Source organism: Pygocentrus nattereri, chromosome 1 (assembly GCF_015220715.1).
Source record: "Pygocentrus nattereri isolate fPygNat1 chromosome 1, fPygNat1.pri, whole genome shotgun sequence".
Taxonomy (NCBI): Eukaryota; Metazoa; Chordata; class Actinopteri; order Characiformes; family Serrasalmidae; genus Pygocentrus; species Pygocentrus nattereri.
This window is the reverse complement of record NC_051211.1, coordinates 14,570,964-14,710,567: the sequence shown is the minus strand read 5'-3', so window position 1 is coordinate 14,710,567 and position 139,604 is coordinate 14,570,964. Positions and strand designations below refer to the sequence as shown.

The following is a 139,604-nucleotide window of genomic DNA, read 5'->3' as shown; positions in this document are numbered from 1 at the left end:
GATTCTTCTTTTTTTACATTTTTTGGATTTTTATTAGAATTTTGATTATTCTGATTTGGATATGAGGTCTGATTTAGATTTTAGTTCTGATTTGGATTTTAGATATGTTTGGTTCTAATTTTGTTTTAATCTTGATTTTATTCTAATTCTGATTTAGATTGTAATTTTGATTTGAATTGTAATTCTAATTTAGATTTTTTTGCTCTGATTTGATTTAATTCTCTGTCAGGGTCACAGGGGGTGCTGGAGCCTATCCCAGCAGTCATCGGGCGGAAGGCAGGATACACCCTGGACAGGTCGCCAGTCCATCGCAGGGCAGACAGACAGACACAGACAGTCACTCACACACTCACACCTAGGGGCAATTTAGCATGTCCAATCGACCTGACTGCATGTCTTTGGACTGTGGGAGGAAACCGGAGAACCCACACAGACACGGGAAGAACATGCAAACTCCATACAGAGAGGACCCTGGTCACCCGGCTGGGGAATCGAACCCAGGCCCTCCTCGCTGTGAAGCGGCTTAGAAAATGGATGGATGGATGGATGATTTAATTCTGCTTGGATTTTATTTCTGATTCAGATTTCAGTTCTTCTTTTGCTTCTGATTTGGATTGAAATTGTCATTTGGATTTTCATTCTAACTGAATAAAGAACATATATATACACCAGGAACACAAAATGTCCCTTTTGTGTGGATCACCTCCGTGTTTAAATAAATAACTTATAGGGAGCTGAATGTTTGTAAAAGTGTGAATTGACTCTGTTGCCATTGTACAGAAAACTCCCTGAGTTTTATCCCTGAGTCCTAGGGGATAAATAACTTCTGAATCCTTTCATTAGCTTTCCTGCTGTGACATCTTGGTGTGGTTCTCTTGACGATTTCCTGATGCCTGCAAACACAGGCCACACAATGCTTTACATACTCACAGTTTAGAGCAGTAGGGGAGGATTATAACACAACTGTGTTATGCAACTTATGCTGACTAAGAATGAATTTGCAGTCGCCTGATAAAAAAGGGCAGAGTTTAAAGGAGGGGTGGGGTGGAAGAGAGGTTAGAAAAGCTGTGTGTGAGTGAAATAGGATAGCTTGGGGGGGTGGGGGGGGGGAGGGTGGCAGAGAGAGAAAGGCAGAAGGTTGGCTGAATGGTATAGAATTTAGAGACGGAGGTGGGCAAATGGTATAGGGGAGGAAATGAATGAGTGAGTGAGTGAGTGAGCTAGAGTGAGAGAGAATATAAAAGATGGAAGTGGGAGGGTATTATTCATTCAGCATATGCCATTTACTTTGACTTGGACACTCACCAAAAAGTAAACGAGAGAGAGAGAGAGAGAGAGAGAGAGAGAGAATTTTGAGGGGTTCAAAAGAGTTTTAAAACTGTGTATGTGTGTGTCTGGTGTCTGTGTGTGTGTGAGCATATACCGGCAAGGCTGTGAGATGGAGAGAAACGGGGAAGTGCAGGAACAGATGGAAAGACCAGAGGCACTCACAGATGGTGAAAGAGCTACCATTCAAAACACCTGGGCAAAAGTGTATGAGAACAAAGAAGCTGCAGGAGTCGCAGTGCTTATGAGGTATTACTATTTGTTTCTCAGTCTCTCTCTCTCTCTCTCTCTCTCTCTCTTTCTCTCATTCTTCCTCTCCTCAGATTAATTGGATTTATTTTTAGATCAGTGTTTCCTTGTCTCACCTCTGCACCTCTGCACTGTACATTTTGGTTCTGTGCACATTTGCGTTTCTGATTTGGATTCTAACTCTGAATTAGATTCTAATTCTGCTTTGTGTTTTAATTCAGATTTAGATTGTAGTTCTTTATTCTGACTTTCTGAACTGGACTATACTACTCATTAAGATGTTAATTTTGGTTTTGATTCCAATTTTAATTTAGGTTCCAATTCTAATTTTTCATCTTAATTCTAATTCTCAATTTTGATTGCCATTGTAACCCTGCATTCTAATTCTGGCTTAGATTCTAATTCTGTTTTGGATCCCAATTCCAATTGAGATTTCGATTCTAATTTGAAATCCAGTTCTGATGCAGATTCTAATTGCAATCTACATTCAAATTCTAATTGATGCTCACAGCTGTCTAACAATAGTAGGGGTAGGGCAGAGTGTGGTACAACTTAACACATACTGGACTTTTCTAAAAGATTTTGAGCTTTTTATATACAAGCAACCTATATGTATCTGCTACAAGCAACCAGGAAACTTAATTTTGTGAACAGCCGAAAGTGTTGTGAGTACGAATGTTACACCTCACCTCATAAGCGGAGTTAACTGTAACAGCCTGAGGAGCTAGTCGTACCATTTACTAGGAATGTATTGTAAACAGGTACAAGCACAATTAATTCAAGAGAACTCTGTGTTACTTGAACCAGATGAGCTATCAAACCTAAATGCATGAAAGTATTTGGAAGACATATGAAGTGACAGAGACTGTAAAACAACAATAATTATAATTATTAATATTATACCTCAAAGTAGAACAGTAAATATCACCACAATAAAATCAAACACAGGCCCCTGTGTTTCTATTGATAGAAAAAATCTGGGTGGGTCTGTAGGAGTGTGTGGTGCCCTTATAGTACGTACAATTAGTACACACAATGTGGTTTTCTTATCCATCCCATCCATCCATCCATTTTCTAAGCCGCTTCTCCGTCAGGGTCGCAGGGGGGTGCTGGAGCCTATCCCAGCAGTCTTCGGGCGGACTTTCTTATGTAAAGTACAAATCCTGGAAGAGACATCTTCTAGGAAAGTAAGTGTTGATGTGAAAGTAAAAAGCATTGGAATAAAGTGTAAAATTAAATGAAAACGAATGAGAATGTATTTAATTTCAATATTATCTGAATGTTTTTTTCAACTTATTTCATTTTTGTTTGGATAAACTACATTTAAAGCAGTATACGTTGCTGGGCGAAAAACAGAGCTATTTAACAGAAACATGTACAGAAGCCTCAAGAACTAAATGTATTATTTTTATGTGGCTTGTGTTCAGTTTCTCAAAAAAAATTTTATAAATGTCAGAGATATTTTTCACACCTCCAAAGTTCAGTCTTAGAAGTTGGTTTCATCTTCTGCTTTTCACAATTTGTACTTGAAATGTAGACTCATCAGTCTATAAAACCTTAGTCTACATCTTTCAGCACCACACACACAAACCCCCCCCCCCCCCCCCCCCCCCCACACTGCAGGAATGTGCCAGTCTAATTTTCAAACAGGGGGATTAATGATTGAGTAAGAGATGCAAATTTGAATCCCTGACTGACTGACTCACTGACAGACTTACAGACTGGATGAATGAATCAACACATGAATCTGTGAATGGACAAATAGAGAGACAGATGGAGGAAGAGATGGATGGATGAATAGATGGACAGATGCAAAAATGAAGGCTGACTGACTGAAGAATTTGGGGGATTAATGTACAGATATAGGTATGTACAGTCATATGCAATAGTTTGAACACCCCTGATTAAATTACACATTTTGGTGACAAAAAATATGCATAAGTACTTGCCCAAACTTTTGCATGTGACTGTATGTATGCATGGATGGATGAAAGGATGGATGCATGAAGGAATGAAAAAAATGACTGACTGAGTTAAAGTGACATTCCTGATTCATACTGTTTGATGTTATTTGTCACATGTCTTATGTTGCGTGGTGTAGCACTTTATCACATCACTCAGAATTCATGATTTCATGGGGTTTTTTTCCATCACTACAATATCCGGCATGCATTACACAAACACATCATACAACCACTGGGAACTGGCAAATCCTAACTGGTAGCATAGTCATTGATGTAGAAGCTGATAAATACAGATGTGATATTTGCCTTATAGTAATTTTAGCAATCTGGTTTCTTTCTGCTTTAGCCAGCTAGTGAGAAAACATACACAGCCGCCCTCAAGTATCCCACAATGCTTGCAGTTTTTCAAATGCTCTTCCCACCTTCAAGATACATTTTTGACCAGAAAATCTTGCTGTAGAGACTATTACTGCACCACTGTAGGAGTAAGCATGTTTACAACAGATGTACCAATCGTTGCTTTTTCCATTTTAGCCAGAATGTCCATTTGAAGGATGAATAGATGGATGGATCTAAATGTTCAGAGGAGAAGAAAAGCAGTGTCAGCCTGTTCTTCAGTTCATTCAGAGCTGACAGATTTAGCAGCAGTTGAACAGAATTTGTTCGGTACTGTGCAAAAGTCAGACCACCCTTCATTTATTTACTTTCCACTCAAAAATTGCAATTAAGTACAAGTTAATCTTTCAGGAGATGTTTCTGAGGAGATAAGATATTAGATAATCCACTTGCATGAGGAAGGAAAACAACTGGAAAAAAACAGTTTTCAGAACTGGAGTTAAAACTGATTAAAATATATAAAGAATATGAGACTGCCAACACCTGTCAAGTTGTTGTTGACCACAGCCATGCCGGCAGAGTGTTCTCTTTACTAACAGCTCATTCTCTGCTCAGCTCATGTCTGACTCTCTCAGCTCTTTTTAACGCTCCTTAGACATAATCCCCCAGGCGTACCTAACCCTGGCCTTTGTAATAAGAGCAGAAAAATTCCACAAATGAATGTTGAAACCTAACTAAAACCAACACCCAAAAGCATTTCTTGAACATGATACAATATGTTTGTTTTTTCCTGACGCTGAAAAAATAAATAACATAATGGCCATTTATAGCTATATTGGATGGAAGTTAAATAAATGGTCTTTGACTTTTGCACAGTGCTGTACCTTTTCAATAGTTTCACTGTTTGCTCAGGAGAAGCACCAAAAAGGGAGAGATTAATCTCTCCATCACATTTCTGTACGTTTACTAAGAAAATCCAAGACTTGTTATGCAGCTGGTATGAACTTTTTGGATCATGTGATCACGGCGACCTGAGTGAGTTTTCATTCTGTGGCTGACAGAATGTGCATGTTTGAGTGTCTGTGTGCACTCGTGTTCCTGTGTGCTTCAGGCAAATATAGATAACATTCACCATTGTGCATCCATTTTTTCACACAGTAGATGAAAACGAGAAGTCCTGTGATTTATTAACTGTGTGGTACAGATGGAGTAAATGTATACGAGTTGAAAACAGGATTCCACACTGCTGCATACAGTTTTAGTTTTGCGTTTATGTGTGAGAGAGAATGTGTGAGCGAGAGTGTGAAAGGGCAGGACTGCTAAGGAGTCCTGAGGGTCAACATCCTTAGTTTGCACAGCAGCAGAGAAAGAACTTTAAGCACTTCATATTCATCTTAAGTAGGTCAGCTACTCTCTCTCTCTCTCTCTCTCTCTCTCTCTCTCTCTCTCTCTCTCTCTCTCTCTCTCTCTCTCAGTGTGTGTACGTTTCTTCCATTCTAGTGTTTCTTAATTGTGTCGTTCTGTTTATTTTGTTTTGGCAGAGCTCATTCAAATCATGCAAATGTTTCAAGTCATTTAAAGGGGCATTTCAACCATTTTTTAAAATTTCAGCATAATTAAATCATAGAGATGTAAACGAACTAATTCAGAGTGGTTTGGTGTGAAATGATTAATGGTAGGGAAACAAATTTACTCAATACAAATATAGCTATTTCATGACCATTAAACCTATGCATGCATAAAGGGCAATAAAAAATGATTTTAAATACCTTAATAAGCTTCAATAAGAACATAGTGACCATGCATACTGCACCAAACGTAGAGCACGTTTTTTCTAACTTTATGACAACATGTTACAAAGACAATGACCTTTAGATTTCATGCCTTTGTACCTCAATATTTTAGGCAGATTCGAAATCCAGTTTCTGCCAAAAAATAAAAGCTTTAAAGTGAAAGAAAGTTTACCGCTTGCTGTTGTGGGATTTTTTTACATTGCCAATGTAATACAGCCATTTCTAAAACATCCACGCAGTCCTTAAATGGCCAGAGCCCACTGGCAGGTCCTAAGTTTTATTACACACTTATATGACCTAACAGTAGCTCAGCCAGTTTACAGTGAAGTCCCTGTATTTACTGAATAATAAGCCTTAGTATGTAATAAGCCTGTGATTTAAAGGGGTTAATGGTCATCAAGTCACATGTCTTCAGAATAACTGAGATAGTTTAATTGCATTTCTGAGGTGACAACCCATTAAAAAATCTGAATGCAGTACATTCTGATACCTCTGCACTGTGGTTTATTAGATAAAATAGCTAAATTAATTTATAAACATCATTAATCCCCAAATCGCAGGGCACACAGAAAAAATCTAGATGTCAGTCATGTTTTAGACAGAGTTCTGCATGCATTTTTCCTGGCTACATGAAAACACTGACAATGTAACTTTCAAAATTCTCCAGTCTGGAGAGCATTTTCAGAAATTTCTGAATACATGTGGACAGGGCTAAATTTTTACATAAATAATGGTAAACAAAAAAAGTTTTCTTTATGGACTATTTTAGATCTAAATGATTGAACTACGCAGAAATTTTAAACAATTAGCGGAATTCTCCATCAATCTGTGGACTAGCATTAATCTGTGGATGAATGAATGTATGAATGAACAAATCAATTAATTAAGTGTACAGTTTCTCAGGTCTGGAGGTATTTTAGAGAGCTTAGTGTATGACAGCTGACTAATTTCTTCATGAGAAATTCTCCCTCTGACATCCATTGTACATAGCCAACCATATTCAGTGCAGTGCAGACATCAGTGTACCATTTACGAGTAAATTCTATCCGCAGTGAAGTGTTGGGGGGTGTAGTAACATTAGGGGAAAGCACACCTCCCTTATGTTTTTTGCCAAGAAAACTCATAGGGCCAGTTTCCTTGTATTAAATCTAGTCAATGACAGAACTGTAACACAAATAGTGATTCATATTTGACAATACTTTTTAGTCTAGGCTTTGGATTAATCTTAGTCTGGGAAACAGGCTTATACAATATACACATTCATCAGCTCGTTCTTTAGTGTCTGATGGGTTCAATCAGGTGTGTTAGAAGAGGAACTCACTAAAGTGTGCCACGTTGATGCACGTCATAACTGAGACTAGAACTTTATCAGATAAAATAGGCCTGTAAATGCAGTCTAAAACACTGAAATGGTACATACTAGAATATAATGGAGAGCTGGGCCTTAGTTGGGGTCATAAATAAAAAACCTGGTCAAAAACTAGGAAAAACACCTCTACCGTGATATTATTTTCTGCTAGCACCCTTATGGGATTCTAGTAGTATGTTAGTGCTAAGCTAACAGCAAATCACACAAACAGTTTTTGGCCCTTCTAGATTGAATGTGGACAGCTCGTAAAGAGCATTCTATTTTTTAATTGAAGCTTGTAACAGACATAAAAACATATGTTTTACCCTGTATGTTGCAGTTTTATAGTGACTCTTACAGTGAGTCTTTTTTGAAATCTGACTGAAACAGATTGGTCAGTCAAACATTCATACTCACAGTCAGTGCTGTATCTCAAACTTCTAGAAAGCCATGAGTTACATTTTTTTTTCAGACAAAATTTACATACTCAATTCAAACTTCCTGCTGCCAGTTGCTAATTGTGTTTTAATGTAATCTCACTCATTAGGCCTTCAGTTCAGCTCCTGAAGTCCTAATCAATGTGAATGCTCACATGGCTGGGAGTGATCCCTTAATCTGTTTGTTTCAAACCAAAACTTGATAAAGTAAAATTACTATTACAATACTTGTAGAGTTTAAATATAACAAGCATGATGATTCTATCAAGTAAAATGTACTGAAAAATGATGTACATATTTTTGCATTAGGCTTCTGAAGACCTGGAAGCCTTTGTTTATGGAAAGTACGAGCTGCTTTTCACATTGTGTGAACACTTCATGGCAAAAATCTCATTATACATTAAAGTTAAGTACATTTTTTCCTTCAGGGCCTTCAATGGTAATTTGTGTTCTTTTAAGCATTCAGGACTATGAAACATCCTCATCTAAAGATAACACCTCAAGGGGTGTAGCAGTAGGTTTTTAATTAGACCTTTTCACCTCTGCTAAATTAGATTTGTTCCTGGAGGGGCATCTCATACCAGCACCTTTAAAAGATATACTCATGTTAACTTTAGTAGAAACCCCTACCTTGTAGCTCCACTTAGCTTGTGTACAGTTAGAGACTGCATATTGTGATGCTCAGTTTGTGTTAGCCATCTAGCTAGCCTTTAAGACTGTCATCAGTGGTCAGTTTCTGACTACAGAGGTGCTCTTGATTTGATATTGGTGGTAGACCACTCTCAACCAAGCAGTGATACTGCCTTGTGTAAACAACTTGGCAACATTGCAGTGGCTGGACCAGCACATCACACTACATACTAATACCAGCAATTGCGCATTGGAAGGTGGCTGTCCCAAACCCTACCCCTTAAATTTCTTTTAGATATTTTTTTTAGATTTTTAATATGAACATGGCAACTTTTAGATTTATCATGACTTTTTAAAAGTCTTAAATAACAAAACTATGTTAAAAAATTGCTGTCTCGCAGTTTTAATCCATAGATGGGGCCTTAGTTTAGCCACACCCCTGCATTTTGGTCCATATTTCCTGAGCCATTAGACATGACATCAAACTTTTGTCCCCTGATTTCTTGATTTAGGACAAAAAAATTCCACAGGATGTGGAGAGCAGCCATTTGTTGAAGGGATATCTCTGAGACATCCTGGCTCCTAGGTGGGGGAGACTGTAAATTCCTGGGTGGGCCTCAACACCTCTTATTTTATTTACCAAGATAGAGGCAGTTGCCCATCCAGTAGGGGCTTTCTGGGTTGTTTAGACAAAGAGACAACTAGAGGGCATGGTTTACATGGTTGACTATAAGTCCATAAGCTTGTGGAAGCTTAGTTAGACTTGCTTGGTTGAGAAGATGTGCGTTTATTAAACTTCTTTTTCCTCGACAAAGTCTCCACTCCTGTTTCTTCAAGAAACCAACACTTGCCAGCAGAAGTCAACACTATTGAGTTGGATTGGGGGAGCGCATGCAGTTTTCTCATATGTATTATTAGACTCAATCAGACACATACACACATCTCCCAGACAGTCTCTCAGAGAGAAATGTTTTTTCCACTTAAACACACACATTCCTTTTTTCTTGCTGTGATTATCTTAGAAGCAGGATGAAACAGCTGGAGCAGATGTTGTCTCATGTGGAGCAGATACGTTCCGTGTGTTGTTGCAGTGGTAGATAAGTGCACTAGAAGTACAGTGAGATGGATAAGCATTTGGAAAAGACAGGGAAGTAGAGTAATTAATTTCATTTAAATTTCATTTGACTATTTCTGTTAATTAAATGTGTTTAAAATCCAGCAATTAGAAATAAACATTTTGTGTAGGCCATACAAGCCAATGTCAAATTCTACAAGTCAAATTCTACAATAATGCTAATTTTTATAAGCACCTCTATGGGATTCTAGAAACATGTCTAACAGTTAAGCTAACAGCGATTCACATAAAAAACAAATGGGTCCCACTCTTTGTAAATCAAAATGGAATTGATTAATTTCACTTTCACATCAGTTACTAATGTTGTTAGTGTTTCATTTGAGATGTTAGAATCCTGATTGGGTTATTTTCTATTGGGAGTATAATCCATTAGTTTTCAACCAGAATATAAGATTTACTACAAATACTTGTAGTACAAGCATAATGAGTATGTTAAATAAACTTTAACTAAAAATAACAGACATGCATGTTTTTTTAGTTCAAAGAAATCTTAAAGAATTCTCTGGAGGCCTAGAAGGCCCTGAGTGCACCTCGCTGGTAAAATCCCTGCAGGGATACTTTTCCACACCTTTAAAGTTCACTGTTGTGTCGTTTTCAGTTACATGGGATCCTTGTTTTATTCTAAAAAATGAATTGAAATTGGGAGTAGAACTCATCCTTCTTCCAGTCTAATGCCCTACGGAGTCCTATCTCAACTTTCCAGTGACTCAGTTCTCAAGCCATTATCCTATCACCTCCTTGTTCCTCAGTCCTATCTGCCAGTCTTATCACTGTCCAAAGCAGGGTGGGGGGTTCCAACCCTCTAGCCAAAAGCAGTAGCAGCACAAGTTCTCTCCCCTCCTTTAATCGCAGCCTCCCCTCATGCTCTCACCATAAGATGAAAACATGGTCTAAACTACCAGATGAGAAAATTAATAACATTTACTCAAAGGCAGCTATGTAATATTGACGTGCCCCATATGAATTATATAACTACATATATCATCACAGTCCAAAGACAAGCAGATCTCCAGAATAACTTAATAACTTTACAGAAGATTCTTAACTTTTAATGCAAAGAGGTTTTATTCTAAGTGATTTGTATTGATCAGTTCTTCATTACATTTTCACAGAATGTAAAGAACAGCTGCTGTGTTTAAATGATGTAGAAAAATAAAAATCAACAAAAATTGAGATACATGTTTTTCTTTGGACAGTACCTATGCATTTTGTTTGTGTTGTAGAAAAGAAATGCTTTGTGTAAGAAGGATGATTTGTGCAAAGCCCCCCCCACCACCACCTGGATGGATGGGTGGATAGATAGATAGATAGATAGATAGATAGATAGATAGATAGATAGATAGATAGATAGATAGATAGATAGATAGATAGATAGATAGATAGATAGATAGATAGATAGATAGGGAAATGGGGCTTGATAGCAGTAGGTAAATGGTTGCTGTTTTTGGCAGTGAATGTTCTTTGTCATAAGGGAAAGGAAAAAAGAGTAGAGCCATGATGATGAAAGAGATACAGAAAAGAGAAGGAGGATGAAAGAGAGAGAAAGAGAGGGAAAAATGATTGCCCTACTTCCTCCATTGAGACTCTAAACACAGAGGGGGTTTGACCCCTCGTTTGATTCATAATACAGGCCACTGAAACCCCCCTTTGAGCCATTCTAGCACTATTCAATGGATGGCTGTGGAGGCCACAGCCAATTTAATTCTACATGTGTCCAATTTAGAAGTGTGTGTCCACAAAGTGCTTGCCATGTGCTTTGATCTCCAGAGAAACCCTCAATGAAAGAACTGCAAGCTGGCCCTTTGTTTTGACCTGCAGTTGCACAGTGTAGGAGCTTGTTTTTGAATGGTCAGAATAGTTTCTGCATGAATGTGTAGTAAGGCCAGACTGTGAGTGCTGTATTGATGGGCCTTTAAATTAAACAAAATATTACAAACGCTGGTATGCCAGGAATATCTGAGATAGCAGGTAGGCCAAAATAAACACACCCGCTCAAAGTAAATCATAATTAATGCACTGTTCCATCTTTCCTCCTCTTCTGCACAACTACATATAAGCCAAGTAATTTTTCTATATGGGCAGGGCTTAATATGTGCCAGATCCAGATCCACTCCTTTTAGATGGGGTCCAGCACCTATTTTCAGCAAGATAGTTCAGTACTGTGGAAAAGTCAGACCATTTTTTCTTTATCTGGTTTCCAGTCAAAAAAGCCCTTAGGGGAATAAATAAATTTTTTGGTTCTGTTAATGAAAAAAAATTAATAATAAAAAAATACTTATATACAGTATATTAGTATTAGTTGTATTGCTTTACCAACCCTCATCATAAATTCAAATAAACAAACATGAATGGAATAAATGCATTTTGTCTTATTTGTATTCAAGTAGACAAAGAAAAAAGAGATATGTGACTGATCTGTGTTTTAGGCTCTTTACAAGCTTCCCCTCAGCAAAGCAGTTCTTCAGCCAGTTCCGGCACATAGATGATCCTGAAGAGATGCAGGCAAGCACCCAGCTCAGGAAACATGCTCTGAGGGTGATGAGTGCCCTCAACACATTGGTGGAGAATGTCCATGATGGAGAAAAAACAGCAGAAGTGCTCAAAGTGGTGGCCAAATCACACGCAGTGAAACACAACGTGGAGCCAGGGTACTTCAAAGTGAGTGAGACTTGGAGAATATTTATCCTGATTTTTCTTTACTAAAAGAAAATGCAAAGAAAACACATTTGTGCTCCCATCAGTTTTAAGGCAACCAGAAATGAAGATCAACAGATATAAGTTCATAATCTGTACTAGTGGGAAAACAGTGATTTATTAATCTACTTTGACCTGTGTTTTAGCTAAAATAGTACAACGATATGTTATCTTTTTGTTTCTTGTAAATATACATCCATTCTAAGATTGATGCTTGCAACACATTCCAAAAATGTTGGGACAGGGATAGTTTAATACCAGAAACACTGAAATGTTCAAAAAATGTCATAAACAGGCAATGCAACTCATGCTTGGATGTAAAAGAAGAATCCAAGGGAGGCCTAGTCCTTTATCAGTAAAGATGGACAAGACTCATCACTCTGCCAAAAATGCATCAGCAAAAAATCCAGTAGTTTAAAAAAATTCAAGCTGAAGTTATAAGGAGTGTTTTATCCCATGCTACTTTTTGGATGGAGGCAGAATGCAGGACAGCCAGTCACAACGGAGCCTATTTACATCTATCAGCCTTAAAGGCACAGCAACAAAAACAGCCTGTTTAATTAAGAGATAAACAGGTGCATAAAACCACACAAATGTCATAAGTGAAAGAAAAACACAAGATACAACCCCTTTACAACTCTCCCTTCTGTGTAAGGCTGTATTTTAGCCAGGCTAGCTTTCACTGTGAATTGTTTACATGTTTCAAAATGGTGCTGTATGAGAGCCAACAAGAGGATTATAAATGAAATATGGGTGTGAAACGAATGACAAAGAGTTGCTTTTATGGTACAATAGACTGTTTCCAAAAGTAATAACTGACATGCCTCTCTGATTTACTTAAATTACTCATGACCATCATGCTACCCAAACCAATTTTGGAGTTTGTATCTCACACTTGCTCACTAAATATCTAGAACCTGTTTGGCATTTCAGTGCAAATAATTTTAGCTCAGAACTTATCATCATGTTACCCAAAACATCTAGTACCCAAAAATAATTATATAGTACTAGGATTGCAAAAGAAAGCATTGCCAATTTCCACAATGCCTGAGTGTTGATATATTTGTGAAAATGTACTATTGTCTGGTAATATAGAGAGAGGGCAAAAACATTTGTTACTTTTAATGTAAGTTAATGTAAAAAGAATCTTATTCCAAGCACTTTAGGAGAATTTATGTTGGTCCAATTAACATGAAATGTTCACTCAGTGTAAAAGACATATGCCATGCTTGAATAATTTGGAAAAGTAACAATTAAAAAAAATGGAAATACATGTTTTCCTTTGGACAGCAATGATATGCCAATATATTGGCCAGGCCTTACTACTAACATCCTCTCCTGTCTATCTATTCTGTCTTTCCTGTAGATCCTGGCTGGAGTTATTCTAGAAGTGCTGGTGGAGGCCTTCCCAGAGACCTTTGGTACAGAGGCCCAGGGGGCGTGGTCTAAACTGATGGCAGTGGTCTATTGGCACGTTACACAGGTCTATGCTGAGATTGGTTGGGGCTCCATCAACAACACTGCAGAATGAGACAGAGAGAGAGAGAGAGAGAGAGAGAGAGAGAGAGAGAGAGAGATCTCCTTCACCTGCTTCGTTTGGCTGGGACTACAAAATATCTGCAAGACTGCATAGAACATGTCTAACATACATTAGAACAGAAAGGCCTCAGGCCAGTTTTTTATCATTCATCTGACTCTCCGTGGGAACTGAGTCTGCAAAGGTGCAATAACACTGTTTTTCTGGGTAATCATTTACATTCACCAAAGAATATACACATGGACTGTGTATGTGTGTGTGTGTGTGTGTGTGTGTGTGTGTGTGTGAGAGAGAGTAAGAGAGAGAGAGGAGAAAGAGAGAGAGAGAGAGAGAGAAAGAGAAAAAGGCAGGGAGAAAGCAAAAATACACCATTGCTCAAAAGTCTGGAATCACTTGTCATTTTACTACTTTTAAACAATAATAACTCAAACAAGGTATATTAAAATAAGCTAGACAATAAACAGCATTTTTAGACATTTTATTGAATATTTCAATTATTCTGGGAAACAGAGTGTTTTACTATACTATTTATTTTTGTATAATTAACCTTTTTTTATCAATTTACCTGCCTGAAGATTTGGAACAGGAGGCATTTTGGATATTCACTTTATTATGCAGTCATATGCAAAAGCTTGTGCACCCCTGGCCAAATGACATTTTATTGATATCTGATTGATCCGGTCGGGGAAGATGGAAGGGGTATCCTACTACCCAGTTAGCAGATTTAAATTTAAAATCAATAGTTAATAGTATATATATATATATATATCAAGTGCAATTTAGTTTCATGTAGGTTTCAAGCAACTAAACTTGCATGCAAGTTTCACAGTGTAAAGCCAGCCTTAAAATTATGTCATACAGTTATCTGCCACCAGATAATAATAATATTAATAATATTCCAAACTTTTAACTGATTCCAAACTTTTAAACATACATGTATATAAGGAATAGCTTAGCTTTATGTAAATGGCATATACAATAACAACCTTTCTGGTACTGACAATGACATACTGAATCTTACAGTATAGTAATCATAGTAAATGCATTTCCACATTTCTGCTTTTGCTAAACATTGCAGAGGATAATGTTGTGTAATAAAAATCCCATAAAAATAACTGTCCAAAATGTTATTTCACCCCACTATGAGAAACTTGCACTTTTACCTTGGTCTTATTCATCATATCCACAGTAAACTAAACTATGTAAACATTTTTGTTGTATCTATGTACTGTATACATGAAAAGATGTCAATGATGAAAATGTTGTTCCCACAATACCAAAGTGCCGAGCTTTTCTTTTTTTGATTTATACAAATGTCTAAGTATTACTTGTTAACTCATAAGATAATTATTATGATTACTTTAATTTAGTCCAATAATGTCCTACAATATCCTACAGTGTCATATAACATTTGATTTAGTCCAATTATTCCTATTATAAGGTTTAAATCTCTGTTTTTAATTAAATAAGATTATTTTACATTGTGGACTAGTGATGACAGTGTGTGGCAGTGGTCACATCATGGAAGTGATATTTAAAGGAATTGCTGTATAAGGTTAAAGCAAACTTATTGCAATTATATATCAGTGCTATAAATTGAGATGCATAATCAGTTATTGTATAAACACTTTGTTGTAAGCTGAATAAATGCCATTCCATTCATATTTGGCTGTCTCAAATAAAGCCTGAACTGTCAACATGGGACTCTTGAGTTATGTTATGTATTTAATGTAATCAGTCATCTGTGACAACACACTTCACTAGCCCAATATACAATAAGTTATATTTCAGAGAAGATTAGATTTAACATTCTGTTAAGCAATGTAGTTCATCGTAGTATGCCATGGTTGTCAAGCAACATTATGGTCAAGACAATTTACACTTGCATCTTCTTACATTCTTACAGTTATCTTACATCTTCTCTGATGTCACTCTCTCTTTTACTGTCTGAGAGTATAAACAATCTCAAGTAGTCATGTGTTTTGCTCATATTTTTATCTGTGTAGTTATCACGGTTGAATTTTAAGCAATGGTACAGCCTGGACACGTTTCTCATTGTTATCAGAGGTGGATCTGAATGGCTAGTTGCAAAGAAAAGCCATAATTTGCTGCTGTCATTCAGGTCTTCTCCAGCGTTTGTGGAGAACGGTGCCACTTACTTCCACGGTGAAACATCCAGATGTTGTTAGCACTTTAGGTAACAGATTCTTGAACAAGAACAAAATAAACACTGAATTAATGGCATAGCTGTTCCTCCTGCACATCTCTTATCACGCAGTGTATTTATAAACAGTCATGAATATGTCTATTCTGCCAGGATGAAGGATATTGCTAGCCCTGTGCTAACTGACTCATTTGGCGTCATGTTGCACTTAGCAGTGGTTTAGTGGCTAGTTAAATAAAAATTTTAAAAATGAGTAGCAGTTTTTTATAGTTAGCCCCAGAAAACTCCCAGAACGAAGAGATAACAATACTTAGTTCAGGGCTAATAGTCTTGTTAACTATACCAGTGTTAGCAGTGGTGCAAACTATCACTAGTTTTTGGGTAACCACAGAAAAATCCCAAAATACAGTGCTAAACTCACAAACTGGGCATTGGGATCAACAGCTAAACAACTAAACAGGGCTATTTTAAAATACATTCCACTACAGACTACTAATCACCTGTTAAAACTGTAATCCATAACCTAATCCGAAGAATTACTAGATTAAAGTAAAATTGTAAACTTGTGAAATTGTAAACTGGGTTGTTTTCTGTTACATTTGGATTACTTCTCTTATTTAAATCATGTAATGAAATTAAAACTGGATCAAAAATCAAAATTTTGAGATGCTCTGTTTTAATTTTGAACTACAAGTAGTTCTCCTATCCACCTTGCCAATTGACAGCAGATTTCCATTCATCACAGATTTCCGTATATATACTCTCTCTACCTGCCCAGTGTGCCAAGAGTGTAATTAGTCATGGCCAAACTCATATCACACTCATAATTCATCATAATGATACACAGTGATGTAGACTTCCAGAAAGTAGTACTGCCCAGACATGACTGAAGTGGAATATTTTTCCATGCACTTCGGAGAAGGAAGAATGCTTTCATGTCTTCTTAGTCTTTTTCTTAGTAAACTTTCCCAGCTTTAGCCTCTGATCAATGAGTTGTTTTGAATTGAATTGTACTAAAAGTCTTATAGTTATTCTCTTTTTCATATGTTTTTTAATGAGTTTACATTAGAGTGATTCATACATGACCATGAAAATACACCCTCACTGCAAACGACCCACTGTATAGGTACACAAATGACATTAACCCCAAGTACCAGGCCTGTTACAGTGCTGTGAAAAAGTATTTGATTTCTTCAATTTTTGCTAATCTGTCACATATAAATGTTTCTGATCATCCAACTAATTTTAGTGAAGACAGCATGAGTTAACACAAAATGCAGCTTTTAAACGATCTATCCATTTATACAAGAGAAAGAGTTAAAAATCCATATCACCGATAAGATAAAGTAATTGCCTCCATAAACCTAACAACTGGTTCTGTGACCTTTGGCAGTAACAACTTCAATCAAATGTTTGTGATAACTTGTGAAGAGTCTTTTAGATTGCTGTGGAGGAATTCTTCTTTGCAGAATAATTTTTTTTCTTTTGCTTCACTGGGGGCTTTTTGGACATGAACTACCCATTTAAGGTCCTGTCACAGCATGTCAATGGGATTCAGGATTTTGACTGGGCCGCTCCAAAAACCTTCATTTTGTTTCTTTTGAGCCATTCAGAGGAGGACTTGCTTGCATGCATCAGATGATTGTCCTGCTGCTTAAGCCAACTGCACTTGAGCTTTAGGTCACAAACTGATGGGCGGAAATTCTCCTTCAGGATTTTCTGATAAAGAGCAGAATTCATGGTTCCATCAATTATGACAAGCCATCCAGGTCCTGCAAAAGCAAAGCAGCCCCAGACCATCACACTGCCACCACCATGTTTGACTGTTGGTGTGATGTTCTTACGGTGGAATACAGCGTTAGCTTTACACCAGATCTAACGGGACAATGCCATTCATAATGTTCAACCTTTGACTCATCAGTCCAGAGAATCAAAGCCTTGGGGGTCATTTAGATGTGATTTGGCAAATGCGAGATAAGCCTTTGTGTTCTTTTTGGTCAGCAGTGATTTGCGCCTTGCAGCTCTCCCATGAATTAATCTTTGCCCAGTGTCTTTCTTACTGTGGAAACATGTACATTGACCTTAACTGAAACAAGTGAGCCCTGCAGTTCTTTAGATGTTTGTCTGGGTGTTTTTGTGACCTGCATGAGTGTTTGATGTGCTGGCCATTCCTGGGAAGGTTTACCACTGTTCACCAAGTTTTCTCCATTTGTGGATAATGCTCACTGTGGTTTTGCTGCTGTAGTCCCAGAGCCCTAGCAATGGCTTTATAACCCTTTCCAGACTGTTAGTTTTCAATTACTTTGTTCTGCATCTGTATTTCAATCTCTTTAGCACATGGCATCATGTGTTGCTTTTAGAGACCTTTTAGCCAGCTTCAGGCTGTTTTAGATTTTATTTAAGTGAGGTTTAGATTCAACAGGTCTGGCAGTGATCATGCCTGGGTGTGGCTAGTGAAACTGAACTCAATAGTCAATTGAATTTGTTTAATTGTTTAAATTGCTTTTTCACATGGTAGGTAGAACTGAACAGCATTTTTCTTTCAATAAATGTAATCATCATTTAAAAACAACATTTTATGTTTATTGAGGTTATCTTGGTCAAATACGAAAAGTAGTTTGAGAATCTGAAACATTTAAGTGCAACAAATATGCAAAAATACAAGAAATTGGGAAAAATGCTAGTACTTTTTTCACAGCACTGTACATACAAAGACTAATTTTCAGTATCAACAGGGACTTCAGTGGAAACTGGCTAATAGGTAGACAGGGTTATCTTGGTCATTGCTCCGTACAAAGCAATGAAATGCAGTTAGATGTGCAAGTAGTAGCATAGTGCAAAAACTAATTAAATATAAGAAGCAGACTGCTTCTTCAAACATTTTTGAAAGAATGGATCGCTTTCAGGAACTCAATGAATTCCAACGTGGTACCATGATAAGATGCCACCTGTGCTCCAAACTTCATGTGGCCTCCAGATTAGCTCAAGAACAGCGTAGAGAGCTTCATGGAATGAGTTTCCAAAGCCAAGCAGCTACATCCAAGTTTTACATCACCAAGCGCAATGCAAAGCGTTGAATGCAGTGGTGTAAAGCGCCGCTACTGGACTCTAGAGCAGCGGAGACGTGTTCTCTGGAGTGACAAATCATGCTTCTCCATCTGTCAATCCAATGGACGAGTCTGGGTTTGGCAGTTGCCAGGACAACGGTACTTGTCTGACTGAATTGTGCCAAGTATAAAGTTTGGTGGAGGGAGGATTATGGTGTGGGGTTGTTTTTCAGGAGTTGGGCTCAGCCCCTTAGTTCCAGTGAAAGGAACTCTTAATGCTTCAGCAGACCAAGAGATTTTGGACAATTTCATGCTCCCAACATTGTGGGAACAGTTTGGGGATGGCCCCTTCCTGTTCCAACATGACTGCGTACCAGTGCACAAAGCAAGGTCCATAAAGACATGGATGAGTCCTGATCAACCTTTGGGTTGAATTAGAGCGGAGACTGCGAGCCAGGCCTTCTCGCCCAACATCAGTGTCTGACCTCACAAATGCGCTTCTGGAAGAATGGTCAAAAATTCCCATAAACACACTCCTAACCCTTGTGGAAAGCCTTCCCAGAAGAGTTGAAGCTGTTATCGCTGCAAAGGGTGGGCTGACATCATATTAAACCCTACAGATTAAGAATGGGATGTCACTCAAATTCATATGCATGTGAAGGCAGACGAGCAAATACTTTTGGCAATATAGTGTAAAACTGTATGGGGAGCAAGAAATTCAGGCACATTTTACTTTTCAGAACCCCTAAAAAGCAATTAACCATTGCTATTCGAGGTATAATTGTCAAAACTCAGTCACAACATGAGGAAGAAACCCACCTCTATAATAATGGTAATTTCTGTCCTTTTGGGATTCTATTAGATTGTTTATGCTAAGCTAATGGCTGTTTGCATTAACATTTTTACATCAATGCTGCCTTCGATGATAAACAAAAATGGCAAACTAGCCAAATAACAAAATTCAATAAAATAATAAAAACAACTGAGACAAATTGAAACCGTGACAGTGATAAAAAACAATCAATCTAATTTGTTATACCCTTGGTGTCTAGATACAATGGTTTTGTCATAGCAGCATATGTTGCACAAAGCTTATGAAGCTAGCAGCCAAAAGAAAAAAATCAGCACAAATTTAAATAAAACATATAATATTAAAATAAATATTACTAAATATTACTTTGGACGGAAATGCATTAAGATGTTCATTGTGAAGGTAAGAGCTGGATGGATTCCAACTAGATGTCGAAAGAATAAGTGCAGTGATTACTTTATTATTGTCTATTCCTTAGGCCATACGTTCACTATTGTGTTTGTTGACTGAATGAACAGTAATACTGAGTGAAAGTGGATTGACATACACTATGCTTGTGCTATAAACAGCTCTTTAAATATCTATTAGGAACAGATTTTGTCCCCCTGTATGCTTAACAATCCTGTATATGATTAGCACACTGTGTTGAGCTGTCCACCACTGCCCCTGTCACTATATGCATACAGTCCACAGTATCCTACAGCTATGGCATCTATAGCATCTCTATAGCATATATAGATTAGATCTCTATGATTCTTAAGATTTGAAGCATCCCCAACCTCACATATTCTAAGGAGGATTCATTTCATTATCAGGAAGAGCATTAGCATCCATGAAGTCACTCACCACACCACTGCTTCCTGTTGCTGACTCAGCAGTGCAGGGGATTGTGAGATTAGTCTCTAGGGCCTACTTATAGCCTATTGCAGGTTGAACATTCTATTCCAGAACCGGAACCCACCTTTATAGTATATTTCAGGGTTCTTCGTTGCTACAAACTGTTCATTTCTGAGCTAAAACATGCCTCAGCACTTTAGGAGATGGACGTTCGGCAATGATGAGTGTTTCTGCTGAGAAGAGTGAATAGAACCTCTTTAATTTGAGCCAGAAAGCATCTGTGAGGAGACTAATTTCATGTTAGTCATTAAAAGATGGGAAAAGTTTGAGCGCCTCTGATCAAATGACAGTTTTTATTGTTTTTCCAAGTAAAAATAGCACATCCTTTCCAAAGAACACACCTCTGCAAATTTTAATGCACAATTACTATTTGCTGGAAAAAAATAAACATAAAATGTTGCCTGTGCAAAAGTTATGGCCCATTTTTTGTGTGATAAATTTTTTCAACAGGTTAAATTCAGCAAACAAACAGAAACTGTGCAGTGCAACTGGCAGATAATGACACATTTAAATTTGTTCCCTGTAGCAGATGTGTTAACCTATTTTCACTTATAAAAACAACATGACATGTAATTTCAAAATTTTGCATACAACTTTTCATCTTCACTCTGATCTCTTCATTTGGCATTTGTCCTGTGAAGCCTCCCTCTGAGCAGAAAACTCAGTGACCTCTGATGACTAAATAAAAAAGGCAAGATTGTATTGTAGAAATATGTGACCCGGTATGTATTGTAGAAATGTGTGACTTGTGAAGAGTGTTAAATTGTGGTTACACCCCAAAATGTGCTTTGTGTTCACAGCCAGGCTTGTGTGTGGTAGGCCTGCTTACGAATGCTAACAGCTGTTTAGGTTGAGGTGGATGTGTTTGCTGCACACACATTTTCTAAGCTGCTTCTCCCTCAGAGTGGTGGTGTATTTACACTCTTATACTAAACCACAAGCACAGTGCACCATGCTGCAACACATAAAGCAATAAATCCACAACAAATTCCTCTGCTCCTGACGTGTGTGGGGAGGCTGCTTGACTGCTGTGAAGATGACCCCTGCTACTAGTTTTTCAAAAGTTTAACATTTCAACATTTCGGAATAACACATATGCGGAGATAAGCGAGATTTATTAAGGGCAAATCCAGGGTCATAGTCCAAATGGTCCTGGGTCATACAGCCAACATGGATTGATCGGGGAGTAGACATGACATAAACCAGAATCAAACATATGAACAAAGACCAATACAAACACCACCAGAACAACCAACAAAGACCAGAAACTCTTAACACTGTTTATCCATTGGTGACAGTTTTCGTGGTACCAGGTCTTGCAGAGTTGTTAGAACTTGTGTTTTCTCTATATTTTTGTTATTTTATTTATTTGTTATGGAAACTCCTATTTTGTCACATATTTTCTTTTGATGTTCTGCTTCGTTATATAAGTTTGTTACCTTATATCCGACGTCCTCAGAAATATCTGCTGATAAACAAATAACTACTTAATGACTGAACATTAAATAAATAAAGAGTGATCTGTAACAAAACTGGGTTAATTTTTATGTAAATAGTGATCCTAAGTGCTTGTAACAAATATGCTTGTAACAAATATTTCATTGCTAGCATTTAAAAGAATTAATACTATAATAATAATAGGATACAAGATGTCTAGTCATGTTTGCGTGCAGACAAAAAAGCGAACTTAGGCCTTTATCCTGATCTATCTTGACGACGACAACAACAACAGGCCTTGATTAGCTGCCCAGCCTGATGCTGCTGCCTGGCTCATTTCTTTCTAATTCTGATCATCACTAATCCACCAAGCTAATCTCAATCACGCGCTAAGAGAGCTTGTGTGTGCATGCGTGAGTGCATATGTGTGCGAGAGAAAGAGAACACTGTATCTGTCTCAGTCTCAGTCTCTGTCTCTCTCTCTCTCTCTCTCTCTCTCTCTCTGTGGGTTGATTTGAGTGAGGCTTCATGGGACGGAGACAGCCATGTGCACCACCATGATGGTCCTCAGCACTCTCGCTCTGCTGCTGCGCCGACACTTCTTCAACAGAGTCCGACCGTGAGTTCTCTTAAATGTTCACAAGTGTGCTCTTCGTAGAGGATGTGTTAACTTATTTTAAATCAACAAAATCTGTCTTTTGAGCAGGGGAACCCAAACTTTTGCATACGATTTGTTTGTCAAACTATTGCGTAAACTGTGAATGACAGTTATACTCTATTGTGCCAAACTTACAAAATGCTATGTAAGCTATTAAGGATTGCATTGTAAGGCTGGCATCACACAGTGAACTTTAGTTGCTTGAAACCTACATAAAACTAAATTTCATTTGAGTTGCATAATGTAATGTGTCCTGTAACTCATTTGGAACGTTTACATTTGAATTTAGTTTAGTTACCGCCACACAACAGCTGGATAATGATTATAGTTGTGTATGAAAGGCAGAGCAGGTTAGGAGTGTTGGACAGAGAGCTGTCAATCAAGCTGCTCATTAGCCACACTCACACAGTTCTTCAATAGACCTGACCAGTGATTTTTAAGTTGTTTTCTTTTATCAAAAGTGAAAATGCTGCAAATATATAAATTACACATTGGGTATAGCTTTATAGCAGTATTAGCATGTGTCAATTTAGTTGTTAGTTCCAATCTGCCTAGTTTTTGTTAGCTGCGGCAACAGCTTAGTAGAGTAACATTTTCATCCCTTTTTTACAGTAGTCATAAAATGCAATTTCTCTCTGTTTAGGAGGTGCCTCGGATTTTGCACTAGGCATTTGTTCCTTGATTAAGATTGATAGAATCCTGTATAATTCAGTAGATGGAAAAAATGGAGGCAAACTGAATTTTATCTTTGTAGCTGAGCAAACACATCAGTATTTATTCATGTTTAAATATTTATAAGCATATCTACTGTCTTTAGATTAACCCCTCATTACTCACTAGTAGTTCAACACAGAGAACATTTTGCACACAGACACCCAACAGTGTCAAAGTTAAAAACCTGAAACCTTTTTAATATCTCAAGTACTATTAGAGGGAATGCTTATATGCCTTAATAAACTAAAACAAACAAACAAAAGAAGCAATAAGACAATTTAACAATATAGTCTTTTTATTGACTCTTTTAACAATTATGAATGGGAAAATCTGATCATGACACGCTTACCATGCCTACCTGGCAGGTTACTGTGGTATGAGTGAGGTAAGCTGGACACACAGCACCAGTGTGTGTAGTTCTAAATAGTCTACACCTCTTTGGGCTGTAATCAAATCAACTGCCCAATCCTCTTAGTGGCCCTGCAGTTACACACCATATAAGGGTTACACACCTTAGTGTCCTGCTGGGTCACAACAACTGGGGCAACAGAAATATATCCCACCACAACAGCACTGACACAAACAGATTATTAGTTATAAAGATGGATATGAATGTGCCCTAACAAAATCTTATGAAAGTGGATTTTGATTTCCCTACAAATTCCAATCAGTAATGAGCTTTCTTTGTAGGCTGGATTTACACAGTGAACTTTTCATGTGGCTAGTTGCATATGCTGAGTTGCCTGCAACATAATTTCTGTGCAACCTTTCTCTTTATTACTGTACCTGATACTGAGTACCAATATTAATATGGATATTAAGCTTGTCTAATCTTACTAGCTTATAAGTCATAATATTTATACAATTGCACTTTACTTGTTATCTGACCTCTAATGTGTAAAATTAGGGAGTATCAAAACAGTAGAAAATGAAAATATATGGATCACAATTACAGCAGACTAAAGAAGAACAAGTGTCTGACTCATACAGCCATCTAAGCAGCTGTTTACAGAAACTTTAGCTTCGAGAATCTCATGTTTGTTGCATGAACATTTTCACTGTGTAAAGCCAGCCTTACTTTATATGAGCATACTGCAATGTATGAACACCTGCGACATAATGAGGTTACAATAGCCTTGTGTCTTCTCTTCCTCAAAACCAAAATTCTAGGCAGCCAGACGTTCAGGGAGAGAGAGAAATGCCATACACCAAGAATGAGGGTGACTCTGCAGGAAAATGACCAGATTGAGTGAGGGGGCACACAGAAGGATGGGACTTGCAGGTACAAGCACAAAACGTTTATTTTTATATCAATATGATTATTATAGTTTTACTATTGTGTCAAGGTTACATGTACAGAGACCGTAGAAAGTGTAAAGTTCTCCAACCCACCTACCCACCCACCCCACCCTCACAGTCCCACCTATTCAGTGCTAATACAATTAGATCAAAATGCAAATAAGACTAGACAAACCTAGTTTGAAGGACACGATTGGCTGCATGGAATTTGTGTCATGTCAGTGACTACAGTACAAAAAACGTGTAGCAAATTTTAGTCAATCTACTAGAACTTTAGTAAAAACTTTGCTGCATAGCATTGCATGTACTGCAAGGTGAGAATTTCCAATTGACATTATACTAGGTTGGGTTAGCTAGGGTTGCAAGGTGTTCAGCTTTGGATTGGACAGTTATAAGCTCTGTTGTCCAATTGGTGATCTCAACTGGACATTAAAAAGTTGAGTCTCTCTCTCTCTCGCTTGATCTCTACCTCTCGCTTGTTCACTCTCTCTTGCTCACTCTCACTTGTTCACAGACTTGTGTGGCAGAGTTTTTTTTTTAACTCATTGTTTCTCTTTTACAGTTAGTTTCCAAAAAGGAACTGAATATATATCTTCAACTAATGCATGAGTTAGTCCACGTAAGATAGAGTGAGCAAACAGCAGGGTGTTTTCTTGAGGTTTTATTTGTATTACATGGTGGCAGAACAAATAGTAGTCTGAAAAATATATTTGTACAGCACTTACTGCTGGAGTGACCAATCTTATCTGCAAAAGACCAGAGTGGCTGCAGGCTTTCATTGCAACAAACCCCACCCCACTGTTTGAAGACTGAGACTAACAGATGAAACAAGTAGAATCAGGTATGCTCTGCTTGATTGGAATGCCCCTGGTAAATTTGCTTAGATTTTGTAACAAATCTTCCACATTCCAAAACAAAAGGAAATTTCTACATGACTAAATAGCCTGAAATGTAAAATCTTTGTTTTGTTGGCTGTTTACCTTCATTCCATTTACCCCTGTTCATGAAGACGTAGTCACAGGAACTCTCCAGTGTTTTGCAGTCATGTTTTTGGTTTAAAGAGAGAAATAGGAAGTGGCCAGAATCCCCATAAACTGGCTCTGGTCCAAGTTTGCAGGTCACAATGTCGCTCTGTTTTATTTGGTGTTTAATGCTACCTGTAATGAAACGTTCTGTGTGATGCACATGTATGTTTCAATGTTGGCTGCTGAAAATGGGATCAGCCAGTCAATCAGTCACTCAGTAAGATGCCATGACTGAACCGATGAGTGAGTAGACAAAGAGAGTAGTTTGGTGCATGTACAGATAGTCCCAATTCAGTCAGCAGTGGTTGCCACCTGAGCCAGAGCTCTCCTGAATTCTTATCTCTGGAATATCCTGGATATTAAGGATCACAGAAAGTCTCCACTGTGTTTCTCTAAAAAGCCATAAGAAATGATTTTACCATGGTTAAGAGGTGTCGTTAGGACATCATTTCACTTTTTCTGATTAATAAATTCAGCTACTTTAAGACACACACATTGTTGACAAAGCGTTAAACACAGCTTATAAATCTCCATAGGAAAGCATTATTAATAGAAAGGAATGCTCTGGAGCAGTGAGGTTTAAGGCCATCAGGCCCAATGCTAAGTGTCGACTAGCCCCCCAACAATGGATTATTGAACAGTGGAACAGCATTCTCTGGACTGACGGAGCTCCGTCTAATACCTGTGGCTTAAATTAGAGTGCCATTTGTGATCCAGAACTACTAACCATCCAACATCAGTACCTGACTTCTCTAATGCTATTGTAGCTGAATACTATCAAATCCTCACAGCAAGGTTCCAACTGCTGTCACTGCAGGATACACACCAGGATACCAGAGAGTAACAAAAAAGAAACATATTCGTGTTACCCCGAATCCAAACCCAACAAGGCTAGTCTAAACCAGCCCCATGCTATTCCAGAAGAATGTAAATATATGGCATGTGACCCAGAGGAGTGAACATGGGGCATCTGAGCTTTTTAAACGAAGTAGAGCAGAGAAAGAGACAGCAGACAGCCAAGACAACAACACAGTCAATGAGGACCTATAAAATGAGACTTTTTCAATTGTGACTGCTCCACTTTTTGAGCTTTTTAGCCTAAGCACAGCTCACTAAATCATGTAAAGCTAACAAGACATCAGCTCTCTGCAAGACTGGACAGAAGGAATTGCTTTTCAGCTCAGACATTATTGGATAATTACTTGAATAAAATCATCAGTTCGCTTCATTCAGTTTAGAGATACAAGTCAATCTATTGAAATTATTTTCAATTATTACAGACTATTGTCATACACTATTGAGTTGATAAAGAATTTGTATTATACTATTTTTATTACAGGCAGATCAAAGACCAATGTTCTTTATTTTCGCTGTAGTCCATGTATGTCTAGTTTAATGGCTGCAATTTTTGACTAGTGTGATGTGCCCTTGACAAAACTAAATGTAGTTATGTTGTAACTGAAGTTTGTGGGGAGTTACATGTCTGAAAAAACATATAAATTAACATCCTAACCTTTCATTCCTATGACGAAGGGTTCGCAATCCCCACCACCACCCCTTTTCCTCAGTCCTGCACCAGTCCCACTATAGCTATGATAGGGTCTGGCCTTCTAGCCACAGGCAGCCCAAGGTGTCAGAGTTAGACATGATGAGAAACACAAACAAATCCTAATCACCAAACAAAGATTCAAACAACAGTTCTGCCAACATACAGCAAACAGTACAAACAGAACAAACAGAACAAACAGAACATCCAACACAGCAGATAACACCAACAAAGACCAGCCAACACAAGGGGCAAACACAGGGTTTAAATACACAAGGAAAACGAGGGACAGGCAAAAAACAAATGAAGACAATCAGGGGTGGAGTCACGAAACAAGGGGGCTAAACCAAAACAAATGCACATGGGCTAAACCAAAACACGAACACAAAGACAGGACTGGGATGGGCCAATCGTCACACAGGCCATCTTTGCAATTTAGTTTCCATACGTGTGTAGGACTGGGGAGTGAATGGTACATTTTGAAACTAACTAACAATTTTACATTTACATTTGTAAACATGAAAGTGTGGTTTCCCATTTTATTACATCGTCATGTTCTTTAGGGTCTAATTTCTACCATTTAGACTTAAGCTGGAATCAAATGAACTCTCTGAGAGGTAATTCAACACTGGTTACTTCACTGTATAGTAAAAAATGAAACAAGGAGATAAGAACACGTAAAGCCCCTCTCTGTGAGAGACATGAGATCTCTTTTACACCTATTGCACAAGAAGAGATAAATCCATCTCAGTCCAATCCCATGGAGTCCATGGATAATTCACGTTCCTGTATGTCTATTCAGAATCCTTGGCTTGCTCTCTGCTGGCTCCACAGCTGGAGAATGTCTAGCCAGAGGACTCTCTCTGTCCACACACATGTAATTAAAAGCACTTAGGCGCACAATCAGGTTTCACTTCAGACATGTCCTGAATTAGAACCATAGTGGGAAGTATACTACCAAAGGTGAACACCCATGGCCTTGTGTAACTTCTAGGTACTAAAACAATGCCATTTTTGTTCATTTTTATTCGGTAGAATATGCTCGAATGTAAACTTGAAAACAAAAGGGTTGAGTTGACCTGAAATTGCCAATGGAAATCAGGATTTGTTTTTTTCCCCATGGTATGCAGGTAGGCCGTCATGAGCTGAATTGAAGGCCAGATGCATTTGAACTAACTACTAGCATAATTATGAAGAAACAGTGGAATCAACCAATCACGTTTTGAATTAAAATGGTTGACCAATTCAGCCTTCTGGAAGTCCGAGAAACATCACTGACTGCAAATTTGATTAATAGCATATTAAATCTGTTTCAATTACATTTTAAAATGATATCCTCAAATTGGGCTAAAATGGGGTGCTAGCATCATGTACGCCAGGGCCCACCTGTTTTATTGCATGGTTTTATTACGCACATGTATGTCCTAAGAATTGTTCATTTAGTTTGCACTGCAGTGCCTGTAGTTACTGAACAATAAGCTTTAGTATAAAAAAAGCCTGGGATTTTAAGGGGTTAACTAGGACTTGATGCCTATGTACCCAACATTAAATTGATTCTTGACTAAGTTTCAGATTCACTAAAACTTGGCAAATGCAACTGAAGTTAACTTACAATGCTCTCTTTTACTCTTTTTGATTTACAACAATGCTCTCTGATAGCCTTGGATTAGATTCAAGTGATGACTATGGTTCTGCGTCTGCACATGAAAGCATTATGTTAATGATGAACTCAGGTGACTCATTAACAATCAGACTACATAAATATGTTGAAAGTACAGCATTTAGAATGTAAAACTGTTGCCATTGCTACGGACTAATAACTGTTTCATATTCTTAATAACTGTGTAATATGACTTGTTTGGTCTTCTCTGCTGAAAACTAATTTTGTTCATGTGACTGACATTACAAACGTCACAAAGATAACAAAGTGAGCCGAAAAGGACAGGACAAGTCCACCTCTGGCAGCAGAAGCCTGTGCTTAATTGGTCAGAAGCTTGGCCCAGATTGATCCAAGTGCTGTTCACGAACTGAAATCCGGAACTTAACATGCCCTGTAGCAGGTTATGAGTGTAACATGAGACAGACCCCTGATGCAACAGGATGTTCTGATTTGTGATGTATTGACTCCACAGGTGCTCTTCCCTTCTTTATACTTGGATGCCTCAGCCAACGTTAACCAACTGATGTGAACTCTTTCTCAATCCCATGGGAAATCAGTTGGAGAAACACAGCTGGAAGAAAGAAGGAAATCTGAATCGACTTTCATCCAAACCATCTGCTTTCTGCAGGCCCACAACATGAAGTATCCGACTTTCAAGGAAGGTCTAGTTCCGAGAACGTGTACACTGCCTGACCACGTTCTTGTGATGCAGATTAACCTGTAAAAGCTCATCAAGTTAAACACAATTGGACCTTCTGGTCAGAAATGTGCTGAAATCTGCAAATAAGGAGGAGAAACACTTTACAGGAGAATGTTTAGTGCCTAAACAAGCAGTTGCTTTTATTTTTATTTTATTTTTTTTTCTTTATGGAAAACAAATAAGCAACCACAATTTGCACTTAGGGCAACTAGAGAATTTGCTACTTTGATGTTCACAGTATTTTTTTTGTACTGCAGTCAATTAAATTTTCAAATTAAATGTGGCCTAAGTGTTTATTATGAAAAAGAGCGAAGGTTTAAAAAGGCACCCCGGCTAAACTGAAATACTGAATCATTGCTTTATCTGTTGTAAACATGCCAACTCGCCTTCTACAGAGGTGCCACAATAGTTTCTAGTGAGAGATTTTCCAGTCTGAAAGCCAGAAAAAACATCTTTCTGATTATGTATTTTGAAGGTAGGAACTACAACTACTTTGGGGTCATTAAATGAGGGCAGGTTGTTAGGAAGCCTGGAGATACCTAAAGAAACAGATATAAAACTGAATGTCACATATTGCTGCTGTCGGAACAAAACCTTATACCTCCAAAGTGATAACTTTACACAAGAAGGAAAGAACTTACAATACTTTTAATGTAAGTCAATGGAACCAGACATTTTTCCAAGCCATTTATTTTGGTCCATCCTTCATGAAATTTACACACAATATAAAGGCCAACATGCATTTTAAAATCAACCGAAATCAACTGAAAAATAGACAAAAATGGAGATATACGGTTTTGTTCCAAAAACAGCAGTATGTTTTTATTAGCCTTTACATCAGTGGATCATTAATGGATGTCTTTAACACTTGGGGAGGGGAGTGGCATAATGCATGCTGGGTATTGTAGTGAGAGAACACATGGACGAAAACATAACCAGTGAGTGAGTAGACAAAGAGAAGAGGTTTAGTGCATGGTTAAATAATGTACAGAAAGTCCCAGTTCAGTCAGCAGTGGTTGCTACCTGAGTCAGATCTCTCCTGAATTCTTATTTCTGAAATATCCTGGATATTAAGGACCACAGAAAATCTCCACTGTGTTTTGCCCAAACTCTTTAAATTAAAGTAATAGGCCATAAAAAGTGATTTTACCATGGTTAATAGGTGTTGTTAGTACATCCTTGCATTAAAATAAATAAATAAATAACTTGTGCATTCTCTCAAACCAATACACCTGAGGCATACAATGCCTCACTCCAGAATACATAAAAACAACATATTAAAGTCTAGTTTTAGGCTGGAATGACCCTTTATGGAGAGAATTCAGTGGAGAGTCATAATTGACTAAAAAATATTTTGCTGTAGCAAAACACTCTTAACGTCCTACTGTTGATCCATATTTTAGCTGAGAGGAAAAACACATTAATCGGACTGGAGTATAAACTTTGGATGTGCTGCGTACTGAATGAATCAGAAGAAGAAGTGGGGGTAGGATTAGAGAGCTAAGCTTGCGAAAGGAGTTGGGATTACCAGCACTTCCTAAAGTGCAGCACAAAACAAGCTAACACGCATCACTGCTCCAAACGACAGGCTAGAAACATCACAGTGGATGTGAGGAACAGCAGTGGGTTACTAAAGCACCGTAGCTCAAAGACTGGTGTATGTCAGCGCAAATATTTCTCTGACCATGTGGTTCTCTACAACGTTTTTAAACTGCACAGAGTTTTGGTCCTTTTCGTAAATATCTCTAAACCTGGCAGAATCAGTAATGGTCTATGTTGAAGGGTGATGGATTAGAGTAGCCTGTAGCTGCAATGTAGCTGCTGTTGCGAATGTTCAAATTGCTTTAGTTTTCCTCAGCTATGAACACTGGTTAGCATTTTAGCCCCTACATGTTGCACATTTGCTGACAGTAACAAAACCACATTGCAATATTGTAAGCACAGAAATTGAAAGGTGGAAGGTGCTAATTTTCAACTTTCAATCCATACCACATTTATGTGTACGAGTAGAAGAGATTTTGAATTCCATGAAAAGTTATTGCAATGCATGCAGCCTTGACTTGCAACCAATTTTTTGTTTTTGTCATTTCTTGATCACAGAATGGAAGAAAAGTAAAAAGTAATGTAATTAATTATGTAACTATGTAATTCACTATATAATATTGTAATATATAATTACATTTACATGTTACATCAATTTAAAGCATTAAAAAAAGTCTGAAACTCTGCTTAATGCCTTTTGCTTAATGCCAGTCGAAACGCTATTGAGATTTAACATGTTAAGCAGGATAGGTGATAGATAAGTCTGTCGACTACATGTTATTGTGATTCATTTGAATGTTGTAATGTGTGTACAATACATATCAACCACCTCTCACTGAAGCTCTGTCCTATGTTATGCTCTTTCGGATCAATAAATGATGCTTTTACCTTCATGGTTTTTACATCTGATTTCTTTCTGTTGCTTCTTATTTCTGTGGCATTATGTGTGTGTGTGTGTGTGTGTGCATGCATATTATGTGTGTACAATGAGGTATAAAAGTCTAGAGACGACTAGTGAAATAGCTCTTATGAAAGTGATTTAAAAAGGGTCCTCTTTGAAATATTTCCATATATTTCAGATTTGCATAGTCTTTTGTCTGTTCTTGTTTTGGTTTACATCCTGCACTTAAATCTTTTTCTCACCCAATCCAATTATGTTTCTGCAAACTTTCTGCGAAAGTGCACAGAAAAAACTGGAGAGAAAAGCCAGCAATTTGAGAAAATACCTAAAGATTGAAAAAAGTATGTATGCCTGAATGAGGTGGAAGACATCTTTAAAGCAGAGTGTCTGGTAATATATGGTGAGTAATTCACAAGGTTCATTAGTCAGGCATGAGGTTTTGGTGAGTCACAGGCCCAGAAAATGTGTGGGTCAGCCCTTCTCTAACAGCAGCATCTATTTCCAAATGCAAATGCCGCAATCACATTTTTGCCTGTTGCAATAATCAATCAAACTACCCTCCTGTTTGAAATATGCTCTTTTTACAAACACTGTCTAACCAGTGGCTAAGAGAAAAGTATGTAAGGGGTTTGTGGCCTTTTAAACCCATGTTTACTAATCCTGTTTGTCCACCTATAATTGGATGCCTGTGCTACAGGTTTGTTGACAGTCTTCTACAATTTCAGGTTAAGTCTGTTAAACTACTAATTTACATTTTGGACGGTGCTTTGGAGAGAAAGAGGAGAAAAAACGCTCAGTGATCGCCCCCTGGTGGTCGTCACAAACCAGCATCAAACTAACTGAATTTTTAAAACCGTGTTTGATTCGTTCATTTTCGACAGTAAATAGCACCTATGTAACAGATATGTAATAAAGGTAATTAGCAGTAAATGTCATTTGTCCCAAACCACGAGTCAGCAAATGAAGATGATAAATTTAGACAGAAAGCCAATAAGAGAAAACTATACGACGACAAGAACTACATTACCCACAATTCTAACACAGGAACTACGTAAAAAGCAGACACGTGATTTCAAAAAAGCAGGACGACAGCTTTTTTGTTGCGGGATAAATATTACTGAATATAAATCTGTCATATGATGATAATTATCTATAAGTGTGTTTCGGTAATGTTTTCGGATGGTCATTTTTTTCTGCATAACTAGTAATGGCTGAGCTAAGGCTAGCTAACTATTCTAGCGTTATCGAACCTAGGTTAGCTAGTTAGCTATCTAACAGTTACATCTCTCTTCTGAATGAATTAATCTCAAATGGATAAAATAGGGCTCTGCTGATTTTGAAGTTGTTGATTTTGAGCACAGTCGAGATGGTAAATAACCGAATATGCTTGACGAATAAATGACAGTTAATCAGGATTAATAGAAATTTGGGTTTAGCCCATGCTGTGGTTGCCAATGGCGACGTGGACGCTCATCCTGCTCTGATTTATCTGAAGAAGCTGGACCTTACTGGCCATGGTAAGAGTTACTTAGGTTAAGTTCTTTATTGTCTCTCTTTTCTTGATAGATTCTTAAAAGACAGATTCAGTTTTTTAACTGTCGGCCAATGTTATAGACTGGCACGCTGGCTAAGCCCTGAGTGGTTTGGTTTCCATTAGCCGCGACTTTACGTCGCTGCTGTGTAGTAAAAGTCCTCAAAGGGGAACTCCACCAATTTCTCAAAATCCGTAAGCTTCAGTCATTGAATAAACATAGGCATTAGTCCATAGTGGTTTGTTTCTTAAATAGTTAGTTGTAGAGGGAGTTCTTTACGGTGCTGGTCATGATATGAACCAGTGTTAGCGGTGATACTGTTTGTATTCAGCTTGTCCTGATTGGATTTTTCATCACTGCATTTATTGTAATAAATTACTCGTATTTAATTGTGAATAAAAGTGTGAAATTACATATTTAGCCATTTTTACTGCTTTTCTTAACCATACAGGTTATAAATAATGTTGTGAATTATACTTTTAAAACAAATATTCATGTTAAATTCAAATATATTAAAGGTTGTCTGCCAAAAATAAAGTGATGGGCCATGATATTTGCCATTTATACAGAAAAACAGTGAAAATATTTTACTTGCTTACTGCAAGTTTTATAAAGACAAATTCAATTAATATTAAATTGGCTGTAAAGAAAAATCAGTTAAAGCAGCACTTTGGAGACCTCTCTGGTAGAAATGTGTAGTTGAATTTGTATCATCAGTTGTGCTTTGGACCACAAGCAGACGAGTCTAAATGAGTTGAAAGAGTATTCAAAGAGAACCTCTTTGATTTTTCTTTCTTCTGAGGATGCAAGTGAATTATCTCATATTGACACATAGCTTCATCAGTTTAATGTTGATTTTGCATTTGAGACCCAAGTGTCTAGCCCAAACTTCTTTTTAAGTCTGTGTATGTGACCTTAATTTGTGAAGACTTTTAAGAAATCTGTCCCAACACTGAAATTACTAGTGCATGCTTAGTGCAGGAGGCACACTATATGTAAATGTTTACTATATAAAGTGAAAATTAAAAAAGTGCAGTGATGTGTGAATCATTTGAACACTGCACTTAATTAGAAATAGTACAAAGACAACATCAAATGTTGAAACTTAAAAATGTTTGACTGCTAAAGTTGTGTAATGCTAAAAAAATACCTGGTGGAACAGCTCACAAATAATTAACTTAATTGCCATGCCCTGCGATGGACTGGCGACCTGTCCAGGGTGTATCCTGCCTTCCGCCCGAAGACTGCTGGGATAGGCTCCAGCATCCCCCCGCGACCCTGACGGAGAAGCGGCTTAGAAAATGGATGGATGGATGGATGGCCATTAGGTCGATAATGTGAATGGATATAAAAACAGCATCCCGGAGAGACCGAGTACCTCTGAAGTAGTGCAGCCATTTTAGAATAAAGTTTCTCAATGTAAAACAACAAAGAACTCATCATCTAAGGTACATAACATCATTAAAAGATTCAGAGAATCCAGAAAAATCTCTGTATGCAAGGGACAAGGCTGAAAAGCAGTATTGACTGGCTGTGATCTTTGGGCCCTCAGATGGCACTGCATTAAAAATAGACATGATTTTGTAGTGGAAATCAATATTTGTTACATAAAATTAAAAAATACAACAAGGAGACCCCAAACTGTTGAGCAGCTGGAATTCTGTATCAAGCAGGGATAGATGGGGAAAACATTTCTACATCATTGCTTTCTATTACATTTTGCACAGCATCCCAACTTTTTGGCAAACAGGGTTGTAGATCAATCTTAAAGGTACAGTAACAAAAACAGCCTGTGTAATTTTAAGGGATAAAGGGCGAAGTTATAAGTGGACCTCAGGGAAAATAATAAAATGCATAGGATATGGGCCCTATAAGTGCTGGAGATTTGGAATACCACCATGGCTGTTTAACTTATTTTTATTGGATTACTTAACCACATCAATGCAATGGCATATCTTCAACCATTGATCTGGTTATAGCTAGCTTATGTTGAGAGTAGGTCTTTTGTAACATCAAGAGATCTAATGGCAACAGGATTTATTTGTCTAAACTTTTCTTTTTTTCAATCCCTTTAGACTTCAAAACAGAAGAAGGGCCTGGGAGGTACGTGCTTTAAACTGTTGTTTTGAAAAGCATATTAATGCCATTCAGATGTGCTAACTCAAACATTTGCCTTGATTTTAGGGTCAATTGATGACGTGTTGGGGGATCTCTTAGGAGACGGTGATGGTATGAGTCCTAAGTGTTATTACTATATAGATTTTACATGAAATGGTTGTACTGTTTGATATAATTTTCCTCTAAAATAGATTTTCATTTAACCTGACTGTGTAATTTTTTCTGCTTACTACAACTGGAACCTAGTGAATAATATAACCAACCAAGTGCTTTTTGCTATTTTGTCCTCTAGACCCCCCCATGAAAGCCAGATCTCCCGCTGCTGGACTCGGCCGGCCTACAGGGGTCCTACCATCTCGCAGCGGCAAGAGGTGAAAATATATTTATGATGTTTTAAATAGATAATAATCCTAGTTCTAAAATCTGATTGAAGCTGTCACAAAATACACATTATATCCACACAAGAATTCAGTTTTGTATGTTGAAAGCTACTGAGTTTGTTGTGATTACAGCTATAATGTGAAATTAAAATGTTTATTGAAGATTAGTGTATTTTAATAAATGTATTTATTTAGTTTGTGACCATTTTATAAAACCAATATAGCAATGATGTTAACACTGTTAAGGAGATTTAATAATGCATGTCATGGCTTGTTGCTTAAGTTTACCAGTGCTGTCCTATACTGACAATATCTAGGTCTTTGCTGGACAGTTACTTCAAATTGGCAGAGGAGGCTGAGAAGGAAGATGAGGTAAGACATATTATTCATTGCTCCACTTATCCAGTGATGCTTTTTCTCCTACTCCAACTCCAAGGCTGTATCTTCAGCATGTGAAGCATATTGTCTGTGTACACCTACTTGGAGTTTCCAGAGTTAACAAGTTAATAGAGACAAATACTGTAACCCAAAGAGATTAAAGCATTTGGGTTTGTATAGAGTAGTGAGCCACACTGCTGACCACCACAAGGAAAACTGAGCTTTAATTCTTTGTTCAGGGACTCAGACCACAGTATACTAACAAGAGTCCTTGGGAAAGACTCCTAATACAACATTCACCTACAGTTCTGTGCAATAGTCAGGGACCTTGATTTATTTAATTTCCAGTCAAAACTGCCAATAAGTACAAGTTATTCCTTTTGGCAGAAGATATTACTGATGAGATTAAATACAAGATAATTCACTTGCAAGGAAGAGTATAGTCTTAGGAAAATAAGTGAATGACAGGAATTTCAAAAACTGTGGATTAAAGATATAAAGAAAATGAAACTCCTAACAACCATGCAAAGCTGGTAGAGCACCAAAGCTGTCACCATCAGATAAACAGTACTTAAGACTTTCACCTTTGAGAGAGAGGAGAAAATCAAGCTCCACTCTTACTTCAGATCTGAATAATCCACACGTGTTTCTGTCCATCCTTCCACTGAGAGAAGACAACTCAACACTGAATCTGGAAGGATGTGCAGCTATCAACCTAAAACATACTTCTTGTTGTGACAAGCAATTGAAACTAAGCACTTTGATTGAAACAGTGGTTCATTCAAAGTATTTTTCAGTTGAAAAACTAGTTAATTTACTTCTTACCACTTGAATTTTTTTAAGTGAAACTGCAGAAACAGTTTTACACTATAATGCCAAAACAGGACATCTGGAATGATTATGGACAAAATTTATATTATGGATTACTTGAATCTTACGAAGCAGAAAATGCAATCGAGTTCTAAGACTGAACTTGAGGTGTGCAAAAATATCCTTGCAGATTTCTTTGAAAATAAAAACAAGTCTCCTGAATAAAATGAAGACATAATAAAAGCAAATGCACACTAAATACTGAAAAACACGATAGTATATTGCGTTGTTGGGATGTCTGTCATTTTCTATTAACTATTTATATATGTTTTTTTCTGATGTGGAAAAAAATGATTATTTTGTTTCTTAATGGCGATTTTGACTAGAAATGAAATAAATCAAGGGTGCTCTCTGACTTTAGCACAATACTGTATCTCTGCAACATGTTTAAATTGTAAGACTGTTTGCCAAATGGTCTAAATGCAAATGTTGCTTTTGTGTCTGCAGGCTTCTGATGTGTCTGAGGCAGATCCCAAGGCTTTGTTGGAGAGCATGAAGGTGACCAACTCTTTGCTTTTCAGTGATTAAATTGCCAAAATCACTGAGGAGAGGTTTCTATAAAAATCTAGACATCTCTATTCTTTATCTCAGAATAGGTCTAGTTATTTTCTCCCTTGGAAGTCGCAAGTGCTGCAGGCAATATTGAAATCACGATGTAATGGCATACTAGTCATTTCTCCCTTGTAGCTCATTGAAACAGAGAATTTCAATTCATATAAAAAATGCTGATTCTACACAATGTTATTGTTTGACATTGAAACAAACAGAATAAAGTTGAATGTTCAAACTTCAAGATGTTGATACAGGTTGGAAATAAAAAAAAATAAATTATGTAACTAATTACTGTAATTATGTATGTAAATATATGATTATATTGAAACCATATTGCAGAGAGTTAGTAAAAACTCTAGACTTCTAGGGATTCATTCTCACATCAGAAGTGTCTGGCATTTTTGTTGGTGTAACTGATATTTATAAATTAGTGGTTATGTTATGGTGGGTTTGTGCTGCCCTGCAGGACATGGATGACATGGATGCTGATCTGTTTGGCCCAAAGAGAAAGCCCAGCTCAGCTCCAGTCCAGAGTAAAACCTCTGGAGCTGTAGGATCTAAACATGGAGCAGCCAAATCAGAAGCTGAGGCCACAAGCAACCGTGAGTTAGCACTGACCAAGCCTGTTGCGCACATCATGTTTTATATCTCCAGACTTCTGGTTCTTTGTCATGTTTCTCCTATAGTATCTCAGTGTTTGTTGCCATACAGAGCCAGTAGAGCCAGATGAGAGGAAGCCCAGCTCAGCTCCAGCAGCTACAGTTAGAGGCTACAAGAAATTTAGCTTCATGGGTGAGTGCATTCATCTCAAACACTGTTTACACCTGATCTCAGACCAGCATCCATTTAGCCTTCAGCATCATGCAAAACAAGGAGCAAACATGTCTTGGTTGACCGTAGGGCTGAACAATTAATCATTATTAATCAAATCACAACAGTCACAATTTTCATCATATCTTGCATTATTCAATCTATTATTATTCTTACTGTTCATTTTTTAAGTGGGAAAATTTTACGTAAAAACGCAAAGCTTGTGAGCTGGCAGTCGGGTGTGCTACATTCAGTGTTTTAGTTTCGAATCCAGAAAAATTGATGTTATCTTCTTGGTGAAAAAATGCATGGAGCTTAATTAATTTTAAAAATCTTAATTAAAAATTGAATTAATTAAAAATCACAATTTGATATTTTCAACAAATCGTTGAGCCTGGCTGACTGACAGCATTTAGGATCATTTTGTAAATTACATTTTTTTTTTCACTTTAATTAAGCTCCAACAGGAATATCACATGGCCTGGTGATTATACACCATGGGCCTTACAGGTGTAGTTCATGAAAATGGTTTCTCTCTGTTCATTTAATGCTGCAAAACTTCAGATGATGATAAAGCTGTTGAATCTCCACCTGCCAAACAAGGTATCAACACATCAATTGATTTCAAATTTCAAACAGTCACATGCATATTACATTTAAGCAAAATAATGTAATTAAGAAGAGAATTAAAAAAACAGTGCAATTTTAACATTCAAGTGTACTGTCTAAATGAAATTGTGGAAACTGTCTTTATAGAACAAAAGAGTGAATTTTTGGCTTCACACAGATGACATTGATGATCCGTTGGGTGACCTGCTGGATGATCTTGATCAGGAGCCCAAGAGGACTCTCTCAGGGAAAACAGAAAAGTCACCCTCACCTTCCCCACTAAGACAAAAGAAAGAAGACATAGGTCAGTACTCTATTTTAGACATTTTCCATATAGGACTCGTTAGCTCATGCTTGACCTGCACAGTCAAATCTGGAGAGAAATTGCATATAGTGTAGAAGAAAAGGCAAGAGGGTGTTCAGTCATCTGTTAATCAACCAGTCGCAATGGAGTGGGAAATGTGTTGCCTGCACACTGCTGAAAATCAGTATAATCAGCTATCATCAGTACTTATAGACTTCTCTACCTTCTCTAATTCAAAATTGCTGGTGTGCTCTGATGAATGTGGCCCAAAGTGTTTCTGACTGGCTGTTATATCTCACTGGTAGCATCGCCTGCACCTGTGTATAAAAAACGAGAAGAGCTAACCTTCGATGATGATGAAGATGATTTGATGGATGCACTAGGATTCAGTGACACCCCAAAAGTGAGAGGCAGTGCGCTTACCCCCAAAAAAGAGAGGTATAGTCTGACTTCCTATGCTATCCTATTGAACAGTGAGATGCAAAAATTATGGGTTAAACAGGTTTGTTTTAGGGGTGTTTTGACTATTTGGGTCTATGTCAGTTGAGCTCCTTGGTTAAGTGTGCAGTATGCTTCAGGTCACTGTCTTGCTGCATTGGGACTGCCTGGATGTGGAAAGACAAAATATTCATTTACACTTCAGAATTCATTCTGCTGCTGCCATCGCCAGTTACATCATGAAAGACGAGTCAGCCGTTCTCAGAAACGCATGCCCTATCCAGTCCTCTGTTTCTCTGCACTAAAATTGGTGGAGTTCACACAGCAAGCAACCAAAAACAGCAATTTATGTTGAATGGAACACATTGACCAGAAATAAAAGTCAAAATATTTTCATGCTCATTTATTGATCTGGAACACATTTTCATGAATATATGTCTAAAAACCCATCTCACCCATTTCAGTATTATTGCTAATTAAGTTAAAATTGAACCAAAAGCACTGTAAAAAAAAAAAAAAAGATCATTCCAAATTTGAAAGATGTCTGAAATTGATAAGGGAACCATGCTCATAATTAACCTCCAAATCTAAATTTGTTGGTACTTATGAGTATCACTAAAGCATCATAGCATCATTTTCAGATGATAGCAAGAGAACCACTTAAATACTTAAACACTTAAAATGTACATAGCTTTCTGGAAGATTCTGACATTCACCAATGTTTTCTTTTTTGGGATTTGTTCTGAGGTAAGAACAGAATCTACACACACTCAAGAGCGCAAAGGTGTGAAACGCTCTGTGGTTTAAGAACACGTCATGAATCTGACAGACTTTTTCTTAGGACCTTTCTCAAGAACAAATTTAAGAAAAAAAAAGGAAGATATTGGTGTATGAGGCCCATTGTTTGGTGAAAAATCACATTTTCCCGTTACCCTTTATGACTATCTATATCTATAAAAATGGATAAGTGTATGTTGGATAGCTGAATACAGTAGTAACAGACATATATAAGTCTGAAATTTGTCTGTGCTTTGGTTTGTTAACATTTTATATTTGAAACATGAGCAATACCATTTCAGATTACTTAACAACTTGACATGGTTTAAGGCAAGTTTGTGATGAGTTATTGGTGAGGAATGAAACTCCATTACTTGTTAGCTTTTCTAGCCATGTAGGTCCCTCACTGAACATGTTTGATGGGTTGCATTTTGAGTAATGGGATTAATTGTGTACATTTGATTATTGTCATACTATTGATGCAATCCCACAAGGCTGTTTAGGAAAATGACCTTAGACTTGTAATGAGAATTGCTTTTCCTGTGCAGTGAGGTTCCTCAGAGGGCACGCACCAGACTGGATGAGATTCTGGGAATCGGGACGTCTCCACGCCTGCTAGAAAGACCCGCCACCGGCGAGAAAAAAGATAGAACACAGTCAGAAAGACCAGCAGAGAAAACATCAGAAAGATCAGCAGAAAGACAGCCCCAGAAAAGCTCAGCCGGCAAAGGTAATATACAATCATTCATTTTACACTGGCCTGTTCTTTCTTTGTAGATCTTAAGCTTATCACCATGTCCCATTTTTTGACTTTTTAATTATCATGAGATATTTTCTCACCACACTTAAATAACTGCGATTACAAATTTTTAATTTAAAATTTCTTTCATTTTTGGTCATCCATGCCTGAATATAGACTCTGTGATTGGTGAGGAAGATTTCACCTTTGGGTCATACCAGCCGACTGTTGTGTCCACCCCAGAGGGACGGCAGTCCCGCAGACAGTCTGTCCGGTGAGCAAACACACTCCTATCACATTTATTTTACGGCTAATGTAAGTTCCCTTTACTTTCTGTTTACAGTTTTCTCTTTGTCACCTCATTACAAAAATTACAATAAAATGGACTTTTTAGAATTATGTTTTACCATTTGAATTTCTGAGTGGCTGGAACTAACTGCTGTCTACTTTTTGGTTCTATAATAATTATGACTTTCCCATTACAAATAAAGTGTTTGAACACTGTACTGCTGCAGTGGGGACCACAGTGTATATAAGTTTTCAATGTTTTTGTGTTGCCTTATATTGTGTAGAAATATTTTGTAGTTTTTTTTTAAATATTCATCAAAATAAATAAACCACTAGGAGCTCAAGGTCTACACATAAATGATATTAAAGGTTCACCTGAAGTCTCTGGCACCCATCAACAGAGAAGGGTTATCACAGAGTAGTTTTAAAGCTTTACTTCATTACTAAGCGCTTGGGTTGATGGACAGAAGACGTGATGCTTGGATAAACTGAAACTTTTCCTTTTTGTAATACGCTAACAGTATTTATTATCAGCTTGTTTTTGTGCAGATTATGACTGACAGAGGAAATAAACAAATGCAACCTCTTCAAGCCATGCAAAATGAATTTCACCCATCACTGCAATATAAAATGATTGAACAGAATATTCAAAATGCAAAACGAATGTAAGCTGCATTCTGAATGTTACAGCCAGAGGAGTTTTAGGGGGCCTTAACCAAGCTTTCTTCTGGTTCAGGTTCTCTACTGAAGATGTCAGCTCACATTCTCCAGAACGCAGGCCCAAACCCTCCACCCCGTCCACCCCGACCACCACACGGCCTGCTCGGCCCGCATCAGACTGGCTCGGCCTCAAACAGGACGAAAATGAAAATGAACAGGATGAGCAGAAGGATGAGATGAAGGAGTCTGTAGGAGCAGAGGAGAGTCTAAAACCCCCTCCTTCTCCCTCACATGAGTCAGGGAAGCCCCCCAGCAGGGCAGGACAAACTTCCAAGTCTGCGGAGGAACTCAGAGCAGTGCCATCCTCTCCAAAGACCTCCAAACCCACAGCGTCCAGCACCCAGCTGCAGGTAGAAGAGGAGAAAACGGAGGAGGACTGGCTGGCTGGGGCACTCAGTAAGAGAAAAATTCAAACGGTTAAACGCTCAGAAGACAGAGAGAAGAGGCAGGAGGAAACTCTGGGGCTTGGAGAGGAGATAGAGCTGGACTCATTCCTCAGGTATGGATGTGTGGAAAGATGGGTGGATGGCTGGATGGAAAGAACACACTAAACCCTTAAACTTGAAGGCTGAATTTACATGGTGAAACTTTCATGCAACTGGACAGTTAGTTGCACACAGTTATACATCTGCTTTAATTAGTTAGTAAAATTAGCAGCTCATTTTTGGATACGCTGTATAATTCTCAAGAGGTGTAATTTACATATTTACAGCTTCTTATAATCTTTATTTCTTTTCTCATTGCCTTTTTTCTATATTTACATACCTGCCATTTATCTATCTATGGGTGTTTACTATATATTTCAGTTTTTATTTGTTGTGTGTGTGTGTGTGTGTGTGTGTGTGTGTGTTAAGCCTATAAAAATGAATGTTTATTCAGCTGTTACGGTTATAGCCTACTAGATGTCTTGTTGTTTTGTTATTTCGTGTTAATTACTGTTCACTTGTAGCTCCTCCTATGTTTCTAGGAAGGAGGCTACAAATGCTTTAGCTGTACTTAAAGCATGACATCCCAAATTCCGACAGTAAAACAAAAAATAACAATTTAATTTGTCAAAACTAAAAAGCTGAGCATGTGGATGACATAACCATTAGAATGCCTAAAAACACTCAAATTTGTCATGTTCACAGTAAACGAAATGCCACCTCTACTCCACGCAGGAGACAGGAGGACACAGCCATGCCTCGCAGACAACCCAGGTATTACACTACATCACCTTCACTGAAATCAGTGTAGCAAGAAATCTGTGTGATTTTTCTCAGCTGTTTTAATGTAATGCTACAGTTTTGCTCTCGTTTTGTCTGTTTGCTCAGAAACCAAAATATTGTGATAAATATGCTAAAACATAAACTATTGTGATGTTACATCTTTGCCATGTCATCTATCCAAGTGCAGATTGATTTTAATCCAGTATGAATCTGCAGTGTGTGTGTGTAGTTTTTAAAATCTGTCTGTTTTCATTGCTCTCATATCCAACTCAACATGGTTACTAATTCCCGAGTTAAACATTTGAGGAGGAAAATCAACAATGTTAGGCTATGATTTTCTGCATCCAATATTTTCTATGAATCTGTTGATGTTGAGATTGGTTTTTGTCTGTCCCATCAGCAGTGACTCTCTGGCCGTCTCTGGCAGACAGCAGAGCCCCACACCTGCTCCAGTCCCCAGCACAGGAGTCCAGCACATGCCTGGTATGCCCACAGAATAGCACTGAATCAATAAGGCCAAGTGCATATAGTCCTTGTAAAACTGGTCCATGACTGAAAATAGTTGTAATGACAATTAACAGCTAATATAAACATAGATAGATTTTATAGATTTAGATTTTAATGCAGCTAACTCCTTAAACTGCTGGAGTCTGTATGTGGGCCTGCACTTAAATTCAATTAAATCAAATTTTCAAACAAAATTGCACAATTTTCCACTTACCTTAGATGAATTGAAGGCAACAGTCACCCACATATTTAGGGTCCCTTGCAGACTCCAGATTTTTATGCCTATTTTTGTGATATAGGCATATGGATGCTGCATATTACATTTGTGATTTCTGTTGTTTTATATATGTTTTATAAGAAACTGCAAGAAGAAACTATATCTATCCATCTATCTATCCATCTATCCATCTATCAATCTATCGATCTATATATATATATATATATATATATATATATATATATATATATATATATATATATATATATATATATATATACATATATATATATATATATATATATATATATATATATTAGTGAAGGGATAAAAGTCTTTTCACATCTCTTATTATTAACTACAACTATGAATTTTAACAGCAAACCTTTTTGTTGTTTTTTTTGTGAGTTCTAATATTTTTTTTATACATCCAAAGCAAACATGAAGCAAACTTCATGTATCCATCTTAAATATGGATCTAATTAAAACATTGACAGGCCTAAAAGACATCTTAATTAATATTGAATGACAACATTAATGAAAATGTGTGTGTGTGTGTGTATATATATATATATATATATATATATATATATATATATATATATATATATATATATATATATATATATATATAGAAACAACAAAAGTCACACATGTAATTAAACAGAAGAGGAGTAATTGATTTCTGAGAAGGATTCACAGTTTGGAACAACCCATTATCTAGAATCTTGCCTATGTTTGGTCAGGTATTTTAGAGCAGTAGTAGAGTGTGACCAGGCCTATTTACAGTAGAAATACTTAAATGGTACAGGATAATTGTAGTTACCCAATAATCCTGTTGTTCCACTTTCTTTTGCCATGGTGCTCTCTCAGCTACTCAGCATTTAAACAACCAGGATCCTAGAGCTCACTTACAACAGGAAACACGGGGCCAAATGCCGCTATCCCATCCAACTGTGAGCTGGTATATGCCAACCACTGTGCCCAGTGCAATGTGGTGTAGGTATTCTACATAGAGTAGGGGTAGGATTTAGAAATTATATCTTTAGTACATCCGATTCATATTATGAAATGCTGAATAGGGTTAGACTACACTTTGTAACACTGTATCCCTCCATGACTATAGATTTGTGTGACATTCGAGTTGTATGGCATTTTGTATAGTATAGTTTTTTATAGTATAATATAGTTATTTATGTCCAAAAAAAGATGACCTGTATCTTCTTTTAATTACATTTTTCAAAATTTCAGCATGTCATGTTGAACTAAGTCATAAACAGTCATTCAGACTTTAAAAGCTCCCTCCCACAAAGTTATGCCATGAGATGGTTATGATAAAATTGTTATGAATATGCTATCTGATGTCCACTTTAAAATAAAACCCTGTATTAAAATTTTGGAAGCAATGTTGATCAGTCAAGAGTCTGAATATTTTTGGACATATAGTAGAGCATTTTTTTCAGCAGTTGAGTGTATATCTCATTTTACTTTCATATTTTTAAATAAGAAGCTAAAGAAGTGATGTTACGACGTTGAACCATGAATGTTTTTTTTTCACTCAGTGCCTCAGCAAAGGACTGGAGGTGAGAATATGGCACCTGTGCAGCAGGTGGGTCTCTCTTCCACACAGCCACAAGTGACTCTCTCTGCAGACGGCATTCAGCAGCTCTTACTGCAACAGCAGGTACAAAAATGTTGTTTGAGCTCAGAAAAAATAGTGGTAATAATTAGGTCGATGTTTTGTCTAAATACCCACCAGTTCTCTCCTAAATATAAAAATTAAGTAGAGTAATGATGTATAATGTTTGCCTGTGTGTAGTTGGCGCAGGCTCAGCTGTGGGGTTTAGGTGGGCCGCTAGAGCTGGGTTCTTTGCAGAGACAGAGGAGAGATGCAGAGCAACAAACTGGAGAAATGACTTCACTCCAGGCTAAAATCATACAGCTGGAGGGACAGGTACCTTTACACACTACACATCACAGATGGAATTCTGTGATTAATTTGTTAGAATCTGACTGTGTGTCTAAAAAGGACTACTATTACTGAGGGCACTCTGAGCAAAAACTGCCTGTACTTCAGATTCATACTGGATAAAACGCTCCTCAATTATTACAGCCAGACTCTAAAAACTACAAAACACTGGATTAAAGTCCATAATTATTATTGTTGGACTGTAAGACCTACTGCAGATTCATACTGGATTAAAATTATTCCACAATTAATACTGTCAGATTTTAAAAACTACACAAACTACATATTCATGCCAGATTAAAGTCCATCCACAATTATTACAGTTAGTCTGTAAAAACTACATACATTGCAGATTCATACTGAATTAAAATCACTTTCGAAATTGCTACTGTCAGACTTTAAAAAGTACACGCTCTGCAGATTCATATTGGATTAAAATCACTCTACATTTAATCCCATCAGACTAAAACATCATGGGTGTTCTCAGTAATCACTTAAATTAGCATGTCTCCCCAGGTAAAATCTGTCCAGCTCACACACCTCTGCTCCCAGTTAACCCACATTACTAACAGATGCCTCCTTCTGCTGGCTGGCAGGTGAGGAGTCTTCAGCTGGAAAAGGATCAGATCCAGATGCTGCTGGACAGCGTCCAACAGAGACACAAACAAGACACAGAGCTTATGGAGAACACACACAGGTAACATACACGAAGGGAATAAATATGAACGGCACAAAAAACAACAAAACACTCAAAACCTCAAAACACTCAAAAACAGACAAAAGCACATCTAAAACAACTTTATAAACTTAATGAATTTTATGCAGCAGACAAACGTGCATTTTCACAGATCTCTACATACAAATAAAGGCATAGTTGGTCTGTGGATCAGACACAAACTCAGGGTCGCTTTTCCTCTCTTGTCAGAGCTCGCATGAAGTTGTTGGAGGAGTCTGCTACCCAGCGGGAAGAACGTGCGCGGCAAGAGAATGAGGACCTGGCAGAACGTCTTGCAACAGTGACTCGTATGGCAGAGCAGGAGAGAGCTGAGCTGCAGGCACAGAACCAGCGCAGGCTGGCACAGTGCCAACAGGACCGCGATCGAGAGGTGGAGAGACTCCGTGACCTTCAGAGGTGCCTTATACATTCTTTTTACATTGTGCAAAAGTTTAATTGCTCCAGGTGACCTTAGTCCCCTTCACACATTAAAGTACTACTGGATCTAGATTCAAAGAGAAAGCTGTGTACCAATTTCACAGATATAAGGTCATAGCCTGGACGTTCATATTAGTGTTATGTCACAAGACTCAGTAATAGTTACAGCATGCTGTATGGCCATGTCTTTTACCTGGTTTTGATATTCCATTAGCATAAGGTGGATTAGAACAGGACTACTATTACTGAGAGCTGATTACAGAAGGCCTCTACAGAAGAACTCTATGCATTCGATTCGTACTGGAGTTAAATAATAAGAGTTATAACTGATAACAGTTTAGACGGGCTACAGTTTATAATTGTATACCTACTTAATGCACGTCTATGATGACCATATCTGACAAAATTCAAGGTAGGTGACTGCTCTACAGATGCCCATGCTGCTGGCTTATTGTGTACACTCGTCCTATAGAAAGTCCATACTGGAGATGAAGAAAGATCATGAGGAGCAGGTGCAGAGACTCAGGAGGCTGAAGGATGAAGAGATTGATGCAGTAACCAGTGCTACCTCACAGACTAGGTACTCGAGTTTAATTGCACAAACTCACACATGTATACACTTTCTACAGCTCATATACAGATATATGTACTCTCTTTCAGACAAGATGCTATGGTATGGACACTAGGGCTTGAGCAAATAATCACAATATATGCTCAAAGTTGATCCTAAAAAAGGCCAATTTGACCCCTTTAACAAGCACCGTGTTCTGTTATAGCTATGTGAGTGGACATTATACATGTAATCAGAATGTACTTACTTTTTTCAGAGTTCATAAACTATTGTTTTTTTCTAATGGTTTTGACCTGGTCAGAGAATATTTGGTCTCACAAAAACACAAACTAGCTTGGTAATGCTTTTCAACTGTTTGACACCATCAGTGCTGAGTGGAAAATATTAACTCTTCTTTCTGTAAAAGGCTGTTTGAAAATTTACCCACAAAACTTCAGCAATTAAAGAAAAGGAAAAGCTATCCCTTTTTTGCATGGGAATGTATATGATACATATACATACATATACAGTCAATGGTTCCATCTCCTCCATGATAGTAGCCTCTCGCTCTAGTTCTTGGAGTCTGTAACATGCAGTGCAGGAGCAGTTGGGCTTCAGTCTGCACTGCGGAGGATGGTTAGAGTGGTCAAACTAGGAACATGTTAACTTTGACAGCCCTCATTAACACACAGGCTGCTGTGTCACTGACCAGGCACCATATCTCCACACACATACACACTCATATTACATGTTATGTCTCTCTCATACATTGTCACAGTTTTCTCCATAGTGTCTTCTTTGGGAATATGTGTGGATATACAGCACTGTGCAAGTCAGAGACCACCCTTTATTTATTTATTTATTTATTTATTTATTATTAGTTAAACAGTGCTTGAAGCTTTCAATTTTGAAAGAAAGGAGAAGATCAAGCCCCACTCCTGCTTCAAAAAAAATTCTCAGGTGTTTCTGTCCATTCTTCCACTGTGAGAAGACATCTCAATGCTAAGGGCCTAAAAGGATGTGTAGTTCTCAAGAAGCCCTCACTGAAAAAAGGGCCATAGAGCACCAAAACTGAACATCTGAGATGTGGTGTAAGGTTTTATTGACTGATGAGTCTGCCTTTGTAATTGTGACTACTTGGATCTTGAGAAACAGAAAATGAAACAAAATTCTAAGACTGAACTTTGGAGGAGTGGAAGAAATATCCCTGCAGAAATCTTTGAAAAACTGAAAGCAAGTCTCCTGAAAAGAATGGAAGCTTTAATAAAGGACAAGGGTGGACACACTGCACACTGAAAAAGTTAACATTATATTTATCTGTTGAGGCTTTTGTGTTAAGTAAGCTTTTTACATTTTTCCCTGATCATAAAAAATGAATAACATGTAATTATTTGTTGGTTTGACTGGAAACTAAATAAATGAAGGCTGGTCTATGACTTTTGTGCAGTGCTGGATGTGTCTCTGAGAGTGTTAATTATGTGTCTCTATGTTTTTTTGTTTTGTTATTGTTGCTTTTTTTAATGTAGGTCTCTGACAGCAGTGATTGAGCAGATGGAGCAGTTTTCTCGCAGGTTGGGTGATCTGTCGTCTCGTGTGGAGATCACTCATGAAAACACGGCACAAGGTCTAGAGTTGGGGGCCAGGCAGAGAGACGAGCAGCTCCGAGGTACAGCACACAACACCCAATTCAGACATTAGAACAGTGTTTCAGTTTTGGGAGCTTAATACACAGCAATTTTGTGTGGACTTTTTATCAGGCAGTTATCATTATGCACTGTTAGATGAGAGTGAAAAGAAGTTGTACAGAAGATCTCAGGTGTGTTTGACCAGGGAACACAAAATTAAACAGCATATGGGGTCCCAAAGACAAGTATTGAAGGAAGAAGGGAGTATCAACAATGTTTCAAAATTTCTGCACAATTTAGTCAAATGTAAACAAGTGAAATGTAAACATTTTTTTTTACAGTGGTGGTCATAGAAACCTGTGGTTGTGATGCCTGCAATGCAAAAATAACTATTTTATTTACTGTCCAAAGCAATCTGTTAATCTTGTCTCTGTAATATGTTTTAAATGTATTGTTGATAATGGTACTATTTTATATACTTTTTTTCCCTACAACATCCTGCATGTATCTCTCTGCCATGAATGGATTACAAAAAAATTAGTTTTAGGCCAGAATCTTGGGCTTCTGGCAAACAAAAATCCATAACCATTACTAACTTAGAAGGTTAAACATTCTCCACAAGTGGGGGGTGTAATCAGCTGTCAAATTCTTATGCAGATACTTAATAAGAGCTGTGCTTTGCATCGGTGACAGTTGTTCTAACGTTCAGCAAGTCAAACTTTGTTCTTTTATGATACAGTGCTGCCACATATGATCTAGAAAAAAGCACCCATACACCTTTATAAAATAAACTTTGCAAATTCTCACTGTAGACGATAAGCATGTTTGTGTCTGTTTAGGTATATGTAATATTTCTGTTTTTGTAATTGTGTGTGTTTTCCTAGTGCTGCAAGAGCGTCTGACCCAGCAGCAGAGGGAGATGACTGAGGAGAGAGCCCGACTGAAAGAGGTCATAGCCAAGATGGACACGCAGCTGGCTGAGCAGCAGAGACAGCTTCAGCAGGTGAGTGTTTATGTGAGTCTATGCCAAGCACCTTACAGCTGCTCTATTAGGGCATATTAACCTTATTAGAAGGGCTACCAGTTGAAATTCTATGTTACATTTAGAGCAGTGCTGCCTCTCAGTTCTTAAGTTCAGTTCAGTGTCTTTATTTGAAACTAGAGATATTAAGCCTGTGCTCAGTGATGGTTTACCAAAATTAACATGGTACAGAGTACAAGAAGGAACTTGATTTGGGGAAACTCCATCCTTGCATATTCTCCATCTTTCATTCCGTTATTTATTCTCTCACCTGATAGTCAGATGCATTTCCACACATAATAGTATACAGTAATTAATTGTATATGCTCGTGTTCAATGCAGTTAAGATCTGTCTTTGACTGTGATCAGAACACAATCCAATCACTATGCATCAAGTGAAATCTGGACACGATCCAATCACTGGAAACGCATGTTAATGCAACATGGTCTTGAACTTTTTTTACTGTCAAAAATGACATCATGGTAAACATAATGTTATGCAGAAGCAGGAAGGCCTTAGTAAAGGTCTGAAAGGTTTAACAATTTCAGATGTACCTGGAACTGATTTCAGTCCTTTTCTATACTAGAGATTGAGAACCTGGTACTTCAGGGCTGCAGCACTGGACAGGCTATCCCTGTTCTACATGTGCTACAGGAAGAAGAGTTAGAAGTGTGTTTGTGTATATGTTTTAGGAGCGTTGGCGGGTGACAGCGGAGCAGGCTAAAGCTGAGTCAGCTTTAAGGGGCCTGGAGGAGGAGAGACGCAGCATGATGCAGCATTTTGCCATGGAACGAGAGGAGCTGGAGAGAGCGAAGGTCTCACACACACAAACACACACTAGGGATATGCATTCTCGCTAATTTTGCCTCCTTTATTGAGTTATTGAACAGATATCTGGTTGACTGCAAGGAAGAAAAGTAACAACAAAAATGGAAAATAATTACTAAAATTAGCATAGGAGATGACTACACTGGAGGCTAAAATTTGATTTATTACTTAATATCGGCTGATGGAAACTGAGCTGAGACTAAAAGGTACAACACTCGACAACACTTTTCTCCTCAGTGTACGTCATCAGCTTACACTTACATCAGCTGCAGCAGTCAGCAGTGCAGCTCAGTATGTGAAATGCTGTTCACAGTTTTGTTAGTATTTTTAAATGTAATTCTACTTTGTTTGTACCAAAAAATAAAGTGTGGCAGGTTTTGCATCGTGAAAAATATTTATGCCATAGTGCCTTATCTCTCATTTATTCACCAAAAATATTGTGATATGTTGTACAGATCTTTTTTCTCTTATCCCATACATACCCAGTAGCATTTGCTTTAACCCTGTGGAACTAAGGCTCTTGCTGGTGGTCCATTAAGAGAATTTGGTGATGGCCCCTTAAACATGTATCTGCCGCAAGAGGAGTCATAGTGCACAAAGTAAAATGGATCAGTGCGTAGATTCATAGCTTTTTGTGTGCTACTGTTTTCTGTTGCTGTGTAATAGATACATAAAGTTTATTGACAGTGGATGCACTGTGAATTTTTTATGAGTGAGCAAATGAGCAAGAGTGCAGTTTGTATCAGTAAGACAGATTTAGTAACAACAAAATTAAGTGATTTTTATATTTTGTGATTTTTCATTGAAAAGTGTCGTTTGTGGCATGAAAATAAAACCCAAACAAATTTTTGGCTTCATTCGATCACAATCTTTACACATCAAATAAATGCAGCAACATCGTTGTGAAATTTTTATCTCAACATTAAAGGATTAGTATAGCAGTAGCACTCTCCTGATCATCATCAGCATCACTCACAGACAAGATCAGGACTCCAGAACCCTTTATTACCTGCCTCAGGTAGAATCTTTTTAGAATCTGTTTAGAATCTTTTTAGTTGATATTGACGTTCTCTCTCTCTCTCTGTTCTGTCTCAGTCTGCTCTATTAGAGGAGCAGCAGACGGTGATGCAGCGCTGTGCTGAGGAACGGAGGAAGCTTGCAGCGGAGTGGACACAGTTCCACACTCAGGAGAAAGTACGTCAGGATCGAGCGGAGCGTGAGGCCAGCCGGGCAATGGAGAGAGAGGCACACCGAGAGGGAACCATTATCAGCATCGCACAGGTGGGGAGACACACACATGCACACACACACACACACATCACAGTGGACCTTCATTAGAACGGTTTACCATTTTTATTTTATTTTATTTTTTTTATCTTTATCATTGTATTCAGTCTTGACCAATGGCAAGCCAGTTTCTTTTCTTGCATCCATGTTCAGTGTTGTATATTAATTGTAGCGTCTTATCCTCTGTTCATATTGCTCTTGTTGTGTTATTGTTTTTCTATTTGGTGTCAAATACAATAATAATACCGTTCTCTAAAGGAACTACGTTTCTTGGCGGAATACTGGTTTATGTTGATTATTAATCATTGAAAATAATAATAATAATTGATTGTTTTCTGACAAATTGTGTATTTTAGCATATTTTATGTTGGCGGCTGTTTTAGGGCAACAAAGCAGTAAGCCATAATAAATATTTGACTTGATTATTTCCCAGGCTTTTAACCCTTAGTTTAGTTTAGCAGTTTGCATGACTGCTTCAAGCCTCTCATCATATCTCATTAACGGGTTAACCTACAGGTTACCTACAGGCTACAGGTTTACCTATATCCTGTTCTTATTTCTCTGTTTTGATTTAATATAAACATTGCAGATTGTAAGTTTTCCTAAAAAAATATATTTCAAGTACTTATCTTACCCAAAACATTAAGCAAAATATTTTAAGACCTGCCTTGATGGTAAACAGAGTTTTAACATTGCATGGATCCAACAGGAGATCAAAAAAAAGTAAAAAATATGGAACCTTATGTCAATCATCTATTTCTTCATAGTAGCAAGACACAGATGAACCACCATCAGTTTTTTTGGATTTTTGGGGAATAGACACTCCATATAATACATACATTTACTCTAGGTTTCAAATAATTGAACTATAGGGTCTGTATGTGGGTCCATACTTCAATTCCACATGTAACAACCAAACATTTATTTCATACTATTTATTTAATTATTATTATTATTATTATTATGTAGTTACTGAACACACACACACACACCTTTTAAGCCACTTCTGCTTCTGGGTCACGGTGGGTGCTGGAGCCTATCCCAGCTGTCACTGGGCGGGAGGCAGGATACACCCTGGACAGGTCTATGTACTGAACACTAAACATTAAAATGAATAATTGAATCATAAGCCTGCAGTGCCAGATCTGACAGGACAGTTTATGTTTCAGGAGCAGGCCGAGCTGAAGCTGCGAGCTGGCGAGCTGAAGCAGAGAGAGGACGTGCTTCAGCGAGAGAGAGAGAACTTGGATAAGCTGAGAGAGGACCTGGAGAGAGAGAAAGAGAAACTAAGTGCAGCAGCTTTACAGCTTAAAAGTCGCGCACAGGAGGTGGAGAGTTTCAGCAAGGTACAGCTAAACAGTCAGAGCACTGTCAAATTTAATCACTAAACACACTGAGAAAGTGCCTAAACAGTGAATGGAACAGAATTCAACCCCACTGAAATGATACAGAAATATTTTGGTGATTAATTTTTTTTTCCTCTAAAGAAATAGTAAACAGTACCCGCTTCCCATCCTCCACCCAGATGGGAGATTTCAACAGAAACTAATCATACATGCAGCATAAGACACATGAAACGTACATCAGTCATAAACACATTAGACAGTTAACAAAACAAAAGGCTATCATGTATGTACACTGTTAGAAATAAAGATACTGTGCAGGTACATTTTTTCATTCAGCAAAAAATCACCCTCAAAGGTACAAAAGTGATTTTAGAGTCCAATTATGTACCTTAAGTAAGTGGAAAAATACATCTATTTGTACCTTTTCATAACCTAATGTTTTAAAACAAAACAATAAAATAAAAGCCCTGGAGACAGGTGTGTGGAGTCAATACAACTTAAATTCAGTTTTCAGTAGATTATGGTACTGTTATGTTTCCTGATTAAAGGTACTGATACACAATATTTCCAAAAGTATTTGGTCATCTGCTTTCACGTGCATATGAACTTGAGTGACATCCCATTCTTAATCCATAGGGTTTAATATGATGTCGGCCCACCCTTTGCAGCTATAACAACTTCAACTCTTCTGGGAAGGCTTTCCACAGGGGTTAGGAATGTGTTTATGGAAATTTTTGACCATTCTTCCAGAAGTGCATTTGTGAGGTCAGACACTGATGTTGGATGAGAAGGCCTGACTCTGTTTCTGCTCTACTTCATTGGTCATCATATCAGGTTGAGGTTAGGACTGTGTCCAGTCAAGTTCTTCCACACCAAACTCACTCATCCATGTCTTTATGCACCTTGCTTTGTGCACTGGTGCGCTGTCATGTTGGAACAGGAAGGGGCCGTCCCCAAACTGTTCCCACAAAGTTTAGAGCATGAAATTTTCCAAAATCTCTTGGTCTGCTGAAGCATTAAGAATTCCTTTCACTGGAACTAAGGGGCCGAGCCCAACTCCTAAAAAACAACCCCACACCATACTGCCCCCTTCACCAAACTTTACACTTGGCACAATTCAGTCAGAAAAGTGCCATTCTCCTGGCCACTGCCAAACCCAGACACGTCTATTGGCTTGCCAGACAGAGAAGTGTAATTCATTACTCCAGAGAACACGTCTCCACTGCTGTAGAGTCCAGTGGCGGCGCTTTACACCACTGCATTCAACACTGCATTTGCGTTTGGTGATGTAAGGCTTGGATCCAGCTGCTCGGACTTAAAAACCCATTCCATGAAGCTCTCTACACTGTTCCTAACCTAATCTGAAGGCCACACGAAGTTTGGAGGTCTGTAGCGATTGATTCTGCAGAAATTTGGTGACCTCTACGCACTATGCGCCTCAGCATCCACTAAATGTTCCCACTGTGCCATATGTACAGGTAGCACAGTAAGTGTAAGGATTTAAACCCTTAAACTGTCTGACCCTGGGTGTCAGAGATGCTCTGTGGCAGATTTTCATATGAATAAATTGATGATTAGGATTATGTGAAGCCTTTGTACCATGCCATTACTTGCATTCCCCACTATTCCATTAACCCTACCCATTCCTTTTGCCCAGTGATATATACAGATACATATGACATAAACTTGGCATAGGTAAAAGAAACTATTCTCTTGGGAGCCTCTGTGATCCAGCTATTTATTCTGTGATATATTAGTTCTGGACCTCATGCCATAAGCCTAAAATAAAAAGTAATGAATTTTAGATATTCCATAATGTGCAACCAGCTCTTCCAAACATAGCAGAAAATTGGACCCATGTACTTTCTTCTGCCCAGCGCTAATTCACTTTGACAAACTTTTTTTCAAATAAAAAAATCAACCACAAGACAACTGACTTATTAAGTTGATGAACCTCATTAATCCCAGACATATTATTGGGTTATTAATACTACAGTGTATTAATCAGGAAGGCCAATGAATTCTCACATTAATCATGTCCTGCGTAGCTGGCGTCTGAGCGCTATGAGGAGGGTGAGCGGGCACTACAGGAGGCCAGGCAGGTGGAGACAGAACATAAGGCTCGTCTTCGCACCATCCACACTGAGATGGAGCAACTCAGGAAGCAGGAGCAGAGCCTACAGCAGGTAACCTTCAGTTTTACAGGGTGGTGATCTAAGCATGCAGTTACTTTGTCAGCTACATCAGCCATGTAGCTCCAGTGTAAAACTGAAGTTGCCAACTTCTGGGTACCAAACGTGACTTTACTGATCGACTGCATTTCCACTCTCCAGTCTAGAAGCCACGTCTGGTTATGGAATACTGCTTCCACAATGAAATAGTGCACTGCAAAGGACAGTGAGAGGGATCACATTCAGGATGTGCACAGGAAGTTTCCTTAGCTCAAGGAAAATCAAGCAATTAGCCAAAATAGGCTCTTGGCGCATGGCTCAAGTGGCTTACTGCTCCTATAAAATGGCTACAAAATATGCTAAAATACAGTGTTGATCACAGTAATAATCCTTAAAAAAAGACTATAATTGTCACTCAGTAAGAGATTCAGTTGATGCCAGTTGTACTATGTGTATATGCTAAGTGTTTTACAGCAGCTTTGAATGTGACTTGACCCGACAGAGCTTCCTATTCTAAAAAGTTTGTTTATTGTCCGTGTGATTGAGAATTTATCCGCTTGCTCTTCTAGGAGCGAATGATGATGACTGATCATTGCAAAGAGGTGGAAAGAATGAGACAAAGTCTTCCCATCAACCCTTTACCTCTCTCTACTGCACCTACATTACCAGGTATATGTATGCACTGTCCCAAGCACGCACACTTAAATTCAGCTTCATTAGACAAGTAAAAGAATGACAACCACTGACTACTGATAACTGAATTCAGATTTTGCAGAGTGAATTGCAAGTGCACAAACCATAAACATTGTTAGTTTACAGATAAAGGAACTTTAGAATACTGTGGTTCCCTTCTGGCCTTGTGTGGCTGGAATAGTACAACACATCAGAAGGGATTCTAGTGACACGCCAGAGTTTGCTTTAAAAATGATCATTTGGGGTTTTTCCTCCAGCTTTTGCCAGCACTCAGGTGGGTGCTCCAGTGGCCATTCCTCCTCCTGTAGTGAATGCAGTCTCCAGCAGCGTTTCTCCAGAGTTACAGGCAACACTGGCATTGCTGAGACACACTGCAGAAAAGGTACAAACCCCACCTAAATTTTAGTGATGTACAATTGCTGGATTTTTAGGCTTCGTCTGCCATTTTACAGCATACATATGGATTAAGTTGTGTTGACAGGACTCCTTCAAACACCCATAAACATGCTAGGAATGGTCCACAAAAGATGAAAACTTCCATTACTTTCTGATGAATTGTGTAGTAATGGCCTACAGTTAGCAATTGTAAACCTACAAAAGTTCTCAAATTGATAGCATCTAGAAGTGCTTTAGAGACTGGGCTATTAAACTGATTTAAAAAAAATAATTAAAAAAATCCTTCACCAATACTAGTTTTTAAAATCAGTTACCAGATGTGTTCCAATCCCTCATTGGGCTTTTAGGTCTCATTTTACTTCACCTGTATGTAGTTACTGCATTTGTATTGAATGCCTTTAATAATACTCAGTTTAAATTTGGATTCCCTTAATCAGCAATTAATCATTTGTAATGCCCTCTGTTCCTAATCACTTATTTAGGACCGGGACTTCCTTCAGGATGAGCAGTTTTTCCTGGACACACTCAAGAAAACACCCTATAACTCAGCCTTTCACACTGCATGACAAACAAAACGGGCAAATTGTGCAATTCCTTTATTTATATGCCAAGATGTTCAAGGTTTGTACAGATGAATAAAGTTTTGCATTTATTCACATCTTGTTCTTTTCAACCATCCATGTGGAATCCAGCTCTGAAGCACACTGGTAATACTCAGCTTCCAACACCTGAAACAAAAACTATGGTTACTGTAAGAATCACAACTTGTGGTTGTGCATTCGTCTTGGATGCACAATCAAGACAAGCCTCAGGTTACCAAGAGTCCACACAATCATTTCAGACAGGGATAACTTTATATCATCACTGGCTTGAGGTAAATTCTCAAGGGTTCATAATTATTAAAAGATATAGCATGAGAGCTCACACCTGATCCATGATGCATGAGAACAGTCTGGATCCAGGATAAGCCAGGCAAGCCTGAGACCACCTGCCAAGACACCATACATCAAGACACGCTGTACAGGAACCAGGGATCATACTGTGCACACCAAGCATTCCTCAGAACAGTTTGGCTTTTACCATCGTCAGTTATCGCATCAGACGGCACTTCCTATGTAGCATTTTCATCTCTGGAATTGTTAACTACTGTAATGGGTTATAATCAATATTTACCATTTCTGCCACACCTGCTGCATCAGTACCGTCAAGTCACATTCCAGATACCTATAGAAGAGGTGGGGGAAAAGAGGACATGAGTGGATGCAGCTTCAGACAAGTTCAGCAGTTTTCTTCACTCAACACCTGTTTAAAGGACAATTTCAAAACTGCTGAGATTATGGGGGAGACTAAAGGTGTGCGATTTGATGGGGGGGGGGGCAAAAAAAAAAAAAAAAAAAAAAAAAGTGTAGAGAAAGATTACAACTTTACAGAGGCGGTGATGAACTATAAGTCAGTCTGCAATGCACAGCCATTTTATTTACCAGCCAAAACCACTAGTGAACCTACACATGTCTGCTTTTATCATTTAAAAGTTCTGTGGTGACCATTTTGCTTTCCTTCATGTCTCCACATTAATGGATTAAATGCATTAATATAATTTGGACCAAAAGCTACCATAAGACAAATGATGCAGCACATTCATACCCATTTCATGTATTAACAGCTTTGAGGTGGACCTCTGGTTCCATCCTAACCGCCATTAACAATTCTGACTAGGCAAGTTTATCTAATGAAGCATGACACCAAACTTCTCAATGACTGTACTGTTAATCTTTTATTGCAGAAATTGAGGTTCAGGATGAGCGTCTGCAGCATAGTGAACTAGTTAACCTACCACGGCCATCACTCATCTCAAGAGCCACGTGGTCCGAATCACCAGTCGGACATCAGGATCACTTCAGCTTGCCAACCTTAAAGAAGGGGAGATAAAAACCTTAACGACTGTGCAGCGTTTTGGAGAGAACACTTAAAACCATCGCGCATTTCTTATCCACGTGCACAGTGCTCGTTAGCTAGAAGATAGGCTAGGACTACTAACACTAGTCTGCTCCTGCAGGCGATTAGCGTTAGCCACGCAGTTATTCTACTGCATTTCAGATAACCACTCATATTTCTCACATTTCAGAGCTCAAGCTCAGTAACGTTAGAGCTCCGAGTAAAAAGTCGGTTTTCTCTGTTCAGTGGTCGGTCAGCCTGCTGTAACGCCAGGCATGCGGAGCAGCTAACCACAGGGCCATGTAATAGAGGAAAAACTAAGAATCCTTAAAAAATAAAAAAATAAATAAACGAACAACCCTACCTTTTCTCACGGTGGTCGAAGATGCTCGCCCATTGTTCCTCGTACTTTACACATGTTAAAGGATTTGAGTAAAAGCGTCTCCCGTCTCAACGACCTCCAACAGCTGCGCATGCGGAAAGACTTCCCAAACCCAGATGGGCGGAATTTATAGGCCAAAGGCATCACAACCCACGTGACTTTTGTCCAATGGGGAACCAGAACGTGTATCCGCGTTACCGCGATTTTTTGTAAGACCAGAGAAGGTTTAGTGGCTGTGTTAGTGCCGGTTTATGAGGAGTCTGGCCTGTTTCTCGTTCCCCCGCTATATCAAAAACATGACTGCGAAACGCCAGAGGGCGCCCGCGAGCGAGTCCTCAATAAACAGGAGTAAGTTGAGCTAAACGGCTAAAATGAGAAGTTAAAATAGTTTCTAATCACTTGCCAAGAACTTTCCTTTAATTGTAAAAAGAAGAAGGGTGTGTTTCACTAAAAAAAGCACAGAAAACGTACCTATATTTTTCCTTTTTTCTACAGCAAACGGTTTTTTGGCAGCAGGAGGCGGGCTTTACTGCGAGAGCGTGATGATTGATTGGCGAGGGGTGCAGCTCATTGGCTGTTCGCGCTCACTGACGTCATGGACATACATGGGGCGCCGTTTAAAACTCTTATAACAGGAGTTTTAATATATAAAATAAATAAAATATAACAGCGTTGTTAAAATGGTTTATGCTGTTCTGGGTTCAGGAAATGATAGTATTCTTTCACGTTAAAATGTTTTTATAAACTGTAATTTTGCTCAAATGCTCCATCGTAACCTTTTGGGCTCGCTCCGGAGCGCCCTCTAACCTTTGAGAAAGCTGAAAGATATTGCAAAGTGGTGATTCTCCTCTTTACAAGTTGTCTGGCCGTGTTTAAAATAGCATACCGTGTAGTGTAAAGTGCATTTGTATATATTAAATATTGTATACAGTACTGTATCCAGTATACGACACAAGCAACATACGAAGTAGGTGGACCTCAGAAACTGCTCAGTGAGTGGAAGTATCAGGCAGTGTTTCTAATAAAGTGCACACATCTCCAAAGTGTAGTCTTAGAAGTTGGTTGCCTCACAATCCAGTAATTGCAAACACATGATGTGACTCTAGGGTGGCCAGTCCATTTCATTTATACTTCTCAATAAATTATTGAGCTACAGTTTTTTCACTCACATTTTGATTTTGACTTTTGCTTTCCTTATAGTGGTTTATAAAAATGAAATACTTGTACTTAATGGCTAATATATATATATATATATATATATATATATATATATATATATATATATATATATATATATATATATATAACTTCAGCTTTATCAAGCTTATCTATTCAAGTGAATATCTACTCAACTTTTTGGTAATACTTTCAAAACTTCTCTTTGCACAAGCATTTTGCTAATATCAGTTGTTTGCACTTTTACTCTCTAACATGTCTCCGTGAACAGACCTGATCTCCATTGGCTGATCTGCACCTCACCTGCATGAACTGACCCTCGTGATGATGCTGCTGTTGCATAAACTCTATCTAATTAACCATTGCTCCACCTGTTTTATCCCCGTTTTGTATTCTAGCATTTTCTGAAACTTCTTATCACTAAATGGGCAAACAGAAAGAGTACACTGTTAGAAATAAAAGTACCATGCAGGTACATTATTCATTCATCAAGGTGCAAACAGTGTAAACATTCCCTCAAAGGTACAACAGTGGTTTTAAGGTCCAATTGTGTACTTTAAATAAGTTTTTCTAGTGGAAAAGTAGATATTTGTAACTTTTTAAAAGTTCATGTTTTAAAACAGGACCATTTAATGAAAACCCTGGAGATGAGATGGGGTGTGTGAAGTCAGTACAACTTAGAAAACATCATTTCAGTGGATTATGGTACAATTATGTTCCCTGACTAAAGGTACAGAAATGTACCCCTGAGGGTATCACCCCAGTCACAAGAAGGGTACTGCCCCAGTGACAGTGTCGTACCTTTTTTTCTGAGAGTGTGGGTGTGTGTGTGTGATTGGTTATTAACTGTAGAGATATTTTAGGTAGGTATCTACAGTAGTTATATATCATTGCTGTCTGAACAAAAACCTTATATCTCCATTTTTGTCTATTTTCAGTTTTTGACAAATTGAAAATGCATGTTGGCCTTTACATTGTGTGTAAATTTAAATGAAGCATGGAACAAAATAAAAGGCCAAAAATGACTTGGAAAACACTCCTTTGACTTATATTGAAGTAATGCATGTTTTTTCCTTTTCCTATAAAGTTACAATTTGGATATATATATATATATATATATATATATATATATATATATATATATATATATATATATATATATATATATATATATTAGTGAAGGGATAAAAGTCTTTTCACATCTCTTATTATTAACTACAACTATGAATTTCAACAGCAAACCTCCAAACCAAAATGTATAATGACTGTCTGTGTTTTTTGTTTTTTTTTGTGAGTTCTGATAGTTTTTTATACATCCAAGCAAACTTAATGCATGCATCTTAAATATGGCTCTAATTAAAACATTGACAGGCCTAAAAGACATCTTAATTAATATTGAATGACAACATTAATCCATACAGGGTGGAAGGGGGGGGTTTGTCTAGCAAGGTTACCTCTGCCTTGGAGCACCTTTAAAGCACCTGCAGCACTGATTGTAGTGGAGTACAGCACTTCAACAGCTTCCATGTTTCAATATGAAACAATATGAGAATGCACTGCCAGTTGACTGGCTAATGCAGATAAAAGCCAGATATACAACATTACTAGTAAGAAGCTGAATATAACATCTGTATGCATTAGAATTTACATCAGTGCTACATCAATAGATTTCTTTATTGTTATACATCAAGGGTGGTATATCTTTATCACTGTAGGGAAGGCATGTTTCCAATAGTTGTATTAAGTTTTTCCATAATGCATTCTTGAAGTTATAATGAGAAAACACGGATGGAAGAAAACACAAAAAGAACAAAAAAAAACATTTTGATGAGAGAGAGTTATGCAATAATGAGCTACCAACTATTTTATAACATGAAAAATAATCATAAATGCTAGTTTTGGACCAGCAAGCTCATTTATTCAATGGTAGAATAAGTACAGAGCTATACTTAAGTGAAAGTATAGGTAACGTATCAAACTCTGAGCTTCTGAAAGTGGAAATATAAAAGCAGAAACTTAATGAAAAAAAAAAAAAAAAAAAAAAAAAAAAAAAAAAATATATATATATATATATATATATATATATATATATATATATATTATATTCTTAAGTATATAAAAGTAAAAAGAAAATATTTTAACAGATCATATTTAGAGTCTTTTTTACTTCTTAACATTAAAGTAACTTGGCACTAACAGATCTGAGTCTGTCATACAGTTAAACACAGCATTGAAAAATCCCAGGGCCTGAGAACCTTGTAACAGGGACATTCAATAGAAAGGAGTAAAAGTAAATAGTTTTGGAAATATAACAGATGTGCAAATATTCAATTTTAACAATACTTGAATAAAGTACACACTTAATGATATAGCAAGCACTTTATAAGGTAATATATTGGTTTGCCACACAAGTCAAATAGGCTGTTTGCAGTAAAGCTTTAGCAGGTAAATGTGGAACTAGGCAAAAAAGAAAAGAAAATAGGCAAACTTTATAAGAAACACTGTATTTTAAGCAATTAATGTCTCATTCTTCAATTTTTGTATCCGTCGTGATGGTTCTGATCATGACTCCACCAAGTCTAAGGCAAGAACACACACAGGTAATAGTGCTAAACACTCAGACAGAAACACTCACTGTCAGCATATTGACATATCCTATTATATCAATGGACACACAGACAGATGACAAATTAAAGAAAAACACAACAGAACATTTCTTAGTCTGGTATTAAGCTACCATAAGCCACCAGAACAGCTTCAGTGTGACTTTGCAAGTCTCTGGCACTGAACTGAAGGGATAAAACTCCATTTTTCCATAATTTATTCCCAGTTGTGTTTTAATTATTGTGGTGGAGAGCACTGACATGTAGTATCTAACACGTTAGTCCAAAATCTCACTTAAATGTTCAGTTGGGCTGAGATCTGGCGATTGCAAAGGCCCGAGCATAAGATTTCCATCATTTTCATACTCAAACTATTCAGGGACCCCTTGTGCTCTGTGAACAAGGGCACTGTCATGGTAGAAGAGACCACTCTCATCAAGATGCCATAGGATAATGGTGGTCAGAATAACTTTTTTATTGATGTAAACTTGTGCTCCCTTCTGCCATGTCGTGTACTCCACACTTGTACTCATCTGAAATTCACCACAAGGCTCTCTAATGTGCATTTGTCTTTGTAATGAGGTGTTTAACACTGCAACCCCACTGTAATATCCCTCTCTGTAATAGCCCTGGATGAGCTGTTCTTGCTGACAGCTTAAGGACATCTTGCATCGACATTCTCAGTCACCTAAGGAACACTTGCTCTTGTGGTGTTTCTTACATATTGCATTAATTTGAGCATCACAGTCACTGAATGTGAACCTCTGATCACAATTTCCAACCCAATTGCAATGCTTAGCGTTTTCGTACATGTCACAGAGCATTACAGCTTTATAGTATCATGCATTACAGCTTCTACACCTATTATGTTTCTCCACTCAAGTATTTCTCTTAATTTGTCACCTGTTTGTGCTCACAGAAACTTTGTGGTGAAGTACAGTATAACTATGTGTAGTAGTGGGCAATATTTCAGGACAATTTACAGGACAAAATATGGACAATTTCAGCATGTGCTATAGTGCACATGTATTTTATGACAAAAACATGTTAGATGTTTATGTAATCCTTTTTTGTAGGTTATTATTACTCAAGAATGTTTCTTCACTTTTTAATAAGGAACATTTTGAAGTTTATCTGAAATAATTCTATTGAGCAAAACAATATTTCACATCTGAATTTATACAAGGCCTAAGTTGGCTTCTTATTTGGTGGCTCTTTGTTCAGATTTTCTGTCCCACCTTGAATAGAACAGCACATTCTGGCACCTGTACAGACATCTAAGTGTAACTGCTGCACCATTTAAGATGGAATGAGAAAATCAAACAATCAGAAACTGCTGGAATTTGGAAAATATTATAGTAATTTAGTCATTAGGCAGTTTCTCAGTTGCTACAAGGAATCCCTGTAATTGGTTAGATTAGGCTAACATCCCCAAAAGTCATCTGTGCATATTTATATATTAGTAATGGTTATGACAAAACTGAACAGAGCTGAACTGATTTACTGCCCACTACTAACCCTGTGTAAACACTGACAAGCTGATGAAGCATCAAATCCAAATGAAATCACTTACTGGAGACAGAAGAGGCTGCTCTGAAGACCTACACCTGCGTCACATCATAAGGAGCACTGCTCTGAGTCTAACAGTGAGAAAGAACAACAGAAAGGAAAACAGATAAAAGACTAACTTACTTTGCATTTACATTTTCAGTTGTTCATGTCATTCTCTTTGGACTGGGTTTTGAAGTGGGGATCTTACTGTTAGAGCTTCATAGACATCATCTGAGGTCTTAATATTAAGAGCTGTGTATGTGTCGTCTGGGCCAACATTCTACACGAAAAAAGGAAAAAAAGGTGTGTCAGCTCAATGCACAGCTGCCTCTGTATGGCTAAACAGCACTGCATTACCCTGCGCTCTACCAGGAAGCCAGTATTAATAATAATACACACGTTCTAATGGATCACACACCTCGTAATCATCTTCAATTGCTGCCTTCTTCTTCTTCTTTCTACTGCTTTCATCAACTTCATATTCATTTGTGCTTGTTGTCTTATTCTTCCTCCAGCTTTTACCTACCCAGTATTTCCTTCCATCTGTTTTCCACTTCTTCCTCCTGCTTTCATGTAATAAATTACAACAGTTCTGCTTTACATATTAACATGCTTAATTACTATCATGTGATGAATATGGCAATGGTGTTTCACTTCAGCACAATGGTTGTCATGCGATGCTTTAAAAAGCTCTTTTTTAAGCAATTGTTGATATTTTTAAAACACATTCATTATTTCTTATTATTTTTAAAAAGTTCATTTTTATGGTTCACAAGTCGTGCTGTCCTCTAAATACTCTTAAAGGTTTGAGCAACCTCAGTGAACACTTGGATGTGGTTTGAGCAGAGTGAGAGTTCTGGGAACGTATATACGCAAGAGGTTTTTGCAACTACTGACCTTGTGTTTGTTAGCTGTGTTAGACTTGTAGGTCCAGTGCTAAACTACGGACGCAAAATTTGCAAACCAAACATGTCTTACCTACCAACTACATCTGGTCTAATCAGATGATTCCTTTAAAACAGGGGTGTCAAACTCAATTGCACAGGGGGCCAAAACACACTTTAGTTTGCGGGCCGAACAGAATAAACATTTATTGAACACACTAAAACTAAATGTTTTTTGAACGTAAATATGAATAAAAATAGACAGGAATGTTATTCTGGAATAAAAAATAAACTTAAACTTTAAATAACATACATTTCTTGCTCTCCATAAAAATATATCCACTCAAAATTATACAAGTTAGAAATATGAACATGCTGCAAAACAAAACAAAACCTGGAAATATAAATACATTTTGTGCTTTTCAGCAACAACAAATAACGAATCAAAGCATTCAGTTTTCTTTGCTCTTGTGCCATTTTATCAGAGCTGGATGCTTGGCATCTTTTTTTGGTAACAAGTTCGTTTATGTTTGGCGTGAGGTCCCGTGTTGTGGAGACTCTCAGAATGGACTGCAGGTGCTCATCAGTGAGACGACTCCTGTGTGCTGTTTTGTTTGTCTTCATCACTGAGAACAGCTTCTCACACAGAGATGTGCCACCAAACATGCACAAGGTTCGAGCCGCTTGTAGGCGGAGCTGGGGCGCTGCTGCGGGACTGGAGTGAATAAGCTCTGTGGGCCCTGCAGGGTCGCACTTTGCCTTTAGTGTCTCATTACACTGCAGCTCAATCAGCTCCATCTGAATCTGCACAGGTGCAGGTTCCACGTCGACGGCAAATGGATTACGAACAACTCAAAATTCTTTTTTTTGTTTTTCAAAGTCACCAAAGTATTTATCAACAACGTTGTGCCGACTTGGTTCAGCATTACTTGGCAACAGGGAAAGTGAGGCAAGTTGCTCTGGTGCTTTTGTTTCTCCCATAAAAGCAGCTTCACTTGAAACGCCTTCACTGCGTCATACATGTCAGTGATCATGCGGTCGCGTCCCTGGAGCTGGAGCTTTAACGCAATGAGATGAGCTGTTATGTCAGCCAGAAACGCCAACTCACATTTCCACTTTTCATCCCGCAAAACGCTGGAGTCTTTTCCTTTACTGTCCATGAACTGACAGATTCCGTTGCTGAGCTCAAAAACTCTGTTGAGAACTTTCCCCCAACTTAGTCAACGCAGCTCTGTATGATAAGGGATGTCGGCAAACTCTGAATCTATCTCCCGCATAAAGGACTGACATTGCCGGTGATTTAAACCTTTACTTCGGATAAAGTTCACGGTTTGCGTTACAGCGCTCATTGGTCCATCTTCAGGACTTTGCCACATAGTGCTTCCTGGTGTATGATGCAGTGATATGCTGTTAACTCACCAGTGCAATTCTCCTCCTGCATCTTCACTCGCATCACCGCACTAGTCCACTTCTTTCACCGCACATAGCCGCTGCTCCATCAGTTGTAAGTCCAATAAGTTTGTCCAGCAGTTTCATGTCGGTTACACTTTGACATACGTTTTCAAACATGTCCTTTCCAGTCGTCCCGTGCATCGATTTAATGTCCAATATTTCCTCTGTAACGCGCAAATTGGAGTCCACCCCACGGATGAACATGGCTAGCTGTGCAGTGTCACATATGCTTTAAAAGCTGTGCTTTGTGCAGTTTCCCAGACATGGATTAAACCTAGTCTTGGACTAAATTGTAGCACCGGTAGTAAATCACCATTATAAAATCTTTTTAGTTTATGCTTAGGGCAAATTGGGTTTGAGAAACTGACCCTTAATGATAGTTAGTTGGATACAAAGTTTGATTGTAACGGCTTAAATATTAAATAGACACACATCACCTTATCCACAGAATGGCGAAGAGAACAGCTGTAGCGAGCCCTCCACAGAATCCACCAATGCCAGCAGCTGCAACCTGTCCTTTACCTGAGTGAGAGGGTTAAAAATAACTGAAATAAAGGTCCTTTAAACCAGAAAACATGTGATTGAGTAGCTAATGCTGCTCACCGATACATGTGACTGGCACAGGACGTGCATAGTCATGGCCAATTCTGTTTCTAGTCTTGCAGTAGAATGGTTCAATGTCCTCTTTAGTGATACTGGTGATGCTGTAGGTCTGCCCATATGCCACAGGTTCACTTTCATCTTCACCTTCTTTATACCAGGTATAGTCCATCACAGGTGGGTTAGCATGAGCCTTGCATGTCAGGGTCACAATAACTGATGTATTCTTTGGGGAGTCTAGAAGTACAATATACAACTCAGACAGAGTTAAAGAAAACTCTTATGTGCACCATGTATATAAAATATTGTGGTTCCAGTACATATAAATGGCTCTTTACTTACATAAAATATTAAGTGGTGTGTACTCTGAGAATGCAGATCCATGCTGGTTGGATGCCCTGCACTTGTATTTGTAACTGTCTTCAATGCTGATATGTTCAATGACGTAATTCTGCCCGGTCCCTATTTGTAAGTCCTCTTCTCCTGATCTCTTAAACCAAGTGTAGCTCTTCACAGATGGGTTTGCTTCACTGCTGCAGGTCAGAGTCATTGAACCACCCTCCATTATTCCACCAAATGGTTTGCTGGACACCTGTACCCTCTTTGGACCATCTACAAAAAACAAAAATAAAAAAATAAACCACAGAATTCTAACGATAGAAATTATCTGGTGGACTACCCAGCAATCTCACTGACCTGCCCACTAATCCCAAAAATGATTTTCCTCAGCAAACGGAAAGGTACACAGCAATTGTAACACAGTGATTGTTGACAATGGATAATGTGCATATGTCTCAACTGACCATCAGATCAGTGACCACTTTTTAACAAGGAAAATATACTGTGTTATTATGATGTACATATAGAGTGTAAACCACAATAACTAATATAATTGGGCCATTAACTATCATTACAGGACATGATCAGACTGCAATAGCAAGAACAGCATATCCACAACTACACAGACATCAAGTACAGTATAGCAGAGTTGCAGCACCTAAACCCCTCTTTACAACGCAAATACACATTTGAGTGTGCCAGTAGATATAAATGACCCTTAGATAACTTACATAAAATATCAAGTCGCATGGTTTCTGAGATTGCAGATCCAAGCCGGTTGGATGCCCTGCACTTGTATTTGTAACTGTCTTCAACTCTGATATGTTCAATGGTGTAATTCTGCCCGGTCCATATTTGTGAATCCTCTGTTCCTGATCTCTTAAACCAGGTGTAGCTCACTACAGGTGGGTTTGCGTCACTGCTGCAGGTCAGAGTCACTGACCGACCCTCAAGTATTCCACCAGATGGTCTGCTGAACACCTCTACCCTCTTTGGGCCATCTGCAAAAAAAACAACAAAAAATAACTCACAGAATTCTAGCAATAGAATTTAGCTGGTGGAATATCCAATAATCTTCCTCCAGGATGGTGCCAAGTATGAAGTAACTAATTTTGCAGTAAAGTAAACACTTTTAGAAATCGGATCGATGATCACTCATCGAAAACTGTACTTTGAGTTCCTGAGCAGTGATCCATTGTTTGAACCTAGAACAGGCTTATTCATTTGGGCCAACCAGCTGAGGAAATGCCACAGATACCAGAAACGGGGAAGGAGAGTCACCGTTCTGGCCAGGCTGAAGCGACGTGCTAACTGCCCCGTCCCACTCCCCAGCATACTACTGGCAAATATAAAGTCCCTGGATAACAAAATCAGTGAACTCAGAGCACGATTCTCTTTCCAGTGAGAGACACAAGACTGCTGTATAATCTGCCTCACAGAGACATGGCCGTCAGTGGAAATTCCCAAAGAGGCCATTGGGGTTCTTTGTGCCTCGTGAAGACAGAAAAAGGACCTCTCTGGGACGAGTAAGGGGGAAAAGTGTATGTTTTATGATGATATCAAAAATGCTTGGTGTGATCAGAGGAAGCTGATCATTCATTGAGTCTTTCTGCTCCCCGGACCAGGAATATCTCATTATCTTGTACAAACTGCTGTGGCTGCTGGGAGAGATTTCAGGGATCATTGTCACCACCGTGTACATCCTACTACAAGCTGATACAGACTTGGCACTTGGGAAGCTGTGCTAGGCTGTTAACAGGCAGGAGACCGTGTTCCCAGAGGCTACCTCCCTTGTTCTTGGGGACTCTCCAAAGTACTTTAAACATGTCTCATGCAGCACATGGAAATCGCACATGCTGCATCTGAAAAGGGCACTGCCCACCTTCAGAGAGGTCCACCACTGGTCAGACCAATTGGACCCTGCACTTCAGGACTGTTTTGATGATGCAGACTGATGAATATGTAGACTGTGTTACCAGATTCATCAGGAATGATGTTATAGAGGATGTTGTGCCCAGGAAAACAGCCAGCTGTGCTCTCTGTAAGACCATAAGTGCAGCCAAATGCAAGTACAGGGCTAAAGTGGAATCTGAGTTCAACACCACCAACAAAAGAAGCCTGTGGGTGCAGTTAAACACAATAATGGACTGTAAGAGGGAAACTTGTTCTGTGAAAAACATCAGTGCTACACGTGCAGGTGAGCTGAATACTTTCTACACCCGTTTTGAGGTAAATCACGCCGTGCTCATAGAAAGAGTCCCGCCACCACCAAGTCAGACCCCTCCCCCCCTCTGTCTCCATGGCTGACATGTGCAAAGCCTTTAAGTGCGTTAACATTCACAAGGCAGCCGGGCCTGCTGGTACTCCTGGATGTGTCTTCAAAGCATGTGCACATCAGTTGGCGGGAGTGTTCACAGATATTTTTAGGGAACCAGCCCTGTGACCAGAAGTCCGTCTATAAGCCTGTCAATACACTTCTGAATCGTCATCATGATGTACACCATGGGCAATCCACACTGCATCCATATGTCAAACAGACTCTCTGTGATCTTACTGTAACTTCAGTCTAGCAAATCTATGTTTGCACATATAGATGGTCATCTTTCACATCCATTCATAAGCTGCATAATCTGGATACGTACATATCAGTATTCTGTCCACTGTTTACCCTGCATGTAATTTCTCTACCTCAGACTCACGCATTACATACATGGAAATGTGTAAAACTGTATGTATCATAGCTTTTATTTCAGGACTATATTACTCTGAATAACTGTACATTGGAAATTTGATTAATGACTTGCCCACTAATGCAAAAACGATTCTTATTTTCCTCAGCAAACAGAAAGTTAAATACAACACCCTGATCGTTGACAACTTGCAAATGTCTTGACTTTCTATTGGATTAGCAACCACTCTGTAACAAGTAAATAGAAAATACTGTGAAAAAAATGTGTAACCATAGTGTGACTATCCAGTGTACATCACAATAGGTAGAAAATTAAGTCATTAACTATCATTAAAAAACATGCTCAGATTGTGTCAGCAAAAACAGTATGCCCACAACTACACAGACAAGTTGCAGCAGCCCCACCCCTTACAACAAAAATACACATTTGAGTGTGCCAGTAGATATAAATGACCCTTAGATAACTTACATAAAATATCAAGTCGCATGGTTTCTGAGATTGCAGATCCAAGCCGGTTGGATGCCCTGCACTTGTATTTGTAACTGTCTTCAACGCTGATATGTTCAATGGTGTAACTCTGCCCGGTCCATATTTGTGAATCCTCTGTTCCTGATCTCTTAAACCAGGTGTAGCTCACTACAGGTGGGTTTGCATCACAGCTGCAGGTCAGAGTCACTGAACGACCCTCAAATATTTCACCAGGCGGTCTAGTCACCATGACCCTCTTTGGGCTATCTGCAAAAAAAAAAAAAAGACTAATCAGCTCCATAATTGCTGGGACCCTTTATAAAAAAGAAAAAAAGATCATTAATATCTCACACTGAAAATATGAATGAAATAAAGTCTTTATTTGCAGATCATTTAGTCAAAGAAAACAACACCATGTGTCATAACGTTTGGCACCCTGAATGTAGAACTTCTCCTCTGCATGTAAAACCTCTTCTTTACAACATCACAGTAATTAATCTTCTCCTGTAATGTTCAACAAGGTTAAGAGCAATGAATCTGAAACAGCATTAAATCTCTCCAGAATCCTCCAAGGACCTAAGTCATGTTTTGGACTATTCAGCTTCTTGAACACAGGGTCTAAATCATGGGACTGGAATGGCCATGTCAAAGGCTTGATTCTGAGGTCTTTAAATGATTGTCTTGGTTTGGGATCATTGTTCTCATGGAAGATCCAAGTGTAACCCAGGTCACAAAAGTTCTGAATAAGACAGTCTAATTATTAAGAATTTCGCTACAGAACACTGGAACCACGAAATAACTCGTTCTTAATTCTAAGAGAAGAAACTAATATTTAACTGTTAAAGTTTAATGTACAAGTATTTCTGAGCCTGAGCCAAGCTCAATCTATATGAAATGAGCTGAGAAGAATAAAATAAAATGGACACAAATATTAAAAACAAAAATAGGTTTATTTAGTTCATAAGTATCCATTTCACTGATTGGAGAGAGAGTTCATGTCACTGATCTAGCCAGCCAATAAGGTGGCCAGTTACATTAATGTGAGGGTAAAATACTGCTGGATTTGGTGCCGAACTCCCTTTTTGGGTTCAGCCAGCAGCCAAGGCGGTGGATTTCCCTGCAAGAGAAAAGAGATAAGCTAAAAGTTATAAAAACAATAAAAACAGCGCTAGGATTAAGAGTCTTTTGTTTATTTAAACTGCTCAGTGGTTGGACCTAAAAAAGCACTTCCCCGGCGAACAAGGAGTTCTAATTGCCGACATAAACGGATTTTCGCATTGGTAAGTGTACTGCATTGCCGATGCTACAGGCGATTATGCTAAGCTAAGTTAGTATTTACTTATATGCAATGCGCTAAATACTAGCGGTATAATGTGTTTGAACGTGTTCTTATAACTTGGTAGTAGAACGGCGAACCCAGAGTAAGTTATATAAGAGATATCTGTCGAATTCCAGAGTTCATGCAAGTTTTTTGCGCGTTTTAGACACAGCCTGTGCTGCGCGTGGCTGAGAGGCGACGTTACGGTGCACGCGGCAGAAGTTAACCCTTTCAGTGCCGAGTGATGCAGTTTCTTCATTTACTGTGTAGAAACAATGTGTAGATAACTTTGTAAATAAGTGCAGTTATTCGTGAGTCATGCCGGTTACAGTCTGTTCATGTTTAGAGACACTTTGAAACTTGAATTTAATAGTGATTTATGGCCTTATTATAGGTCAGGTTTTTTGCCAGAGTCAAAGTTGGATCTGTTTTCATTCGATGGCGAGCCACCCTGGAATATTGACCCTAAACAAGTGAATTGCAAGCAGTGGACATCATTTAGTCTGTGAAATCCCCTGTTCCTGTTGAACTTTGCACTGAAGCCTTTCTCCAGAGCGGTAGGAGGAATACTTACTTTTTTTTACGGACTGGAACAGTCACAGCCACATGTGCAATTTGCAACCTGTGGAGCAACAAGGAACATTTATTATTTACACACACACACGCACGTATATGAAAACAAGGGATACTGAAATTGAAATTGTACCTTTTTGCTAGACAAAATTGAATTGTATTATTGTTGAACTGATTGAACTGTGATTGGAGACTGTTTGTGGTTTTAAACCAAAAATTAGATGTTTTATTTCCTACCCGGGTAGTAGCGAAATAGAGTAGTAGATTTACTAGCTAATACAAAACACAAATTTGATTGGGTTATTGTATGTTTTATTTATTTGTTTTTTTTTTCATTTACATACCTGTTTTTTTATTAAATGGAAGTTTTCCTAAACTCCCAATCATAGTGCAGTGGTGCAGTGTCGTCTCTTGGGTAGTAGTTGCCCCGGCTCCGTAGGCGATCCTGGGATCATTCTGATTAGCTCACAGAATCTTGGTGTTTTCTTCTTTTGCTTATTCAATTAAACCCAAGGTTAATGATAGAAATTACCTACTGTGTTGTCGCTCCTAAATTGCAATGCTATAATCCAGCTAACGCCCGCTGTTAGCTAGAAAACGTGTTACACAAGCATGTATCAATTTTATAAGATTTTCATTTACAGGCTTTTAGTACTTGATGGAGTCCATGATGCCATGTATTATAACAAATTCTGGAGAGAAAAAAGGCCACAAACACTGGAGCTCCTCAGGACTGTATGTTCAGCCCTCTCTTGTACTCCCTGTACACCCACAACTTCTCAGCCAGACACAGCTCTGATGTCATCATCAAATTTGCAGATGACATCACGACTGTGGGGCTGAACTCCAATGACGACGAAGAGGACTACAAAGAGGAGGCCAGCTTCCTGACACACTGATGCCATGAGAACAACCTTTCTCTGAATGTCAACAAGACCAAAGAGCTCATAGTGGACTTCAGGACACAAGAGAAAGTGTATACTTCCATCACCATCAATGGAGCTGCTGTAGAGAGGGTCAGCAGCTTCAAGGTCTTCGGTGTTCACATCTCAGAGGAACTGGCATGGACCGACCACACCACATCAGTGGTGAAGAAGGCACAACAGCACCTCTTCTATCTCAGGTGGCTGAAGATGTTTGGCATGAATCCCCGCATCTTCAGAACATTCTACACATGTACTGTGGAGAGCATTTTAATATGCTTCATAACAACCTGGTATGGAAACTGCACTGCCATCAAGCAAAACCCTACTGGATTTATACACTAGTTGTTGCCTGAGGAAGACAAGAAGGATCCTTAAGAACTCCACCCACCCAAGCCACTGTCCTCACAGCTGCTGAGTGGGAGAAGATACAAAAGCATGACGTCCAGAACGTCCGAGACAGTTTCTTCCTCCAGGCCATCAGGCTGCTGAACAGCCTGTAGTGCTTGTGTATCCGTCTATAAGCCTGTCAATACACTTCCGAATCGTCATCATGATGTACACCATGGGCAATCCACACTGCATCCATATGTCAAACAGACTCTCTGTGATCTTACTGTAACTTCAGTCTAGCAAATCTATGTTTGCACATATAGATGGTCATCTTTCACATCCATTCATAAGCTGCATAATCTGGATACGTACATATCAGTATTCTATCCACTGTTTACCCTGCATGTCATTTCTCTACCTCAGACTCACGCATTACATACATGGAAATGTGTAAAACTGTATGAATCATAGCTTTTATTTCAGGACTACATTACTCTGAATAACTGTACATTGGAAATTTGATTAATGACTTGCCCACTAATGCAAAAACGATTCTTATTTTCCTCAGCAAACAGAAATGTGTTACCATAGTGTGACTATCCAGTGTACATCACAATAGGTAGAAAATTAAGTCATTAACTATCATTAAAAAAACATGCTCAGATTGTGTCAGCAAAAACAGTATGCCCACAACTACACAGACAAGTTGCAGCAGCCCCACCCCTTACAACAAAAATACACATTTGAGTGTGCCAGTAGATATAAATGACCCTTAGATAACTTACATAAAATATCAAGTCGCATGGATTCTGAGATTGCAGATCCAAGCCGGTTGGATGCCCTGCACTTGTATTTGTAACTGTCTTCAACGCTGATATGTTCAATGGTGTAACTCTGCCCGGTCCATATTTGTGAATCCTCTGTTCCTGATCTCTTAAACCAGGTGTAGCTCACTACAGGTGGGTTTGCATCACAGCTGCAGGTCAGAGTCACTGAACGACCCTCAAATATTTCACCAGGCGGTGTAGTCACCATGACCCTCTTTGGGCTATCTGCAAAAAAAAAAAAAAGACTAATCAGCTCCATAATTGCTGGGACCCTTTATAAAAAAGAAAAAAAGATCATTAATATCTCACACTGAAAATATGAATGAAATAAAGTCTTTATTTGCAGATCATTTAGTCAAAGAAAACAACACCATGTGTCATAACGTTTGGCACCCTGAAAGTAGAACTTCTCCTCTGCATGTAAAACCTCTTCTTTACAACATCACAGTAATTAATCTTCTCCTGTAATGTTCAACAAGGTTAAGAGCAATGAATCTGAAACAGCATTAAATCTCTCCAGAATCCTCCAAGGACCTAAGTCATGTTTTGGACTATTCAGCTTCTTGAACACAGGGTCTAAATCATGGGACTGGAATGGCCATGTCAAAGGCTTGATTCTGAGGTCTTTAAATGATTGTCTTGGTTTGGGATCATTGTTCTCATGGAAGATCCAAGCATGTATCAATTTTATAAGATTTTCATTTACAGGCTTTTAGTACTTGATGGAGTCCATGATGCCATGTATCCTAATAAGTTCTGGAGAAAAAAAAGGCCACAAACACTGGAGCTCCTCAGGACTGTATGTTCAGCCCTCTCTTGTACTCCCTGTACACCCACAACTTCTCAGCCAGACACAGCTCTGATGTCATCATCAAATTTGCAGATGACATCACGACTGTGGGGCTGAACTCCAATGACGACGAAGAGGACTACAAAGAGGAGGCCAGCTTCCTGACACACTGATGCCATGAGAACAACCTTTCTCTGAATGTCAACAAGACCAAAGAGCTCATAGTGGACTTCAGGACACAAGAGAAAGTGTATACTTCCATCACCATCAATGGAGCTGCTGTAGAGAGGGTCAGCAGCTTCAAGGTCTTCGGTGTTCACATCTCAGAGGAACTGACATGGACCGACCACACCACATCAGTGGTGAAGAAGGCACAACAGCACCTCTTCTATCTCAGGTGGCTGAAGATGTTTGGCATGAATCCCCGCATCTTCAGAACATTCTACACATGTACTGTGGAGAGCATTTTAATATGCTTCATAACAACCTGGTATGGAAACTGCACTGCCATCAAGCAAAACCCTACTGGATTTATACACTAGTTGTTGCCTGAGGAAGACAAGAAGGATCCTTAAGAACTCCACCCACCCAAGCCACTGTCCTCACAGCTGCTGAGTGGGAGAAGATACAAAAGCATGACGTCCAGAACGTCCGAGACAGTTTCTTCCTCTGGGCCATCAGGCTGCTGAACAGCCTGTAGTGCTTGTGTATCCGTCTATAAGCCTGTCAATACACTTCCGAATCGTCATCATGATGTACACCATGGGCAATCCACACTGCATCCATATGTCAAACAGACTCTCTGTGATCTTACTGTAACTTCAGTCTAGCAAATCTATGTTTGCACATATAGATGGTCATCTTTCACATCCATTCATAAGCTGCATAATCTGGATACGTACATATCAGTATTCTATCCACTGTTTACCCTGCATGTCATTTCTCTACCTCAGACTCACGCATTACATACATGGAAATGTGTAAAACTGTATGAATCATAGCTTTTATTTCAGGACTACATTACTCTGAATAACTGTACATTGGAAATTTGATTAATGACTTGCCCACTAATGCAAAAACGATTCTTATTTTCCTCAGCAAACAGAAATGTGTTACCATAGTGTGACTATCCAGTGTACATCACAATAGGTAGAAAATTAAGTCATTAACTATCATTAAAAAAACATGCTCAGATTGTGTCAGCAAAAACAGTATGCCCACAACTACACAGACAAGTTGCAGCAGCCCCACCCCTTACAACAAAAATACACATTTGAGTGTGCCAGTAGATATAAATGACCCTTAGATAACTTACATAAAATATCAAGTCGCATGGATTCTGAGATTGCAGATCCAAGCCGGTTGGATGCCCTGCACTTGTATTTGTAACTGTCTTCAACGCTGATATGTTCAATGGTGTAACTCTGCCCGGTCCATATTTGTGAATCCTCTGTTCCTGATCTCTTAAACCAGGTGTAGCTCACTACAGGTGGGTTTGCATCACAGCTGCAGATCAGAGTCACTGAACGACCCTCAAATATTTCACCAGGCGGTCTAGTCACCATGACCCTCTTTGGGCTATCTGCAAAAAAAAAAAAAAGACTAATCAGCTCCATAATTGCTGGGACCCTTTATAAAAAAGAAAAAAAGATCATTAATATCTCACACTGAAAATATGAATGAAATAAAGTCTTTATTTGCAGATCATTTAGTCAAAGAAAACAACACCATGTGTCATAACGTTTGGCACCCTGAATGTAGAACTTCTCCTCTGCATGTAAAACCTCTTCTTTACAACATCACAGTAATTAATCTTCTCCTGTAATGTTCAACAAGGTTAAGAGCAATGAATCTGAAACAGCATTAAATCTCTCCAGAATCCTCCAAGGACCTAAGTCATGTTTTGGACTATTCAGCTTCTTGAACACAGGGTCTAAATCATGGGACTGGAATGGCCATGTCAAAGGCTTGATTCTGAGGTCTTTAAATGATTGTCTTGGTTTGGGATCATTGTTTTCCTGGAAGATCCAAGCATGTACCAATTTTATAAGATTTTCATTTACAGGCTTTTAGTACTTGATGGAGTCCATGATGCCATGTATCCTAATAAGTTCTGGAGAAAAAAAAGGCCACAAACACTGGAGCTCCTCAAGACTGTATTTTTTTTTTTTTCTAACCATCTTCTTCACTGTGTATAAATACACTGTCCTGTTCAATCCAGGTTCACTTCAGCTATGGTTGTTGTAAACTTATTTGTTCTTGATCTAACAGTGAACATGGTCCTTTTCAGGTATGTAGCTAGCAATGTCCTGACTCATTTTTCTCAGTGTACTCTCTAATCTTCCTCGGTTTCTGACCACCGGAAGATCTTTATTATTCTCAGTGCATCCGTGACACTGGCATAGTGGTTTGTCAGTGTCACGTCTAGGCTGCGAGTGGTCCACCATACAAAAATACCCAGGACATTTTTTATATCAGTCACCCTGGGATCTGAAAATTGACAGTTGATGAAAGGCCAGAAGATGGCTATGTCATCTTGTAGATCCTACAGGGCTCATGTCACACCTGTGCTCAAACAGACTTAGATTCTTCTACTGATTTTTAAATGCCTTCATGGACGCTCTCCACAATAAATTTGTGACATGGTGGTTGGGTCCCCTTAAGAGCCCTAAGATCAGCTCACAGGAGCTGTACCAGACATTCGGCATAAAAGTAGTAAAGCTGCTTTGTCTCATTTTGACCGTAATCAGTGGAATTTCCTTCTTGAAGATGTGAGGGCTCTGGAAGATCTGGCACTTGTTTAGATTAGCTTTTAATTAAAATGTTATTTATTTTACTCCTTGCATGTGCACTTTTAAAATACTTCCACTTTATTATAAATATGTTTTGTGAATTGGACATTGGAAATAAGTTACTTACATGAAACACTGAGAGTCAGAGTAGCACTTGCTTCTCCATGTGCGTTGCTGGTCTTACACATATATTCTCCACTGTCCTCAGCTCTGATGCTGTAAATCCTGTAGCTCTGTGTGGTCCCTAGAAATGTTGTCCCTCTGAACCAGGTGTAATTCACAGTCGAGTAGATTAAACTATAGCATGTCAGAGTCACTGAACTGCCCTCCACTATTTCACCAGGAGGACTAACAGACACTGAGACATTTGCTGGACCTAGAAGTAAAGATTACAGACAATTCATGGACCTAGAGAGTTTAGACTGAAAATGTATTCTGCTCAATTTGATCATTCAAATAAACTCACCTTCTGTTGTGCTTGCACTGACATTATGTGTTAGAGGGGTAATTGTTGCTGATGAATAAGAAGGAAGTTTTTTTACATTCATTAATCATTAATATGTTTATAAATATATCAATGCCTTATTATTTTTAATTAAAAATGAAATGTTATTTAATATAACACCACCACCACCAATAATAATAATAAGAATAATAATAATAAGAAGAAGAAGAAGAAGAAGAAGAAGAAGAAGAAGAAGAAGAAGAAGAAGAAGCAGCATTCATAGCATTATCAAGTTTGCCAGCTGGCTCAGTGATTTGGAATTATGTCTGTTGTTTCTCTTGGCTGTTACAGCAAATCTCTGTAATTAATTGATTTTGGCTGGTCAGTGACACCACTGTTCAACTGTTCAGGTTCCCTGTTCAAAAGTCTGGTAACACAATGTATAAAATCTTTGGAATATGTTAGTTCTATGCAACGTCACAGCAGCAGATCATTTAAAGGAAGCTAAGCTGTGAAAAATAAAGAAAAATTGAATGTGTACAGAATGTAAACAATGTTGATGATTCTGAAATGACAGAGAGAAATATATAACATCAAGAGTGAAATTATTATAAAATTAATATCCATAAAAACTCATCTTTAGACAGTGGTGAGAATCTAAAGGCAGATAATTTGAAAAAAATGTTGTAAATAGAAAATCACATTATTTCATTTATCACTTAATATCTTCTTGCTGTTTCCAAACTACCATAAGTATTAAACATATAAAGCAACTTTACGTGTCTGGTTTGTAGTATTTCGGTCTTCACCATACGTCATTATTGTGTATAAAATGACAAGTGATTGCAAACTTTTAAATGGTAGAGCAGCATAGCTGCATCACACCAACTAAATCTCCACAAACATGTATGTTTACGCAGCTCTAGATCATGCAGTTAAGTTGTGGAACAGTGCAGTTATTTTCATTTTCACCTCAACCTAAAGAGAGAATACAAAGTGATAAAATGTGTAAAATAGAGGACACTGGAAGTTAAACCTGTACATTTCATCAGGCCAGAGAGACACTCCAGTCAAAAGGAAAAATTTAACTACGGCTGTATCTAAACGTGCCATAGTATGGCCTATTCTAATGATTGAGAGCAGAGACGAGCACTAATGCAGCAGGTTTGTATGAACATAGAGCTAAAACAGAACACAGGTAAATAATCAAATATAAAATGCATAAACAACAACAGACAGTAAAACAGGAAGTAGGCTGATGCTAAGCTAAGTGCATTAATCTTTGTGGTGGAACACTGATGAATTAAAAAATGTCATGCTATTTAATAAATATATGTACATGCTGAATAAAAATTTGTTTCAATTTATTACTTCACCAGGGAATTGATAAAGGAGAAACTTACAGTTGGTGTAATTCTCAAATTTGGCAGTTATTTTATTCACTATGAGATGCAGGTCACATTTTTGCAAAATGGACCACACTAAAATTCTGATCCTAGTTATGGCCCTGTATATATACACATACATACACAACAAAACAAAACTTGGTTTAGACACTGGAGCCAGTAACGTTCCTTAACACATCCTCACAACATTAAAACCTACAAAAGAGATTCACTGGTTACTTCATTACACCTGCACTGTGTATTGAAATGAACTTACCTTCTGTTGTACTTGTGTTGACATCAGGTGTTGAATGGTCAGAAATTGCTGATGAATAAGAAGGAAGATGTTTTTACATTAATTAATCATTACCATGTTTATAAATGTATCAATGCATTATTAATTAATTAATTCAATTAATAATGTAATGTATTTATTACTGAATAATATAAATAACAAGACGAAGAAGAAGCATTCGTAGCATTATCAAGTTTGCAAGCTGGCTTAGTGATTTGAAATTGTATAAAATGTCTGTTGATTCTCTTGGTTTTTAAAACAGAACTCTATAATTAATTGATTTTGGATGGCCAGAGACAGAGACACTGGTCAAAAGTCAGAAAGAACAAATGTATAAAATAATGGTAATATGAATGTATTGAACCTACACTGTGTATTCAAATGAACTCACCTTCTACACTGTTTGGGGTGACCCCATGTGGTGAAGTGGTAATGCTTTCTGCTGAATAAGAAGGAAGTGTTTCACACATTCATTAATCATTAATATGTTTATAAATGTGTCAGTGCATTATTAATTCATTAATTACACGAATGTCATTTTTAAACTAATGATTAATGTAAATAATAAGATAAAGAAAAAGTCTTCATAGCATTATCAAGTCTGTAAGCTGACTTAGTGATTTGAAATTGTATTAAATATCTAAAACTGGTCCTTCTGCTCATTTGATTTCCATTTCAAAACACAGTATTGAAAATGGGTCAGTTGTCATTTTTGCTTCTGTTGTTGTCAGTGGAGAAATCCAGAAGCAGCTTCATTTTACAGTTTCACAAACTGAACATAACATCAAATAAGAAACAAACAGGAATGGAATAAGAGGTCATATTTCACTGATCCAAAATATCACCTCATATTTGACTTTTTCAGCAACTATGAGGTTGTTGCTCCACACTTGGACTGTCATGTGTTTATAGTAGTCTTATGACTGTTGCTGCTGCAGTAAATCTGGTTTTTGGAAAAGAGCTTTAAAGGTGCATTGAGTGGGCTTTTCCACCCCCCTCCCCTCCCCCATAAAAAGGGATGTTGTTTTAATTTACTGTTTTTAATGCCGTTGTTGTGTTACTCTACAGTGTGTGTGTTGTTTTACTCTACTCTTACTCTACAGTGTGTGTGTGTGTGTGTGTGTGTGTCTGTTTTGTGTTATTCTTAGGTCATTGTGGGAATCTAGAATACAAAAGGATTAAATTACGTAATTTAGTGGATATTCCATGACTGACAACGTGTGGTTTGATGGTCTGTAGCAGTCATTTTGTAAAATGCATTTTTTATCAAATATGTCACTGGTGTTTCCTTTCTTATATGTAACACCAATGAGGATCGACAACACCAGTGACATCCATGTTTCAAAGAGGTTGGGACAGGGGCAACAAAAGACTGGGAAAGTATTTTATTGTTTGCAAAAAACAATAAAGTTTATCCGTTTGAACATTAAATATCTTGTATTTATAATTTATTCAACTGAATATACACTCACTGGCCACTTTATTAGGTACACCTGTTCGGTTGCTTGTTAACACAAATAGCTAATCAGCCAATCACATGGCCGCAGCTCAATGTATTGAGGCATGTAGAGGTGGTCAAGACAACTTGCTGAAGTGCAGACCGAGCATCAGAATGGGGAAGAAAGGTGATTTTAATGACTTTGAACGTGGCATGGTTGTTGGTGCCAGACGGGCTGGTCTGAGCATTTCAGAAACTGCTGATCTACTGGGATTTTCACGCACAACCATCTCTAGGGTCGACAGAGAATGTTTATATCCAAAAATATCCAGTGAGGGACAGTTGTGTGGACGAAAATGCCTTGTTGATGTGAGAGGTCAGAGGAGAATGGGCAGACTGGTTTGAGATGATAGAAAGGCAACAGTAACTCAAACAACCGACCAAAATCTCTGAGGAATGTTTCCAACACCTTGTTGAAAGTGTGCCATGAAGAATTAAGGCAGTTATGAAGGCAAAAGGGGGTCCAACCTTTTACTACCAAGGTGCACCTAATAAAGCGGCTGGTGAGCTTACGTTGAAAAGGATTTGAAAGTCATCGTATTCTGTTTTTTATTTATGTTTTATACAATGTCCCAACTTCATTGGAATCGGGGTTGTACTTGAATTCAAACTGCAAAACCAGAAGTAAAGATTGAGTGAGGTTTAGTTTCATTTCTGTGACTGCACAAGTTACATGATTACATGTAATAATATGTTTTCGCGAGAAAATAAATGAGTGACAAATCTGGCTTTTATACCATGATGGATGAGTGAAGTTTAAAACAATTTATTTTTTCAGAGGTGCTCAGGGGTGCTAATGGGGAAGCAGAACGATTTTCAGCTGGGCTTCAGCACCCTCTAGCACCCCCTGGCACCATTCCTGGTATGGGTTCAGTTAGGTGGGTTATGGGTCTACAATGAAACTGCAACAACCTTGTCTGCTAACAGGTCGCTCTTTATGAGCCTTTTCTGCCAAGAATTGAGCCATTTCCTTGTTTTCAATGCTGGATTTTAAAATGAAAATCAAATGAACATAAGGTGCACGGACCAAGACTTCAGTGCAGCTGGTCTGTTGTTTCTCTTGGTTGTTAAAGCAAAGCTCTGTAATTAATTGATTTTGGCTGGTCAGAGCCATCACTGTTCAACATGTTTACTGTTCAAAAGTCTGGAAATATAAATGCATAAAATTATTGTAATGTGTTAGTCCTGTGCAACTTCACAGCAGCAGATCATTTAAAGGAAGCTGGGAGAATGAAGACTTTTTAAATATCTACAGAATGATGAACAGTGATGATGATTCTGAACTGACTGAGAGAAATATATAACATCAAGAATGAAGTTTTTATCAAAATTAATATCCATAAAAAAAGTGGTGAGAATCTAAAGGCAGATCATTTGAAAAAAATGTTCTAAATAGAAAATCACATTATTTCATTTATCACTTAATATCTTCTTGTTGTTTCCAAACTACCATAAGTATTAAGCATGTAAAACAACTTTACGTGTCTGGTTTGTAGTATTTTGGTCTTCATCATACATCATTATTGTGTATAAAATGACAAGTGATTGCAAACTTTTAAATGGTAGAGCAGCATAGCTGCATCACACCAACTAAATCTCCACAAACATGTATGTTTACGCAGCTCTAGATCATGCAGTTAAGTTGTGGAACATTGCAGTTATTTTCATTTTCACCTCAACCTAAAGAGAGAATACAAAGTGATAAAATGTGTAAAACAGTAAAATGTGTATGTGTAAACAGTAAAACAGGAAGTAGGCTGATGCTAAACTAAGTGCATTAATCTTGTCAACTTCTTTGGAACGCGTTGCAGGCATCAAATTCAAAATGAGCGAATATTTGCAAAAAACAATAAAGTTTATCCATTTCAACATTAAATATCTTGTCTTTGTAGTGGATTCAATTGAATATAGGTTGAAAAGGATTTGCAAATCATCGTATTCTGTTTTTATTTATGTTTTACGCGATGTCCCAACTTCATTAGAATTGGGGTTGTAGCATGAAGGAACTACAGTATATAAGATTCACTGAACTGTACTCCATTATTTTACCAGAAGGACTAACAGACACTGAGACATTGTTGGACCTAGAAATAAAAAATGCAGGTGAAAGATTGAAATGAGGAGTTTAGAATGGAAGCTTAGCTAATTAGCTGCTTAATGTGGATATATATTCATGGCTGTAACTAGCTATGAGGACACAGAGGTCTGGACCTCGGTAGTTTCAGAAGGGTTTTTTTTTCACTTTCTTCCAATTATGAGATTAAACGTAGAAACTATTATGATAATGCAGTCTACTCAGCGGCACAGTCACATTATCCAGGCCAACCAATGGAAAGGGGACAGAATATTTATTATGCTGCATTTCAGGGATGGTTCTTTTTCTTTTGTATTTTCTGTATTATGGCCAATCAAAACCTGTCGATATTTTCTAAACCCTCCAATTACCGTTTAGCAACTGTTACTATCCACAATTGTTTCAGTATTTAGCTAGCTAGCATTCATAGCTAGAGTGAAGACACTGAGATCCTTGCAAGTTTCTATAGGGTTTTAGGAGATTCACTGTAGAAAAAGCAATGAAACTACACAGAGAGTAGTGAGAGGTTGTCAGCTGACCTCAGAACATAAGCATAATTTACATATTAATATAATTTATTCCATATTAATGTAAAATCTAAGCTCCATTATTAATTTCTTTATTTGGAGCACTCACAACACTGATAGCTAAATCAGCCACGGTTGGCTCCTCCCACTACTCCATGTGCTTTTTCTGTTTACTTTCTGATCGTCCATGTGCCCCTTTGTTTTGATCTTCCACGTGTTTTCTTTGTTTTGGTTTCCTAATCCGGCCCCTTGTTTTGTGCCCCCGCCCCTGATTGTTGCCACCTGTTTTCCACCTGTCCCTCGTTATCCCTGTGTTTTATAAGCCCCGTGTTTGCCCTTTGTTTTTGCTGGTCACTGTACTGTTTGATTGTTCTGTTTGGTTGTGCTGGTTGTTTTATGTTTATGCTGTTCAGAGTTCTGTGTTCATTTTTGTTATGTCTGTCCCTCCTGCTCTTCATGTCGGCTATATGAACCTGGACCGTTTTGACCATGACCCTGGATTTGCCCATAAAAAAGGCGCTTACATCCTCACAGAGGAATGTAAGAAGAATTTTGAAATATCTACAGAATGATGAACAGTGATGATGATTCTGAACTGACTGAGAGAAATATATCAAGAATGAAGTTATTGTAAAATTATTGTCCAAGAAAACTCATCCTTAGACAGTGATGAGCAAATTTCAAGGCAGATGATGAGAAAATAAAACTTGTAAATATAAAATCACATTATTTCATTGATCAATTAATAACTTCTTGTTGTTCCCAAAAGACCATAAGGATTGAATAAAACATCTCAAACAACTTAAAACATCTAAAACAACTACAAAGTGTGTAGTTTATAGTATTTCAATCTTCACTGTATGTTATTAATGTGTATAAAATGACAAGTGATTGCAAACTAAATCTCCACAAACATGTATGTTTACGCAGCTCTAGATCATGCAGTTAAATTGTGGAACAGTGCAGTTATTTTGGTTTCCACCTCAACCTGAAGAGAGAATATAGGGTGATGAAATGTGCAACATAGAGGACACTGGAAGTTAAACCTGTACATTTCAACAGGCCAAACTTCAGTCAAAACGAAAAAATTTAACTATGGCTGTATGTGTTGTAAACGTGCTTCCTCACATCCTACAGTGGTGCTGCAGTAGTTTTCAGAGTGAGTGAGACTAAGAAAACCCATTCTGATGATGTATTGTGAAGGTTGTAGTTTTTGGGGCTCAATTATTATGATTTTTTTCCTGTTACCCTGTGAATGCAGAAGCAAAGTAGAGAGCTAACATTACAGCTAGGAATTCATATTTTGGCCTTCTATAATGATTCAGGCTAGAGCAGAGATGATCACTAGTGCAGAAAGTTTGTATGAACATAGAGCTAAAACAGAACACAGGTAAATATCCCAATATAACACACATAAATAAAAACAGGAGAGGCCTAGTAAACAAACAAAAGCATAGGCTACGTTATTCTATGCTAAGCTATGACGAGGGATTAAACAGGAACTAGGCTCTAAACCTTTGTGCTGAAACAAAATGCACAATGCCATGATATTCGTATGGGGGAAAAAAGTTTTGCATTATTACTTAACCAGTAATTCAATTAAGAATGTTTTAGTAAGCCCAAGAATAATGTGCAAAGTAAAAAAATAAACATATTGTGGACACCCCAACACTCCCAAATACAACAAAATACAACAAAAACACCGTAAGTAAACATACACAAGCGCACATTATAGCAAAATAACAATAAACAAAAGTGGCTCGTGTAACTTACTATAGGTAGAGCGTAATGCTGTTAGAGAATCAGTCCTGCAGAGGCAAAGGTTAATAAGTGTGAGTGAAGAAATAAATACCCTGGATACCGACTCTTAAATTACGCTCATGTATACTTTCTCTCCTTTGACTTCTTTAGGCAATGTTTCATTGAACTGCCAGAGAAAAATGTCTGTAAAGGAAAATTTCACAGCAGGCAAATTTTTATATATGCACCAATAATTTTACATGGTAATGTGGCCGCCCACACATGAAATACTCTTTCCACCACACAAATATGCTGTGGCATGCTATAAAGTTATTCTGAGGTATCCCAAGCATGAGAAAGCAACTGAGTGAACCTATATGCTACAGCACCATTAAAAAGGTCTGTGGTTGAAGGAGGCTAAACAATGACCTTTCCCTAAATTTGTATTTGAGTGCTTATTTTGCCTTAATAGACAATATAATCTCATAAGTTTATTTTCAGGGACCCCCAGAATTTAGATTTTGTGACATTCAGGGGCCAAGAGGTTAAGATTTGGAGACTTGGGAGACCTCTCTGGTGAAAATGGTAATTGTAAGCTTCGGATCTCCTTTCTCCAAATTATAAGGATCTGATAACTGCAAGGTCATTGAAAAAGTATTCAAAGAGAACTTGGTCAAAACTTGGTGAAGGACGAGTCTTTTGAGGGCATATGTGAATGATTTACTATTGTAATAATATCTCGAACACTTTAATGTTGATTTTGCATTTGAGACCTGAACATCGAGCTGGGCCTTCTTTATGGGTCTATGCTGTGATCTTAATATGTAAAGATGTGTGACATGGTCTGAAAAACCTCCAGCAAATATTGAACTAACACCTCTGACTTTGACATTATTATTCATTTAGGTTTTACACACTATGTTTTAGTTTGTGTTTTTTTCCCTCCTGACTCAATAACACTACTTCATTTAATTTTAGTAAATCCTATAGTGCAGCTTTATTTTACACACAACTATGTACTTGACAAGTAAAATCATCTTCTTCATCTACATGAATTAGGGAGTGCTTCATGTAAATGATATGTAAATGAGGTACACTTAGGCTGGTTCTTGATTTCAGACACTGAAGCTGAATCATCATTTGTGCTCAAATCACTTGTTTCCAAGTCGTACGAACGTTCCAGTTTGTACCATCATTAAAGGCAGTTAAATTGCAAATTTGTGAAAATTTTAATAAATAAAGCATTTATGTGGGTTTTGTTCCTTTTTTTTGCGTTTCATTGTCTATTCTTATACAATTATGTAACACTGAGATTGTGTGAATGGTAGAATATTTTTTAAGTTGTTGCTGTTGTTAACAAAAAAAAAACAAAAAAAACTTAAATCACAAAAACTTAAGGGCCATTGTGCTGAATACAATATCGCATCATATTTTATGGGCTCCAAGTAGGCTGACAAGCAGTGTAGAGAGGAAGGAAGTTGCTCTGTAGATCTGTCTCTATATGGGTATTTGCCATCAGAGCTTTGACAGCCTCTGATGACTCTGAGATAACATAGAGAGCTTTTCCTATTTTGTTAGCAGACTTTTGTAACCCTTGATGTCTTTCTAGCTGTGCCATTGGAGGATTTACATGGTGTTTTTAATGATAATTTCACCAAAAAAACGAACAAACAAAAAACAAAAAAATGATATCATTTATGGTTGTCAGAATCTTACGTGGCTCTAACCCAGTACCAGCCGTATGTTAAAAGCCGAGCTTGAGGGCCATTGTGTTGAATACAGTTTTGCATCATATTTTATGGGCTGCAGAACTGATGACTCTCAGACTCTCAGAGAGTTTTTCTTTTTCTTTAGCAGACATTTGGATCCCTTGGCATGTCGTTCAAGCTATGTCTTTGGAAGATTTAGGTAGTTTTGTTTTTTAATGAGAATTTCACCAAAATAAAACCACCACTGATAAAATCATCAGTACTTTCAGAAACATTACCTGGGGTAGTCCGTTGTACAGCGGCAGTAGTATGTCAAATGCTGAGCTGTTTGATTGGTTAGGTTGGAGGAAGAAAGAAATAAATTAGAAAGAATGAAATAAATTTATGACAACACACCATCAACCATGTAAATAAACTGGTATGTCTTCTAATAGGCTTATGTTTACATAGAAAGAAAAGATAAATGCACTGCTGTTAAAGTGATGATGTTTCAGGAGAGACTTACGTGGCATCATGAGCAAAAGAACCAGAGAAAGAGGATGAAGCATCATCACTGTGGCTTTGGCCTATAAATGTGTACAGAAGCAATACAACAGTCATTAAATTTGTTGTCAGCTGTTCACCAGGATCATGACTGGATGCTGAGTTTGCTTTAACTTAGTGAAATTTTATATTAGCAGAGCTGATCCGGACTAGGGCTGTAAATGAATGGTCAATAATGTCAACAATAGAAAAAATCTGTAGCAAATATTTTTATTGAATCTTTTCATTTAGATTTTTAAAGTGACGTCCAACCCACACTGAGTTAATGACTTAACCTGAAGAGGACAGCAATTCATTTATAGCATCATACCAATGTGAGCAGCTAGCTGAAGAAGAGCAATTAAAAGTTTAAAAAGAAGTAAAGCGTTTATTTTGAAATTAATGACAAAGTCATCACAAACAACATATGCATGTCTGACTTAGTTTTCCACAGATGCTGGTGTGGATTGTGAAGCAGCAGAATTTTGAGTAAACTGACAAACAAACGACTCTAGTTCTCACTAGAGCTGAATAAGTGGGCAAAAATAATCACAATACATCAAGAAGTGTTTAACAATACACAACTACTCATAATCAGGGATGGATCATGGTCTCATGAACTTTATAACAACAATAGCAAAACAATATTTAATAATAATAATTTAATGCTAAATCATGAATTGAATAATAAGTAAAAGGATCAAGAACCCATCAACTTAAGGCAGCCCGAAGATTTTTTTGGACCTCGTGTTGTGCACAGTGGCACATTCTGGAACAGGAAAGGGCTTTTTCCCCCAAACTGGTGCTATAAATCTGGGGGAATATCATTGTGTAAAATGTTTTTGTATTTCATCGCATTAACATCCATCTTCACTGGAACTAAGGGGCTCAGCCCAAACCCCTAAAAAGAGGCTCAGATCCTTAATCTCCTCCAAAATGTACTCTTGGCTCTATGTATTCCATAATGTTCATAGTGTTCACCTGGCATTCACCAAACAAGAGATAGCCAGAATTTTTAGACTGGGGTGGCCAGGTAAGACCTAGAGATTTTATTAGGGTGGCACGCAGCAAAGAAAAAACACAAATAAAATAGTGTTTCTATATTAAAATGACTTAAAAATATATGTGTTGAATTTTTTCTGTTCAGAACTAATATATGTATAAAAATAAATCAAGACCCCATGTTATTAAATGTGCATGCTTTTTCATACGTAATAAATGAATACACAAATATATATACACATGTATATATATATATATATATATATATATATATAAACATATATAGAAATTAGGTTTGATATGTTTTCTTTAAAATGTTTTGATCTTACACTAAAATAAAATCTCTTACCTTATTAAGACAAGTTCCTGACACATACAGCAAATGATGGGTTCCTGGAAGTGCTGAGCTTTTTTAATGCAGTGAGGTTACATGTGGCTAACGCCTTTTTTCACATGACTATCGGTGTTATACAGTCATTCTACACTAATAGAAAAGTATATATCTCACATGAAGACAACAGTTCAATGTCTAAAATTTTTCTTTGCACCCATTGGGCTCCCTAATAAAAATGAAGCATCATTTAGTTGCTGACCATCCTTTTATGACCACAGCATCACCATTTTCTAATGGCTACTACACCATGACAGCTGCAGTCTAAAGACAATCATTTATCTATAATACACTTGTTGTGACATGTGTCAACAGAAGTGTCAAAATAAGCAAAACAATCATCCTTCTGGTGTTTAGATTGAGCTTTCATATAGCACAGTGGCTAACACATGTCGACCCACATCACACATCCACCCAGCAGACTGGTGTTTAGTTCTCCACCCAGGCTACATCATACTGTACCAATACACTTTCATGAGAAAGATTACTAATGTGATACTAGCTTAGGTTGTGATCAGACTGTAAATTGTTCTGGAGGAGTCTCTGCCATATGGGATCTTAAAAATCTTTAAATAACAGTAAAATCTTCAAATGTGGTAAAGTTTTCATGTGATGTCATTTTAATACACAGTAGCATTAGCTTAGTTGTAGCATTCATGTTTTTACTGATAAATGACCTTGTATTTCAGACAATCTAGTGATACTCATAAAAAATGAATAGGACAAAATATGTCAGCTTTTGAGTCTTTTTGTATTCCACAGAATGTGACACAACACTCTTTCAAAACACTATTCATTTTTGTCATAGATAAAACCAGCTTAGATCTGGGCTTCCAAATATGGGCCATGACGCCAACTACAATATGATTAATATGATTTTTATCTCTTTTTTCAGTACTGCAGAATTGAAACCCTCTGCATTGTAGTTCGTAGTTAGGTCCTTTTTTGGTTAATAGAAAGCTAATACAATTGATAGCAACAGCCCTCTATCTCCAATACCTTTAAACTCTCCAGGCAGTTTCCTTTCAACTTTAAAATATTGAGTGTTTCATATTGTGTTTTAATGAGGCAATAATATTAATACATTTAGTTAGTCTAACATTTAAAATCTGAACTGCAGTTTACTTTCAATATCTACATCTCTGCTCTAATATCTTTCTCTGAGTGGTTACTTTCATGCCACATATGCCACTTTCATGCCACTTCCTTCCCAACTGTAATGCTGTGGCTGCCGGAGTTAACCAGAAGACGGGTACAGGCAAAAAGTGCCCTTTTTATAATCTTTATTATGATCAGATAACACACAAGTACACAACAATGCTTGGATTCATGAATAAAACAAAAAACATGACACTGAGAACACTAACCAATAGCAGAGTGTACAAGAGTAACGCTGGTCAAGGAACAGGAGAAACAGAGGGGTATATATACAAACACTCATGACAAAGGACAGCTGACAAGGGTGAAACCAGGAACAGGAAATAGGTGAGGCCTGAAGACAAGAGCAGGACAAGGTAGGAGAGGACACAGAATAAGAACAACAGCCCGTATCAGACCAAAAGTACCAGTTACACCAACACTTCAACTCCTATCTGAATCATGATTTTTTCCCTATATGCATGTTACCTCTCTGTCTGAAAGTTGCCTTGCCATTGCAAACTTGCCATCCTGTCACAAAGTTGCCATTCCAAATCCTCCATCCCCCTATTTCTAAATGTTACCACTTGTTTAACCACCTCTGTCAAAATTGACACTGTCCCAATGTAGCTACTCTTGTCACAAAGTTGCCATTTTGGGTTGCTTTGTGATTATGGCTGGGTATCATTCAAGAGTTTTTGATACTGATACTGACACTCATACTTCAATACTGATTCCTGAATTATTGCTCCTGTTATTTTCACATTTACTAAGATCTTTATCCTTGGGGTAAATTTGCTCCATGCAATTTAAACCTCCAGAAAATGATTAGAATTAAAATTCTTATCGCAGTTTGTGTCAGGTACTATGTTTCTTTGCAAAAAAAATAATATTAATCATTTATTTAGAAACTTTAAATGCTGATTTGGGTCAAATTAACCCCAAAGATAATATGACAGTTAACCCCTTCAAAAGCCAGAGCCCACTGGCAAGCCCTAAGTTTTATTGCACAAGAATAGCACAGTCCCTGTAGCTGCTGAATAATAAGCCTTAGTGTGAAATAAGGAAATAAGGTTTTAATGTGTTAAACTGTTTTTGATAACATCTCTTAAAAAACGTTAAATGAATGTAGTAGGAGAGTTTAAGGACCTCTGCTGTTTGTACATATAAATGTTCAACAAAAAAGAGGTGACAATTGGCCTCAAGCCTGTTACATAGCATAACATAAATTTTTCTGCTGCATAGTAAATGTGCTACGTTATCATGTTTTTTCATGACAGATTGTACTTAGTAATATAATAGCATAATTTTACTGTTATTGTTAATGTCCTGGCATGGTAGTCTGCAAAGGGCAAAATTAAAATGCAAAATGGCAATGTAATCCTAAATTTGAATTAAAATTTTCCTCTCATACATGCAAGTTTTTGGGTTCAAAATGAAAATTCAAATTCAGTAATTCCATTTACATTTGCCAGTTGGTGCACTGGTACCGACATTTCATTTACTCAGAGATTTAAATGCTTTATTAATTAGCGTCATTTAAAATTTAAATGTATTTCCAAAACTGCATGTTCATGTTATTTGATTTTGCAATAACAGTGTCAAAATGATGATTAAACACCAAACCAGCAAATGCACAACATTGTCACAACGTTGTCTACATTCTTGCAACATTGCTACAAAGTTGTCAAAAAGTGAGGCTGTTTACGTTGCCACAACCTCCAATGTTACCTAAGTAACATTGACATACTGTATTGTGACTTCCTATTGACTACTTTGAAAAGAGAAGGAGGAGGTTGTGACAAAATACTGACAACACTGCCACTACGTTGTCATAATGTCATCAGATAATGTTGTCACAACTTTATGAGGAATGACTTTTCATGGTTGTGACAACATTGTGAGTATCAAGACAAAAGGTTGTCACAACATTGTCACAACAAAACTGTGTTTACTGGGAACCTAGAAAGATATCAAAATTCAAATGTAAATGGAAAACAGCGCCTCTCCTCTACTGAATTGCATACTGTGCTCATGCTGTGGCAAAATACTTTTGCAAATGCTTTAGACCAGACTGCATTTTCATTTTCATGATCTTGCCAACCTATCAATCTTGCCGTCAAGGCAGAGGCCAAGATCACACAGAAAAAAAGGTTTTTATCTAAAAACATGGTAGCCAAAGAGTTTGTACCCACTCTTAAACTAGCAGATGAGGTAGCAGGATAGTAGCTACAGACACACACCACCCACCACAAAACACGCTTCTGTCTTTAACTCTCTCTCTCTCTGCTCTCAGATTCTTTATCCTCTACAACGGATGTTAGTTGAGCATTAGTTACTGAAATAGCCTGTACTGCGGTGTGATTCACCACAGAACAATTTTTTTTTCTTTCTGTCACTTCAATACAAGTCATTCGAATTTGTGCTCTTGGATAGTCTTTGTCTTCTATTGGGTGTTTTTAATCACTGGTTTGCTAGAACCCGGCCTGTACTGTGGTGGGAGGCCTCATACACTCATCTTAGCTTAGCTTAGCAGGCTACAGCATAAAGCACTACAGACCAGGTCAGATTTCAGCTTTTTGTCACTCCAACATTGTCAGATGTTACCATCAGATGACTTTGCTCTCAATGTTAAAAACATTTATCATCTATACTTTTGATAGCAGAGCACCAGTTCACCAAATCGAACCTGCATTGGGGTGTTTGGATCTCTTTACCTGCCTGCAACACATTCCAAAGAAGTTGGGACAGGGGCAAGAAAAGACTGGGAAAGTTGAGGAATGCTAAAAAAAACACATGTTTGGAACATTCCACAGGTACTGTCAGAGATTCATAGATATCATCTGAGATCTTGGTCTTAAGATTAAGAGCTGTGTATGTGTCGTCTTCGGGATCTGGGCCAACATTCTATATGAAGAAGAAAAAAGGAATTTGTCAGCTCCGTGCACAGCTGCCTCTCTCTGCAACTGTATGCCTAAACAGCACTGCATGGCTCTGCACTCTACCTGGAGGCCATGATGAATAATGATGCACACGTTCTAATGGATCACACACCTCATAATCATCTTCAATTGCTGCCTTCTTCTTCTTCTTCTTTCTCCTGCTTTCACCAACTTCATATTCATTTCTGCTTGTTGTCTTATTCTTCCTCCAGCTTTTATCTACCCAGTATTTCCTTCCATCTGTTTTCCACTTCTTCCTCCTGCTTTCAGGTAATAAATGACAACAGCTCTACATTGCGTATTGTCATGCTTAATTATTATTATAGCAATTGATAAATATGTTGATATTGTTTTAGTTCAGCATGATGTTTCTTATACTTTTTTAAGCAGGTTGTTGACATTTCTTAAATGCTATTTTAAAAATGACATTTACAATTTCCTTTTTTTTTACAAAAACAACTGCTTATCTTGAATTCTGTAAGCTAAGATATTATGTTAATAAATAGAAACAACAACAAGCTTGAATACAATCTAATGTCCATGTGCTTGCATAACATGCATGCATATGAAGAGATGTCACAACACATATTGACTAAAATATTTGTGTTCAGCTACATAGTAAAGTTCATTTTCATGGTTCACAGCAAGTCGTACTGCCCTCTAAACCGCACTGACCAGTCTGAGCAACCTTAATGAAGATTGGATGTGGATGTAAGAGAAGGTTGAGAGAAGCTTTAGGAATGTATTTATGGAAAAGGTTTGGGTGACTATTGACTTGTAGTGTTTACTTGAGCACTGGACCACTGAGACTAAAGTGCTAAAGTAAAGAAGCAAATTTGGCAACAAAAGATGTCTTGGCTGCTCCACTACATCTGGTTTATGTCAGACCGTTCCTTGTGCTATTTGCTAATGTAACCACTCTAGGCCGGTTTCACAAGCATGGATTAAACCTAGTCTTGAGCTAAACTGCTGTACCAATGCTGAATCAGCACTAGAAAGGATTTTAGTCTAGGCTTAGGCTTAATTGGATTCGGAAAGCTGACCCTAAATGTTGGATACAGAGTTTGATTGTAATTGTGAGCATCACCTTATCCACAGAATGGTGAAGAGAACAGCTGTAGCGAGCCCTCCACAGAATCCACCGATGCCAGCAGCTGCAACCTGTGCTTTACCTGAGTGAGAGGGTTAAAAATACCTGAAATAAAGGTCTTTAAACCAGAAAACAGAGTCATGTAATTGAGTAGCTAACGCTGCTCACCTATACATGTGACTGGTACAGGACGTGCATAGTCATGGCCAATTCTGTTGCCAGCCTTGCAGTAGAATGGTGCAATGTCCTCTTTAGTGATACTGGTGATGCTGTAGGTCTGCCCATATGCCACAGGTTCACTTTCACCTTCTTTATACCAGGTGTAGTCCATCACAGGTGGGTTAGCGTGAGCCTTGCATGTCAGGGTCACAGACACTGACGTCTTCTTTGGCAAGTCTATAAGTACAATATCTCATTTTGAGCTACTGGTCCTAGAACTCAATCAGAGTTAAAGGGAACTCTTAAATACATAATGTATAAAAAATATTGCGTGCCAAAGGACTATAAATAGTCCTTTACTTACATAGAATATCAAGTGGTGTGTACTCTGAGAACGCAGATCCATGCTGGTTGGATGCCCTACACTTGTATTTGTAACTGTCTTCAATGCTGATTTGTTCAATGCTGTAATTCTGACTGTAGGCTATTTGTAAATCTTTTCTTTCTGATCTCTTAAACCAGGTATAGCTCTTCACAGGTGGGTTTGCTTCACTGCTGCAAGTCAGAGTCACTGAATGACCCTCACGTATTCCACCAGATGGTCTGCTAGACACCAAGACAGTCTTTGGGCCGTCTGCAAAAAAAAAAAAATTAAACAGCAACAAAAAGTCATAAACCACAGAATTCTAACCATAGAATTTAGTGGGTGGCTTACCCAGCAATCACAGTTGCCTGCCCACTAAAAATATTGTTTTTTACCTTAGGAAAAACAAAGGCACACTGCAACCACAATACACTTATTGTTGTCCATTTGTCAGTCCACATTTATGTGACTTCACAATGTCTTAAATGACCACCAGATTAATAATCACTAGCAGTATTAAAATGGTAAATTTGGTGGAACACTCATACTATGACATGAGTACGCAGTGTACTTCATAATAACAGGTTAATTAGGTCAAAACTGATATTAATGCTACATTCAGGCAACTTGTTTAAAGATAGACATACACACTTCCTATCTGAAGTCTACCTACTTCATGAGTCATCCTTCACCATACTGTCCACAAGTAGGAGAGTGTATGTGTGCTGTACCGACTTGAATACCTGAACTCTACAGTGAAGGTGTATGGTGTTATGCTGTGAGGAGAATTTTGCTGGCATAGTTTGGGTCCACTTCATCCCTTTACAGCAGAGGTGCAAAATCATGGTCTTGGAGATCTACCACCCTACAGAGTTTAGTTCCAATCCTAATCTAAGACATCTGATCCAGGTAATGAAGGTTTATAGGGGTAACTCAATATTAGTGCTAGGTGTGTTGGATCTGAATTCTCTAGGATGGTTGAGTTCCAAGGCAAGGATTGGGCACTCCTGCCTTAGAGGGACCAAGTTATCAGTACCAAGATATTCTGACTGATCAACATTATCCAATAAAATATTTCTATTCAGTTTAGAGTGGTCTCTTCCAGAATGATAATGCCCCCATTCAAAGGGCACAAGTAGTCACTAAATGGTATGATGAGTAACTAGGTAGATCAAATGCTTTGGCCTTAACCGTCACCAGATCTCAACACAATCCAAGATCTATGGGACAGTAGAACCAACTTGTTCAGTGCTGTCCCCCACCATCATCAAAAACTTAGCTGAAGAAATATATTTTGGACGAATGGTATTCTATCTCACCAGTACTGCACCAGCCATTTGTAGAATCTATGCCAAGTTGCAGTGAAGCTGTTCTGGCAGCTTATAGTGGTTCTTTAATCTATTATATATAATAATATAATTATTCATCCATCCATCCATCCATCCATCCATTTTCTAAGCCGCTTCTCCGTCAGAGTCGCGGGGGGGGTGCTGGAGCCTATCCCAGCAGTCTTCGGGCGGAAGGCAGGATACACCCTGGACAGGTCGCCAGTCCATCGCAGGGCAGACAGACAGACACAGACACAGACAGTCACTCACACACTCACACACTCACACCTAGGGGCAATGTAGCATGTCCAATTGGCCTGACTGCATGTCTTTGGACTGTTGCAGGAAACCGGAGAACCCGGAGGAAACCAACGCAGACACGGGGAGAACATGCAAACCCCACACAGAGAGGACCCAGATCACCCGGCCGAGGAATCGAACCTAGGTGTGAGGCGACAGCACTACCCACCACGCCACCGTGCCACCCATAATATAATTAAATATAATAATATATAATATAATTATAATCTGTAGACCATATGTGTCACTGGGCTCCATTACTGATGGCTCCCTTCCTAGGCCCAATCCCATTTCACCCCTTGCCCCTACCGCTTAGTCCTTAGTGCTCTGTTTCGCGTGCTCAGGTCTAGGGATAGGGTGTCCCAATTTTTGTTGAGATAGAGGGGTAGGGCGAAGTGTTAGGGCTACATGGCCCTCCAAACTGAGTATTATAAGAAAAAAAGAAAAAACAGCAAGATGGCTGCAAAAGTGACCAAAGAAACCCACAAATGTATTTAACTTTCCCATTCCACCTTAAATAGTCCTGCAATATTGACACCTGAAGCGCAAGAATGTAACTGCTGCACCATTTAAGGTGGAATGGGACAATTCGAAGAAGAAGCTGGTGAATAGTTAATTTCAGCTTCGTATCACCAAAGAATTAGTGGTGGGCAATAATACATTGTCTTATATCCCCTCTTTGAAAGCTTATGATGCCCTAAATGTAACTGAAGCCCAGCAGCGATGTTGCTGAACTTTTCCTTTCTCTGGTATCACTGAAGACGGGCTGGGTTGCCTAACAGTAGCCTGTTAATGTTGTTTTTTTTTTTATTTGAGGGTTGTCCCATTTCGTAGGGTGACACTCAAAAACAAGGGGTAGGGGTAAAAAGAAGAAATGGGATTGGGACTGTAGTCTCCCGTCCAGGCCCTTGGCTTTACTCCCCAGCAGAAGATTTTTTGTGCAAAATGTACACAGAATATTTTGTTCCAGTAGATATAAAATGCTTACTTACATAAAATATCAAGTGTTGTGTACTCTGAGAATGCAGATCCATTGTATTTGTACTTGTATTTGTTACTGTCCTCTGGGCTGACACTTCTGATGCTGTAATTCTGATCAGTGCCTATTTGTATATCTTCAGTTCCTGATCTCTTCAACCAGGTATAGATCAACACAGGTGGGTTTGCATCACTGCTGCAGGTCAGAGTCACTGAATCGCCCTCATGTATTCCACCAGATGGTCTGCTAGACACCAAGACACTTTTGGGGCTATCTGCACAAAAAAAAAAAAAAAAAGACAAATCTTACAATGTTTCACCTGCCAAAGAACTGGTGCTGGAGTTGCTAGACTATCCAGCGATATTGATTACCTGCCCACTAATCCCAAAAAAGATTTTTCTTGTGGTTTCACACTGCAACCACAACATACTTACTATTATCCATTTGCCAGTCCACATTTATATCACATTTATATCACATTTATACTTTCTTACTTTACCAAAAACCTGTGAGAGTCAGTACAAATACATCATTGACTACTGTCAGGGTCACTATGACAGAGATTTTCTGTGGGAACTTTAGAAGTACATCATAATTTTTATCTGCTGACCCTAGCACTGAGTGAGAGTGAAAGAGAAGTGTTATGTCCAAAATGTGCATCAATTGTGTGTCAGTAGACACAAATGGTCCCTTACTTACATAAGATATTAAGATGCATGTACTCTGAGAATGCAGATCCGTGCCGGTTGGATGCCCTGCACTTATATTCGTAACTTTCTGCAAAGACAGTATGCTTGATGCTGTAACTCTGCTCGTTGCCTATTTGTATATCTTCAGTTCCTGATCTTTTAAACCAGGTGTAGCTCTCCACAGGTGGGTTTGCTTCACTGCTGCAGGTCAGAATCACACATGTTCCCTCCAATATTCCACCAGAGGGTCTGCTAGACACCAAGACCATTTTTGGGCTATCTGCAAAAAGCAAAAGACAGTCAGCCCCGTTACTGACGCCCTTGGTAAAAAAAAATTCATTAAAAAAAATTCACTCTGACAGTATGAGAGAAATATAACCTTTAATTGAAGTAAACTTGGCAAAAAACCTTATGATTTTTAACAAAACCATCTGTCATAATGATCACCACCCCTGCATTTAGTACTTTAGTACAACCTCTCTTTGCCAACATCACAGCAATGAAGCTTCTCCTGTAATTTTAATGAAATCGGTAAAAAAAAACAAAAAAAACACTGAAACCACTTCTAAACAGAGAATCACTTCAGTTCCTCCAGAGTTCTAGGTCCCCTCTTTTGGGGTTGGTCAGATGATGGAGCATTTTGGAGTCTGAGGTAGTTGTGGTGCACCAGGATTAATATGGTTTGGTTCTGGATCTGGAGGCATAGTCCAGAAGAGACATTGAGAGGTAGGCATTGGTAACTGGATTTTTAGGGGGGGCTGCAAACAGGGCAGAGAAGTGGGGAGAATAAAGTCCAAGCTTAGAGGCTCCATAGTTGCAGGTGGGGAGGGACTGGAGGGGTCACGAGCAGTCAAGCATTGATAGGTAGGGAATGACGGAGCCATATTGTAGCAGAGTGAGAGGACTTGTCTGCCCTTAGAGGACCCACAAGTGTGAGCCAGAGATGTGTGGAGAATAAGCCAGTGGCAGGTGGTACAGTGCAGGGTTCAGGAGCAGTAGCATTGATTATGAGGTAGCTGAAGGGTGGGGTCAAGAAAAGAAACGTAAAGTATGACTTATAGGCTCCATTGGTGCAGGAGTGTCTAGAAGTGGTGCAGGAGGCAGAGAGGGCCAAACGCTGGCAATAGAACAGTGATGAAGTAAAAGAGAGGGTGGGGATTGGGTTGGTGGGTGTATCTGAGGAGAGGAAACTGGAAATGAGGTGGTAGGATGGAGGGGAGGGGGGTGAATGATGGAGGAGCAGGAAGTGGAGGAAAGAGAGTAAAAAGGTGGATGAAGGGAGAGAGAAGCATGGGAAGGAGGACAAATAAGGGATGAAAACAGAGGGAGTAGATGGGAATAAAGGGGTGGGATGAAAGGAGGGAGAAAGAGAGGGCAGGATGTATACAGAAGATGACACAGATGGGGAAAAGAGAGAAAGAGGGTTAGGATGGGGTGAAAGGAATGAGGGAGAGAATATGGTGGAGAGAGGGAATGAAGGGGGGAGGAATGGGTGAATGGGTAGAAGAGTGAAGTGAAGTTGACAGAAGGCTAAACACAAAGAGGCTGTGCATCCCACTTAATAAATGTAAGGCATTGGTATGTGAGAGATTGGAATTTTGGCAGTGCACTAAGGCTAAGAGTTGGGTGTAAACAGGCAAGAGCAAGGTAGTTGAGCTGTGTCAACCTGGGGAACCTCTTGAGATGACTGTCAAAGAGGTGATGTCATCATGTATGGGGTGGTGCTGGTATGAGTTTATGAGGTACAGAAATTTTGTGTTTTTTTTTCTTCAATCAAATTAAGATCACTGCTATGCTGTGAATGGACCATGATCCAAAAATATCTAGCCAAGAATTCGTCTGACTATTGACTACTACTTTAGTCAATTGTGCTCTCTTGGACTCCCGGTTACGGACGGGTGTAGCAGCACCAGGGATCGAACTCACAATCTCCTGATGAGGCCAATGCTTAGATGGCTCTCTTTGCTAATATCACAGCAATTTTTTTTCTGTAATGCTTGACAAGATCAAGAGCAAGTAAAATGAAAACTCACCTTAATGCATTTCACCGTGTTTGTCTGTTTAGCAAAACACTAAAAAAGCAAGATCATCACTGCATAGTAACATATAAACATGTATTGTACATATAAACACCATGTGACAGAAATATTACTTTGATGCTTTCTTTTTGGAATTCACTTGAAACGCAGAGCTTTTCTTACAGAAAGATATGATTTGAACTTTTTTTCTAGATATACCAACTTTACACTTTTACTTAAAGGACCATTGCTAAGGCCCCCCTACCTAACAGATCCACTACATAGGTGTACAATATAGGACTTCGGACCACTGATGACAGGAAGGGTGGTGGACTATTTTCAGCATATCACTGACACTGAAGTGTGTGGTACTGGTAAGAGTTTCTAAAGCACAGTGGTGATGCTCTTTTTTTTGTTTTTTTTATACATAGGATTTGAGTGGTCCACCATCCAAAAATATCCAGTCAATATTTTAATTCAGTCACTCTGGGATCAGAAACTGACCTCTCATGAAAGGCAACAGTGTCTACAATCAAATTAGAGGTTGTACTTCAGTGATACAAATTGGAAATACGTCACTTATGTGTAGCTGAGTAGTCCTAAAAAAGTGGGCATATGGTAAATCTAGGTCAGCACACTTGGTCAACAACAACAAAAAAATTATATACAAATTTATCTATTGACTCTGTATGAGAAGGATGAGAACATTATGAGGTATAGTGATAACGCAATGCATAATCACTAAAGTACGTAATACATTAAGAATTTACACATGGTTTACATGTGAGCTGACAGTGGAAGAGAGATGGCAGCAGAGAGCAAGCGTTTATTTATTTCCAGTGGAGCTGAGACAAAGTGAAGTATTTCAGCTCATGTGAAACATTCAGCCATTGGAATGCTCTGGTGCTTGGTCATAGTCAATAGTGCAGTAGGGACAAGGCACGTGGGTGCAAGGGCTCACAGAGTTTGGATTAAAGATGAATAAACATATACATACAGCATTTCGTTTTACCCTGCACTTTCACTTAACTCTATAGGTATTCAGTTACAGTCTGTGGCCCATCAGTTGTCATACACAATTTATCAGCCCCCTCTACCCCAGGTTCTGACCATAGGACCACTGTTGACCAAATCATATTTGAGTGAAGATTCATTCTCAGCACTGCAGTGATGTACTGTCAGGGTAACTGACATCAGAGGTGTTCTTTGGGAACTTCAGACACACACTGTATTCTTCTGATTGTTGCCACCTGTTTTCCACCTGTCCCTCATTATCCCTGTGTTTTATAAGCCCCGTGTTTGCCCTTTGTTTTTGCTGGTCACTGTACTGTTTGATTGTGCTTGTTGTTTTATGTTTATGCTGTTCAGAGTTCTGTGTTCATTTTTGTCATGTCTGTCCCTCCTGCTCTTCATGTCGGCTATATGAACCTGGACCGTTTTGAACATGACCCTGGATTTGTCCATAAAAAAGTCGCTTATCTCAGCGTATGCATCCGCCTCCTTGCTCCCCGGCATTACAGCTCCATAATTAACTATATTAGCTATATCAGTGATGAGATGAGAAATTCTCTCATCTAATCACTAATATAGATGTAGCTAATATAGTTGTATTTTATTACCTACACATAACATACTACAGCTGACAAGAGAACATTCACTGATAACCAGCATATTGATGGTATTTCATATAACTGACATTATTAAGAAATCAGCAGGTACATTAGCTGCCTTTCCTGTTAGCTGGGGTTTGATACAGACAGCCTTTTATAACATGTTTATTGTGTGCTTTTACAGTAAGGACAAAGATGCAAAAGAGGGAAGCAGGGAGAGAGAGAGACAGACAGACAGAGGGAGAGAGAGAGAAAGAGATGAGGGGTATATTAAATAAAATAAATTTAAAACTACCACTTGATTTAGTGTAGGTTTATATAAATGCATTTTCAGCTGAAAATAAAAATAAAAGAACTAGTAAAATTATTATTATAAATACACTTCAACTGGATAGGAGTCAAATCAGGGACCAATGAAAGGAAAAGGTGCATACCAGTTACCAGGTAAAAAGGAGTAATACTTTTGTTAAAAAGAACTAAAGGAGAAACTTACAGTTGGTGTAATTCTCAAATTTGGCAGTTATTTTATTCACTATGAGATGTAGGTCACATTTTTGCAAAATGGACCACACTAAAATTCTGATCCTAGTTATGGCCCTGTATATATACACATACATACACAACAAAACAAAACTTGGTTTAGACACTGGAGCCAGTAACGTTCCTTAACACATCCTCACAACATTAAAACCTACAAAAGAGATTCACTGGTTACTTCTGTTACACCTGCACTGTGTATTGAAATGAACTTACCTATTTTTCTACTTGGGCTGGTATCAGGTGTTGAATGTTCAGAAATTGCTGATGAATAAGAAGGAAGATGTTTTTACATTAATTGATCATTACCATGTTTATAAATATATCGATGCATTATTAATTAATTAATTTAATTAATAATGCAATGTATTAATTACTGAATAATATAAATAACAAGAAGAAGAAGAAGCATTCGTAGCATTATCAAGTTTGCAAGCTGGCTTAGTGATTTGAAATTGTATAAAATGTCTAAGTCTGTTGATTCTCTTGGTTTTTAAAGCAAAACTCTATAATTAATTGATTTTGGATGGCCAGAGACAGAGACACTGGTCAAAAGACTGAAAGAACAAATGTATAAAATAATGGTAATATGAATGTATTGAACCTGCACTGTGTATTCAAATGAACTCACCTTCTGCCTTGTATGGGATGACCCCATGTGGTGAAGGGGTAATGGTTCCTGCTTGAATAAGAAGGAAGTGTTTCACACATTCATTAATCATTAATATGTTTATAAATGTGTCAGTGCATTATTAATTCATTATTTACACGAATGTCATTTTTAAACGAATAATTAATGTAAATAATAAGATAAAGAAAAAGTCTTCATAGCATTATCAAGTCTGTAAGCTGACTTAGTGATTTGAAATTGTATTAAATATCTAAAACTGGTCCTTCTGCTCATTTGATTTCCATTTCAAAACACAGTATTGAAAATGCGTCAGTTCTCATTTTTGCTTCTGTTGTTGGCAGTGGAGAAATCCAGAAGCAGCTTAATTTTACAGTTTCACAAACTGAACATAAAATCAAATAAGAAACAAACAGGAATGGAATAAGAGGTCATATTTCACTGATCCAAAATATCACCTCATATTTGACTTTTTCAGCAACTATGAGGTTGTTGCTCCACACTTGGACTGTCATGTGTTTATAGTAGTCTTATGACACTGTTGCTGCTGCAGTAAATCTGGTTTTTGGAAAAGAGCTTTAGAGGTGCATTGAGTGGGCTTTTCCACCCCCCTCCCCTCCCCCATAAAAAGGGATGTTGTTGTAATTTACTGTTGTTAATGCCGTTGTTGTGTTACTCTACAGTGTGTGTGTGTGTGTGTGTGTGTGTGTCTGTTTTGTGTTATTCTTAGGTCATTGTGGGAATCTAGAATACAAAAGGATTAAATTACGTATTTTAGTGGACATTCCATGACTGACAACGTGTGGTTTGATGCTCTGTAGCAGTCATTTTGTAAAATGCATTTTTTATCAAATATGTCACTGGTGTTTCCTTTCTTATAACACCAATGAGGATCGGTAACACCAGTGACATCCATGTTTCAAAGAGGTTGGGACAGGGGCAACAAAAGACTGGGAAAGTATTTTATTATTTGCAAAAAACAGTTTCAGTTGCTTGTTAACACAAATAGCTAATCAGCCAATCACATGGCCGCAGCTCAATGTATTGAGGCATGTAGAGGTGGTCAAGACAACTTGCTGAAGTGCAGACCGAGCATCAGAATGTGGAAGAAAGGTGATTCAAGTGACTTTGAACATGCCATGGTTGTTGGTACCAGACAGGCTGGTCTGAGCATTTCAGAAACTGCTGATCTACTGGGATTTTCACACAGACCCATCTCTAGGGTTTACAGAGAATGGTCAGAAAAAGAGAAAATATCCAGTGAGCGGTCAGTTGTGTGGACGAAAATGCCTTGTAGAGGTCAGAGGAGAATGGGCAGACTGGTTGGAGATGATAGAAAGGCAACAGGAACTCAAATAACCGACCAAAATCTCTGAGGAATGTTTCCAACACCTTGTTGAAAGTGTGCCACGAAGAATTAAGGCAGTTCTGAAGGCAAAAGGGGGTCCAACCTTTTAGTACCAAGGTGCATCTAATAAAGCGGCCGGTGAGTTTACGTTGAAAAGGATTTGAAAGTCATCGTATTCTGTTTTTTATTTATGTTTATACAATGTCCCAACTTCATTGGAACTGAGGTTGTACTTGAATTCAAACGGATGCAAAACCAGAAGTAAAGATTGAGTGAGGTTTAGTTTCATTTCTGTGACTGCACAAGCTACATGATTAAATGTAATAATATGTTTTAGCGAGAAAATAAATGAGTGACAAATCTGGCTTTTATACCATTCCTGGTATGGGTTCAGTTAGTTGGGTTATGGGTCTACAATAAAACGGCGACAACCTTCTCTGCTAACGGATCGCTCTTTATGAGCCTTTTCTGCCAAGAATTGACCCATTTCCTTGTTTTCAATGCTGGATTTTAAAATGAAAATCAAATGAACATAAGGTGCACGGACCAAGACTTCAGTGCAGCTGGTCTTAATGTCTGTCGTTTCTCTTGGTTGTTAAAGCAAAGCTCTGTAATTAATTGATTTTGGCTGGTCAGAGCCATCTGTGGCTCAGAGTTCACTGTTCAAAAGTCTGGAAATATAAATGCATAAAATTATTGTAATGTGTTAGTCCTGTGCAACTTCACAGCAGCAGATCATTTAAAGGAAGCTGGGAGAATGAAGAATTTTGAAATATCTACAGAATGATGAACAGTGATGATGATTCTGAACTGACTGAGAGAAATATATAACATCAAGAATGAAGTTATTGTAAAATTATTGTCCAAGAAAACTCATCCTTAGACAGTGATGAGCAAATTTCAAGGCAGATGATGTGAAAAGAAAACTTGTAAATATAAAATCACATTATTTCATTTATCAATTAATAACTTCTTGTTGTTCCCAAAAGACCTTAGGGATTGAATAAAACATCTAAAACAACTAAAACAACTACAAAGTGTGTAGTTTATAGTATTTAGTTGTAGTTTTTGGGGCCCAATTATTATAATTTTTTCGCTGTTACCCTGTGAATGCAGAAGCAAAGTAGAGAGCTAACATTACAACTAGGAATTCATATTTTGGCCTTCTATAATGATTCAGACTAGAGCAGAGATGATCACTAGTGCAGAAAGTTTGTATGAACATAGAGCTAAAACAGAACACAGGTAAATATCCCAATATAACACGCATAAATAAAAACAGGAGAGGCCTAGTAAACAAACAAAAGCATAGGCTACGTCATTCTATGCTAAGCTATGACAAGGGAGTAAACAGGAACTAGGCACTAAACCTTTGTGCTGAAACAAAATGCACAATGCCATGATATTCGTATTGGGAAAAAACGTTTTGCATTATTATTTAACCTGTGAAGTAATTCAGTTAAGAATGTTTTAGTAAGCCCAAGAATAATGTGCAAAGTAAAAAAATAAACATATTGTGGACACCCCAACACTCCCAAATTCCCATTTTCACCCTAAACAAACATACACAAGCGCACATTATAGCAAAATAACAATAAACAAAAGTGGCTCGTGTAACTTACTATAGGTAGAGCGTAATGCTGTTGGAGAATCAGTCCTGCAGAGGCAAGGGCAGTTAATAAGTGTGAGTGAAGAAATAAATACCCTGGATACCGACTCTTAAATTACGCTCATGTATACTTTCTCTCCTTTGACTTCTTTAAGCAATGTTTCATTGAACTGCCAGAGAAAAACGTCGGTAAAGGAAAATTTCACAGCAGGCAAATTTTTATATATGCACCAATAATTTTACATGGTTTCCCAGGTATTTGGGGAGTCCCATGGTGCTTGGCTACTCCAGTGTTCCTATCTGCTAAATCAGTCACCATAGTGCCACTGATGCTAGCTTTAATGGCAACACAATGTTTCTGGTTTGGTAATGTGGCCGCCCACACATGAAATACTCTTTCCACCACACAAATATGCTGTGGCATATAAAGTTATTCTGAGGTATCCCAAGCATGAGAAAGCAACTGAGTGAACCTGTATTCTACAGCACCATTAAAAAGGTCTGTGGTTGAAGGAGGCTAAACAATGACCTTTCCCTAAATTTGTATTTGAGTGCTTATTTTGCCTTAATAGACAATATAATCTCGTAAGTTTATTTTCAGGGACCCCCCAGAATTTAGATTTTGTGACATTCAGGGGCCAAGAGGTTAATTAGAGTACCCACCCCCCCCAGGGCCCCTGCATTTTGCACCTTGCATGGTTTGACGGGACATTGTCTCTCATTAAAGCTACACTATGCAAGACTTGGGAGACCTCTCTGGTGAAAATGGTGAAAAAGCTTCGGATCTCCTTTCTCCAAAGTATAAGGATCTGATAACTGCAAGGTCATTGAAAAAGTATTCAAAGAGAACTTGGTCAAAACTTGGTGAAGGACGAGTCTTTTGAGGGCATATGTGAATGATTTACTATTGTAATAATATCTCGAACACTTTAATGTTGATTTTGCATTTGAGACCTGAACATCGAGCTGGGCCTTCTTTATGAGTCTATGCCTGTGATGTTAATATGTAAAGATGTGTGACATGGTCTGAAAAACCTCCAGCAAATTCTGAACTAACACCTCTGACTTTGACATTATTATTCATTTAGGTTTTACACACTATGTTTTAGTTTGTGTTTTTCCCTCCTGACTCAATAACACTACTTCATTTAATTTTAGTAAATCCTATAGTGCAGCTTTATTTTACACACAACTATGTACTTAAGTAAAATCATCTTATGATCATCTATCCTGGTCACCAGGTTGATAACTAGATTACTAGATAACATATAATCAAATTCACAGAGTACTTTGAGTATATCAACATTTATATTCGGGCTTAGAAACCTTTATTTAAAAGTGAAGAATATTTTTTTTTATTTAGTGTAATGTATATGTGACATTTCACTCTCACTGTCACTGTGATCAGAATAAAATGATCCAGGGCACCGTTTATAAACAATATTGTAACACACAGTTTACCAACAGGTCAATTAGGCACACTAGAATGTAACAAGAATATATAGCCATCCTTTCAGAGAGCTTCAACATTTGTATCATTAATGATGACTAGGATTAGGGTCCTCAGGGCCCATTATGGGAATGCACCATAATCCAGCTGTGTGTGACGTGGCCGCAGAACACAGACGCATGCAGATCTTAAACACTGGGTTGTAATACGAAAACAGGAGACAGGCAAAAACGTGATTGAAGAGGAGTTCAAGAGTCCATACACAGGTTCTACAACACAGGCAACAGTAGCGAGGGTTTTTCTTTTTCTTTAGCAGACATTTGGATCCCTTGGCATGTCGTTCAAGCTATGTCTTTGGAAGATTTAGGTAGTTTTGCTTTTTAATGAGAATTTCACCAAAATAAAACCACCACTGATAAAATCATCGATACTTTCAGAAACATTACCTGGGGTAGTTTGTTGTATAGTGCCAGTAGTATGTCAAAAGCTGAGCTGTTTGATTGGTTAGGTTGGAGGAAGAAAGAAATAAATTAGAAAGAATGAAATAAATTAGCACTGACTCACCAGTGACAACACACCATCAACCATGTAAATAAACTGATATGTCTTCTAAGAGCGTGATGATTGATTGGCGAGGGGTGCAGCTCATTGGCTGTTCGCGCTCACTGACGTCATGGACATACATGGGGCGCCGTTTAAAACTCTTATAACAGGAGTTTTAATATATAAAATAAATAAAATATAACAGCGGTGTTAAAATGGTTTATGCTCTTCTGGGTTCCAGGAAATGATAGTATTCTTTCACGTTAAAATGTTTTTATAAACTGTAATTTTGCTCAAATGCTCCATCGTAACCCATTCCTTTTGGGCTCGCTCCGGAGCGCCCTCTAGCCTTTGAGAAAGCTGAAAGACATTGCAAAGTGGTGATTCTCCTCTCTACCAGTTGTGTGGCCGTGTTTAAAATAGCATACCGTGTAGTGTAAAGTGCATTTGTATATATTATTGTATACTGTACTGTATCCAGTATACGACACAAGCAACATATGAAGTAGGTGGACCTCAGAAACTGCTCAGTGAGTGGAAGTATGAGGCAGTGTTTCTAATAAAGTGCACACATCTCCAAAGTGTACTCTTAGCCAGATATACAACATTACTAGTAAGATGCTGAATATAACATCTGTATGTATTAGAATTTACATCAGTGCTACATCAATAGATTTCTTTATTGTTATACATCAAGGGTGGTATGTCTTTATCACTGTAGGGAAGGCATGTTCCCAACAGTGGTATTAAGTTTTTCCATAATGCATTCTTGATGTTATAATGAGAAAACACTGATGAAAGAAAACACAAAACACAAAAAGAACAAAAAAAAAAACATTTTGATGAGAGAGAGTTATGCAATAATGAGCTACCAACTATTTTATAACATGAAAAATAATCATAAATGCTAGTTTTGGACCAGCAAGCTCATTTATTCAATGGTAGAATAAGTACAGAACTATACTTAAGTGAAAGTATAGGTAACGTATCAAACTCTGAGCTTCTGAAAGTGGAAATATAAAAGCAGAAACTTAAAGAAAAAAAAAAAAAAAAAAAAAAAAAAAAATTATATATATATATATATATATATATATATATATATATATATATATATATATATTATAATCTTAAGCATATAAAAGTAAAAAGAACATATTTTAACAGATCATATTAAGAGTCTTTTTTACTTCTTAACATTAAAGTAACTTGGCACTAACAGATCTGAGTCTGTCATACAGTTAAACACAGCATTGAAAAATCCCAGGGCCTGAGAACCTTGTAACAGGGACATTCAATAGAAAGGAGTAAAAGTAAATAGATTTGGAAATATAACAGATGTGCAAATATTCAATTTTAACAATACTTGAATAAAGTACACACTTAATGATATAGCAAGCACTTTATAAGGTAATATATTGGTTTGCCACACAAGTCAAATAGGCTGTTTGCAGTAAAGCTTTAGCAGGTAAATGTGGAACTAGGCAAAAAAGAAAAGAAAATAGGCAAACTTTATAAGAAACACTGTATTTTAAGCAATTAATGTCTCATTCTTCAATTTTTGTATCCGTCGTGATGGTTCTGATCATGACTCCACCAAGTCTAAGGCAAGAACACACACAGGTAATAGTGCTAAACACTCAGACAGAAACACTCACTGTCAGCATATTGACATATCCTATTATATCAATGGACACACAGACAGATGACAAATTAAAGAAAACACAACAGAACATTTCTTAGTCTGTTATTAAGCTACCATAAGCCACCAGAACAGCTTCAGTGTGACTTTGCAAGTCTCTGGCACTGAACTGAAGGGATAAAACTCCATTTTTCCATAATTTATTCCCAGTTGTGTTTTAATTATTGTGGTGGAGAGCACTGACATGTAGTATCTAACACGTTAGTCCAAAATCTCACTTAAATGTTCAGTTGGGCTGAGATCTGGCGATTGCAAAGGCCCGAGCATAAGATTTCCATCATTTTCATACTCAAACTATTCAGGGACCCCTTGTGCTCTGTGAACAAGGGCACTGTCATGGTAGAAGAGACCACTCTCATCAAGATGCCATAGGATAATGGTGGTCAGAATAACTTTTTTATTGATTTAAACTTGTGCTCCCTTCTGCCATGTCGTGTACTCCACACTTGTACTCATCTGAAATTCACCACAAGGCTCTCTAATGTGCATTTGTCTTTGTAATGAGGTGTTTAACACTGCAACCCCACTGTAATATCCCTCTCTGTAATAGCCCTGGATGAGCTGTTCTTGCTGACAGCTTAAGGACATCTTGCATCGACATTCTCAGTCACCTAAGGAACACTTGCTCTTGTGGTGTTTCTTACATATTGCACTAATTTGAGCATCACAGTCACTGAATGTGAACCTCTGTTCACAATTTCCAACCCAATTGCAATGCTTAGCGTTTTCGTACATGTCACAGAGCATTACAGCTTTATAGTATCATGCATTACAGCTTCTACACCTATTATGTTTCTCCACTCAAGTATTTCTCTTAATTTGTCACCTGTTTGTGCTCACAGAAACTTTGTGGTGAAGTACAGTATAACTATGTGTAGTAGTGGGCAATATTTCAGGACAATTTACAGGACAAAATATGGACAATTTCAGCATGTGCTATAGTGCACATGTATTTTATGACAAAAACATGTTAGATGTTTATGTAATCCTTTTTTGTAGGTTATTATTACTCAAGAATGTTTCTTCACTTTTTAATAAGGAACATTTTGAAGTTTATCTGAAATAATTCTATTGAGCAAAACAATATTTCACATCTGAATTTATACAAGGCCTAAGTTGGCTTCTTATTTGGTGGCTCTTTGTTCAGATTTTCTGTCCCACCTTAAATAGAACAGCACATTCTGGCACCTGTACAGACATCTAAGTGTAACTGCTGCACCATTTAAGATGGAATGAGAAAATCAAACCATCGGAAACTGCTGGAATTTGGAAAATATTATAGTAATTTAGTCATTAGGCAGTTTCTCAGTTGCTACGAGGAATCCCTGTAATTGGTTAGATTAGGCTAACATCCCCAAAAGTCATCTGTGCATATTTATATATTAGTAATGGTTATGACAAAACTGAACAGAGCTGAACTGATTTACTGCCCACTACTAACCCTGTGTAAACACTGACAAGCTGATGAAGCATCAAATCCAAATGAAATCACTTACTGGAGACAGAAGAGGTTGCTCTGAAGACCTACACCTGCGTCACATCATAAGGAGCACTGCTCTGAGTCTAACAGTGAGAAAGAACAACAGAAAGGAAAACAGATAAAAGACTAACTTACTTTGCATTTACATTTTCAGTTGTTCATGTCATTCTCTTTGGACTGGGTTTTGAAGTGGGGATCTTACTGTTAGAGCTTCATAGACATCATCTGAGGTCTTAATATTAAGAGCTGTGTATGTGTCGTCTGGGCCAACATTCTACACGAAAAAAGGAAAAAAAGGTGTGTCAGCTCAATGCACAGCTGCCTCTGTATGGCTAAACAGCACTGCATTACCCTGCGCTCTACCAGGAAGCCAGTATTAATAATAATACACACGTTCTAATGGATCACACACCTCGTAATCATCTTCAATTGCTGCCTTCTTCTTCTTCTTTCTACTGCTTTCATCAACTTCATATTCATTTGTGCTTGTTGTCTTATTCTTCCTCCAGCTTTTACCTACCCAGTATTTACTTCCATCTGTTTTCCACTTCTTCCTCCTGCTTTCATGTAATAAATTACAACAGTTCTGCTTTACATATTAACATGCTTAATTACTATCATGTGATGAACATGGCAATGGTGTTTCACTTCAGCACAATGGTTGTCATGCGATGCTTTAAAAAGCTCTTTTTTAAGCAACTGTTGATATTTTTAAAACACATTCATTATTTCTTAATATTTTTGAAAAGTTCATTTTTATGGTTCACAAGTCGTGCTGTCCTCTAAATACTCTTAAAGGTTTGAGCAACCTCAGTGAACACTTGGATGTGGTTTGAGCAGAGTGAGAGTTCTGGGAACGTATATACGCAAGAGGTTTTTGCAACTACTGACCTTGTGTTTGTTAGCTGTGTTAGACTTGTAGGTCCAGTGCTAAACTACGGACGCAAAATTTGCAAACCAAACATGTCTTACCTACCAACTACATCTGGTCTAATCAGATGAATCCTTTAAAACAGGGGTGTCAAACTCAATTGCACAGGGGGCCAAAACACACTTTAGTTTGCGGGCCGAACAGAATAAGCATTTATTGAACACACTAAAACTAAATGTTTTTTGAACGTAAATATGAATAAAAATAGACAGGAATGTTATTCTGGAATAAAAAATAAACTTAAACTTTAAATAACATACATTTCTTGCTCTCCATAAAAATATATCCACTCAAAATTATACAAGTTAGAAATATGAACATGCTGCAAAACAAAACAAAACCTGGAAATATAAATACATTTTGTGCTTTTCAGCAACAACACATAACGAATCAAAGCATTCAGTTTTCTTTGCTCTTGTGCCATTTTATCAGAGCTGGATGCTTGGCATCTTTTTTTGGCAACAAGTTCGTTTATGTTTGGCGTGAGGTCCCGTGTTGTGGAGACTCTCAGGATGGACTGCAGGTGCTCATCAGTGAGACGACTCCTGTGTGCTGTTTTGTTTGTCTTCATCACTGAGAACAGCTTCTCACACAGAGATGTGCCACCAAACATGCACAAGGTTCGAGCCGCGTGTAGGCGGAGCTGGGGCGCTGCTGCGGGACAGGAGTGAATAAGCTCTGTGGGCCCTGCAGGGTCGCACTTTGCCTTTAGTGTCTCATTACACTGCAGCTCAATCAGCTCCATCTGAATCTGCACAGGTGCAGTTTCCACGTCGACGGCAAATGGATTACGAACAACTCAAAATTCTTTTTTGTTTTTCAAAGTCACCAAAGCGCCGCGGAACTCCATGCGCACTGCGCTCAGTTTGTCAGCATGGCGCGTATTTATATGTCGACTTGGTTCAGCATTACTTGGCAACAGGGAAAGTGAGGCAAGTTGCTCTGGTGCTTTTGTTTCTCCCATAAAAGCAGCTTCACTTGAAACGCCTTCACTGCGTCATACATGTCAGTGATCATGCGGTCGCGTCCCTGGAGCTGGAGGTTTAACGCATTAAGATGAGCCGTTATGTCAGCCAGAAACGCCAACTCACATTTCCACTTTTCATCCCGCAAGACGCTGGAGTCTTTTCCTTTACTGTCCATGAACTGACACATTCCGTTGCTGAGCTCAAAAACTCTGTTGAGAACTTTTCCCCGACTTAGTCAACGCAGCTCTGTATGATAAGGGATGTCGGCAAACTCTGAATCTATCTCCCGCATAAAGGACTGACATTGCTGGTGATTTAAACCTGGCTTTGCCACATAGTGCTTCCTGGTGTATGATGCAGTGATATGCTGTTAACTCACCAGTGCAATTCTCCTCCTGCATCTTCACTCGCATCACCGCACTAGTCCACTTCTTTTACCGCACATAGCCGGTGCTCCATCAGTTGTAAGTCCAATAAGTTTGTCCAGCAGTTTCATGTCGGTTACACTTTGACATACGTTTTCAAACATGTCCTTTCCAGTCGTCCCGTGCACCGATTTAATGTCCAATATTTCCTCTGTAACGCGCAAGTTGGAGTCCACCCCACGGATGAAGATGGCTAGCTGTGCAGTGTCAGTCATGTCAGGACTTTCATCCACAGCAAGAGAGTCTGCAGTAAAGTCTTTGCTTCTTTCACTCAACTGTGTTCTTAAATCAGTGGCCATCTCACAAACTCGATCAGCAGCCGTATTTCTACTTAGGCTTAAATTAGCCAGAATCTGTTTTTTTGTCTGGACATACGAGGTCGCACACCTTGATCACGCAGCTCTTCAGAAATTCTCCCTCAGTGAATGTCCGGGCTGCTTGAGCGACCTCCTTCGCCACGATAAAACCTGCTTCACTTTGTGATTTTTTCACGGGTAAAACCGTCCTGCTGAAATGTCAGCTTCTTTTCTAACTCTCCTACTATCTTTTGCTCTGCATTCAGGTTATCCTGATGTTTTGTCTCATAGTGCCGTCTTAGATTAAATTCTTTGAATACAAATGAGACAAACAGGTTTACCGGCAATGTCAGTAAACAGATACTCAGCCTCCCATCGGTTTTGAAAGGCTCTGTTTTCAGAATCAACTTTTCTCTTCGGCATCGTGCGGGGCAAGCTTCACAATAACTTGTAGCAACAGACACTAGACTTGATTGGCGCGGAAAGCGCTCCGAAAGGCAGCTGAAGCGCTGCATTATGGGATCTATCGTTTATTGTGTTACCAGCGCTTCCTATTGCCGGGCCATTAGTAAGAATCAGGGGCGTTGCCTGGGTATGTAAAGATCCGGGGCTCTGCCCAATTAATTATATATAATTTTTTTTTTTTTTTTTTTACAATACGTACCCTGATATATAATGTTTAACACTATAATATGGAGTTATTTTTTTATTCAACAGATTTAAAATTTAACAAAGGGTGCACAAATTCTGCAGAATGACTGTTGGTGACCTAAAGATAGTGAGCTTTTACTAAAGGACATGGACCAGGTATATTCCATCAGTAAATCCATTCCTCAATAAAGTATGCAAAACAGTATGTAAGCAATGGATTTCATGCAACTGTGTAATAATGTAAACAATTCACTTGTTTCTAAATTGTTCTTTTACCTTTTATGACACATTGAAACAAATTATTGAAAGAAATATTAATAATTATTAGTGCTAAGGAGTCTACACAATTAACACTCTTTAAGAATTACTTATTATCTATCCTGTATGTTTTTGCACAGTCTTTCTTCTCCTAACCTGTTCTTTCTTTAGATCAGTCCAGTCCTGATCAGTTCAGTTCATTTCAGGTCTCTCCACATTTCCTCCCTCTCCACCCTCTCTTCTACCCTGTTAAATAGTAATTCAGGAAAGCATGCTTAAAATAAAGCTGGAAACAATATTTTAAATACAAATGACTGTGCTAAAACAAACTACATCTGGCATTATTTTGCCAATCTTCGTACTAAAAACATGTGTATTTTATTAATAATGTGTTTATTAGGCATTGTTTTCCATACCGCTTGTATTGTCTTCTCCCATCTCCTCTCCTCTCCAGTTCTACTCTGTTCTCCTCTCCTGTTGTCTGTTCTCTTCTCTTCTCCTCTGCTCTCCTTTCCTGTTGTCTGTTCTCACCTCCTCTCCTGTTCTCTCCTCTCCTCTCCAGGTCTCTGTTCTCCTGTCCTCTGCTCTGCTCTCCTCTCCTGTTGTCTGTTAGCTAACTAATTCCGAAGCTGACTAGTGACAAGCTGCATTTTATTAAGCACACAGTGGGTTTGATCTGTGTGTTTTGATTCGGAGACGTGTGTTTTTAACCAGCTATCCGATAGCTCCACAAACAATGTCATCACAGTTTACATAGTTAACTACCGTTACCTTTCTCCTTGAAAAAACGCCGTATATCCATTTTCTTTCACCGTCAGCTTCCTGCAACCTGCTGCCAAAAATGGCTAGAGCACATGTGCGCTCCCCCACGGGGGTGGGGGTGGGGGTGGGCTCTCCTCCGCGCCCGCAAAACCAGCAAGCTGATTGGCTGTTTCTCCTGAAAGGCGGAACTTTATCCTTGAAGCGGCACTATGATTGGCGTTAAGAGATTTCCTATTCTCACAGCAGCATTGGCCTCCTCATTAATAGTACAGCTGAGCGAAAAGGTTCGGGGCTACTGGATAATCATTCGGGGCTGAAGCCCCGGAAGCCCACCCCAGGCGACGCCCCTGGTAAGAATAATATAAAATGATCTCGCGGGCCGGATATAACTGCAAGCCGGGCCGGATATGAGTTTGACACATATGCTTTAAAAGCTGTGCTTTGTGCAGTTTCCCAGACATGGATTAAACCTAGTCTTGGACTAAATTGTAGCACCGGTAGTAAATCACCATTATAAAATCTTTTTAGTTTATGCTTAGGGCAAATTGGGTTTGAGAAACTGACCCTTAATGATAGTTAGTTGGATACAAAGTTTGATTGTAATGGCTTAAATATTAAATAGACACACATCACCTTATCCACAGAATGGCGAAGAGAACAGCTGTAGCGAGCCCTCCACAGAATCCACCAATGCCAGCAGCTGCAACCTGTGCTTTACCTGAGTGAGAGGGTTAAAAATAACTGAAATAAAGGTCTTTAAACCAGAAAACAGTCATGTGATTGAGTAGCTAATGCTGCTCACCGATACATGTGACTGGCACAGGACGTGCATAGTCATGGCCAATTCTGTTTCTAGTCTTGCAGTAGAATGGTTCAATGTCCTCTTTAGTGATACTGGTGATGCTGTAGGTCTGCCCATATGCCACAGGTTCACTTTCATCTTCACCTTCTTTATACCAGGTATAGTCCATCACAGGTGGGTTAGCATGAGCCTTGCATGTCAGGGTCACAGTAACTGATGTATTCTTTGGGGAGTCTAGAAGTACAATATACAACTCAGACAGAGTTAAAGAAAACTCTTATGTGCACCATGTATATAAAATATTGTGGTTCCAGTACATATAAATGTCTCTTTACTTACATAAAATATTAAGTGGTGTGTACTCTGAGAATGCAGATCCATGCTGGTTGGATGCCCTGCACTTGTATTTGTAACTGTCTTCAATGCTGATATGTTCAATGGCGTAATTCTGCCCGGTCCCTATTTGTAAGTCCTCTACTCCTGATCTCTTAAACCAAGTGTAGCTCTTCACAGATGGGTTTGCTTCACTGCTGCAGGTCAGAGTCATTGAACCACCCTCCATTATTCCACCAAATGGTTTGCTGGACACCTGTACCTTCTTTGGACCATCTACAAAAAACAAAAATAAAAAAATAAACCACAGAATTCTAACGATAGAAATTATCTGGTGGACTACCCAGCAATATCACTGACCTGCCCACTAATCCCAAAAACGATTTCACAGAAGTACAATATACAACTCAGACAGAGTTAAAGAAAACTCTTATGTGCACCATTTATATAAAATATTGTGGTTCCAGTACATATAAATGGCTCTTTACTTACATAAAATATTAAGTGGTGTATACTCTGAGAATGCAGATCCATGTTGGTTGGATGCCCTACACTTGTATTTGTAACTGTCTTCAACGCTGATATGTTCAATGGTGTAACTCTGCCCGGTCCATATTTGTGAATCCTCTGTTCCTGATCTCTTAAACCAGGTGTAGCTCTCCACAGTTGGGTTTGCGTCACTGCTGCAGGTCAGAGTCACTGACTGACCCTCAAGTATTCCACCAGATGGTCTGCTGAACACCTCTACCCTCTTTGGGCCATCTGCAAAAAAACAACAAAAAATAACCCACAGAATTCTAGCAATAGAATTTAGCTGGTGGAATATCCAATAATCTTCCTCCAGGATGGTGCCAAGTATGAAGTAACTAATTTTGCACTAAAGTAAACACTTTTAGAAATCGGATCGATGATCACTCATCGAAAACTGTACTTTGAGTTCCTGAGCAGTGATCCATTTTTTGAACCTAGAACAGGCTTATTCATTTGGGCCAACCAGCTGAGGAAATGCCACAGATACCAGAAATGGGGAAGGAGAGTCACCGTTCTGGCCAGGCTGAAGCGACGTGCTAACTGCCCCGTCCCACTCCCCAGCATACTACTGGCAAATATAAAGTCCCTGGATAACAAAAGCAGTGAACTCAGAGCACGATTCTCTTTCCAGTGAGAGACACAAGACTGCTGTATAATCTGCCTCACAGAGACATGGCCGTCAGTGTAAATTCCCAAAAAGGCCATTGGGGTTCTTTGTGCCTCGTGAAGACAGAAAAAGGACCTCTCTGGGACGAGTAAGGGGGAAAAGTGTATGTTTTATGATGATATCAAAAATGCTTGGTGTGATCAGAGGAAGCTGATCATTCATTGAGTCTTTCTCCTCCCCGGACCAGGAATATCTCATTATCTTGTACAAACTGCTGTGGCTGCTGGGAGAGATTTCAGGGATCATTGTCACCACCGTGTACATCCTACTACAAGCTGATACAGACTTGGCACTTGGGAAGCTGTACTAGGCTGTTAACAGGCAGGAGACCGTGTTCCCAGAGGCTACCTCCCTTGTTCTTGGGGACTCTCCAAAGTACTTTAAACATGTCTCATGCAGCACATGGAAATCGCACATGCTGCATCTGAAATGGGCACTGCCCACCTTCAGAGAGGTCCACCACTGGTCAGAACAATTGGATCCTGCATTTCAGGACTGTTTTGATGATGCAGACTGGAAAAGGCATCAAACAATAACACTGATGAATATGTAGACTGTGTTACCAGATTCATCAGGAATGATGTTATAGAGGATGTTGTGCCCAAGAAAACTGCCAGCTGTGCTCTCTGTAAGACCATAAGTGCAGCCAAATGCAAGTACTGGGGTAAAGTGGAATCTCAGTTCAACACCACCAACAAAAGAAGCCTGTGGGAGGAGTTAAACACAATAATGGACTGTAAGAGGGAAACTTGTTCTGTGAAAAACATCAGTGCTACACATGCAGGTGAGCTGAATACTTTCTACACCCATTTTGAGGTAAATCACGCCGTGCTCATAGAAAGAGTCCCCGACCCCGCCACCACCAAGTCAGACACCCCCCCCCCCCCACCCCCCCCCCGTCTGTCTCCATGGCTGACATGTGCAAAGCCTTTAAGTGCGTTAACATTCACAAGGCAGCCTTCAAAGCATGTGCACATCAGTTGGCGGGAGTGTTCACAGATATTTTTAGGGAACCAGCCCTGTGACCAGAAGGTTGCCGGTTCGATCCCCTCGACTGACAGTCCATGACTGAAGTACCATTGAACAAGGCACCTAACCCCAAATTGCTCCCCAGGCACCATGGATAGGGCTGCCCATTGCTCCAGGCTAGTGTGCTCACTGCCCCCTAGTGTGTATGTTCACTAGAGTGCATGTATGTGGGTGTTTCACGGATGGGTTAAATGCAGAGGTCTAATTTCACAGTGTGTAAACACAGTGATAAATGTTTCTGAATTATTATAATTATGAATGAATCTCTTTCTCTTACTCTTAGTTGTGCTTCCAATTGGCCACCATTGTGCATCTTCCAAAGTCAGTCCAGGTTACTATTCTAAATTACTGGTGCACAGTTGCTCTGACCTCCATCATAAATAAGTACTTTGAGAAGCCGGTCAGAGACTTTATCTGCTCCTCACTACCGGCCACTTTGGACCCACTGCAGTTCGCCTACAGACAGAACAGATCCACTGATAATGCAATAGCCCTGACACTGCCATCTCCCATCTGGACAAAAAGAACATGTATGTATGTATGCTGTTTGTGGACTGTAGCTCAGCATTCAACACCATCATGCCCTCAAGGCTTGACATTAAGCTTGGGGATGTGTGTCTGAACAGTTCTCTGTGCAGCAGGATCCTGAACTTCCTGACGGGCTGACACCAGGTGGTGAGGATGGGCAACATTACTTCCTCCTCACTGACCCTTAACACAGGAGCTCCTCAGGGCTGTGTGACATCACGACTGTGGGGCTGAACTCCAATGACAACGAAGAGGACCACAGAAAGGAGACCAGCTTCCTGACACACTGATGCCACGAGAACAACCTTTCTCTGAATGTCAACAAGACCAAAAGAGCTCATAGTGGACTTCAGGACACAATAGAAAGTGCATACTTCCATCACCATCAATGGAGCTGCTGTAGAGAGGGTCAGCAGCTTCAAGGTCCTCGGTGTTCACATCTCAGAGGAACTGACATGGACCGACCACACCACATCAGTGGTGAAGAAGGCACAACACCGCCTCTTCTATCTCAGGTGGCTGAGGAGGTTTGGCATGAACCCCCACATCCTCAGAACATTTTACACATGTACTGTGGAGAGCATTTTAATATGCTTCATAACCACCTTGTATGGAAACTGCACTGCCATCAAGCAAAACCCTACTGGATTCATACACCAGTCGCTGCCTGAGGAAGACAAGGGGGATCCTAAAGAACTCCACCCACCCAAGCCACTGTCCTCACAGCTGCCAAGTGGTAGAAGATACAAAAGCATGAAGTCCAGAACGTCCAAGAAAGTTTCTTCCTCCGGGCCATCAGGCTGCTGAACAGCCAGTAGTGCTGGTGTATCCGTCTATAAGCCTGTCACTACACTTCTGAATTGTCATCATGATGTACAATCCACACTGCATCCATATGTCAAACAGACTCTCTGTGATCTTACTGTAACTTCAGTCTAGCAAATCTATGTTTGCACATATAGATGGTCATCTTTCACATCTATTCATAAGCTGCATAATCTGGATACGTACATCTCAGTATTCTATCCACTGTTTACCCTGCATGTCATTTCTCTACCTCAGACTCACGCATTACATACATGGAAATGTGTAAAACTGTATGTATCATAGCTTTTTATTTCAGAACTATATTACTCTGAATAACTCATCATCATCGTTGCCCGCTAGTCCAAACAGGGTCGCGGTAGCAGTTGGGAGAGCAGAGAATCCCAGATGACCCTGTCCCCCGCAACTTCCTCCAGCTCATTCCCGGGGGCCAACTTGGAGACATAATCCCTCCAGCAGGTCCTAGGGCGACCCCGGGGTCTTGTCCCGGTAGGCCGTGCCTGGAACACCCCCACCGGGAGGCATCCAGGGGGCATCCGGATCAGATGCCCGAACCACCTCAGCTGGCTCCTCTCAATGCGGAGGAGTAGCGGCTCTACTCTGAGCTCCTTCCGGATGACCGAGCTCCTCACTCTATCGCAGAGCGTGTAGCCTGCCACCCGACGAAGAAAGCTCATTTCCTCCACTTGTATTCGCGATCTCGTTCTTTCGGTCATTACCCACAGCTTATGACCATAGGTGAGGGTTGGGATGTAGATCGACTGGTAAACAGAGAGCTTCGCCTTTTGGCTCAACTCCCTCTTCACCACTACAGTCCGGTACAGTGACCGCATTACTGCTGCCGCCTGTCCCAGCCTACGGCCGATCTCACGATCCCTCTTCCCGTCACTCGTGAACAAGACCCCAAGATACTTAAACTCCTCCACCTGGGGCACCTCCCCTTACGTGGAGTGGGCATGCCATCCTTTTCTAGGCCAAGACCATGGACTCAGACTTGGAGGTGCTGATCCGCATACCAACCGCTTCACACTCAGCTGCAAACTGCTCCAGTGAGCGTTGGAGGCATCCATGTGATTCCGCCAAAAGAACAACATCATCTGCAAATAGCAGAGACGCCCCCCCCCCCCCCCCCCCCCGGCCTCCACACATAATGCCCTCCTGACCCCAGCTACGCCCTGACACTTTGTCCATGAATATCACGAACAAGAGTGGAGACAGAGCACAACCCTGGCGAAGTCCAACGCTAACCCTGAAAGAGTCTGACTTAATGCCGAGTATACGGACACAGCTCTCACTCCAGGAGTACAGAGATTGGATAGCCCGGAGTAGTAGCCCCGGCACCCCATACTCCCGGAGGACTTCCCACAAGATATCTCGAGGAACACGGTCATAAGCCTTCTCCAAGTCCACAAAACACATGTAGACTGGGTTGGCAAACTCCCATGCCCCCTCAACAATCTGTGAGAGGGTGAAAAGCTGATCCATTTTTCCACGGCCGGGACGGAATCCACATTGTTCCTCCTCAATCTGAGGTTCAACTATCGGTCAGAGTCTCCTTTCCAGCACCTTTGCATAGACTTTCCCAGGAAGGCTGAGCAGTGTGATACCCCGATAATTGGCACACACCCTCCGGTCCCCCTTTTTAAAAATAGGGACCACCACCCCAGTCTGCCAGTCCAAGGGTACTGTTCCCGAGGTCCATGCAATATTGCAAAGGCGTGTTAGCCATGACAGCCCCACAATATCCAGAGCCTTAAGCAGACTTAAGCATGGACGAATCTCATCCACCCCCGGTGCCTTACCACTGAGGAGCTTACCAACTACCTCAGTGACCTCCACCAGGGAAATGGAGCTTGACACCCCAGAAGCCTCTGGCCCTGACTCCTGTGAGGGAGGCACGTCTCCCGGATTAAGAAGTTCCTCAAAGTGCTCCTTCCACCGACCGACAATATCCTCATTCGAAGTCAGAGTTTCTCCACCCTTGCCGAATACAGCTTGGGTGCAGCCACCCCGACCCCTCCTGAGTCGCCAGACAGTTGTCCAGAACCTCTTTGAGGCCGAACGAAAGTCTTTTTCCAAGGCCTCACCAAACTCCTCCCATGCCCTGGATTTTGCTTCTGCCACTGTTGCAGCTGCCACCTTTTTTGCCTGTCGGTACCTATCTGCTGAATCGGGAGTCCTTCGGGCCAACCAGTCCCTAAAGGCCTCTTTCTTCAGCTTGATGGCCTCCCTCACCACCGGTGTCCACCAGGTTCTTGGGTTACCGCCCCGACAGGCACCCACAAGCTTTTGGCCACAGCTACGCCTGGCAGCTTCCACAATGGAGGTTTTGAACAGGGTCCATTCAGACTCCATGTCCCCTACCTCCTCCGGGACGTGAGAAAAGCTCTCCCGGAGGTGGGAGTTGAAATCATTCCGAACAGGGGCCTCTGAAAGTCGTTCCCAGCACACCCTCACTATTCGCTTGGGCCTACCGGGTCTGACCATCAGTCTTCCCTGCCATCTGATCCAACTCACCACAAGATAGTGATCAGTTGACAGCTCAGCACCTCTCTTCACCCTAGTGTCCAGAACATATGGTCCCAAGTCAGATGAAACGACAACAAAGTCGATCATTAACCTTTGACCCAAGGAGCTCTGGTACCATGTACACTTATGAACATCCTTGTGTTCGAACTTGGTGTTCGTTATGGACAATCCATGACTGGCACAGAAGTCCAATAACAACTCACCATTCGGGTTTAGATCGGGCAGGCCGTTCTTCCCAATCACGCCTCTCCAGGTCTCCCAGTCATTGCCAACGTGAGCATTGAAGTCTCCCAGTAGGACTATGGAGTCTGTAGGCGGGACCCTTTCCAGAACCCCACCCACTCGCTCCAGGAAGGCCGAATACTCTGACCTGTTGTTTGGTGCATACGCACAGACAACAGTCAAAGTTTTCCTCTCTGCGATTTTAATTCGCATTGAGGCGACCCTCTCGTCCACCGGGACAAACTCCAACTGCCTGGTCAACAGCCGGGGACTTGTGAGTATCCCCACACCCGCCCGGCGCCTCTCACCCTGTGCAACCCCTGAGTAGGAGAGAGACCAACCCCTATCCAGGAGTTTGGTTCCAGAGCCGACACTGTGGGTGGAGGTGAGCCCAACTATATCTAGTTGGTACCTCTCAACCTCCTGCACAAGTTCCGGCTCCTTCCCCCCAGTGAGGTTACATTCCATGTACCAAGAGTTAGTTTCTGCTGCAGGGGCCTAGGCCAACAAATGGCCTCCCTGCAATCTCCCACTGCCAATATGGCACTGCACCGCTCCCCCATGCTGGACCTTGCGGGTGGTGGGCCCACAGGGCATCCCCACGTTGCCTCTTCAGGCTGAGCCCGGCCGGATTACGTGGGCTGCCTGGCCACCAGGCGCTCGCCGTGGAACACTACCCCCAGGCCTGGCTCCAGGGGTAGGTCCCGGTGACCCTTTCCCAGGCAGGGTACACGATTTCTTGTGCCCGATATGCATGGAGAACTTTGGATCGTGTTAGTCTGGGTCTTCACTCCAGACCTGTTCACCCTGGGAGACCCTACCAGGAGCATATTGCTCCCGACGACTTAGCTCTGAAGATCCCTAGACCACACAAGCCCTTCCGCCTCGACAAGGCCCCGATCCAGGAAGGGGCCTTGAATAACAGTACATTTGAAATTTGATTAATGACATGCCCACTAATGCAAAAACGATTCTTATTTTCCTCAGCAAACAGAAAGTTAAATACAACACCCTGATCGTTGACAACTTGCAAATGTCTTGACTTTCTATCGGATTAGCAACCACTCTGTAACAAGTAAATAGAAAATACTGTGAAAAAAATGTGTTACCATAGTGTGACTATCCAGTGTACATCACAATAGGTAGAAAATTAAATCATTAACTATCATTAAAAAAACATGCTCAGATTGTGTCAGCAAAAACAATATGCCCACAACTACACAGAAAAGTTGCAGCAGCCCCACCCCTTACAACAAAAATACACATTTGAGTGTTCCAGTAGATATAAATGACCCTTAGATAACTTACATAAAATATCAAGTCGCATGGATTCTGAGATTGCAAATCCAAGCCAGTTGGATGCCCTGCACTTGTATTTGTAACTGTCTTCAACGCTGATATGTTCAATGGTGTAACTCTGCCCGGTCCATATTTGTGAATCTTGTGAAGTAGATATAAAATGCTTACTTACATAAAATATCAAGTGTTGTGTACTCTGAGAATGCAAATCCATGCTGATTTGTTGCTTTGCACTTGTATTTGTTACTGTCCTCTGGGCTGACACTTCTGATGCTGTAATTCTGATCAGTGCCTATTTGTATATCTTCAGTTCCTGATCTCTTAAACCAGGTGTAGCTCACTACAGGTGGGTTTGCATCACAGCTGCAGGTCAGAGTCAATGAACGACCCTCAAATATTTCACCAGGCGGCCTAGTCACCATGACCCTCTTTGGGCTATCTGCAAAAAAAAAAAAAAAAGACTAATCAGCTCCATAATTATTTTCAACCTTTATAAAGAAGAAAAAAGATAATTAATATCTCACACTGAAAATATGAATGAAATAAAGACTTTATTTGCAGATCATTTAGTCAAAGAAAACAACACAATGTGTCATAACGTTTGGCACCCTGAATGTAGAACTTCTCTGCATGTAAAACCTCTTCTTTACAACATCACAGTAATTAATCTTCTCCTGTAATGTTCAGCAAGGTTAAGAGCAATGAATCTGAAACAGCATTAAATCTCTCCAGAATCCTCCAAGGACCTAAGTCATGTTTTGTACTATTCAGCTTCCTGAACACAGGGTCTAAATCATGGGACTGGAATGGCCATGTCAAAAGCTTGATTATGAGCTCTTTAAATGATTGTCTTGGTTTGGGATCATTGTTCTCCTGGAAGATCCAAGCATGTACCAATTTTATAAGATTTTCATTTACAAGCTTTTAGTACTTCATGGAGTCCATGATGCCATGTATCCTAATAAGTTCTGGAGAAAAAAAGGCCGTAAACAGCACAGCTCCTCCAGTGGGGATGACGTTCTTCTCTGTGTCTATCTAGAGTACTTGCTGCCAAAAACACTATTTTGTCTCATCATTCTATAGAACCTGATTATAGTTACGGTTTTAGTAGTGTCTAGCAAACCTCAGGCATTTAGGTTTGTACTTGGATTAAAAAGTACTGTCTACTGGCAGGCTTTCTGACTTCTTTATTGGTATGGAGGTGCCATCTAACTGTAATTCTGGAGACTAGGTGACCCCATCTTCTGAAAATCTCCAACAATTTTTTTTTCTAACCATCTTCTTCACTGTGTATAAATACACTGTCCTGTTCAATCCAGGTTCACTTCAGCTATGGTTGTTGTAAACTTATTTGTTCTTGATCTAACAGTGAACATGGTCCTTTTCAGGTATGTAGCTAGCAATGTCCTGACTCATTTTTCTCAGTGTACTCTCTAATCTTCCTCGGTTTCTGACCACCGGAAGATGTTTACTATTCTCAGTGTATCAGTGACACTGGCATAGTGGTTTGTCAGTGTCACTTCTAGGCTGCGAGTGGTCCACCACACAAAAATACCCAGGCCATTTTTTATATCAGTCACCCTGGGATCTGAAAATTGACAGTTGATGAAGGGCCAGAAGATGGCTATGTCATCTTGTAGATCCTACAGGGCTCATGTCACACCTGTGCTCAAACAGACTTAGATTCTTCTACTGATTTTTAAATGCCGTCATGGTCGCTCTCCACAATAACTTTGTGACATGGTCGTTGGGTCCCCTTAAGAGCCCTAAGATCAGCTCACAAGAGCTGTACCAGACATTCGGCATAAAAGTAGTAAAGCTGCTTTGTCTCATTTTGGCCGTAATAAGTGGAATTTCCTTCTTGAAGACGTGAGGGCTCTGGAAGATCTGGCACTTGTTTAGATTAGCTTTTAATTAAAATGTTATTTATTTTACTCCTTGCATGTGCACTTTTAAAATACTTCCACTTTATTATAAATATGTTTTGTGAATTGGACATTGGAAATAAGTTACTTACATGAAACACTGAGAGTCAGAGTAGCATTTGCTTCTCCATGTGCATTGCTGGCCTTACACATATATTCTCCACTGTCCTCAGCTCTGATGCTGTAAATCCTGTAGCTCTGTGTGGTCCCTAGAAATGTTGTCCCTCTGTACCAGGTGTAATTCACAGTCGAGTTGATTAAACTATAGCATGTCAGAGTCACTGAACTGCCCTCCACTATTTCACCAGGAGGACTAACAGACACTGAGACATTTGCTGGACCTAGAAGTAAAGATTACAGACAATTCATGGACCTAGAGAGTTTAGACTGAAAATGTATTCTGCTCAATTTGATCATTCAAATAAACTCACCTTCTGTTGTTTTTTTACATTAATTAATCATTAATATGTTTATAAATATATCAATGCCTTATTATTTTTAATTAAAAATGAAATGTTATTTAATATAACACCACCATCACCAATAATAATAATAATAATAATAATAATAATAACAATAATAATAATAATAATAAGTAGAAGAAGAAGAAGAAAAAGAAGAAGCATTCATAACATTATCAAGTTTGCAAGCTGGCTCAGTGATTTGGAATTATGTCTGTTGTTTCTCTTGGTTGTTACAGCAAAGCTCTGTAATTCATTGATTTTGGCTGGTCAGTGACACCACTGTTCAACTGTTCAAGTTCCCTGTTCAAAAGTCTGGTAACACAATGTATAAAATGTTTGGAATATGTTAGTTCTATGCAACATCACAGCAGCAGATCATTTAAAGGAAGCTAAGCTGTGAAAAATAAAGAAAAATTGAATGTGTACAGAATGTAAACAATGATGATGATTCTGAACTGACTGAGAGAAATATATAACATCAAAAGTGAAATTATTATAAAATGAATATCCATAAAAACTCATCTTTAGACAGTGGTGAGAATCTAAAGGCAGATCACAAAAAAATGTAAATAGAAAATCACATTATTTCATTTATCACTTAATATCTTCTTGTTGTTTCCAAACTACCATAAGTATTAAACATATAAAGCAACTTTACGTGTCTAGTTTGTAGTATTTCGGTCTTCATCATACGTCATTATTGTGTATAAAATGACAAGTGATTGCAAACTTTTAAATGGTAGAGCAGCATAGCTGCATCACACCAACTAAATCTCCACAAACATGTATGTTTACGCAGCTCTAGATCATGCAGTTAAGTTGTGGAACAGTGCAGTTATTTTCATTTTCACCTCAACCTAAAGAGAGAATACAAAGTGATAAAATGTGTAACATAGAGGACACTGGAAGTTAAACCTGTACATTTCATCAGGAAAGAGAGACACTCCAGTCAAAAGGAAAAATTTAACTACGGCTGTATCTAAACGTGCCATAGTATGGCCTATTCTAATGATTGAGAGCAGAGACGAGCACTAATGCAGCAGGTTTGTATGAACATAGAGCTAAAACAGAACACAGGTAAATAATCAAATATAAAATGCATAAACAACAACAGACAGTAAAACAGGAAGTAGGCTGATGCTAAACTAAGTGCATTAATCTTTGTGGTGGAACACTGATGAATTACAAAATGTCATGCTATTTAATAAATATATGTACATGGTGAATAAAAATTAGTTTCAATTTATTACTTCACCAGGGAATTGATTCAATTAAGAATATACAACCCCAATTCCAATGAAGTTGGGACGTTGTGTAAAACATAAATAAAAACAGAATACGATGATTTGCAAATCCTTTTCAACCTATATTCAACTGAATACACTACAAAGACAAGATATTTAATGTTCAAACCGATAAACTTTATTGTTTTTTGGAAATATTCACTCATTTTGAATTTGATGCCTACAACACGTTCCAAAGAAGTTGGGACAGGAGCAACAAAAGACTGGGAAAGTTGAGGAGAAAAAACACCTGTTTGGAACATTCCACAGGTGAACAGGTTAATTGGAAACAGGTGAGTGTCATGACTGGGTTGTTCAAAAGCAAGGATGGGGCGAGGTTCACCACTTTGTGAACAACTGCGTGAACAAATAGTCCAACAGTTTAAAAACAATGTTTATCAATGTGCAACTGCAAAGAATTTAGGGATTTCATCATCTACAGTCCATAATATCATCAGAATTCAGAGAATCAGGAGAGATTTCTGCAAGTAAGTGGGCAAGCAGAAAACCAACATTGAATGCCCGTGACCTTTGATCCCTCAGGCGGCACTGCATTAAAAACTGACATCATTGTGTAATGGATATTATCACATGGGCTCAGGAACACTTCAGAAAACCACTGTCAGTTGTTACGGTGTTTTGTGCGTGTTCTCTCTCTTTTTGTTTTTTGTCTGTCCTATTCCCTTCCCGGAATCCAGGTGGAGCTGTGCCCTGGTTTGACTGTTGTGGGCGGGGCCATCTCCCCAGAGAAGGTTAAAGGAGGAGTGTCACCTTTTTTTTCTCTGGCAGTTGTTTCTCCCGGCCGTAGACAGGAACCAGTGGAACTTGTAGTTCCTTGGGCTAGAGCTAACCGCTCTAGGGTGATACCCACGTTTATTTACCTATCTTTCTTCCTTCAGAGCGAGTCACAGGAGTCCAGGCCGAGTTCCCCAGCACGTCTTTCATTTATTGTACAGTCTAAGCACTCAAAAACAAACGTAGCTAGCCTCAACAAAAGAGGGGAGAGCCGTAGATGTTAACTGGCCTAAAACACGAGGCGGAGAGAGAGAGAGACCAAACAGCAGCCTCCTCACCCCCACTATATCTAATCACACACACTGCCGCTGCATCCGCCAAAACTGACCTAAACAAAATATAGTGCGCTTTCACATACAGCTCTTAAAGGCACATTAACCCCAATCTTGTAACACTACCCCCACTCTGGATGGTGTATAACATATATCACCAATCCAGCATAGGCATACATATTCAATTTCATTTTCTCTTGTTTTAAAGTGAATGTCCCTTAGCATTTCTAGAGTTCCATTGTCCTGGGGGGGCACAGTGTTAGGTGGCATTGAGTCTGCTTGTTTTCCTTTTCTTTAGGCAAAACACTGTCCTTAAGTTGGTGTCCACAATGCAGCGAGTTTGCTGCTTGGAATGGCGTTCCAGTTATTTGAAGCACTCATAGGTCCAACCCTGAAAGAGGCATAAACAAACCTACCATACACAGATAATTACCAACATTAAACAGTCTATCCAATTATATAGCTAAACGGCTCTCCCAAGCTAACTTATGTCACTCAAATACATTTGACAAAAAGCATTTTTGGCTGGGTTAAAATACATAGAACATTTTCTCTTTTTTTTTTTTTTTTTTTCAAATATAACAAATGTCTCACAATAACAAAACTTCTTTTTTTTTTTTTTTTTTTTTTTTTTAAAGTTTGTGTTTAACTCACAAAGTCCAGTTCCCTAAACAGTCCATTCTCCATATCTTTTTGGAGCTTTCCTACTCCTTTTTGGACGCCCTTTAGGTGTGTGGGCGGTAGAGTGTTTAGCAAGAGTTCCTTTTCGGTCTTGTGGCACTGTACTACCCCCACTATCAGGAACTGCATTTGTGTCCATAGGAGATCTGGGGCTGTTCAGTGAGTTGGTCAAGGTTTCTGTTGGGACTTGTTCAGTGTCCTCGGTTGCGTTTGATGGTTCAAGCTCTGTGGGTTCTAGCTCTGTTTGCTCGTTGATGAACAAGTGGGAGAGATCAGGGTCAGGCTCGGTGTCAAGTGCTGGTGGTGGGATTTCTGTGGGATGCCATGTTTCAATTTGTTTGAAGACCCAGCTGTTGTCAAGTGGCTCACGGGAGTGATAAGCTTTCAGTTTGTCGTGATGCACCACTTTACACTTTGTTTTAGGACTCTTTTGGATTCTGTACACTAAGTCATCAAGTTGACCAAGAATGAAGTAGGGACCTTCGTAGGAGGGTAGGAACTTTCTCACCTTGTTTCTCACTCGCTTGGTGCCCTTGATGAGATGCCATACAGTATCACCTATTTGGTAGCGGGTCTTGCAAACATTTTTGTCGTATTGTTTCTTAGCTCGTTCAACAGAACGTCCCAGCACATCTCTGGCAATTTGGTGAGCTAGCTCAAGTCTCTCACGGAGCTGTGTGACATACTGAGGGGGAGTTACCGTTTCCACATGCCCCGGCGGCAAACCTGCTGCAATGTCAATGGGCTCTGTTATTTCTCGTCCGAAAAGCATCATGTTGGGTGTGAACCCTGTGGAGCTGTGTTTTGTTGCCCGGTATGCCATCACGGCATATGGAATCATAATGTCCCAGTCCCAATGGCAGCGCTCAGCTGTAGTGGCTAGGATCTTTTGCAGGGTGGAGTTGAAACGTTCCACTTGCCCGTCCGACTGCGGTCGGAAAGGTGTAGTGCGAGTCTTTTCAATTCCCAGCAAGTCACACATTCTCTGAAAGACTTCAGACTCAAAGTTGGAGCCCTGGTCGCTGTGCAAAACATGGGGAGTGCCATAGCGACACACCCATTCTGCAGTAAGTACATCAGCCACCGTCACAGCCTGGTCATTAGGTAAAGCATACGCCTCCACAGTTTTTGTAAAGTAATCTTGCACGACCAAGATGTAGCGATTATATCTCTCTGTCTCGTTCATTGGGCCCATCAGATCGATAGCAATTCTCTCTATGGGTGCTCCAACACGAACAGTACCCATAGGTGCTTGGGGTGTTTTTGGGGGTCTGGCCTTAGCAGCGCAATTAGTGCAAGTGCGGCACCATAGCACGACATCCTCCTTCATCTGATGCCAGTAGTATCGAGTCTGTAGACGGGTTAGGGTCCTTTCTACCCCAAAATGGCCCCCGACAGGTCCATCGTGCATCTGTGTAACTACGGCATTACGGTAGACTCGGGGTAGTAAGACTTGTAGGTGGTATGCAGGATTTTCAGAGCTGTAGAAGCGTCTGAATATGATGTTTTCTCTGAAGTCCAATCTGTCCCACTGGCTCCAATATGCTTTTGTGGCTGGGCTGTAGGATGATACTTCCTTCCAGGTGGGACGCTGGTTCCCTTCCTCTAACCACCTCCACACTGGTGCGATGTCAGGGTCAGTTTTCTGTGCCTCACAGAGCTGCTCTGGAGTCCAACCTTGAAAAGGACTTATTTCCCCTCGTTCCTGTGTAGTGAACTCTCTTCATCAGACTAGTAGCCCTTTCTCCACCTCTGCTGTAATTTTTCACTTCCTGGGGTAGCGTTGTCTTGGATGACTCGTCTACCCCCACTGGCATGAACTCTGCTGGCGAAGCATGACAATCCCGCTTTTCACTGCTGCTTAAATCACACTGTACTGCTTGGTCACTGAAACGTTCACTGCTCGATGACGGATCTGGAACCATACAGGGACAGGATTTACGACATGGCCTCCTTGACATCGCATCAGCGTTACAGTGTTGGGTGCCTGGACGATGGATAACTTTGAAGTCGTACTCCCCAAGTTTCTCCAGCCATCTGGCTAGCTGGCCCTCAGGTTCCTTCATACGCATGAGCCAGCGCAAACTACTGTGGTCGGTTCGTACAGTGAAAGTTCTGCCCAGGAGGTACTGGCGAAAGTGAGAGGTGAATTCTACGACGGCCAAGAGCTCCCGCCGGGTAGTGCAGTAGTTTTGTTCAGTTTGAGACAGCCTGCGACTCCCATAAGCCAGGACACGTTCTTCGTCATTCTGCACTTGAGACAGAACAGCCCCAATTCCGAAATCGCTAGCATCTGTATCCAGAATGATGTTACCAGTGTCAAGGGGATAGCCTAGGACAGGAGCAGAGGTCAGCCTATTCTTTAACTCCTCAAATGCCTCCTGGCACTCAACTGTCCACTGAAAACGTGCATACTTCCTGGTGAGAGCATGGAGGGGTTGCGCCACAGCAGCAAAATCTTTCACAAATCGTCGGTAGTACGAAGCGAGACCAACAAACTGACGGACTTCTGAGACATTGCGAGGGGGCGGCCAATCCTGCACTTTTAAGATCTTTTGCGGGTCAGTGGAAATGCCACGTTCAGACACAATGTGTCCCAGGTAGGCTACCTGCCGACGAAAAAGACAGCATTTGGCTGGCTTCAGCTTGAGGTTTGCTTGGTGGAGTCTCTCGAACACTTGTCCAAGGCGTTCCAGCATCTCTGAAGCGTCCCTGCCCAGGATTATGATGTCGTCTAAGTACACGAGACAGGTCTCCCACTGCATGCCGGCCAGAACACGATCCATTAAGCGCTGGAACGTCGCTGGCGCGTTGCATAATCCGAAGGGCATGACATTCCACATGAAAAGGCCCTTCCTACTGCAAAAAGCTGCGGCTTGGCGGGCCCTGGGGGTGAGTTCTACCTGCCAGTACCCGGCAGCCAAGTCTAATGTACTAAACCAGCGGGCAGTGGATAAGGTGTCTAGTGTGTCTTGAATGCGGGGTAAGGGGTACGCATCTTTGACAGTGCGTTCGTTCAAGGCTCGGTAGTCAACACAAAGTCTATAGGATTGGTCTTTCTTGCGTACCATGACAATTGGTGATGCCCAGCTGCTATGACTCTGACCTGCAAGTCCAGACTCGAGACTCTGCTCTATCTGCTGGTCAGCGTTAATTTGTTTTTCCCAGGCCATGCGACGTGGATGTTGTTTTATTGGGGGACCTGGTAGGGTCTGGATGTCATGCTGTACCAGTTTGGTGCGGCCTAGGTCTCCAGGTCCAGTAGAAAAGACATCGCCATACTTCTGAAGTAGCTGGGCTAGCTTCGCTTTATCCTCTGGACTTAGTACGGATGCACCTTCAGCATACAGATCTTGGAGATGGTCGGGAACCACAGCCATGTGAGAACCACCGGGTCGGGACGCTGTGGTCGCAGTAGGCTGGACTTGAACTACCTCTGCAGTTTGGAGGACCCCTGCCACCGCACCCTTCTTAATGATAACAGGTGAAGCTCCAGGGTTGTATATTCGAATGGGAATATGATTAGCTGACTGAGCATTCACAACAACTCTCGCCACCAGCACTCCGTGTTTCTCCATGAACCCCTTGGTTGGGCTCAAGACCACCTCCCCCTTCTCAGGTCCGCGAAAGTGGGCGTTTCCAGGCACGATGTACTCACACCCAGACTCCAGCGTGGCTGTACGAGCTACTCTGACAATGTGAGTTCTGGGTCTTCTGTTTGGGTCAAAATATGGAATGTGCTCGCCAAACAGCATGATTTTCTGATTTCCAAAATCAAGACGTGCTTTAGACTGCTCTAGGAATGGATGGCCCAAGATTGTTTCAGTGTCTCTCGCTACATCAGCCACCAAGAAGTTGACACTCGCCACGTGGCTACCAATTTGGATGGGCAGATGAACTTCTCCTTGCACAGTAATGTTCACGGGCCCGATACCCTGTAGAAACTGCACAGTAGATGGCTGCAGTGAGGGCTTAACTTCTGAGTGGATTTCATTAAAATAGCGAAGAGGCAGAACATTCCTCCGAGCGCCACTATCTAGCAGTGCACAGACCTCCCTGTCATGTATCAACACATGGATGCACATTTCTGGGCCACTTTTCACAGTGAGCACAGCTGGAGCATTATGATGTTCATGTGGGTTACTCACTCTCTGAGCTGGATGGGGTTTAGCTGGCTTTCTGGGCGATGGGCAGTCCTGTTTCATATGCCCTATCCCCGAACAGTTGTGACATCTGATTTCGGCCCAGTTATTTTTCCACTTTCCACCTTTAAATCTACCTTTGGGTGATGAGGGTCTGCAGTCTTGGTGCTTCCATTCAGCAGGCACTCCCATTATACTGCCTTGGTCACCATCCTCCCTCAAGGTGTCACTCTCATGCACTACAGCTGTTTTGCTTTTTCGTTCAAAGTTTTTAAATGAGTTTGTGGCCATAAGTCGTGTGACACTTGTGGCTGCTCTCCTTGTGGTCTCATACCCGTGAGCAATCTCATAAGCCTTAGCCAGTGTGCGCGGTCTGTTTTCTAACAGCTTCTGTATGATGTCAGCATCAGCAAGCGCATTAGTGAACACCTCCACAGCAATGCTATCTTGTTCAGTTTCTGATCGGTCTGAATATACAATGGACACTTTCTCATAAATGTCATCTCTGAGAGCATGTAAGGCCTCACCCGGCTTGCGAATGCGCTGTCTCAGTTCAATTGCTACTGCAGCTGCATGTTCTGATGCAGGCCCATAAGCAGCCTCCACCTGCTGAACTATCTCTCTGTACCCCCACTGTGCAGACCTTGGGTTTTTATGAATTACAGCTCCAGCAGCCCCCACTAGACAAAACTTGAGCTGGATGGCTTTAGTATTCTCTGTCCAGTTGTTAGCTTTTGCACAGCTCTCAAAACGATACAGGAATTCTTTCCATGATGAAGAGCCATCAAACTGCCCTGGGCGTAATACAGGCACCCTTTCTCTTTGGTTGCTATATTCATCTCCACTACAATTGGGGGAATTATCATCTTGTGTGTAGCTAGGTGGTTTGTTACACGAGGTGGGACAAACAGAAGTATGGGGAGTGCATTCATCTCTGGCTTGCATACTATTACAGGCTTGAGGTGGGTGAGCTTGGCATTTTGGACAATAATGTGTATCAGGTTGCATCACAGGCTGGTTTTCCACACTACATAACTCACATGCACAGGGCAGACTTAGAGAATTTTGGCCAGGCACATCAGGACAAACAATGCGTGTGCTTTCTGCATTGCATTTGTGCATCGCGGGAGTGAAGGGGTTAACGGCGTGAGCGTGCGGCATTTTTAACAGCCGGGAGCGCTTGCATATTGAGTGCACTACTCTGCAGCGGCCGGGGGTTTGAACACTCTGCCGTCTGGTTATACTTTCGTTTTCTTTCGCGCCGTCTGCGGCGGTTTCCATGCCAACAAGGAACGGATTGGTACATGGCGAGTGCGCGGGTAAAACTCCGTCATTCAGAAAAAGTTCAGGCTGCGCTCTGTGCGCGTGCACGCGCGCGGGTGAAAACAGCTCCGCGCTCTCAATAAATGGATTGTAGCTGCATTTAACCGCAGCGTTTCCACAGTCCGAACGACTCTGTCCCTCGTGATAGCTCATTTGTGGGCGCTGACTCTCATTTACAGTTATTAGAGACATGAATGGGTTGCTATAGTTTGTGATATTTGCGCTGAGACTTGCTTCTGCGGTGAAACTTTCCCTCCGCTCCGCCGCCATTTCGTGTTTACTACTGCCTCGCCGAACTTCACTACGGTCGCATTAGCTGAGCTGCTTAAACTGTGCTGCCTTCGCGTAGTTTCATTCACCATTTCATTAGTTGCATGTGACTCACCACTGAAAGCCGGATTATCCCGGACGAGCCCCCAGTGTCACCTTTTTTTTCTCTGGCAGTTGTTTCTCCCGGCCGTAGACAGGAACCAGTGGAACTTGTAGTTCCTTGGGCTAGAGCTAACCGCTCTAGGGTGATACCCACGTTTATTTACCTATCTTTCTTCCTTCAGAGCGAGTCACAGGAGTCCAGGCCGAGTTCCCCAGCACGTCTTTCATTTATTGTACAGTCTAAGCACTCAAAAACAAACGTAGCTAGCCTCAACAAAACAGGGGAGAGCCGTAGATGTTAACTGGCCTAAAACACGAGGCGGAGAGAGAGAGAGACCAAACAGCAGCCTCCTCACCCCCACTATATCTAATCACACACACTGCCGCTGCATCCGCCAAAACTGACCTAAACAAAATATAGTGCGCTTTCACATACAGCTCTTAAAGGCACATTAACCCCAATCTTGTAACAGGAGTGACCCAGGAAGCGCAAGAGAGAAGGGAGTGAGGGAACAGGGTGCCTTGGCATTTTGGCCTTCAAGCATTGTGTTTGTTGGAACCTTTGGAGGAATTGTGTAAACTGTGTGTGTACACTAGCTGGTTCTTCCTCATGATTTGATCCTTATGATACGTTTACTTTGCAGCTTGACTTTTATGTGTATATGTGTTCCTTTTGGTTATCGCTTTTGTCTATTTTTGTATAATACACCGATGGCTGGAAGCGGGGTAAGTGCCAGTGTTGTTTTTTTTGAAGTCCTCTTTTCTCCTGGTTTTGGCTTAGTTAGGGAGCTAGGCTGGATCCCTGTCTTTTGTTGATTATTTGCTTTCTTAGGTTAGTTGTTTGGGTTGGAGTTAGTTTTGGGTTTTGTTTGTTGTGTTGGCCTTGCTTATCCCCTGGAGAAATGGCCTGTGGTGTACTTCTGTGTACAAAAATACATTTACATGACTCCATGTGTGGTTTTCTGTGGTTCTTATTGTTAAACAGCCACCTCCACCTCATCTCCTAGGCTGGCTTGTAACATATGGCGGCTCGTCCTTTTTCTTTTTGTGCTTTGTCTGTCTTTTTTTTTTTTTTTTTTTGTGGGGGGGGGGGGGGGGGGGGGGGTGTTTGGTGGTGTCTTTGGGTTGTTTATGGAGTTTCATTTGGATAAGTTTGTGTTGTCTCCCTCCGTGGAAGGTTTGGTCCAGTGTAGAAAGGCTGATTTGCTGATGGTAGCAGAGTTTTATAACGTGCCTGTCTCGCGCTCTGCTAGGAAAGCGGAGATTAGAGATGTTTTGCTTGCGACACTGCGTGGAGACGGGAGGTTGCCAGTGTCTCCTGATTCGCAGTCCCCTACAAGAGTGCAGTCTGCTGTGTCGGTTGGGGTAGTGGGTGCCGATGATGCAAAAGGTGAAATGGGAGTCTTGTCACTGGCGGAGGCCGGTGGACAGACGCCCAGACCGTCACCGGGCGTAGACCCTGTCACTACTCCCCCTGGGCCAAGCTCTCTGGCGGAGTTGGACCTGAACATGGCTATAAGGCTAAAGGAGCTGGACCTTGCGATTAAGCAGCAAGAGCGTGAAACACAGTTACTGCGTGTGCGTGCTCTGGAGTTAGAAGCGAGCAGACCTTCCTCTCACAGGCAGTCGGTCACGCACTCTTCGGAGTTTGATGTGAGTAAGCACATCTCCTTGGTACCACCATTTAGGAAATCGGAGGTGGATTCCTACTTCACTGCCTTTGAGCGAGTTGCTGCTACACTCCACTGGCCAAAAGAAATGTGGTCTTTGTTACTTCAGTGTAAGCTGGTGGGTAAGGCGCAGGAAGTGTGTTCCTCTTTGAGCGTGCAGCAAAGTCTTGACTACGATCAAGTTAAGGCTGCTGTGCTCAGGGCTTACGAGTTAGTGCCTGAGGCCTACAGACAGCGATTCCGATTCCACTTAAGACCGGCGGACCAAACATTTGTTGAGTTCGCTAGGGAGAAAAGCGTCCTGTTTGACAAGTGGTGCTCCGCCTCTAAAGTAACCTCTTTTTCTCAATTAAAAGACCTTCTTTTGCTTGAAGATTTTAAAAACGCTCTGCCTGAGGCTGTGGTTGTACATTTGAATGAGAAAAGGGTAGTGACCAGGGGCGTCGCCTGGGGTGGGCTTCCGGGGCTTCAGCCCCGAATGATTATCCAGTAGCCCCGAACCTTTTCGCTCAGCTGTACAATTAATGAGGATGCCAATGCTGCTGTGAGAATAGGAAATCTCTTAACGCCAATCATAGTGCCGCTTCAAGGATAAAGTTCCGCCTTTCAGGAGAAACAGCCAATCAGCTTGCTGGTTTTGCGGGCGCGGAGGAGAGCCCACCCCCACCCCCACCCCCGTGGGGGAGCGCACATGTGCTCTAGCCATTTTTGGCAGCAGGTTGCAGGTAGCTGACGGTGAAAGAAAATGGATATACGGCGTTTTTTCAAGGAGAAAGGTAACGGTAGTTAACTATGTAAACTGTGATGACATTGTTTGTGGAGCTATCTGATAGCTGGTTAAAAACACACGTCTCCGAATCAAAACACACAGATCAAACCCACTGTGTGCTTAATAAAATGCAGCGTGTCACTAGTCAGCTTCGGAATTAGTTAGCTAACAGACAACAGGAGAGGAGAGCAGAGCAGAGGACAGGAGAACAGAGACCTGGAGAGGAGAGGAGAGAACAGGAGAGGAGGTGAGAACAGACAACAGGAGAGGAGAACAGAGTAGAACTGGAGAGGAGAGGAGATGGGAGAAGACAATACAAGCGGTATGGAAAACAATGCCTAATAAACACATTATTAATAAAATACACATGTTTTTAGTACG

At 39.5% G+C, this 139,604-nt stretch overlaps 4 protein-coding genes, 1 long non-coding RNA gene and 2 other non-coding genes across 9 annotated transcripts; 2 read left to right on the top strand and 5 right to left on the bottom strand.

Moving 5' to 3' along the window:
* The first annotated feature begins 1,145 nt into the window (after positions 1-1,145).
* Positions 1,146-15,151, top strand: LOC108411791 (cytoglobin-2-like). Its single transcript, XM_017683538.2, has 3 exons — positions 1,146-1,575; positions 11,645-11,876; positions 13,279-15,151. The coding sequence occupies exons 1-3, from the start codon at positions 1,385-1,387 to the stop codon at positions 13,441-13,443; spliced, it is 588 nt and encodes a 195-aa protein (XP_017539027.1). The 5' UTR covers positions 1,146-1,384; the 3' UTR covers positions 13,444-15,151.
* A 17,771-nt stretch (positions 15,152-32,922) lies between these two features.
* Positions 32,923-57,995, top strand: LOC108411795 (fas-binding factor 1 homolog). Of its 3 annotated transcripts, XM_017683541.2 has the most exons (31): positions 32,923-33,367; positions 35,458-35,485; positions 35,567-35,611; positions 35,793-35,871; positions 36,198-36,252; positions 37,576-37,626; positions 38,147-38,282; positions 38,392-38,472; positions 39,055-39,093; positions 39,278-39,403; positions 39,709-39,841; positions 41,167-41,348; positions 41,535-41,631; positions 42,382-42,864; positions 43,496-43,564; positions 43,974-44,056; positions 45,171-45,296; positions 45,860-45,981; positions 46,117-46,251; positions 46,863-46,963; positions 47,192-47,398; positions 47,892-47,999; positions 49,496-49,635; positions 50,479-50,597; positions 51,309-51,431; positions 52,540-52,725; positions 53,901-54,077; positions 56,126-56,263; positions 56,818-56,917; positions 57,199-57,323; positions 57,820-57,995. In XM_017683541.2, exons 1-31 carry the CDS (start codon positions 33,365-33,367, stop codon positions 57,901-57,903), a joined length of 3,681 nt encoding a protein of 1,226 aa, XP_017539030.1. In that variant the 5' UTR covers positions 32,923-33,364; the 3' UTR covers positions 57,904-57,995. The 3 variants fall into 3 exon arrangements, with proteins under 3 accessions (XP_017539030.1, XP_017539031.1, XP_037397936.1); XM_017683542.2 differs by lacking the exon at positions 45,171-45,296; XM_037542039.1 differs by lacking the exons at positions 32,923-33,367; positions 35,458-35,485; positions 35,567-35,611; ... (1 more) ...; positions 36,198-36,252; positions 37,576-37,626 and having other exon boundaries at positions 38,149-38,282; positions 39,247-39,403.
* Positions 57,919-59,751, bottom strand: LOC108411797. Its single transcript, XR_001856594.1, has 5 exons — positions 59,637-59,751; positions 59,172-59,247; positions 58,511-58,561; positions 58,265-58,325; positions 57,919-58,065 (listed from the first exon to the last, which is right to left on the bottom strand). It is a non-coding gene; the product is annotated as an uncharacterized LOC108411797 (long non-coding RNA).
* LOC119264528 lies at positions 58,139-58,210 on the bottom strand. Its single transcript, XR_005131104.1, has one exon. It is a non-coding gene; the product is annotated as a small nucleolar RNA R38 (small nucleolar RNA).
* LOC119264539 lies at positions 58,400-58,472 on the bottom strand. Its single transcript, XR_005131113.1, has one exon. It is a non-coding gene; the product is annotated as a small nucleolar RNA SNORD49 (small nucleolar RNA).
* Positions 59,752-63,005: 3,254 nt separating the features above from the next.
* Positions 63,006-107,432, bottom strand: LOC108416686 (sialoadhesin-like). The gene is made up of 28 exons (XM_037531980.1): positions 107,313-107,432; positions 104,346-104,393; positions 103,931-103,978; positions 101,583-101,621; positions 99,560-99,829; positions 98,874-99,134; positions 96,254-96,523; positions 95,899-96,126; positions 95,728-95,812; positions 94,753-94,900; positions 89,152-89,212; positions 88,925-88,970; positions 86,971-87,005; positions 81,490-81,540; positions 81,081-81,128; positions 79,440-79,487; positions 79,101-79,349; positions 77,497-77,763; positions 75,350-75,616; positions 71,418-71,684; positions 68,991-69,260; positions 68,263-68,532; positions 67,924-68,157; positions 67,758-67,842; positions 65,403-65,547; positions 65,193-65,264; positions 65,007-65,073; positions 63,006-63,409 (listed from the first exon to the last, which is right to left on the bottom strand). The coding sequence occupies exons 5-27, from the start codon at positions 99,816-99,818 to the stop codon at positions 65,035-65,037; spliced, it is 3,705 nt and encodes a 1,234-aa protein (XP_037387877.1). The 5' UTR covers positions 99,819-99,829; positions 101,583-101,621; positions 103,931-103,978; positions 104,346-104,393; positions 107,313-107,432; the 3' UTR covers positions 63,006-63,409; positions 65,007-65,034.
* Positions 107,433-110,474: 3,042 nt separating this feature from the next.
* LOC119263162 (B-cell receptor CD22-like) lies at positions 110,475-118,145 on the bottom strand. Its single transcript, XM_037537430.1, has 7 exons — positions 117,904-118,145; positions 117,565-117,798; positions 117,396-117,480; positions 112,884-113,028; positions 112,674-112,745; positions 112,488-112,554; positions 110,475-110,891 (listed from the first exon to the last, which is right to left on the bottom strand). Exons 1-6 carry the CDS (start codon positions 118,124-118,126, stop codon positions 112,516-112,518), a joined length of 798 nt encoding a protein of 265 aa, XP_037393327.1. The 5' UTR covers positions 118,127-118,145; the 3' UTR covers positions 110,475-110,891; positions 112,488-112,515.
* Between the last annotated feature and the right edge of the window lie 21,459 nt (positions 118,146-139,604).

Coding starts and splice junctions, on each gene's coding strand:
- LOC108411791 (XM_017683538.2), top strand. CDS start 1,385: ATGTGTGTGTCTGGTGTCTGTGTGTGTGTGAGCATATACCGGCAAGGC. Junction 1,576..11,644: donor GGAGTCGCAGTGCTTATGAG/GTATTACTATTT, acceptor TCTGTGTTTTAG/GCTCTTTACAAGCTTCCCCT. Junction 11,877..13,278: donor TGGAGCCAGGGTACTTCAAA/GTGAGTGAGACT, acceptor TCTTTCCTGTAG/ATCCTGGCTGGAGTTATTCT.
- LOC108411795 (XM_017683541.2), top strand. Junction 44,057..45,170: donor AGGAGTCCAGCACATGCCTG/GTATGCCCACAG, acceptor GTGCTCTCTCAG/CTACTCAGCATTTAAACAAC. Junction 56,918..57,198: donor TACTGCACCTACATTACCAG/GTATATGTATGC, acceptor TTTTTCCTCCAG/CTTTTGCCAGCACTCAGGTG.
- LOC108416686 (XM_037531980.1), bottom strand. CDS start 99,818: ATGGTCTTGGTGTCTAGCAGACCCTCTGGTGGAATATTGGAGGGAACA. Junction 79,488..81,080: donor CAACACAAGTACAACAGAAG/GTAAGTTCATTT, acceptor CTTATTCATCAG/CAACAATTACCCCTCTAACA. Junction 68,533..68,990: donor CATGCGACTTGATATTTTAT/GTAAGTTATCTA, acceptor TGTTTTTTGTAG/ATGGTCCAAAGAGGGTACAG.
- LOC119263162 (XM_037537430.1), bottom strand. CDS start 118,126: ATGGAGGGTGGTTCAATGACTCTGACCTGCAGCAGTGAAGCAAACCCA. Junction 112,746..112,883: donor CAATTGAAGATGATTACGAG/GTGTGTGATCCA, acceptor TTTTTCGTGTAG/AATGTTGGCCCAGACGACAC. Junction 112,555..112,673: donor ATGTCTATGAAGCTCTAACA/GTAAGATCCCCA, acceptor TCTCACTGTTAG/ACTCAGAGCAGTGCTCCTTA.